At 40.0% G+C, this 144,179-nt stretch overlaps 1 protein-coding gene across 1 annotated transcript; it reads right to left on the bottom strand.

Moving 5' to 3' along the window:
• Positions 1 to 68,692: 68,692 nt before the first annotated feature.
• Positions 68,693 to 142,227, bottom strand: TM4SF18 (transmembrane 4 L six family member 18). Its single transcript, XM_044070864.1, has 4 exons — positions 142,028 to 142,227; positions 129,375 to 129,449; positions 111,307 to 111,449; positions 68,693 to 69,210 (listed from the first exon to the last, which is right to left on the bottom strand). The coding sequence occupies exons 1-4, from the start codon at positions 142,199 to 142,201 to the stop codon at positions 69,018 to 69,020; spliced, it is 585 nt and encodes a 194-aa protein (XP_043926799.1). The 5' UTR covers positions 142,202 to 142,227; the 3' UTR covers positions 68,693 to 69,017.
• Positions 142,228 to 144,179: the final 1,952 nt, after the last annotated feature.

The raw sequence follows: 144,179 nt of genomic DNA, 5'->3' as shown, positions 1-144,179 counted from the left end.
GGTACAATACCACTGTAGAGCTACATATCATATGTGTATTTGAGGAGTAATCCATAGAGTATCAGAGGAAAAGACAGTCACAGCTGGACGCAAACCTCCTTCATATGTACACAACATACAAATCACAGTATGACATTTGTGCACCGCAGCAAAAGTCGCACTACAGCTGTGAGATACTGCAGTTATGTAAGCATCAGTTAATTATTGTGTTGGCAAACATGTATTTTCTCTGGGAATGTTCAAATTTGCTAGTTTAATATTATGCCACTGTAAATCCACCTCATACGTTTAAGCACACATAAGTAGTGAGGTATCTAACTGTACATGGCAGCCCTGGCCATATTGGGTTGTAAATGCTATTAATACCTACCTCTCTAGTTACACAATTTATAGATCACAGTATCAGCAGTCAGTGCCACAGGAGAATTTTGAGTATAAGTGAGGTATACAGCATCTATGAAGGGATGACATCAGTAGTGTATAGCTAAAGAGAAGTGTGTGTGTGTTAAATTGACTTTTACAGCAATCTGGGTTGTAAATGTTACCAATACAAATGTGTGTAAAACAATCCTGAATCCAACTGCAGTCATAACCACACTTGTAGAAGGAAATCAACTCCCCCACCTATCTAGTTACACATTTTAGGGAACAGTGTAAGGACCACAAGTGCCACAGGAGAAGTCTGACTTTTAAAGTGTGAGAGTGCACTTCAGAAAGAATGACCTCATCAGTATGTTGCAGAAAAGATGCTGTTATAAAAAGTCGGATAAGAGAATGGGGATTCATCTACCTGTCTAAAAGATTCCTTGTGTGGAAGTAATACCTCCCTGAATCTACAGCAATACCCAGACAAGTTCACCACTGTGACATTTGAACATCCTGCTAAGCTAATTACATAATCTATAGATCATTGCAATAAACACATGCGTCACAGTAGAAGTCTGACTACAAGTGAGACCTGCTACATGTTTGAGAGGATGACTTCACCACTGCATTGTAGTAACACTGCTATTGCAAAAATGCAATGCATTTATGTTGTATTATGGCTTTAGGCAAAACATATCACTTGAGTGGAATGTCACTCATGGAAAGCGTGAGTGAAAGCATTCCAGTGTATTATGAGCTCAGTGCTGTATTTGAACCACTGACCTAAGAAATTACACATTCTAAAGATCACTGTCTGAACCATTAGCACCCCAGGAGAAGTCTGACTACAATAGTGTCAGAGTGCTCTTTACTAAGAATTACCTTATCAGTGTGTTACAGAGAAGATGCATTTGTGAAAGATGGGATAAGGTATGCTGGAGGCATCTAGCAGCTTAAAACATTTTTCCAGAGTGGAAGTTGATCGAGCACAGCTGTGTTGAAGGACATGCTCACCTGACTTTATACACCCCCCAGGAGGTCATCTATATTTCTGTGTGCTCGCGTGCACGCACACACACACACACACACACACACACACACACACACACACACACACACACACACACACACACACACAGACACACACACACACATGCACAAGCACACACATGCACACACACGCACACACACGTTTCCTATGTTGAGCATCAAACCTCTTACCTATCTAGTTACCTAATCTAGAGAGCACAGAATTAGTTGCAGGCACCACAGAAGTCTGATTGCTAAAGGGAGATAGTGCAGCTTTGACAGGATGCTCTCATCAGTGTGTTGCAGGGAGGATGTTTCTGTTAAAAGTGAGATAAGGGAGCCATGGTCAAAGTTAAATATATTCAACTCAGGGGAAAGTAGATACAGCACCAAGCATCACACACAAATATACACAAATGCAGACACACAGACACACACAAGTTTCCCACTTTCAGCATCAAACCTCCTTCCTGTCTAGTTACTTAACCCAGTAAGCACAATATTATTAATTAGTGCCACAGGAAAACAGTAAGTTTAATAGGTAACCATTTGAAATGTCGGCACCCACTATAGCAAGTCCTGAAATGTTGAGACTGAATTGCGGAAAGAACAGACTTACATATAGTAAGTCTCAGACGCCATTTCTCAGAATATTCACTTTTCTCTGAGGTATGGTGATCTCGAAGTTGGTATATATATGGGTACCTGTCAAATCTTCGAACGCTCAAAATTTTGAACGTTACATGGTCGAGACAAAAGCTCAGGAGGTGCAGGTGGAGCTTGCCCCCCCCCCTCGCAAAAAAGAGGTTTTAAGGAGGAGAAGAGCGATTTTTCTAAATTCACTCTTCTGTGTTTTCGGACTTTGTTTTGGCTTATTGGCACCTGGTATTTTGAGTGCCAACATTTCAATAGGGAGCTGTTTAATAATGTGAAAAAAGCACAGTTATAAAAATTCACTGCTTGGAACAGATGGCACTGTGCATCACAAGTTTTGGGACAACTGCATATGAGTGCGCAGGGCAATGTAACAGCACTGTGATAGCCCCATATAATGTCATATTTCTGTACTAAGATTTAGATACTGTCCTTCATGTACCTTGCATTACAGTGAGGGACATATCTGTTTTATAGTATGGGATGTCAAAGTAAATTGGAGCTATAGTGCAGTGGATTATTAATCAAACTTTCCTGTCAATTCTTTCTGGAATGATTGCGAAGTTGTCTTGTCTCATGCTTGCACAGTGTGCATTAACAAGACAAATAGACACTTCCTACAGAGGATAGAGCACTGCAGAATAAGATGGATGGATTATATGTAAATAGTTTAAACAATATTAGACAATGGGCAAAGTGTACATCGGAACCCTGATTGGAGAACGAGCGTTTTCCAGCAGGGTATTAATGTGCAAGTAATGCGCACTGAAAAGAATGTGTCTGCCACTTCACGGAAGCATATCACGCCACCATGGCGCTCAGACTGAGAAAACGGAATGAACACCATTATTTTATGCTCGCTAAGTAGCACTTTTGCTGTTTAGCGAGTGTAAAATATAAAAAAAGAATATAACTAAAAAAAATAGGTGTGTGTGTGTGTGTGTGTGTGTGTGTGTGTGTGTGTGTGTGTGTGTGTGTGTGTGTGTGTGTGTGTGTGTGTGTGTTTGTGTGTGTGCGCTTATGTCTGTGTTTGAGTGTATGTGTGCATGTCAGTGAAAGTGAGAGCGAGCGAGCCATTATTTTACACTCGCTTTTGCTGTTTGGTGAGTGTAAAATAAAAAAAATTAAAAAAATTAAATAAAGCATGTGTGTGAGAGTGTATGCATGTATTAGAGAGTGATTGATAAAGCAAAACAGAAAAGTGTATGTTTATGTTTGTCTGCATCTGTGCCTGAATGCATGCATGATAGCAGAGAGACAGAGTGTGTGTGTGTGTGTGTGTGTGTGTGTGTGTGTGTGTGTGTGTGTGTGTGTGTGTGTGTGTGTGTGTGTGTGTGTGTGTGTGTGTGTGTGTGTGTGTGTGTGTGTGTGTGTGTGAGCATACCTCTCAACCTCTTCGAACAAGAAATCTGGACAAAGCCACAAATAATGGGACACTTTTTTAAATATTGCTCTAACAGACTAGAAAGTTGATGAAACAACCGATTTTGCATTAGCATGAAATTTCTGAAGGATACGAAGTCTGAAACTCAAATGGCTCCCATTATTGTCTCAATGATTAGCCAGTGGTTTTCCAGAAATCCACACATTTTATGATGAACAGACCCAAAATATAAGGCAAAAATGTGGACATTATGCAAAAATCTGGACAGTTGAGGGGCATGTGTGTGAGAAATGTATGTGTGTGTGTGTGTGTGTGTGTGTGTGTGTGTGTGTGTGTGTGTGTGTGTGTGTATGGGAGAGATAATGAGCTGTATGTAAAATTGTTGTTTGACTTTATTATTTTTTTAAGCACTATTATTATTTGTATATATGTTTGATGTAAAATGTTTCCTCCAACACCATTAACATATACTACAATGATGAAACATTAGACAGAGGAACTATTTTACATCAAAAATATATATTAAAAACATAAAATAGTACATAAAAAATACATAAGAAAGTACAACACAACAATTTTACAGAGAGCTCATTGTCTAAACACAATAATGCCCTCCAGGGTGTGTGTTAATGTGTAATTAATGCCGTTCTAGGGGGTGTAGAGGCCCAACGTCGCACCCTGGGTAAGCATTAATTACACATTTACACACACTCTGTCAGGCATTATTGGTTGCTTGTAACACAGTTGCAAGTGTAACCATTAGAGAGCAGACATACATTAACTCACTGAACTAATAGATTCAACATCACTGTAAAATTAAGATAACTTGTTCTCAAAATTCAATACAGTCATATAAATGTTATACAACTTCAACAAAGATTTATTTGTTTTTATTTTTTTCTTTTAACTCTCTGTCGGAAGTGCAGCACTGCCAAGCTGAATTGTGCTGCTAACGACAAAGTATTAGGGCATGCATTATCATATCTTGAGGTGTTGAGTTTAGAATGGAAAATATCTGTATTCTTATGGTGGTCTTTGCCAAATTTCCCGCAAAGAAGCATTATATGCTTACAACCATATGTGAACCTGCTGGAATACAGAATAGATACATCATATGGTCATATTTCATGATTTACACATTTGTCAGGACAGTTGCATTTAGTCAATCCCTATATGAATGCTATTGGCGTATTGTGAAACACATGAGGGATCAGACATGATATTGCTGGTGGGACCATGGCTTCTGGAAACATTTTGCAATCAAAGAGGTTTTTTGGATAACACAGAAATGGTGGGAAGAGGTGGATAGCTGGTGATAAGAATACAGAATACAGACATAATAACATATTAGTGCATGAGTTATTTCTGCACATATGTCTGTTGTGTTATTGTCTGTTTTATCAGCATAACTATTCAGGCAAGATCTGTGCAGGACAGGCTTCACGATAGGGAGAAGACATATTACTACAGCAACAGGATAATGATGTGTTAAGGAAAGGTGTAGCCAATGTTTACAGCCACAGGAGTCAGACTAAACATTCCAAAACTGTTTTGCATGCATCTGGATTCAAACCTTGGAGCATTCCAATAAGAAAATGAATACCTGAGTATTATCTATACACACCACATAGGAAGTCATACTTCACAAAGATCCCATGTGACAGCAGATTGCAGAAAATGAGAATGTATATGTTCATCTTCATTATCCTCTTGACAACTGTAAGCTGTACACTGCACCAACAACTGGGGCAGAGTTACCTGATGCAGGTGGAGCAGGTAGAGCAGGAGTTGTGGAGGTAATGCTGACAGCTTGTGAACCCAAAGTACTGGGTACCTGTGCTGCCATCTGTGGAGGTATGGTGGGCTGAGCTGCAGTGGTCAGTCTACCTCTCTGAGCTGTTGGACATTTTGTTTTTAGCAGCAAGATATGCAATAGCATAATGTTAATAAATTATAAACCACTCTCAAAACATAAAGCAAGAAAAAGGCAATAAAATTAACAGACGAGGTAGGATGAGGGGGAGAAAAAAACAAAGCAAAACAAAAAGATAATTAGGTCCATGACATGTTGCATTATTTTATTTTTTCACTAAACTTTTTTTAGCAATACATAAATTTGATAATTTACTGTTGTATACCTTTGGATCCATGGTGGTGCAGCGGTAGCATTGTTGCCTCACAGCAAGAGGTTCTCCTGTTCGATTCTCGGCTGGAGTCCCTTCTGTGTGGAGTCTGCATGTCCTCCCCGTGGTCGAGTGGCCTCTGAAAGACATGCGTGAATGGGCATGCCTTTGCTGAAAGTTGGGCGTCGGGCTGGCAACTCGGCACCATAAAAATCTACTGCCAATCATTAGCGGACCGGAGTTCCGCTGTGGCGACCCCTAACCGGGAAAAGCCAAAAAGACAAACAAAACTGTTGTATACCTTTGCCACATTCATATATGATGCAAAGGTATTATTGTGTCATAAAATAAACAAATCTCATTGATAGGATATAGGACATGGCAGCCTTTATTCCCCTGGATATACAGGATAAATGCATTCACTTGTAAAAATTGCAACTACCATAATTGATTGTTCCTGACATATTATTGTTGTTTATATTTTAGAAATAATATTCTGTAATAAAAACTAATTACTGCATCTGGGTATTGAACCCACACACACACCATTTATCTGGTGCTCTCATTGCTTAATGCAAGCAGCAAGAGCTACTGGAGATGGCATGCATGGTTAATATCAAGTTTATGGTATTCTTGCTCAAGATGCTAGTGAGTGAGGGACTGAAAACCATTATCTGGCTTGCTTTTGGACCTGAGGCATATTTAGCCCATACCTCTCTGAAGTGAGTTAATCTCTTCTGGTGTGCCTCTTGGTATGCTGCTGTTTCCTCTGCAGCTGTGCAATACAAAAAGAACAGTATTGACTGGCTCAATAATTAATGCCATATCAAGGACAGCTTATGGGTCAGTATACTTACACAACAGAGGGGTGTTTGCAGTCCCAGATTCAGCCTCCCATTGGATTAGGAGGTCCTGCTTGCACTTTTTAATGCCACTGTAGTGGTGGTGACATTGTTCACCAATGTGTGTGGAATAACAGCTGCACTGGAGACAGCCTTGGCCAAGCTATTCCAGGTGTCATTATACTCAGACCTGGTAAAATTCTCCTGCAGCAGCCTATGATTGTAGCACTTCATGAGGAGTGCCACAAAAATCCTGGACACCTCAACACCCCACCTTTGTGCTCTAAATTTAGCACCATTCTCTCCACTGCCAGCCACGCCTGCAGAAGTGAAGCTAACAATATATGTCTGAATTGGCACCCAGTTCAGATCTTGTGTGTAATAGGTTGTGTGCAAGGACACACAGCCTTGCCAACTCCATTTGCACAATTATAAGCATATGAGGTCCTTGGCATACACATTGGCAGTTCTTACAACAAACATGACAGTGAGAGTCACCATGTGTGATACTCAAACTATTGACACCTGTTGCAGTGTTCAACAAAGAAATGCTTAATGGCTTGGCTTGTAACCCTTGGTGTTTGGATGGATAAACAGAATGATGTGTGACATATCTTGATGTTGGGACTTATACTGTTAAAATTATTGTGTTTTACTGGCTTGGGATTGAACCAATAGAAAATAGAATGCAAAAATTGAAGTGTAACTTAACAATTTTCATTGCAATAGGATAACTTCTCTTTAAGCATGCTAATTAGAGAGATATACTAATTTCAGAATGACAGGAGATATATGTCAGAGAGGCCTGGTTGCAACCTTAAGTTGTCCTGGAATGCATTCCTATGCAAAAGTCAGTATTCCTGTTTGTAAATATATTTCAGATGGATGGAGCTGCCTGACCTGAGTAATGCAGGGTGGGGAATGTTACATACATACTTCACAAAACATAACTGTCCTAAACACATAGTTAGGACATGGATGAGTCATGATGATTATAACAAAACTATTGTGCCCATCATACCTACACACATGCATTTCAAATTAAATATCATCATTGTCATGTTTAAAAATTTTCAGTAGACTCTAGAACAGAAGCTGCTGTTAAAAATGAATAATTAGTAGACCATATAAAATATTGCATGATAACTATAAGAATCAATCAGAGGAGGTTAGAAAGGACTGGGAAGAGAGATTGGATAAGCAATTCACAATGAAACAATGGCGGAGCTATGTATGTCTCCCAAATATGCAACAAAATCTAGAAGATTTAAGATTTTTGCTTGGAAATACTTACATAAGTTTTTTTTTTGTATCCTAAGTAGATTCTAAAGACTTTTTCCTCAAGTAGACAGCAAATGTTGCAGGTATGATGGAGAAGAAAAAGTTAATTTGGAACATATTTTCTGGGAGTGTAATGAGTTGGCAGACTTTAAAGATTCCCTGCAGACTACTCTATCAGAGATACTGGGTGAGCAAATTGATATATCTCGGGGAAATTATTTTTCTGAGCTATACTACAGAATTGAAATTGCCTAGACATAGTAAGGCTTTGCTGAGTCTAATTATGGTGGCTGCCAAAAATGCAATTTCTAGAAAATGGAAATCAAATTTAAACCAACTATACTAGAAGTAGTGAATATAGTGACAGAGATAAAACAACTGGAACTGGGATCTTTAGAAAAGGGTAGGAGCAAATTACACAGAAAAAAAATAGGAATTGTAGGAGCAATACATACAGGAGAGGAATGAGGTTTAAAAGAAAGCAGGATTTGAATGAGCTGTGTAATGTTTGAATGACAATGATTGGGTAGACAATAAGTGATGTATAATTTCTGCAACTACAATTATGTCAATATGGTTTGTGGTGTATAATGCAACTAAGATTATGTCAATATGATTTGTTTTCATTTATATAAATGTATGATTGCCTATGTCACAAGTGACAATTTAATAACAATATTACTTGTTTAATAAAAAGAAGAAAAAAGAGTTTGTGCACGTTAGCTTGAGGTTATATGTGAAGCATTATTGATAAATGTTAAATAGAAAAGTTTAGTTATGCAAGCATTACTGATACACTATTTGCAATAAAATGTTTATCTTTCTCATTTGACTTTAGGTTTACATTCATAATCAACATGCTCAGAGAAATGTGATTCTGACACCCTTATAAAAAGTATCTTTTAGCTAGATGTGAACCATTAATCACCTATGTTCTTATCTAAAGCCACTGCTTGCTTGCAGTAAGAGATAGATGGAATTTCTCCACTCAGTACTGTACCAAGTGTTGACAGCCATGTAATGTCACCAGGCTGGTTTGCACTATATAGGGAAGCCTAAAATAAATGTTTCACTTTTTTTCCTTAGACAGTGAACTGAGTTTGCTCACTGCTGAGCAGGCAGCAAATATAAAGGCATTAGAAAAAATATTTGTCAGAGAAAAAAGTTGACACTAGAATGAATTCAATCAATGGGTATACTAGCAATGACCAGCAAAGGAGGTGCATTGCACTGACGTAGTCTTCCTTCTCATATTGCCTTATGAAATCAGAAATGTACTTTGTGGAACACATTATCAGATTTGCAGTTAATAAATAATGCGAAAGTGGACACATATCAGCTCACATGTTGTTAGCAATACTGACAATAGTTGTTTTTTAAACAACAACACAATGATATCACAAAATATGAGTAAATATGTATTCAGACCACCCTCCGTAAAATTATCTAAGTATATTTGAACCCTGCATCAGCTGTCCCTTTCTCTAAAGTCAATGCACTTATACCTTGTGCCACAGAGAAAATTACATAACAGGTGCATTATCTTCACGGAGTACTAGACATAGTGCTGATGGCCACATGATGCCACTATGCTGGTTTACAGTACAGAAGGTAGCCTAATTAAATTTTCCACTTTTTTCCTTAGGCAATGAACCTTGTTTGTGAAATGCTGAGCAGTGAGGAAATACAAAACACATTAGAGAAAAATATATATTAGAGAGAATAAAGCTGACAAAAATATGAATTCAATCAATGGTTATATGCAACAATGACTGAAGCAAGGAGTGCATTACAGTGACACAGTCATCCTTCTCACATCTCCTTGCAACTTCAGAAATATACTCTGCAGGACACATTATCAGACTTGTAGTTCATGACAAAAAAATGTAAAAGTAAACAGACAGCAGCTCACATGCTGTTAGCAATATGAGAATAGTTGAGTTTTATATTACAACAGACTGATAAAAATAAATGTGTGTAAAGATGTAGTCATACCACCATCTGCAAAAATAAGAATTAACTGTATTTGAACCCTGCATCGCTTTATCTTATTTCACTTCAAATACATATCATACTACAGGGACAGTTATCAGAGATGTCAAATTTATTTACTATGCATTATCCAGACTGTTGACATCCACACACCATTATCAGTCACATTTGTACTATGTAAGACAGCCTACACTAAATGTTTCACTTTTATCCTTAAGTAGAAAACACTGCTTACTCTCTGCCAAGCAGCATGCAAATGCAGATTATAAATTGGAAAAAAATATTGGGAATACTTGAAATATCTGTAAGCAGAACTTGAACACTGCAACATCTGTCTTATTTCAATCAATAAATTTCATTTACACTTTGTGCCACAAAGTTGGACATCTGTCATGTGCATTCTCTGTAGTCATTACTATCCAGGGTGCTGATGGTTGCACACCAATGCCAGGCTAATTTGTGTTACTTAAGTTAAGCTAAATTTAATTTTTCACTTTTTCTCTCAAGCCGTGAAAGTTGATTCTGTGCTGCCAAGAGGCAAATAAATGCAGAAGGTAATATTTAATAAAAACATTTACAAAAATTGTTTTGGATAACAATTTAATGGAACATGAAATGAATCAAAGTGTATATCTAGCACTGAGCAGAGCTACTAGTGCATTACCCTTAACACATTCAACCTTCCTACATCTTCTTGCCACATCACTGCTACCATTTATGTCTCACAACATCAGGACTTTAAGTGTGTCAGAGGAATGGAAAAGGAAACAAGGAACAGCAGAAATGCTTTCATTTCTTACACAGCATACACAATTAATAGTGACATAATTTAAAATGACATAGCTGCCTGTCAAGTTTACTTAATACTGACATTACTTGATTCTCCCACCTCAATATATTCATAGACCCAAATGAGTGTTAATATTTATTATTATGTAAATATATCTAATTAGACAATTATTATTACTTCCCTCAGTAAAAGGGTCTGTGAACAGGTTTTGAACCCTGCATCAACTGTACTGTGTCTGTAAGCTCGAAACACTGCCACAGAGATAGGTGTGTGACAGCTTGAATTTCTTTACTCAGTACCTATCTAGAGTGCTGAGGAAAGTGCACCAATGCCAGTCTCAATTGCACTATTGATGGCATTCCAAATTAAATTTCTCAGTTTTTACCTTGGGAAGTGAACTGCTGTTTAATGCTACTGACCTCTGCCAGTCAACTGAGTGCAGTGTCAATAGCCCACAAATGATCAAGGCAAAAAAGACGCATTTCGAAACAAGTAATTTAAATGTACATTTTTGATGCTTCACTGTCTTTGTTATCTTGCAAAAGGAACCTGTATGGATCAGAACCCTCAAACCTGGGTATTAAGAACAATCATTTAAGATTATTTCCCATGTTTACCAAAGACAAAGACATATATAATCACGGAGAAAAACTGTTTAGAAGTACTCAAACAGCAAACATCATTCACATTCAGCTGGCACCCTGACTTCTAGCCAGGTCCATGGAAGCAGCAGTGCAGCTCCTGGCAGAATTAGTTCTCATGGTCAGAGGCATTAACACTGAACTGACTACTCTACCAGGCATGGCCCACACCTGTCTGTGATGCCAGGATGTACTGCTAGCACAGTTCTTGACTGTGTTCATATAGACACACTCACACATTAAAAAAAAACACTTACCCATACCACCTCATACACATGCATGCTATCTAAATAGTACTGTTGAGTGCTATACACCTCTTGTTACTGGTCCTGAACAATGTATAATTTAATACATGTGTTTCTTACTCACACAGTTACTTCTTTGGTGTCAGCTTTGCCCTCCTACCCCCCCACTGTGCAAATGATGATGACTGTGCCCTGCCCTTTGCACATGTCTTTGTGACTTAGGGTTGCATATATGAATGATGCACTCATTGGACAGTTACTGCTTGCTTAGTCACAAGCTTTCATTTATCACTATGTATGGCAGAAAACAGTTTTTGATTTCTTCTTCTCACTCATTTGTAAATATTTGCTTATATAATTGTTGAACATCATTGTATTTCAGTTAGTATTGTAAGCAAAGCAGTCAAAGCGATAGGTACTCGAGTCTAATTTCTTCCTATACTTGTACAAATGATGGTATAACTGACCTGTACCATGGTTTATAGACAACGGTCAAGTGAAATACTTGATGCACAGTATTGGGTAGAATACATAGCCATATTACTGATACCTCAGACAAATGCTCATCTTAGGGGCATATACATATTTCCATATAAGAGTACTCGGTTATGCAATCTTTTCTTTTTCTTACAGGTTCATCACTTACCTTGTCATTACTGCAGGTATAAATTGTGTCCTTGGGGGTTGTCCCTGTCTGATGCTATCACTACACAGTCATTACATGGTTGAGTAAAGGTTGTGGAGTTTGACAGACAGCAGTTTTCATATTTGTAAGTGTGTGGGATCTTAGGCTTTGACCTAGGTAGTGAGTGTGTATGCTGTCCTTTGCTTCTTAGCCAGAGCCAGGGTGTACTGTGCACACCTCTGTCTACCAGCACCATCTGCAGGTGGTGGTTCTACCTCAGAGTCCTCATCAGTTTCTGCTCCTGCTGGTCCTGCTTGTGGTACCTGAAACTGTGGTCCTGACCCCTGTTGTCTTTGCTGAAGCTGTTTTCTGAAAATCATATTGTATAACATGACACAGAGTGTGAACATTTGTGCAGAGGTGCCTGGGTCATACTGCAGTGCACCTCTTGATGTATCTAGACACCAGAACATTGATTTCAGCAATCCAAACACATGTTCTACGATACTCCTTGTTTGAGCATGGGCCTCAATATATCCTTGCTCAGTGGGGTTGTGTGAGTTTCTCATGCATGGCATGAGACAGTGCTCCAGTGCATAACCTGCATCCCCTATGAGATGTGATTGTGGAAAGTCACCCCTAGCAAACCCTGGGTAAAGCTCACAGGTGTATCAAATGTGAGTTATGAAAACTGCCTGGGTTACCTGCACTGACACTATAAAGGATCCATTGGGCATTACAGATAACCTGACAGTTTATAGAGTGGTATCTTTTTCTGTTGATGTACCTCTTTCCATGTTCACTGGGTGAGGCTGTTATTTCTATGTGTGAAATCCATGGCCCCCAACACTTCAAGAAAGTGTGCTATTGCCTAAAATTATTGCATGTTTCTTGCTGTCTCCTGTGGGGGTGCATGGGAAACAGATACAATCCCTTGCATGTTGTAGCATTGCAATTAAAAACTGATGTAATATTCTAGAGGTTGCTGCTTGTGACACCCTTTATATATCACCTGTGAGTCTCTGGAAAGTAGTATATGTAATATTACACATACCTTTGTTTCCCCTGGGATGAGTTCTCCATGATTTCTCTGGGGCCTGGGATGGGGGGAGGAAGAGGTTGCATAATCCCTCTAGTGTTTCTCTGTCCAACCTGTATTTCTGTGAAATGTCTGTGTCATGCAGTCCAGGGTAAGTCAGATGAGGTCTAACGCCCTTCTTCTCTTGCCTGAAGACTGGCAGCATCAGCATCAGCAGCAATAGCTGCAGCAAGTACAGCATAAACATAGCAACAACAAGCTATAACATTGTTTTTTTTCCAAGTGTAATCGTGGCTGTATTCCAAAGAGTTTTGGAGTTTGGGGCAAAAGGGAGCACTGAGTGTACACAATAGCTTTATAGCTTCCTGAAAAGCTCTGCCATATTGGATTGGTTAATTAGCAGTTAATTCAGCTCTTCATGTTGTCATTAGCATATTCTGCTATTTCCCTTTGTTTTGAGGTTGCGCACAACATGTACAGCTGTTTAATGAATACCAAATAGCACCTATTGTGTTGGAAGTGTGGTGCACCAACAGCACAATAGCAGTACAATGTAGCTGTGAATGAAGCTGGTCCTTTGTTTAAAGCTGCTGTAGTACTTACTTTTGTTTTTAATTTAGCCTCCCCAGGACCTTGCCCGATGGCTCCCCCAGTTGCACCCAACCGGCCATTTTGTTATTTGTATTAAATTAAGTATTTTGTTCAATGATTGACAGAAGCTGTCTCTGATATTCTTTTAAGTGCAGTTAAACTAAATAGAAAGAACTTTTCCCTGGTGTACTCTTAACAGAGAATACTCTTGAAAGGTAAGTCTGCAATACTTAATGAATTTTAAATAATCCTGAAAAAACTAGTTGCGGGGTACACAAAACTGGCAAGACATGAAAGCATTGGGTAAAGAGGGAAATGAACAGGTACAGATAGAAGACAGAGCCAGTGGAAAGAGCACATACATATATTCACCAGCTGAGCAGCATAATTCCTCAAAAAAGTTTGTAGTCTGAATAAACTGAGCAGTAGCAAAGTGACAGACCTTCCCTATAGTTACTAATATACATATTTAGAGTGAGGAGTATCCTGAAGTAGCAAATGTATACTGAATTAGAAAATGGAATCTTATGTGCTGGTAATCACCTTTAAATTCGAAAAGTTAAAGTAAAATGGAATCTAAGTAAAGGCAATAGAGGAATCTGTCAGAATGATGTCATCACAGAATGGAAACAATGTAAAGAAATTGTAACTTGTAGCAGTTATAAAGAAAAGAAAAATAAAGGCATCATATATATATGGGTCTATGTTGTTTTATTGAAGTTTCAATACTTCAAAACCCATACGGCCGAGACCATATGATCGAAGTTTTGAAACTTCGAAAACACAACATAACCACCAAACAAAACCCCTGCACCCCGCACACCACCTGCTACTTAAATATACAAACTCCGAGATCGCACTACAGAGAAGAGAATGGTAAATATCCTGTTCGGCACTGTATGGTGATCTCAACATGGTCTCGGCCATATGGTTTTCAAAGTTTTGTAACTTTGTTCAAAGTAGACCCATATAGATATATATATATATATATATATATATATATATATATATATATATATGGTTCTACCTGACTTCGTCGACAGCTGAGAAGACCGACATCGGAATCCGGAGCTCCAGAAGATCGAAAGCGAAGAAGACCGACGCGAATCGCGGGTTGCAGAACATCGACAATGCAGAAGACCGACACGACGGATGACAACACCAACGCCGAGGATGCCGACATGGGGAAAGGCTGTGTGAGTATGCGGTAGTGACGGACGTTAGGGTGCGAGGCAGGTAAGTGTGGAGATTGACGGTCTGTGGGGATAGGGGTGGGTTAAGTGAGTTAGGGTTAGGGAGGCATAGGGGTGGGTTAAGTGAGTTAGGGTTAGGAGCGATAGGGGTGGGTTAAGTGAGTTAGGTTAGGGAGCGATAGGGCGGGTTAAGTGAGTTAGGGTTAGGGCGATAGGGCGGGTTAAGTGAGTTAGGGTTAGGGAGCGGGTAGGTAAGTGTGCGATAGTGACGGACCTTAGGGTTAGGGTAAGGTTTAGTGTGGGCTTGTAAGGATTTTGGTGTGCTTGTGTTGTGTGTGTGGTTTGTGGAATGGGGATGTGTTTTGTTTTGTATGGGGTTTCGTGTTTGTGTACCGTCGGTTATTTCGTTGTCGGTTATGTGTGGTTTCGTGTTTATGGACTGTCGAATATGTGGTGTCGGTGATGTGGTTGTCGGTGTTGTGTGGTTTCGATTATGTCAGGTAGAACCATATATATATATATATAGGCTTACTATTAAAATGTTGAAAATTAAAATTAATTCCGTTTGAAACTCCGAAATAAAAAAAAAACGAAAGTCAAAATACACAACACAGCACAATGTCGTATCAGCTGAACGGATTCAGCAGATTCGATATTGTTGCTGAACACATTACGTGATGTCCGTATAGGAGCGCAGGTAAAGGAAACTCCTATACCTAACATCACGTTTTTGCAGGGGGGCCCCCTCTGGGGGGCTCTGCCCCCCACACCCCCTGCTGACTATATATTCCACCTCCGCACTGTACTGCGATCTCTGTACCGTACTTTGAGTTTATAACAGCAAATGCACTGTGCATTTGCTAATATAAACTTTCACACACAAGGATGTTTGGCAAGATGGAAATTCGAACATCCATGCTTCGAGTTCCATCTGCGAACATTCCGCATTCCACTTTTTGATACTAAACCATATATATATATATATATATATATATATATATATATACATATACATTATACACACACACACACACACACACACACACACAAACACACACACACACACACAAATATGTAAACATTAAAAAAATGACCAATAATATAGACATATTAAGGAAATACAGCAGTACTAGCTGTGATGGATAGGAATGAATCAGCTTGTTATCAGCTGTCTTCTCCTGAGAACTGTCTAAGGGTTACTGCAATATAAATAAGTTCTAATGGGCATTTCCAGAACAGTGATAATAAGAAAAGATGGAGCATGACAGATATCCTGACCATGGCTTGTGGAAGTATAATACATCCAGAAGTCATTATACATAAAGCACCTTCCTGATACGTCAGGAAACGTATTTAGCCAGCATGTAGTTACGTACTCTCAATCACCATGACCAACTTCCACTAAAGTAAGGCTTTAGTTAGGTGTAAGTCTATGTCTTTTGAGAAACTGAATTATCTTTTTTTTTCACTCAAATACTTTTTATCTTAAACATAAAGCATAATAAAGATGCTACATTTTAAATAGAAATTGCTTAACTATATAAAATATTCACACTGAGCCTGACAACTGTAGCTTAAGATAACAGCAGATCTAAGTATAGGTAATGGTCTTAGTACATTGTGCACAGATTATCAGGAAGAGACTGATTCCAGTTGCAAGGTGTCAAAGTCAAAACTTTCCTCCACAGATTATTAATTAATGGCTTAGGATGGATTCTTAATTCTTTAGTTTTGATCTCCATTAATGTAGACTTCTTCAGTAAACATAGAAATTCCTTCATGGTGGGCGCTCTGTTGGAATTCCATCTCCTAGTTATACATTTTCTAGCTATTGCTAGTATGGTCCATAGTAAATGAAGTTTATTTTCCTCAAATGAGGACTTTTAATTACATTCAATAAAATTAAAGGTTTGGTTAAAACAAATAAATCAGTGTATATTGCTTGGAAAAAATTATTAATCCCATTCCAATGTGTTTTAATATTGATACCATCATAAAAACATGGGACCAGTCTGCATTAGTTGATGACTGACATCTCCAGAATAGCACGTTACTAGAGGAGTTGATTTTTAAAATTTTATCAGGATTTAAAAAGGATCTATGTAGATATTTCCAATTAAATATTCTCCAATATTGTGACTGGGATGTTTAACTGAAAGTATATATTTGACTTATCTTCTGACGATAAGGGAGTCAATATACCTTTAGTTATATACTGACAATAAGATACTTTAGGAGCTGTCTTATAAGCAATTATTACTTTATATAAATAGTCATTCTTTGCATTACCACTGTTGTAAATGATTTCAAACAGCCAAACTATGAATTTTGGAGTACTTTTAAGAGATGAATTATTTGCTATTCTACATAAATCCTTAGAGTATGTTAAAACACTCTGTAATATTAACCAATCATATAGTTTTGGTGAAGGGCAGCATACATTGGGATTAGCTGGCAAGGAGCAAGAATGTTGGAGTGCCTGGTTTTGCAGCACTTAGATTGGAGACAAGTGGTGAATTCATAAACGTGATGTACCCAGCATGTCACAAATAGTGATCATTATTTTTTAGACTGATTGGTTAAAAAAGTATCTTTTTCTTTCCTCTGCCTTTTAAAAAATGGGGCTAGATGGGAAACATAAAAGAAGAAATGCAGAAGTGTGTGTGTATTTCAGAGAGATGATGATCTGTGTTATTGTGTATCACCACTTGTGTACTTTGGTCTGGTAATCCCCTTTGTTCTTAAAGGTTGCATAGAAATAATATTAATAGATTGGCCAGTCTAAGGGTTGCAATTGTCATGGCTTCACTAAGAATAGTACTGTGTTGTTTGCTTAGCTTGTATTGCAGTTTAAAACACTTTCAGACTCCAAACATTTTATCAGAACCATCTTATACAAACACTCACTAAATATACTGTTACCTTTGTGCCCGAGGTTGTGCAAATGTAGTTGAACTTGAACTGCTAATGTAGAGGCATGCCAAACAAGTGCTGTAATTTAATCATGTTGGATTATCTCAGCTTTTCTATATATCCTGTTGGTGTTTTATTAAAAACAAACATCTTAATTAGCTTGAAGTTGAACACCATCTTCAGTGTTTGACTAGTAAAATTAGTTAATCTGTCATTGTTAATAAAAATAAAGCTGTTACGAACAGAAAGGTGGCATATTCTAATGTACAGAGCTATTATTCTGCTGTCAAACTGAATCTAACCTTTTTTTTTCTTGATGTTGTACAAACTTGGCATTAGAATGTAAAAATAACTTCGATATGAGCAGGCGGGTAAAGGTTATCCTTCTGCTAATTCTATACTGATTTGATTGTAATGCAGATTTTGCATCACAATTCCATTAGCATACTGGATTCTGTGGTGTATCCTCAAATGGACAGACTCCAGAAACAAAAATATAACCCTGCCACTATGCAGGCTCTAATCAGGCCATATTCCTAGTAATGTATGTAGTACTGGTGTCTATATAAGGAAAAGGACTTCAGACTTCTGGAAGATGTCCAGAGAAAAGCAACCAGAAAACTCTGTATGATGGAGGGGAAAGAATATGACCAGTGGTAGTAGAAGAACTCAAGGTCTTCTCACCAGAGACCAAAGGAGACAGGAGGAAATTTATGTATTTATTTATTTCAGTTTGATGACCGGGGAAGTCCACTGGGCCGAGAAGAGCCTGTTTTTCAGTGGAGGCCCAAGGAGAAAAGCTCCATTTAATAATAATAATAATAATAATAGCAACAAACATGCATACCAAGCATAGTATATAACATGTGCTGAGAATACAATTTACTAAAGAGGAACTTACATATGTATACAGAGTAGGAGCAGCATCTGTTGTGAGTTCAATTAAGAAATAAGGAGAGATAAAATTTGTGTACAGAGTACCTGTAGTGGCAGTGGATATTCATTCTGTAGTCAGACTAGTTTTAGTAAAACATATACAGAAATATGATTTTAGCATTTAGAAAGTAACAAAGGATGCAGAAAGAAGTAAGTCTAAGTAGTAATACGATGGGGGTAGAAAAGTAGTCAGGCAGTGATAAGCAGAATTGAGAAGTTGTTTGCAGATGTTGAGAAGAAGGAGACTGTAATTGGTGGGAAAAAGAGAAGAGTGAGGAGGGGCTTATGTAGGGAGGAGCAGGGGCGTATCTATTTAGTTGTCAGGTGGGAGTGTAGGAGGGATTTGAAGTTGGTGTGGTATGGAGTGTTTTGAAGGGAGGGGGAAGTGTGTTCCATAATTTGGCTAGGGAGTATGATAGCAGAAGGTGTCCAGGGGGCCAGGAAGGTTTGTGGATTCGGAGGAGGTTTTGGTTTTCTGATCGGAGTCAGCAGTTTGGAATATAAGGGGTTAAGGTGGTGGAGAGAGCAGGACAGCTGGATGGCTTGAAGATGAGCTTGTGTGCTGTAGTGAGTTTGAGAAGGTTTAGGTAGTTAGGTAGCTCTAACCATTGTAGAGTTTGGAGGGAGAGGCGGTGATGAGAAGAATTATTAGAGTTTGTGGAGAATTTGCTGATTTTGTTGTAGCAAGATTCTAATTTGGATTGTAAGCCAAGTTGGAGGTTGGTGAACAGGGTGGCACTGTATATGAGAGAGGGGAAAAAGTACGAGGAGACTAAGGTCTTTCTTGTGGAGGGAGTGAGGTAGTGATTTTCTCCGTACACGAGTCCTAGTTTTTGGTGTTTTATTTTTGATGGCTGTCTGAATATGAATGTTAAATTTTAGATGTTCATCAATGGTAACACCAAGCAGCTTAGTGTGAGATACAATTTCAATGGGGGTGTTATTCTGGCTTAGTATAGTGAAAGAGAAATTATCAAAGGAGGAGAGTCTAGAGGGAGTAAAGATCATTAGTTTAGTTTTGGTTGCATTTAGGGCGAGATGGTTGTTATGCATCCTAGTTTCTGTTTTAGTAAAAGCTGACTGGGGTTTTAGTAGTAGGTCAGAAGGGGAGTCATCAGTGTAGATAATTGTGGAATCAGCTGCATACTGAATTAGAGAGGTATTGGGGATGGTGTGGTGAAAGCTATTGATGAAAATGTTGAAGAGTAGGGGGCTTAGAACAGAGCCTTGGGGAACACCGGTAGGGGTGAGTAAGAAGGAGGAGGTTGAAGATTTCCATTGTACGGCTTTCTGTCTTTCAGAGAGGTAGCTAGAGAACCAGGATAAGGTAGAGGGTGGTAGGTTGAGAGAAATGAGAGTTGGGATAAAAGTATAGGGCGGGAGACAATGTCAAAAGCTTTGGATAGGTCTAGGAACAGGGTGGAAACAAGTTTGCTAGAGTCACGAGCATGGTTGATGGATTCAAGGAAGGACAGAAGGGCAGTGATAATACTGTGGCCAGGTCAGAAACCATGTTGGGTGGGGGCAAGGAGGTTGCTGTGTATTAGATCTGACATTAGTTTTGCATGAATACACTTTTCTAGGATTTTTGAGAGTGGAGAAAGGATGGCAATGGGCCTGAAATTCGTCGTGTCATAGTTTTTGTCTCCCTTGTGGAGTGCAGTGATGAATGCATGTTTCCAAATTGATGGGACATAGGATTCTTGGATGGATCTGTTTATTAATATGGAGATGAGTAGGGCTATGCTTTCAGCAGATAATTTGAGGAATAGAGGGGGTAAATTGTCTGGTGCAGTACAGCATGATTTTAGCTGGAGGAGGAGTTTGTTTATAGTGCTTGTGGGAACAGGGTTGAGCTTGAAGGTGGGGGATTGTTGTGTATTATCAGCAGGGGTGAAAGGAGGGTGGGGGTGAACTTGGAGGGGACTTAGGGAAGGTGGTGGTTAGATTAACTATACACTCCACAAAGAAGGAGTTAAATGCTGTGGCTATTTCTAGGTCAGTGAGGTTAGGCTTAGGGCATGGGTTATCTTTGTTGCCTGGATGGAGGAGAGAGGAGATAGTATTCCAAATTTTTTGGGTTGGTGGAGTGCTCAGATTGGAGCTTGGTGTAGTATGATTTGTGGTCTCTGGTTGTAAGTTTTTTTACTGTATTGCGGAGTTGTTTGAACTCAAGAAGGGTATTAGGTGGTTTATTGTTGTGGAATTGTTTCCACTTTCTGTCTCTTAGGAGCATGGTTTGTTTGGTTTCTTTTGATAACCAGGGGGAGAGTTTGGCCTTAATTCATTTGGTTCTGAGAGGAGCATGACAGTTGAGGAGATTTAGAAAGGTTGTGTTAAAGTAGAAGATTGCATCATTGAGAGGCAGGGTTTTTAGGGGGGGGGGGGGTCCAGTTGAATAGTTTTAGACAGTCAGAAAACATTTGCGGACTGAACTTAGAGAGGTTACGGGTTTGAGTGTAGTGATGTTGCTTCTGTAGTGGAGAAGGGTGATGGTCAGCAAAGGCTGGTAGGTGGTCACTGATAGGATCAGGGAGGATACCTGCAGTAGAGATAAGGTTTCGTTGAGATACTAATATCCAGTCGAGGATGGTGCCAGTGGTGTCATTTTTGTTAGGCCTGGTAGTAGAGTTAATTATCTGGGTGAATTTAAAGTGGTTGATAGATTAAGAGGAGGGTTGAGAGATGATAGAGTTCCAGTTAATGTTTACATCTCCTAGGATGTAGGTTTAATTTTTGATGTTGGAGGAGAACCAGGAGAGGATGTCTTCAGGAATTGGAATGTTGTTGCTTGGGAAATATAGAGGGCAGCTATGCAAATGGATTTGTGGTAGTTGATTTTTAAGTGGGCTATGATCATTTCTGCATTGGCAGGTTTTGGAATAGGGTTGGTAAATGGGGTAATTATGAAGGAGGAGGATTAGACTACGGCTACACCACCTCCTTTCTTATTGGGTCTATCATTACGGATCATTTGGTAGCCGGATGGTAATATTTCACTGTCTTTTATGTATGGCTTAAGCCAAGTTTTTGAGATGGCAACAATGTCAGGGTGAGTATGGGAAAGCCAGGAATGGAGAGTAGGGACATTATTATGAAGGCTTTGAGCATTAACTGTGATGAAGCGAATGGACTTGGGGGTGCAAGGATGAGATGGAGTGGGGGCTTTGTTGGATGGAGAGTTGATGGGGCCTGGGTTGGGAAGGATGTCACCAGAGAGAGGAAGAGGGAGATTTGGTGTAGTAGGTGTAATATGAGGTGGATAGAGGAGTGAGGTTGTAGGTAGGTGTAGTGGCTAGGTTTGCTTGGGTGTGGGTGGAAGGTGAGGTTAGGTGTGGGTAGGCTAGGATGGATTTTGGGCTTATATAGTAGGGTAGTGCTGAGAGGACAGAGTTCTGGAGGGACAGAGGAGAAGGATGGCATGGTGGAGTGTTGGAAGTTAGTTGTGTAATGTGAGGGTGGGGTATGGGAGGGGTGTGGGAGTTGCATTAAGTAGGTGAGGGTGGTTAGTAGTGCTAGGAGCACAACTATCTGTAGTTGGGGTATGAGATGGGACATACTGTAGTTGGGTGTGGTCTTCTGGTGGTGTAATGTAAGTGGTGGGAGGACTGTTTGATGATCGGATAGTGGGAGATGAGGGCGGAGTAAGGGATAGATAAATGTACAGGTAGTGGGGGCGGGTGGGAAATGGGGACAGGGTAGGGGAGCGGAGTGAGCCCAAAGGGCGAATGGAGCAGGAAACACCCCCAGCAGAGGTAAGAGGGAAAGAAAGAAAAAGTATCAGTAGGTACAGGTAAGAACAGGACTGTGTTGTTTGGGTTAGAGCTGTTGGGTCAGGACAGTAGGGAGCAGATAGGTGAGACTAGGTTGGTAGGACTTAATATCAGTGTTTTCACTAAGTGGAGGTGCTGCCAGAGCTTAGTAGAGCCACTGTAAGGTAGCTAAATGTTGGAGCGGGCTGTAGTATTGGTCAAGGAAGGTAGTAGTGGGGCTCTGCTGCCACCTACTGGGCAAATTCAGTGGTACAGTACATTGGAAGGACAGAGGGGTAGTCCCTGTGAGTGTGCACACTGTCGGGGGCGACAACTACAAAAAGCAAAATGTCTCTGTTCAGTAAGCAGCCTGTGAGTAGAGGAACAACAAAACCCACAAGGGCTTACATGCACTTAGTGGCAACAACACACTTTTCTCCTGGGGAAACTTGGTCCGAGCGATAGTGTCAGAGTCTCAGTGGGTCTTTGGGTTTCCTGGACAGGAGGGTGATGAGACCATACGAGATGCACTTAGTGGTAACAACACACTTTTCTCCTGGGGAAACCTGGTTCGAGCGATAGTGTTGGAGTCTCAGTGGGTCTTTGGGTTTCCTGGACGGGAGACCGTGAGAGCGGTTTGCATACTACATGCTGGACTACAGTTTATCCAGAGTGTATAAGAGTGTATAAGATCTTGTCATTGAAATATTAAGGGGGGCAACCTGAACAGGAAGCCAGAGGGAGACAGGTATCATATTCTAGGGTCAAACTTCTTCCTGGATCTACTATAGTACTTTTTCATGGAAATAATGATGGATCAATGGAATTGACTATCAGAATCAATAGTGGGCAGAAAATCCATAAGGGCATTTAAGATGACTTAAAACAGGTAGCACAAAGTGACTTTCTGTTGTAATTCTGAGAGTAATCATTGTGAGTACCAGAATTATGAAAAAAATGCAAAATAACAGAAGAACAGCAAATGTTGATAATCACTGTTTTGCTTTGAAGTTATTTGCAGGAGCAAACCCCCTTGTACCCCTCAATATGGGGTTCCATCCCACACCACCAACTGCTTATGTATACTAACTCCAAATTTGCCATACCTCAGAGAATAGGGAATACTCCAAGACACATCAATTTTGGACTTAGAACATGTAAGTGTGTACTTTTTACGCATCCAGTCTTGCTGTTCTGAGACAATAATGAGTGAGTCGAACTAATGAGTTTCAAAGGGTTATCAAAAAAGGTTGAGGGAGACAGAGGCACGGAGGGGAGGTGTAATGCTAAATGCACTTACATGGGACATAAGACAGGTTTATAGCCTCTTTTCATTATCAGGTAAATGCTATAGAATATAACGAATGCCACTCAATATAGAAGGAAGGAAGATTCTGTCATCGACCATAGATGGAAGGACATGTATATGACCCAAATGATGTATGGATCATCCTGACTATAGCAATGACATAAACTTCTAGATAGAGGAATAGCTGCATTGACATTCTAAGGCCTGAACTTTCCTAATTTCCCTGAGGTATCATCGCCCACAGAAGTCATAATAGCCCTGCACTTGAGAAGCTTGCTTCCTCGGGCAGATGTGGCTTTTACTAAAGTTATATTCTTCTGCACCAATCTGCCTACCACAAGTGGTATTGCATCTTGGTCTGTGGTAATTTGTATAAACTAAAAAAAATAATGATCTTTTTTTGTTTGTAAGACAATGTACCTCAAAAACTGTTTGTAGCCTTTGAAGTATTTATGCAGGATTCCTTTGCAACCACTGCCCATTCCTACCTAAACACAAAGAAAACATTTACTAATCTAGGACGGACATATTCAGCTTTAACCTATTCCCAGTACTATCAGCACTGCTACTTCTTAGAGTGTTTTTATTCACTGATAGGTAGACGTACTTTCTCCCACCAAGACTTTTATTTTTAGAAATAAATAGAATGGATGCATGCAAATAAAGGCTGTTTTTCAGTTTTACTCCAGTTACTTACTGCACTGTCTCACCACCTCTCTGCAGAGGAAGGACTGTCTACTGGTTGACCACTCATTCCACATATGCACAGACTGATTGGCTCCTGTTGTGTGCTGTTTCTAGCTTCTCCCATTTCCCACCTTCAGTTCCCCAGTTATCACCGATCTATCAGATTTAAATGCATTTATCAACACCCCCGTCTCACATACTGGCATAAAACACGCACACCAACCCTACCCTACCCTACCAAATTCAGCTGAGTGAACTCGACAGTGGGCTCCATTTTCACAGTTCCCTCACTTGTACACCACTCACCTATATCAATTAAAAGCTACAGCTCTAAAAGGTCCACAAAACAAGAATGATCTCACCATTACCCCCCCATACTGACATAATAGGTTACAATCAGTTAATAATTCCAATGTACCTAGTCAGACTCACACCTGTTAAATACAGAACTAAGCTTGGACTACCCATAACCAATATGCCTTTCAAAAGCTTAGCCGTAATTACAAGCCTTCATCACTCTAAAGCATAAATGACAAAAGTATTAGGAAAAGGTTAGATTAAATCCATATATTTGTCAACACCTACTCACCAGATATAATTGAGTCATAGAATTGTGGCTCAGAAATGACCACCTCCTTATTAGGTTCATAGGTTGGTACTAGGCTATCTGCCCAAGGGCATTTATAAGCCTAGCCAGAGTGTTCCGGCTTTCGCCACCCCATTGATTAATTAACTGATCCTCTGTCAAGCAGAGCCAATGAAGTGATCCCAGGGGTGTATTTTCTGTTACCCATCCACTCGTCAAGGTTTCTCTTGAAGAGTGTTAGTGAGGGGCTCTGCCTGATGTAATTTGGAATTTTGTTCCAAAGCATGGGGAGTCTCTGTGACAGGAATCTATCCCTCCAGCATGTTCTATTAGCTCACTAGAGCGCGTGGCTCGCAGTTTCTTGGATTTCTTTAGGTGGAGCATGTCCATGACTTCTGAGTTGGACATGTCTTTGTAAGTCAGGCAGACATCACCTCTGAATAAGCGATATGCCACTGAGTACAGCCGGAGTTTTTTCAGTCGGGCTGCATTGGACATATGTTTGAGGCCAGTAATCCTCTTGGTGAGGTACTTTTGTGGTCTTTCCAGCTGTTGAAAGTGTCTTGTGAGGTACATCCCAAATGGGACATTGTACTCTATGATGGGTCTAATGAGTGATGAGTAGAGGGGGCACTATAACCTCTTTATTTCTAGATGCGAATCCTTTAGTAATTAGATGGGCCACATAGAAGGATTTCCTAACTACTTTGGCAATATGATTGTCAAAGGAGAGATTACTATCTACCTGGGTCCCCAGATCTCTTATTACCTCTTCTGTATTAAGGGGGCTGCCACCTATATGGTAATTTGTGGGTGTTTTGTTTTTCCCAAATGGGATGAATTGAGGCAATGACTTTGACACCAGGTGTCCATCTCAGTAAGGCCCTTTTGGAGGATGTCCGTGTCAGCTGGAGAGTCAATTATGGCTCCCAGTTTGCAGTCATCGGCGAACTTGGTTAGCCATAGTCCTCCTGTGTTTGCCTGTACTTCTGAGAAGTATATGCCGAACAGTAGGGGTCCCAGGACCGAGCCTTGCAGGATACCACTTGTGACTGGTTTAGAGTCGGACCTGGAGCCCGCTATTCTAGCCCTAGACTCCAAAACATACAACATCAACTTCAAGTAAACCTTGATCTAAACAAATAGCTCAACTCTAAAAACATTTCTATGCAACCCTGAAAAAACTAAAACTATGATATTCAGAGCCAAATAAGGCTAACAAAATAGCCCAACACTCTCCATGTCAGACATCAAAACAAACGCAGCACAGAAACTTTAGGAACTTTGGCATTTGGCAAGTTCAAACCCTTATCAAATCCTTAACTTTCAGACAATCAAACATCAAGAAAAACAGAGCAAAATCAAATATCCTATTCTAGGCACAGTAATGATCATAGTTTCTGTCACTTTCTACCACTGCAGCCATAGGTAAAGGTATCTTATTTGTCCAACTGAAATATGGTCTACCACTGACACAGCCTGTAACAGAAATGCAACACTGCAAACCATCTCTAACAAAATATGGCATTTCATAACCAACTCTCCATGCCAAGAAAAACATTATTTCACACTTACTAAAGCCACATGGCTTCCAGTGGTAGAGAATGCAAACCACCTTCTCTGCTAACTGCTTTTCAAACTACTGCATCAGGCAGTCCATCGCATCTCTTAGCTAGACACCTCAAAATATCTGCAGCTTCAACTGCAGAAATCATTGCCACTCAGGCCCAGTACTTCAATCCCCCAAAACTAAGTTCCATAACTCTAATCACACTTTCTCTGTGCTTGAACCCACACTGTAGCCATCTGTGCCATCAAGCTTAAAGGACGTATCTAGCTGCACAAAATTCAGACAGAAGTAATGGAAGAGTGATGGTGTGTGATATTGAAAATACTTTTGATTGTGTAAGCCATGAAGGAATGTGAAGAACACTACAATGTTATAGTTTTCAAGAGAAGGAAAGAAGGGTTATAAAATCTGTTTATGATAAGATTTATACTAGGGTGATATTGAATGAATGGGTAGGGTTATGTAGATCAGTATGTATGTACACCTTTAAGAAGCTTTCCATGGGCTTGCACAAGTGTATAAATACTGTGCACGTGCGAGCCTGACTGCCATTTTATAGTAAACTGTTGAGATGTAAGCATGCATGTCTGTGTAGTCTGTCAATTAATCAGTTTGTTTGTATTTTGTACTGCTGCTATCCATCCTAATGTGTTTCTGTGTAATAAAACATATAAACGAACTACCTCGCTTGTTCGTCTTCAATTATAAACGAAGATGAGTGACATGGTGCCAGAATGGAATCCAGAATCAAGAACAAGAGGCACTCAGTTAATGGTTGAGGAATATAGAGGAATGGATCGTCCCTACTGCAGGTATAACTTGCAAAAAAACAGGTTAGAAACAAATTTCAGGTACCAAAACTTGATTAAATGATTTCTTACTCAAAAAATATAAAACAAAGCACTCAGAATGCTCAGAACAAATTTCTAGTTAAACGAAATGTTTGAAACTGCGACATATTGATAAAAACATTCAAAACAGTTATGAAAATGTTTGAAACAATGTTAGAATTGTGTAAAATGTATAAAATAAGGAAACCACATTTGTTCGCTTTGTGCTAATTTTTTGCATTAATTAAAGCTATTCCAGATATCTGAAGTATACAAAGTGTTTGCAAGTTTGTGTAGTATTATGGTGCAGTTATTTTGCAAAATATAGCCATTTCAAAGCATATTTCGCAAAGTACAGTATTTCAAAGAGTTTATTGTGCATTTGAATGTTCTTACAAGCACTGGCTGTTTGTGAATGTTTGTATATAATTACAAGGGCCATATTATCAGTGTGTTTGGGTATACTTTGTTGGCAAAACTGAAGGATTTCGTAGATTAGCTCCAGTTGTCTTTGATATTTAATATTACAGAGAATTGAAGAGTTTGTAAAGGCCCTAGGGCCGAAAGCCTAGTACCAACTTATGAACCTATGAGTACGAGATTATCATACAAGCTGCATTTTCTGATAAAGATGACCATACAAAGGCATTTATTCTGCTTAAATCAACTGTTTCAGAAGCCATAGAAAGAGAGCATTCACTTGTGTATGTACCTGTTGTGTTTGCAGGAGAGGGGGAAACCATCATATAGTGATACCGGCTGAGTCAAAGGAAGATCCCAAGTGCTTAAAATGTAAATTTAGAGAAATGTGTAACCCCCAAATGAATATTATAATGGAAAGGCACATATTTTATACAAGAGATCAAATGCCTGGTGAAACTTTTGCAGCATATATAAGTTCATAGGTAGGTACTAGGCTATAGGCCCAAGGGCCTACGTAAGCCTAGCCAACAAGGTTCCCTGGCTTACGCCACCCAAGAAAGTTATTTTCCTGTGCCACTGTTGAGCAGAGACACAGAAGTGATCCTGGGGAAGTGACTTGAGAAATAATGCTAAAACGTGCAGATTTGGTAATTTAAGGGATGAGTTAATAAAAAACAGACTCATGTGTGGTATTAAAGATGATGCTGTGAGAAACATTTTGCTTTGTGACATTGATTTAACTTTGAATAAGGCCATTAAGATTTGTCAGATATATGAGCTTATAGAAAAGCACACAAATATGCTTACAAATGAGAAATGCATGCTTCCAGTATCTTCTAGTGGTCATGCTGATAGTATGCAGCATGTGGTTAAAAGAAACAGGCCAATGCACATGGCAGCAACTGTAAACCCTGCAACAGTCACTGGGAAACCCCGTACCTTTCTAGCAAATTCCAGAGTGTGCACAGTCTCAGTGAAGTACAAGGATGAGTCGGCATGCTCAAAGCACGTACCCTCACCTAGCCTCATAGTCAACTGTCGTAATTGTGGTGATAATCATGTATCTAAAAGAGAAAATTGCTTAGCTTTAGGTAAAAATTGCCACAGATGTAAAAAAGTGGAATCATTTCCAAAGATTTTGTACATCAAAAGAGGCTCATTCTTTTATTAAAAGAGAGCATTCAAAGAGACAAGCTGATCAATTAGAAAGCTATGACCCTACTTTTTATGTTGAGTGTGTGTCTTTGCTTAATGAAACAGTCAATGCAGTAGATTTATGGGCAAAGAATGAAGTATTTTGTACTGTCCAGATAAATGGAAGACCCATAGAGCTCAAAGCTGACACAGGTTCAACGTGCAATGTTATGTCAGCAGAAACATTTGCTAGAGTATGTGCTGGTGAGAAGCTTGATTTGGCAAAGTGTGTGAAGCTTGTTGCTTATGATGGTGAAGAAAGTCAGACTGTAGGTTCAGTAGTGCTTTCATTTTACTCTGCTGGGAACAGCTGTGACTTGCAATTTTACATAGTTCAGTGGCACGTACAGTCATTATTAGGCCTCAGAGACAGTTTGAAAATGGGACTACTTTAATGTAATAAGGAAGCCCACCATATAAGCTTATAAGACCACTATTTAAATTTTGCCCAATTAATTTTTGCTACCTATGCTGATTTTTTTGAAGACAAACTAGGCAAACTCCCAGTTGTGTACTCCATGTAGTTAGACCCTGAAGTCAGCCCAGTTATCAGACCAGCCCGGAAAGTTCCTGTACCAATGCAGAACAGAGTCAAAGCCGAGCTAGATAAAATGGTGCAGCAAGGTGTGATGTGTCCAGTTGACTAACCAAATGAACGGGTATCTTCCATGGTGGTAGCTCATAAGAAAAGCTCAGTTGTTATCAGAATATGTATTGATCCAAGAGATTTGAACAAATCACTGAAAAAGCTTGAAACAGAGAATTACCAGTCCACCAACTCTCAGATACTATGATGTTCACAAACCAGTTACTCTTTCTTGTGATGCTTCAAAGTTTGGTCTCAGTGCAGTCATTCTTCAAGAGGGTAGACCAGTAGCCTATGCATCTAGAACTCTAACCCAAACCGAGATGCAGTATGCGCAGACTGAGAAAGAGCTCTTGGCATTTGTGTTTGCAAGTTTGAAGTTCCATGATTATATTTATGGACGACCTATTCAAATCGAAACTGACCACCAACCTCTAGTCACTATTTTGAGAAAGCCTATGCATACAGCTCTTGCCAGATTGCAATATATGATGTTGTAATTGCAAAAGTATAATTTCAATCCTGTTTACACAAAAGGCAAACTTCTTTTTCTTACTGATACATTATCCAGATCACTGAGAAATACCACCGAACAGTATGAAAATAAGAAACTTGATTTTGAAGTCATGGAAGTGAGAATTTTTTTTCACACGTCTTGATGAGCTTAGAAGTCACACTGCCTCAAATCCATTACTTCAGAAGCTCAACCACTTTATCAGTCGAGTATGACCTTCAAAGCAATCTTGTTTGCCAATAGAAGTGCAACCTTATTTTCCTTATAGAGATGAGATTTTGTTTGACAATGGTATCATCATGAAAGGTCCAAAAGTGATTTTCCAAAATCCTTGCAAAAAGAGTACATAATTACCATTTTGCACTGTGGCCACCCAGGAACTGATTCTGCCAAAAGAAGGGCAAGAAGACTAGTATTTTGGCCTTCTATGTCACATGATATTGAGAGAGTACTTTCATCTTGTTCTGTATGTAATAGTACTAAGCCACATCAGCAGAAAGAACCACTTCAGCTAAACCAGATTCCTGAACTACCTTGGTCGACAGTAGCTACAGACATTTCCAAATGGAACGGTCAACATTACTTGGTGTTAGTAGACTCTTATTCTAATTGTTTCAAGATTGACTTACTTCCTACTCTAGCATCCAGTACTGTCATTACTAAGATGAAGTGTCATTTTGCAGTCCACGATAGTCTGCACAAAGTTATTTCTGACAATGGTACACAGTTTACAAGCCAGCAGTTCAAAAGATTTGCTGAATAGTGGGACTTTACTCATGTTACAAGTGACCCTGAGTACCCACAGTCAAATGGTTTAGCAGAACATGCAGTTCAAAGTGCAAAACAGTTACTAGAGAAGTCAAAACAAGACAATAGTGATGTTTTCCTGAATCTTTTGTATCTCAGAAATATTGCTCATGATAAATATCTTGGTTCACCTGCACAGAGACTTCTGTTGAGACAAACCAGGACCACATTACCAATCAGCAGTAATCTATTGGTTCCATGTGTTAAAAACAACAAATCAATGAAGCCCATCTGTTAAAAAAGTGCTTATCCTAGAAGTCCTGTTATGATATGTCCAGCAAACCACTCAATCCATGATGAGAATGGGAGATAGTGAGGATGCAAACATCCAAAGGTTTTGATCGGATTGGACACATGCAAGTGTATGTCCAGAGCTGAGATCGTACATTGTGGAATCACAAAGAGTAGAATTTAGGTGGAAGCGGAAACATTTAGTACCTGTGCCTGAGCCTGTATTGCAGCATCTTGCCTGTGAAAAAGACTCTAGATCTCAGAGTGAATCATCCAGTGTTCCAGTTCCAGAGGACATTCCAGCAAATATCCCTGTTCCTGACATGAATCCCAAAACTCCTGAAGCAAGTTGTTCACCATTGACTGTCTCTGTTGCTAAACCCATTCCTAATTGCTATATCACTAGATCAGGTCACATTTCCAAACCATGTTCCAGATACACGGCAACTTAGACATGAATGTTGTGTTTATTTCCTAGTGTTTGCATGTCTTATTCAAATGTCATTTTATTGTGGGCAATTCATTAAAGAGGGAGAATGTAGATCAGTATGTATGTATACCTTTAAGAAGTTTTCCATGGGCTTGCACAAGTATATAAATACTGAGCACATGTGAGCCTGATTGCCATTTTGCTGTAAGCTGTTGAGATGTAAGCATGCATGTCTGTGTAGACTGTCAGATAATCAGTTCATTTATATTTTGTACTACTGCTATCCATGCTGAATTGTTTCTGTGTAATAAACCATATAAATGAACTACCCCATATGTTTGTCTTCAATTATAAACCAAGATGAGTGACAGGTTGGAAGGAAGATGAAGGTGTATAAAGGTGTGGAACAAAGTTGTCTATTAAGTGGAGCTTTATTTGGGTTGGAATGAATGCTGTTCTGGGGAAATGCTCAAAGATTTTAAAAATAACAAGATAGGAGGCATTGGGGAAATTGAAAATTCCAGTATTTTTGTCATATGCAGATGATTTAGTAGTTGCAATGAGGAATAAAATATAGATGAAAGAGGAAATGGTACATTTAAAAAGACCATTACAAGAGAGAGAGTTAAAAGCTAATCAATAAAAAGTAAGGGAGTTAGAGAAGTGACTCAAAAAGAGGGTATGTACTTTACTAAACAAGCAGTGCATGTTTTAGGGATAAGATCCATACTACAAAAAGTGGCAAATGAACAGTGAAATTAAATAACTGAAGAAAGAAAAAAGACAGTAGTGATGTGGAGGACATTTCAGATATTTCTAAAAAAACAAGTGTATCTTACTCAGTCTATGTTTTTAGGACAGTTAGATTACTTAGGTGGGCTGTGTCCATTGTGAGAAGAACAACTGTAAATACTATTGGAGATACTGTTTGAGAGTATTTTGGGTTTGAGTTTAATCCCAATAAAAAGAAGTGTGTTGTATTGTAAGAGGGAAGAAGGTGGGGTAGGAGTATTAAATACAGCAGTGCATTTAGCCTCTTTGAATATTTTGTTGGGTATTAGAAAAAGTGGATAAGAAAGGTTAGGCTTTGTTAGGAGAAATAATGTAGGAAAGTACAAAGATGTATGGGAGTGGATTGATTCAGAAAGGGAAATGAAAAATAGATTTGATAAATGATATGATTCAAGAATAGGTAAATAAGATGAGGGTGTGGAAACTATGGACCTGTAAATGTAAATTGAAAAGGAAAGAATGTTATGAAAAAAAATAATGAGAATCATTATATTAAGCAGTGGCAGGGGATGAGTGTTGAAAAAAACAGACAATAAAGATAGGCAGTTAAGGTTTAAAGAAACAGAAGACTTTCAAGATTTTATGGACAATGTTAGGGCAATTGGAAGTAAAATGGCAAACAATGCATAAGCAAATAAGGGGTTCCATTTAGATGCTCGAAAGTCCTTTTACGCGAATACAAAAAGAGCAACACATATTGCGTGAACCACGGAAACACCGAATGTCCAAAACTGCAAAATTCAAAATGTCGAAGTGTCATGGTTGGCCCGTCTGCGGTATAGCTCCATAAGGTAAGTGTGCGATAGTTACGGACCTTAGGGTTAGGGTGCAGGTTAAGGTAAGTGCATAGATAGTAATGTATGTAAGGTTTAGTGTAGGGTTAGAAGTAGGGTTTTGGTGCTTTACTTTAGGGTTAGAAGTAGGGTTTTGGTTAGTGTATGTATGTGGTTTATTTATTTTGTTTGGGTAGGCAGTATGTAGTGGGAGGTGGAGTTGGCTGACTATGGGGATTCGACTGTTTGAATTTCGCAGTTTAGTGCGTTCGGCATATTCGCGGTTTGCGCAATACGTGTTGGTGTTTTTGTATTCACTTAATAGGATTTTCGCTAATATAATATAGACCCGCAAATAAGTAAGAGGATGCAGTCAATATGCAATCTGGAAGAAAGTATGGAATATGCATTAGTAAATTGTATGAGGGTTATAGACTTCTGGCAGATGTTTATCCTTGAATACCAGTATGAATGCTTTAAAAATTTACATTTAGGTGTGTCAATGTATGAGGAATATGGATAAATGATAGATTGGATAGGATTTTATTAAGTGCACTATGGGATATATGGCCATATAGGTGTGAAAAATAGTTACATAACAAGTTATAGGGCAATGATCTGGTGAGAAAAAGAATATGGTCCTGATTCATGAATGCCTACACTTCATGTGCATGTACGCTCATTGACCAGCTACAAATGTGCTAATTGATATTCAGGAAACTGCTCTGCACACCACGCCTGCATTCAAAACAAGGGTAAGCAGCAGAATATGTTAATGAAGGCATAAGTAAGTGAAATACATACTTACGAAGCAATTCAACATGATGGAGCAATTCAGGAATACATAAAATGCATGTGTACATGCCACACTCTCTCTTGGACTCAGTTCCAATACCCTTTGGAATGTAGCCACAAAGACACTGCTGCTGTTATTAGCCTGTATATACACCATGCTTTAATACAAGGTGCTGCTGCTACCAGAGTTCATAGCACCACAGGGAGGGACAGGAGGGCCAGAGGACACAATGAGGATTTGAGGATGAACCAGCAATCATGGATGATTCTGACAGACATAGGGGTGCACAATACACTATGACCCTCAGAGCCACAGGATAGCACACGCACACACACACACACACACACACACACACACACACACACACACACACACACACACACACACACACACACACTCAGGGTCTAAAGTATAACATTGAAGCTTTAGGTATTCGAATACCTAAAGCTCAAAACCTTGAACGGCAACTTCCGCACAGGAAAGAAATCGCTTGTCCGCAAAACAAAAAAAATAAACTTTTAAACCCGAATGAAGTGGGGGGCTTTGCCCCCACACCCCCCAACTAAATATACCAACTCCGAGATCGCTCTACATTGGAGAAAAGGGCAAATTCCCCATAACAGCCAAGCAAATTTTTTTCCCTGTTAAATAATTTGTGGAAGTGGCCGTTCGTAATTTTCAGCTTTTGCTATTTATGTGTTGAACTTTAGGTATTCAAATACCTGAAGCTTTGATGTTATAATATAGACCCCATACTCATACCTCTGAACTGCCCAGATTTTTACAAACTGTCCAGATTTTTGGCTCATATTTTTTGTCTGTTTCCCATAAAATTTGTGGTTCTCTTGCAAATCACTGGGATGATCTGAGGATTGAAGTTACTAAATAACAACATACATTTGAGTTTCAGACTTCAATTCCTTCAGAAAATGTATGTTAAAACAAATCCTGTTACTCTAGCAACTTTCTAAATTTATAAGAGCAATATTTAAAATATGTCCCTATTTTTGGGCATTTGTCCCCCTTTATGTAGGGCTTTGTCCAGATTTCTTGCAATAAAAGGTTGAGAGATATGCACACACTCAATGTATAAGTGAAAACCTAAGAAGCTAATCACATATAAACAGTAACATTGATGCATGCAAAATTAGCAACCTTTACTTACTCATGTCATTGTAGTGTTTTGTGAGCATCAAATGGAGTCAGCCTCAAAATTCACATGTACCATCGATATTATCCAATGTAAGGGATGAAGTTTTAAAGAAGCGATAGAAGCAATTACCATCATAAGCAAGTACTGTATGTTAGTAAGATAAAACACAGCTCAAATGTACAGGAATGTCAGCAGTAACTCATGAGTGATATATGCAACAAATATTAATCTGCAAATATTGAATATCATGCATTAAAGTTGCCCTCTGGTAGGAGTTGCACTGCAAGTTCCTGCTCTATATGAATACACACACATATAATATACACATATACCCCCCCAAAAAATGCAATGACAAACCTGGTAAAGCTGAAAAAATGTGTAACATCTTAATAGATAGCAGCAATAACAATGATTCAAGTGCAGAAAATGAAAATGTTACCATTTATGATAAGCTTTGTTGATGGCAGGCATGTAGAACAGGCTTAACATCGTTCTTGGTCTAAAATGTAACCTTCACATTGCTACTAGTCAAATAAAAATATTGTCATGTGTTTACATTCTCAGTGAAATGTTGCTATAAAGACGTAACATTATCTGGGGATATTTCATATAAAAACTGCTAAACCTTCCTTAACAACAACAATGAACAAACTTCAACATCATCCGAATTATATGCTATCACAAATGTTTAAATATTGTATTTGTAAAGAAAGGTCACACACCTTGACATGATTTGTATAAAAGTAAAAAGAGTAATGCAGTTGCAGTCAAACAGAAGTATCTAAATTTGGTGAATTCATACAATTTCTCCTAGTATAATGCAAGTTCCTTAACACCAGGTTGTGCTTATATAGTGCAGATTAACCCCTCTGAACACTATGAATATGTAAACTGGGTGTCAACTCATTATCATTCATGAATCACACAATCTTCATGAAGTGCTGGTCAGATAAACATGGTGTGAGAACCTACACAATGATGTACACACACCCTAGCAGTATAACAACAAGTACTGAGAAGTAAGGCTTGATAAGGGCTTGCAAATGTGACTCATTAGCAGTAGTGCATGAACAATTGAGTGTTAACACCCCTGTTACTTTGATGTACACTTTCAAAGTGTGTATCAGGGAGAATAAACTTACAAAAGAAATATGAGGTTACTTTGATTTACTTAGAAGGGAAAACATTATAACATATTTCTGAACATTTGCTTAAGAGATAAAAATGCCATATCGAAATACATGCAAAGCATAATGCCATCACCTTACAAATGTATCAAAATATGCTTACTGCTCACAAAATAAAGTTAAGAACACAAGAACACACTCTTGTATTTCATACAATTGTCATCAATATGACATGATTTATTAGGTTAACTGATGCAAATATCAAAAGCACATAGACTTCAACTGTGAAATGACAAAGGATAACTTGATAACATGGATATATTGCTCCATAAAAGTAAATAGTTAGAATGTCGGTGTTTGCGTATATGTACTCCATTTTCTCAGTCTGTTAGTAAAAACTACAAGGAAATCCTAGTCAAGCTACAGTTTTCACTTGTGATACTTTAAACATGCTGTAATAGAGGCCAGTGAGATATATGCAAATGACCCCTTAAGGACATCAAGTGTTTCAGTTATAAGGCTTCTGAATGTCTATGACTTTTTACTTTTTCTTTTTAAGTCTTTATGGATACATTCAGGCCAATAAAGGCAAACCCCACTACTAACAGGTTTGTCTATGCTACCTCTTTACTCTTTGGTTTGGATGTTAGTTGGGATATTTTGAATATACCTTAATGGTTATTGCCACCAGCTGGGTTTAAAGACCCTGTGCTTCTAAACTACAGCCAAACAGTCTACTTATGCTGTGTTGAAAAGGTCATAAGAAGGTTAAAACATGCATGTCCGCAGCTAGTGGGGTTTGGCTTTATTGGTCTGAACGGCAGAATTTAGAACGGCAAACATTCCTAAGTTGTATAAGTTTAATAACCTATCACCAATCAATAGTATAGAATGGCTTGGCCAGGCAATACAGTAATTCATTATTTTTTTGTGTCTTTCTATTCTGTACAGTTGCTGAAGAGTTAGCCCAGAATCAAGAGGAACATTTATTTTTATTTTTATTTAACATTTGTTGACCGGGAAAGTCCGACTAGGTTCCACAGATCCTGTTTTCAGCTGAGGCCCGGGGAGAAATGCTCCAGAAGCATGTCTTTACAATGTGGGAGGAAACTGGAGTACCCAGAGGAAACCCACGCGAATGCAGGGAGAATATGCAAACTCCACACAGAAGGCACCCCAGCCGAGAATCGAAACGGAGAACCTCTTGCTGTGAGGCAACAGCATTAACCACTGCACCACTGCGCTGCCCATAAGGAAAGATTGTCCCACCTTAGAGAGGCATGTGGTAAGTTGTTGTTGTTGTTGTGTCTTTCAGCTTTTCCCAGTTAGGGGTCACCACAGCGGAACTCCGGTCCGCTAATGATTGGCAGTAGATTTTTACGTGCCGAGTTGCCAGCTCTGATGCACAACCTTCAATGAAGGTATTCCCATTCACGCATGTCTCCACACAGAAGACGCTCTAGCTGAGAATCGAACAGGACAATGTCATACTGTGAGGTGAAATTATGGATCAGATATAAATGCAAAAAAGGTCATAGAACCGTTTTAATGTCAATTCAACAGCAAAAAGAAAGCGTCCATCAGAGCTGATAAGGTAAAAAAATTTTAATACAAAGGATAAGCACTTTCACACATAGTGCTTCTTCAGATCCATAAAAAATCATCACAGGTGTACTCATTATATACTAAAAAAATCAATCAACCATGGAACAGCAACAATTACTGATGTATACTCTTCTTTTTTAGAAGTGATTTTTAAAGGAACAGATTCATTAATCCTTGGCAGTTTATGTGCCTGCAATTTAACAATCCAATTAGCTTCTGCATTCTTGAATCTATTGTTGTAATCACCCTTTCTCTTATTCATAGGTAACAACTGTAAATCACTAAATAAAAAAGAATGTCCTGGTGCAGAAGATAAATGTTTTGCTAAGGCATTAAGGGTATTTAGATGCCTGATATCACATGCATGCTGCAGGATACATTATTTCAACATTCTCACTGTTTTGCCTATATAAAAATATGTACATAACTTGCACCTAGCCAAATAAATCAATACCTTAGAAGTGCAATCAGCATAAAAACAAGGCTTAAATGTGAAATTAATAACAGGATGTTGAAACTCATGTATAGTAGATATAAACTTACAGGCTTTACAGTGCCTACATGGATAGGTACCTAGACGTCCAGAAAGAGGTACTGTTAACTGAGTAGATTTATAACATAACTGTTTCTTAAGGGAGATATTATTTTTAAATGTATAACTAGGTTTTTCACCCACAATCCCTTTAATTTTATCATCTGACAACAAAACAGGCCAGTATTTCTTTACAACATCACATACTTGTTGCATGTTGTTACCATAAGTTAATGCAAGTCTAACACTACTGCAAGCAGTATCTAACGCATTAGCCTTGCCAGGAACATAAGGGCGGTTAAAATAATGACCATGTTATAGTTATCTTCAAGTGTTTCAGAACTATACCCTCTAGCAGATAGATGTCCCTTAAGACAAAGCATAGCTTCATGACATTGTTTATCATCTGTATGCAATCTCGACATATGTAAATACTGACCATTAGCAATGTTTTTAAAAATATGTTTAGAATGCATACTGTTGAAATGTAACAAAGCATTCTTCCTACAAACTTTTCTAAAAAGTGAGGTAGACAAAACCCCATCAGTCAAAGTAACTTTAGTGTCCAAAAATTCAATACTGTTCCATGAATAATTCAATACAAATCTAAAACAACAACTAGTGGATTCCGAGTAGTGTACAAACCTCAATAAATCAGATTCTGCACCCTGCCACAAAATAAAAACATCGACAAAACGTTTATAATATAAAAGATGTACAGAAAATTCCTGTTGCAATACAACTGCCATCGCAACACTGACCCTCTGTCTGTAAACTACATCATTAAATAAAAAAACATTGTTATAAAGCACCAACACCATTAAAGTACCAATGCAGTCTATTAATTCTGGTGAATAATCAACATTTTCCATCAAGTAATTTTTTTAGAAAAGCAACACCAAAATCATGTGATATGACTGTAAACAATGTCTGTATGTCCATACTAACAAGAATGGTTTCATTACTAAAAGACCAGTGCATTCTGGCAAATGCACCGAGTGTGATAAGGAAATGCTCAGTGTTCCTAAGAACAGCCACAGCTGTATCTAATGGTCTCTTAAGTTGTTGTTCTATAGAAATAGAAATGAATTCTGTAGCCCAACCCCTACCTGAAGCAATCGGACAAAGGGGTGGGTCAACCGTGTATGACTGGTATCAGGGGGTCCGAGACCATCATAAAGTCATATAACCCCTTATCAAGCACTTGTTCCATTAAAAGTTCATATAAAGTACTATGAATACCACCAATAATTTTGTGCAAATCATGCTCATTAATAACTTCATATGTAGAAACATCATTTAACATAGCATACATGCTAGCATTATAAAAATTTGTGTCAAGGACCACTATGGATCCACCTTTATCAGCAGGTCGTATAGTCAATTCAGCATTACTTCTAAGTTCACAAAGTGCTTTGAATTCACCTGATGTTAAATTATGAAAAATACTCTTCCTTAAATCAGTACAACATAATTCCTTTTCCACAGTCTTAAAAAAGTTTCAAGCACAGGTGTTAATTGTGGGATGAAAGTACTGGTGCATTTAAACATAGCTGGTGTACTAGTGCACTCACCAAAAGCTAACTTCAATGCTACATTTCATAGAAACAATTTAATGTCAAATAATACACTCTCAAGTGGAACCGCTTGTGACGGCACAAAATTAAGCCCTCTATCTAGAAGACTTACTTGCTCTGGAGTCAAGATATGTGAAGATAAATTGGAGACTAACAATGTATTTTCTTTCTGTTCCTCTCCTCTGGAGTTGCGTCATTCTCTAGGCACGGTTTGCGCCTCTTCCGTCCCACATTGAAGCTCCACCCCCTGCTGGTGCCTTGCGGTGCTCGGAAAGGGGCTGGGAAATTTAAAACAATTTTTTCAAAGATGCTGCTTGACTATCTTTGGGTCTTGCACCAGCCAAAGGGTGAGATGGGATTGTTCACAGTAGTTATATTAGTATCATGAGGCCCGGTAGAGCTAACATCCCTAGCATGAGCAGTCATTAAGGGCTCTATATCAATCGTAGCAGTAGATGTAGAAGGAAGTTGTGGCTGTTCAGCCCTCATAGATTGTATATGTTGAGTGGAGACATTGGCAGAAACATTAGCAACCCCTTCGGATCCATGGGGCCATACAAAGATATTACCTCTGCTAAAATCTGCTATATTTCTTGCTAGCTTCCTTTTCTTTATCATTTGTTGCCTGTCATCATAAGCTAGTACTTTGAGCATTACGTTATAAATTTCTGCTACACAGAGTGGTTCAAAATAGTTAGTGAAAAGTTCAGTCTGCATTTTTTCTAACTTCACAGTCAATTATTGCTCATATGGGGCAAAAAATTAATTTACGAGCCTCATATAATTAAAGCTCAGCTCAACATTAAGAAGCTGCCAGCGTTTCAAAAGAACAGGATATCTGACCTCTGTAATGTAGTTAGTCTTAACAAATTTCAGGGCATCAGTCAATAAGAGCTTGAGTAAACATACCTAACTTTTATATGAAGCATACATGCCTGCTCCAGTAGCTCTTGAGCATTACAAGAGTGTGTGGGTTCAATTCCAAGCAGCAGCAATTAGCTTTTATTACAGGATAGCATGTAAAATGTATTTACTGCAACATTAAACATTCCATTGTTGTAACTGGATGTCTTTACTTATAATGTGTATATTCAATATGGTATAGTCAACTGTTTCCATATTATTTATGATGGCATTGAGATTGATGTATTTTATGGCACATCAGTGCCTTCACATTATATCTAGATATGGCAAGGATTAACATAGTTATGTGTTATATTTGCTTATGTATTGAAATATTAATCTGATATGGCATTGATGTAGCTGTTTTTCCCAAACCCTATATCTCTCTTTATTTTTTATTTTTGTTTTGTGTGGAAATGAGACAACAAATTGTTACTATTTGCATACAATTATCCTGAGTTGAGCACTCAGGAATGTTTGATTGCCAGTTGTGCCACAAGTACTGTATAAGTGTCATCAATACACCATATTGTGAAACAGCTGCATGTCACCCACATTACCGCAATGTGCATGAATGTCAGGATAGATAATTTATCTGATCATTATGCAATAACTTGTGATCAACACATTAGTGTTACTTCTGCTTGTCAAGACACATTCCTTTCCACCAAAACCTGTGATGCAGACTCACTTCTCTAAAACACATTGATGTGCTAATCCTTACAAATGTGCAGTATCCCACATTTAAAGACAGACTTCTCCTATGGAGCTTGCAGTTGATAAAATGTTGTGTAATTAGGAAGGTAGATGTTCAAATACTACAGTGAGTGACTGACTGGCATGAGTGTGTGCATGCCTGTAGAGCAAGGTAGGACTGGCTTCACCCACACATATGATGTGTACACATCCACTGAGGAGAAGCAATTAAACTGGAAGAGGGCTCCCTCATCAATTTCTTCCACTTTTATCACAAGTGTCTTCTCTGCAACCCACTAATGAGGTAATCTTTTCAAAAGTGCACTATCTCAATGTTGTAATCAGACTTCTGCTATGGTGCTTGCAGTTGATACTGTGCATTCTAGATTGTGTGACTAGATAGGTGAGTGGTTCATATCCAACACTGTTTAACTACTGAGAGTATGTATATCACATGGGTTTAAATACTCCATGTTTCTGAAGTATAACCAAAGTAACCTAAACATGTGTGTCCACAGCTAGTGGGGTTTGCCTTTATTCACTTGAATGTAACCATAAGAACTTAAAAAGTAAAATTGGACATTCAGAAGCCATGTGGCTGAAACACTTGATGTCCTTAAGAGGACATTTGCAAATATCCCATGGGCCTCCAGGTATCACACAATGAAAACTTTAGCTTGGATGGGTTTTTCTTACGGTTCTTACTGTTTATAGTGTCAGGTAGTCATAGTTTCAACAAGTGATCTGATATGTACAATTCCACACATGAGAAACATTTACACTGGGAGAGTATTCCCGCATCAGATTTTTACACTTTTAACAGTAAAATTTGTTCTGCTACACACTGATGAGGTCATCATTTCAAATGTGCTCTATCTCACCATTAAAAGATGACTATTTGTTTAGTGCTTGAAGTTGATGCTGCGTAGTCAAAATTGTGTAACTAGATAGGTAGGTGGTTCAAATCCAACATTGCAGAAATTGTGTGTGTGTGTGTGTGTGTGTGTGTGTGTGTGTGTGTGTGTGTGTGTGTCTTTCTATAGTGTCAGGTAGAAATGGCTTCACAAAAAGATTTGTGATTTGTTGTGTACACTTCCACTTATGAGACACATTTACATTGGGAGAGGCTCCCATCAATTTCTTCTAAGTTTATTACAAACACCTTCTCTGCAACACACTGATGAGGTCATCCTATCAAATGTGGACTATCTGACTATTGCAATCAGACTTCTCGTGTGGTGCTTTCACTTGATAATGTGCACTTTAGATTGTGTAATGAGATAGGTAGGTGGCTTGAATCCAACACTGAGGTACTGGTGTGTGTGTGTGTGTGTGTGTGTGTGTGTGTGTGTGTGTGTGTGTGTGTGTGTGTGTGTGTGTGTGTGTGTGTGCGTGTGTGCGTGTGTGCGTGTGTGTGTGTAGTACTTGGTAGGCCAGGCTTCACCCACACATCTGATATCATAACTTCCACTCAGGATTAATATTTAAACAAGGATAGGGCTCCCCCATCAATATGTTGCATTTTTAGCCAAAACACATTCTTTGCAACATACTGATGATTTCACCCTTTCAAATGTGCTCTATCTCACTGTTGCAATCAGACTTCCCCTGTGATGCTTGTTGTCATACTATGTACTCCAGATTGTGTAAGTAGATAAGTAGTTGGTTCAAATCCACCACTGTGGAAATGGTAAAAGTGGGTGTGTCTAGCAACAGACCTGATATGTACACTTCCACTCAAGTGGCACATTTTCAGTGGAAGAGTGCTCAGCCATCAATTCCTTCCCCCTTTAACACAAGTAATTGATGAGGTCATGCTTCAAATATACTCTACTTTATACTTGTATTAAGACTTCTCCTTTGGCACATATGGCTGATACCATGTTCCCTAGATTGTGTAACTAGGTAGATAGGTGGTTTGAATCCAACAATGACTGACTGCTGTGAGTTTGTATGTTTCTCTAATTCTAGGTAGGAATGGCTTTACCCCTAGATATGATGTGATGTGTAGCTTTACAGTGGTAGTGGGCTATCCCATCACTGTCAGTCCATTTTAGCACACACATTGGTGATGTCATCCTTTCAAATGCGCACTCTCACACTTGTAAACAAATGTCTCATCCAGTGCTTGTGATTCATGCAATATTCTAGCTTGTGATCTTAGGTAGCCAGGTGTGTGTGTGTGTGTGTGTGTGTGTGTGTGTGTGTGTGTGTGTGTGTGTGTGTGTGTGTGTGTGTGTGTGTGTGTGTGACTGTACATGTAAGTAAGAATGGTATCACCTGCATATCTGATATATACATGTATAGCCTAATAGGGCTCTTTCACTACTCTATGTCTATGTTAGCACAGACAACTGATTTGTTAAACATTAAAGCACCCATTTGTTGAAATGTGATTTATCTAACCTTGTAGGAAGCCTTCTGCTGTGGTGTCAGGAAATGATTCAATGTTATGTAGCTTGTGGGCTTCATAAGCCATGAGTTTCAATCCCAAATTATCTATGTATGTATTGTGCTTCTACAGTTACAGGCATAACTGCATTATGCAACACATCTACCATAATGCAATGTTTTGTGACAAAGAGACAGATCACATTACTCTTTCAATAAATTTAAAGGCAGACATATGCCTTGCAATAAGATGATGTAATGCCTTCAAATGGACCGTGTTTCTCATTTGCAGTAAGACTTCTCCTGTGGCATGTGCAGTTGCAACTCTATCCTGTAGCTTGTGTAGTTAGAGTGGTAGGTGTTTGAAACATGCAGTGACTGAATAGTATGAGTGCATGTCAGTTTATTGCTATGCATGAATCACGTACACCACAGTTTTAATGTGTACAACTACTTTTAGCTAAAACAACTGCTTTGCAGCACAATGCTAATGATGTCATGCCTTCAGATATGTTTTGTCTCCTATTTGTGGTAAGACTTTGCCTGTGGTACATGCAGATAATACACTTTCTGTAAATTGTAGACTTACATAGGCAGCTGATGGACTCTAGCAAAGGACAACCTAATGTAAGTGTTCTGTCATGACACATACCACACTGCACCAGTTTATTTCTGTCCAGTTTTATTTCTATCAACACATTGGGGATTTCAAGTAAATTAAATAGATGTTTTGTGATGCTTATGGTTTGAGTTCTCTTGTGGCACATGCAGTTAATACTGAGATATATAACGTGTGTACCCAGATAGACAGTGCTTCAAGTCTGGCACTATATATGTGCAAACCAATATGGACAGACAAGAGTGGCCTATCCAAGAAACAGTGACATGGCTGCATCACACTTGTGTGAACATTAACATTGCTACATGCTTTTCATCCTTCAAAATAATTTCTATTGGATAAACAAACATCAAAAGCCTTTTTTACTTTACACCTTGAAGTTTGTTCTTTATTACGTCTTCCATTGCTATCTTCTGTGGCAGATGCAGTTACTACACAGCACTGTAGAGTGTGGAGCATGACTGGCAGTGATTTGAATCTGGTAAGGTTTTTCTATTTGTCAGATGTGACACATAGGAGTAATTTAGCCAAAGACATGTCACAGTAAAAGGCCACTTTTTTTTTTAAGTCTGACACTCCACGTTAGGGCAGTCATACTCATTTTTGTAGGATACTAATGTAATCCTTTCAAGTGAATTCTTCATGACACCTCAGATCTACTTCTTTCTGTAGCATCAGTGGTTGATACATCTCTTTCTCTTTCTCTCTCTCTCTGAGATCTGAGCCCTTTCTGTCAAAACTTAACTTCTGTGTATATCAGTGAAAGCTTACAAGCATTTATTACCCAAAAAATAATAATATGTGTTGAAGACTGCATGCAAATGTTTAAGTACACATTTTACCATTTTGTTTACACTATAAAAGTTTGAAACAAGGCATTGTTCCTCACTTCTTAATGTGTGCCATGCTGCAAAATCATCACAAAGTGTGAGTGGACCTGTGTTATGATACTTTCTCCTGTTTTTTTTGTCAGGCAGTTGATGTTATTTTACTCTTTGCTGCACTTCCTTATTAGAATGCCAAGTATAATGGTGTATTAGAAGCATGCTGTTTAGTACAAAGCACATTAAGTAACCAGTGTCCTGAGATAGTTCTTACCATTTGCTCTTCCTTGTCAAAAAGAAATCAAATTAGCTTCTGGAAGTTTGGCTTTCCCAGTGTCTGGGCAATGGACTTATTGAACTAAGTGCGGAGGATGACAACATTTGTCACAGGCCACTGTACATTTACTATATGTGAAATATAAATTTATCAGCAAGTGACTTATTAATACACGTTAATGTTTCACCTGGGCGTGATGTATGTTACTGTGATGTAATACAGGTATTACTAACAAGTTCAACAAACCTCACTTCATGGCTAAATATCAGGTACAATATCTTGGTATACTGTATTCACATGTGTACTTTGATGCACGTTTTTTATGTCAACATGTATAGTGTGGCACTTGCAGCAGGAAGGCCACACATCATAGGATTGATTACAGTCTCATGAATGCATCATACTCATATAATTGTAGCCTGACATTGGCTACATTTCCCCAGTTGCTGATGTAGTAACACCATAATGCTGCCATACAATTTCATTTTACCTAAGTCTTGTCTGGACTACCTATCCATTTGTGTTATACAACTAATACATGCCAGGCATAATGATAAACATGATGACATTCGTACACACTCAGCCTATTTGTCAGGGGACTGACTACACAAGTTGCAATTTGATTTATGTGGATGTTTGCATATGTCACCTGACCATAAGCATCATTTGGGATATACATATCTCACATCTGCTTTAGTTAGATAACTGTTAGTATGTATATCAGATCATATTCTGCTTACATTCTGGTACTTCTGTGTATGCGTCAGGATCTTCTGTAGCTCACTACATACATGCACAGCATACATACGATCATAGGATCATAGAAGGTTACTAGGCTATTGGCCTCGAGATGCTTATAAGCCTAACTAAGAATTTAGCCCATGTTCCGACAAGTCAGCACCAAATGCCCCTGTCCAGCAGGGACACATGTGGAATCCTAGGGGTATATTTTCTGTTCCCCATCCAGTTATCCAGGTTGCACTTAAAAAGGGTTAATAAGGTACTCTGCTTGATGTGAACAGGGAGTTTATTCCACAGAAAGGGGAGTGTCTGGGACACAAATCTGTCTCACCAACAAGTCTTATTGATGTCACAGACCAGGTTGAGGTCGCGCATGCAGGTTACTCGAGTGGAGCTTGACTTGTGGATATGCAGCAGTCCCATCAAGGCAGGGTCTGAGATTGCTCTGTATGCCAGACAGAGGTCACCTCTGAGGAGTCTGTAGGAGACTGAGTAGAGGGACAGGACTTTTAGCTTATCTGTGTAGGGTAGATGTTTGAGGCTCTGGATTCTCCTGGTGAGTAACCTCTGCGGTCTCTCCAGCTTCTGCATGTGCTTTGTGAGGTACATACCAAAAGGGACACTGTACTCATTAATGGGTCTTATAAGGAAAGAATACAGGGATGCTATGACCACCTTGTCCCTGGATGAGATACCCTTACTAATGAGGAGAGCCATGTAGGAAGCTAGAAAGTAGAAAGCTAAGTACAATGGAGGCAATATGGTGGTCAAACTTCAGTTTGCTATTAATCTGGGAGCCCAAGTCCCTCACAACTGATTGTGTGCTTGGGATCTTCTTATTAATGTTATAATTTGTGGGGACATCACTCTTCCCAAAGGGGATGATGATGCATTTTTTGCCATTCAGTTTGAGGCCATGTTTCTGGCACCAGTCATTTGTTTGGGTGAGACCCTCTTGGAGGATATCCACATCACTGGGTGCATTAATGACAGTGCCCAGCTGGCAGTCATCTGCAAACCTGGTCAGCCATAGCCCACTGGTTTTGGCTTGTACCTCAGAAAAATATATGCCAAACAACAGAGGCCCCAAGATCAATCCCTGGGGTACACCACTTGTTACGGGTCTACTGCTTGAGGTGGCTTCCTCCATTTTGACTAGGTGGGTTCTATCAGTGAGACAGTTTGTTACCCATCTGGTAACATATGGATTGATACATAGTTGAGAGAGTTTAACTATTATACCTGAGTGGGGAATAGTATCAAAGGCTTTGGCCAAGTCAAGGTAGGAGTTGTGCACTGTGTTCCCCTCATCCATGGCTTTGGCGACTGCCTCAAAGAAGTCAACCAAATTTAACAGGCATAACTTCCAGTTGATGAAACTAAACTGTGTGGGATCGAGTGTTTGGAGGTTGTCAATGTCCTTGTTAATGAGGTCCATGATAATCTGCTCCATGGCCTTGCAGATCAGGCTAGTTAGGCTGATGGGTCTATAATTTCCTTGATCGGTGGACGCTCCACCTTTGTGCAAAGGGATGACAGCGGTTATCCTCCACTCAGCTGGGATGAAGCCAATACTCAGGCTTTGGTTTAATAGGGTGCCTAATGGTGTTGCAAGTTCCTGCCTGAGTTCATGTAGGATGCAGCTTGGGGTGTTATTGGGTCCCATGGAGGCTGTATTTTTTTGCCTTTGAGAGGGCAGTGATGACTTGCTCCATAGAGATAAGGGGAGGGAGGCAGGTGATGGGGATGTCTTGATTTACTGATGGGGGGACAGAGAGATGAAGTTTTCACTGAACCTGTCTGATAGCAGGTTGGCTATGTCTACGTCATTTGTGTATGTGGTGTCCTTGACCACCAGTTCTGAGCAAACCTGAGTGTTTCCTTTGAGATTGCAGACATATGTGAAGAAGGCATTATGATTGTCTTTAGTAGATGTGGCCAGTTTGGACTCAAAGTTTGCTTTGGAGGATTTCACTAGTGCTCTTACTTGCTTGTTCAGGCTAAGGAGAGATTACTTCCAATTAGCCACCTGCTCCTTCTTGGTCCTGAACAGCAATTTTTCCCTTTTATTATAGAGTTTATTTATTGCAGATGTCCACCAGACAAGTTTACTCTTTCTCGAGGAGGAGGATTTTGTCCTGTTGGGTATTGCCAATTCCATGCATCTATATAAATGCTCATATACTACTTTGGTGTAGATTTGGACATATGTGCCAGTTCCTATGGAGGGGGCTGTGAAGCTGTTTGTACCTTCCTTCAGGAGGTTGTAATCAGCTCTGGAGAAGTTTTTTTGTTTGACCCTAGCTGGGGGGGGGGGGGGGTCAGGGGAGATGGTGACTTTGAAAATGACTGCTTTGTGGTTGGATCTTACCAGGGAGGATGACACTGTAGGGATGCTGCAGTGGTTACTCATGTTGGTTAATATCCAGTCAAAGATATTTTCACCTCTTGTGGGAGTGCCAACCAGCTGGTCCAAGGCATTTGCATTGATGAAATCAAGGAATCTCTGGGCATTTTTGTTATGGCATGAGTAGTTCTTTTCTGGTCATGTCTCAGAAAATGTATAGCAGAAAACAAACACTTAAGATTTTATAACTGTATAAACTATTCTATAATTAAGCAATAAGCAATGAGTGGGTGTTGATATATTGAAGATTTACCCATGGTTGGTGCAGTTTAATCATGAGTGAAACCTGAGTGATTAAACAAAGCCAACTGTGGGTAAATATTCAATATACCACACCCACAAGTCAGTTATTGCTATTATACTGTGACATTATTTAAGAAAGAGATTACTTACTTTTCTTAAAATAATGTCTTCGTATAGGGGCACCGTGGTGTAATAATGTCTTCGTATAGGGGCACCGTGGTGTAATAATGTCTTCGTATAGGGGCACCGTGGTGTAATAATGTCTTCCTATAGGGGCACCATGGTGTAATAATGTCTTCGTATAGGGGCACCATGGTGTAATAATGTCTTCGTATAGGGGCACATGGTGTAATAATGTCTTTGTATAGGGGCACCGTGGTGTAATAATGTCTTCGTATAGGGGCACCGTGGTGTAATAATGTCTTCGTATAGGGGCACTGTGGTGTAATAATGTCTTCGTATAGCGGCACCGTGGTGTAATAATGTCTTCATATAGGGGCACCGTGGTGTAATAATGTCTTCATATAGGGGCACCGTGGTGTAATAATGTCTTCTTATAGGGGCACCGTGGTGTTTGTCCTCATTGTTTCCACATTCATCCACATTTGTTGATGCACTGTACATGCAATAAGACATATTCTCATGCTTGCACAGTACATTAGTGCTGTGGAAAGTAAGCAATGGAGAAAGGAAGATCTCTGTTGGCTTTTTTTTTTTAATTATAAAATCTGGACAGTTTAGAGGTACAAGAGGCACAGGGCAGAAGTACAAGGAAAATTAGGTATATTTCTTTAATTTTGCAGAAAGTAACTGATTTTCCTTGTATTTGCTCTGCCCTCCACATGTACCTCCCAACCTGTTAGCTCAAGAAATGTGGACAAAGCCATAAATATAGGGGGGGGGGTGACAAAGGCTCCAAAATGGGGACCGATTGTAAATGCTGCTCTTATAAACTTAGAAAGCTGTGAGAATAGTAAAATTTGTGTAATCATGCATTTTCTGAAAGATGTGAAGTCTGAAACTGAAATACATGTCATTATTTATTGAGTTAATTCCTCAGTGATTTGTAAGAAGGCCACAAATTTAAGAAGAACAGACAAAAAATATGAGGCAAAAAGCTGGATAGTTAAAGCATATATCTCCATACCATATACTAATACAAAAAAGTCTGGCTGCTCAATGGTACTTCAGTGACCATACTTTTTTCTATTAGTATATGCTCGATTTACAATGGACAGACTTCTTGGGCTGACAAATCAGCATGCACATCTTTGAATACTAACAAGCTATCATTGTATAATTTACATTAATATGCAACATAGGTATTGTTAACACAATTCTAACGTTACATTAGCCTTTCTGTGGTTGCAAGAGACATTGAATGACAATAAAAAGTCAGTTTCTGAAGTGCGTAGTGCAACTGCTTTTTAGTTCATTTAACTTGTTTTACGTTATAGGTGGGAACTGCAGCATAATGCTGGTTACAACATATAATTTTCTGGATACAGAATTGATGTGCAATATCACAGAATCAATCTACATTCCTTGATAACTGTTACCCCAACTCTGAACTTTAAATACATTTCATATGTATCACATTAATTCTTCTATGTTACACTATAGATGTATCCCTTTCACATCCTTTGTTACCATTTCCATTTTATTATGTGTATGTATTCCTAGGTAGAGAGGATTACTTGTATAGTTAAACATAAATATAATTACTGTTGTTTGTACACTAATCTGCTTATATCTTGCTACACTTTCCTTGTTAAGCTTCCCCTGCCTCTTAATTATGTAATTTAAGTTGCACTTCCCTTGTATTGTGCTGTCCACTTGTGCTTGCTTACTGGAGTTGCATTTATGTACAATGTATTGTTTATATTGTGTGCTTAAGCCTCTGTGCACCTGTTCATGGCCACAAGCAGGTGTTCTGGCCATAGTCAAGTGCTGCTGAATTTGTAGGCTTGCTTAGCATTTTATACATTCAATGATACCGCTGCTCATCACACGAAGACAAAAGACGCATGTAGGCTTAGTCAGATGTTTGCATATGTTAATGAATCATTGGATATGTGTTTGGATGTGTAAAAAAAGGATGGGGACAAGGAAAAAGAAAAGTTTGATTTTCTGTTTAAAGATTGTTAAGGATATTTATTTCATGTAAACCATTTGAATAATTACCATTAAAATGTAAATAATATTTCTGATGTAGGTATGAACAAATTTAAGCATTTGGTCCAAGGGATCAAGAAAATAAAGGCTTTAAATCCTGCAACTATCCCACTAGATTAGCAGGAGTCTTTTTACTCAGTAGGCTACCAGCTACTCTGAGTTGACCAGTTTCACTTTTCAAGCCATGAAAAACCATGTTCTATTTGACCACCATTTTCAGAGCAAAACCCATGGCTTTACAAACATATACTATAAACCTAAATCTCCACCTAACTCAACATATTCCCAGGGTATGGAATAAGTTACCACTTCAGGTCACTCAAACTGCTACTTTGTCTGCATTTAAGGCTATTCTTGACAATTAGATAGGTAGATATAAATTTGCACCACTGTTATCATGTATAGTCTTGCTTGATTTGTGAGGTAAGCACTGTTAAGTGCTTGTAAAGGGTGACAAAAGCATGTCATCTTAACGTTGTATATGGCTAGGCATCTTATGGTTCCTTGGATCACTTGCCTAGTATTTTTCCTGTGTTTCTATATATGAATAAATAAAGGTCCTAAATGTTTCGTTAAGTGCCATGGGATCTAATACATACATCAGAGCTACCATCATCTGGCACAGACGCAACCTCATTTTAACATCTCATCTAAAGGATGGCTAAGTGACTTGTTAAGAGTTGCATAGCAGGCAAATGGAGGCTGAAAAAACCAAGTCCTGGACTACAGGGAGCAGGTAACAACTTATTGCCTTAATCCTGTGCACTCCCTGACAGACTTTGTGTCTATCTTTCTCTAGATATCTGCCTTATAAGGTTACTGATTTACTGGCAGGGGGCTGTGTATCATTCTGTGACAATGGAAACCTAGGCTCAGTTAACAGCCAGGGAATCTGGAGGTCTGTCTGGCAGGACAGGGTTGAGTGCCTGCCTTCCAGCTTGCTTAACCTACAGAAGGGTGTGAGGTCCCTCTGACACTCTATAACACTTTAGCGGAGGCTTGAGAGCTGCCGGAACCTCTCACTGCATGTGTGCCCATCTGGGGACATAACAAGGAATAAGATAAACACCCTCCCTACAGCAATGGATGACACGGCACTAACATGCCCTACAGCAATGGATGATACGGCACTAACATGCCCTACAGGAATGGATGACACCGCACTAACATGCCCTACAGGAATGGATGACACGGCACTAACATGCCCTACAGGAATGGATGACACGGCACTAACATGCCCTACAGGAATGGATGACACGGCACTAACATGCCCTACAGCAATGGATGACATGGCACTAACATGCCCTACAGGAATGGATGACACGGCACTAACATGCCCTACAGCAATGGATGACACGGCACTAAAATGCCCTACAGCAATGGATGACACGGCACTAACATGCCCTACAGCAATGGATGACACGGCACTAACATGCCCTACAGCAATGGATGACACGGCACTAACATGCCCTACAGGAATGGATGACACGGCACCAACATGCCCTACAGCAATGGATGACACGGCACCAACATGCCCAACAGCAATGGATGACACGGCACTAACATGCCCTACAGGAATGGATGACACGGCACTAACATGCCCTACAGCAATGGATGACACGGCACTAACATGCCCTACAGCAATGGATGACACGGCACTAACATGCCCTACAGGAATGGATGACACGGCACTAACATGCCCTACAGCAATGGATGATACAGCACTAACATGCCCTACAGGAATGGATGACACGGCACTAACATGCCCTACAGGAATGGATGACACGGCACTAACATGCCCTACAGCAATGGATGACACGGCACTAACATGCCCTACAGGAATGGATGACACGGCACTAACATGCCCTACAGCAATGGATGACATGGCACTAACATGCCCTACAGCAATGGATGACACGGCACTAACATGCCCTACAGCAATGGATGACACGGCACTAACATGCCCTACAGGAATGGATGACACAGCACTAACATGCCCTACAGCAATGGATGACATGGCACTAACATGCCCTACAGCAATGGATGACATGGCACTAACATGCCCTACAGCAATGGATGACACGGCACTAACATGCCCTACAGCAATGGATGACACGGCACTAACATGCCCTACAGCAATGGATGACACGGCTCTAACATGCCCTACAGGAATGGATGACACGGCACTAACATGCCCTACAGCAATGGATGACACGGCACTAACATGCCCTACAGCAATGGATGACACGGCACTAACATGCCCTACAGCAATGGATGACACGGCACTAACATGCCCTACAGGAATGGATGACATGGCACTAACATGCCCTACAGCAATGGAAGACACGGCACTAACATGCCCTACAGCAATGGATGACACGGCACTAACATGCCCTACAGCAATGGATGACACGGCACTAACATGCCCTACAGCAATGGATGACACGGCACTAACATGCCCTACAGGAATGGATGACACGGCACTAACATGCCCTACAGCAATGGATGACACGGCACTAACATGCCCTACAGCAATGGATGACACGGCACTAACATGTCCTACAGGAATGGATGACACGGCACTAACATGCCCTACAGCAATGGATGACACGGCACTAACATGCCCTACAGGAATGGATGACACGGCACTAACATGCCCTACAGCAATGGATGACACGGCACTAACATGCCCTACAGCAATGGATGACACGGCACTAACATGCCCTACAGCAATGGATGACATGGCACTAACATGCCCTACAGGAATGGATGACACGGCACTAACATGCCCTACAGCAGTGGATGACACGGCACTAACATGCCCTACAGCAATGGATGACACGGCACTAACATGCCCTACAGCAATGGATGACACGGCACTAACATGCCCTACAGGAATGGATGACACGGCACTAACATGCCCTACAGCAATGGATGACACGGCACTAACATGCCCTACAGCAATGGATGACACGGCACTAACATGCCCTACAGGAATGGATGACACGGCACTAACATGCCCTACAGCAATGGATGACACGGCACTAACATGCCATTATTTTTTTTTCTTCTCTTTCAGAAATGTAAAGGTAATTGTTCCACCAGCAATGATTCTGGACTGGAGGGTCCTGTCTGCAAGGTAAGCCAGCCATTTGAACAGAGGAGACAGGAGTTTCCAGGATAAGCACTTATAGCAGCTGATGGCCTATCTAGCAGTGTGTGAGGGGGTGGCAAAAAAGGAAATGCCTTATAAGAACCTAGATTCATGTCTGTGTAATGAAATTATCCAGGAATGCATGACTGTTTTGGAATCAGTGGTGGTTCTATATATGTTTCTTCATGAAATTCACACTGTTTCTTTTCTTGAAGGAGTGGGTATAGCTACTGAGCATGTGCAGCAATGATATCTGGTTTGAACGCATTTTGTACTTCTGTTTATTGGTGGGGTCTGCACAATCAGATTGTCTCTTTCTGTCTTTCTTTCTCTCTGTTCTTCTGTGAAAAACATATTGCATTTCGATCTGTTGTGGCTGTCTAATGAATAAAATCCATTTGCAAATGCTAGTTCTGCAAAGACAAACATTGTAACTATATCTGGAGTCCTCCTGGTTAATTCCTTTTCAATAAATAACATCTCCCAAACCTTAAAAAGATAATTTGACATGCAGGCATAGTATTTTACTGAAATCAAAAGTATTTTGAGCTCCTGTATGTCTTCTCTTAGACACTGGCATCTGCCTCTCCCCTGCATTTCTGCAAATGCTACTCCCTGGCATTGCTACATCTGCTATTATAACTAGGCTTGCCATTGGGCCATTTTATAGCCAGCCTAACCACCCCATGTCAGAAACCCTGCACCTGCACTTGTGTTTCTAAGCAAGCACACCCACAATATGCCAACCTCCCATCCTCTGCTGCTTGTTCCAGTGCATAGCTTTGCAAGACACGCTGATCTCCTGCCATGCTGGTCATACTACTCCTCAATAGTGCTTGCAAGTGGTGTTCGTATGCACTGTGGAACATACTGCTCCACTTCACTGTCAGACATGCTACTGCCCTGCACTGTTACATGTACCACACACGCTAGTCTCCTGCACTATTACATGTAACACTCACCATCACTACCAGACATGCTACTCTCCTGCATTGTTATATGTAATACTCACCATCACTATTGCACATGCTACAACTACACTGTTACATGTAACACTCGCTATCACTACTGCACATGCTAGTCTCCTACATTTTACATGTAACACTCACTATCACTACTGCGCTTGCTAGTCTCCTGCAGTTTACATGTAACACTCACCATCACTACTGCACATGCTACTCTCCTGCATTGCTACATGTAATACTCACCATCACTATTGTACATGCTACAACTAGACTGTTACATGTAACACTCACTATCACTACTGCACATGCTAGTCTCCTGCATTTTACATGTAACACTCACTATCACTACTGCACATGCTAGTCTCCTGCATTTTACATGTAACACTCACCATCATGCTATTCTCCTTCATTGTTTGACATGTTACTCCCCTATATTGCTGCACACACTGTCTCCCATCACTTGTGTCAGTACAATCTCTTATTTTGTCCCTTATTGGTGGAGTGGAGAATTGTACTGTGGTAGGTAATGCAGCTCTGTCCCTTTTTCTAACATTCACTTGATTCCTTTTGATATTGCTGCTTTTCTTTTAAACTACCTAGACTAAATAAATATTATAGAAACAGTACAATTAAGCTAATTCTGTTTATAGCGTTCCCATACTTGTCACTTCTCAAAACTCCAAATTCATATTTGGATGTGCTTATAGCTTAAGTTACCATAACGCAAGAACTCAGGTCACTCCACAACAAGTACAAATATGACTGTCATTGTCCATGTTGGTGTGAATGACCTGAGATGTACCTCCCTGGACTACGTGAAAAGAGACATGGAGGAGCTCTCGGATCATGTAGCCCAGGCAGGTATGACCCTAGCCCTGAGTAGCATCCTGCCATCACCCAGAATGATACCACAATACAAGGATAAAATGATTGACTTCAACAATTGACTAAGCTTCTGGTGTCATTTCAAGGGGATCCAGTGTCTGTCTGCCTGGGACGACATGATCGACAGACCATTGTGCTTTGCCAGAGATGACCTGCACCTGTCACCCCTGGGATTCCGGATACGGGCTAAGGCTCTTGCAACCCCATAGTGCCTTTTTTAGTCAAGGTTCAAATGACAAACTTACCACCGTAGCAGGTATAAGCAAGCAAAATCTGAGGGTAATGCTACTCAATGCTAGAAGTCTAAACCTCAAAATACACTCACTCGTGGCACTCCTTAAATTCATAGGTTCATAGGCTCATAGGTTCATACTAGGCTATCTGCCCTGGGGCAATTATAAGCCTAGCCCGATTCTGTATGGCTTATGCCACCCCTTGATTTGAGTATACTGTGCCCTTTTTAAGGTTTAGTTTACTGTGCCTCTGTCTAATAGTGACACGGGAGTAATCCCTGGGGCAAACCTATGATCCCCCATCCACCTATCGAGATTCTTCTTGAAGAGATTCAGTGAGGTGCTCTGCCTCACATGAACTGGAATTCTATTCCAGAGTGAAGGGAGCCTCTGGGTTATGAACCTGTCCCTCCAGCAAGTTCTATTTATTTCTGTGCTGAGGTTCAAGTCCATCGAGCGTGTGGCTCTAAGGGATTTAGATTTACTGAGGTGGAGCATGTCCATTAATTCTGGATTTTACATAGCTTTGTATGTCAGGCATAGATCGCCTCGAAGTAGGCGGTATGCAATTGAGTAGAGCTGGAGTTTTTTTAACCGGGCAGCATATGGCATCTGTTTGAGACCCTTGATCCTCTTGGTGAGATACTTTTGGGGTCTTTCTAATTGCTGCAGGTGTCGGGTAAGGTACATCCCAAAAGGGGCATTGTATTCTATGATGGGCCTGATGAGGGATGAATAAAGGGGCACGATTACCTTTCTTGATCTAGATGTGAAACCCTTCGTCATGAGGTGGGCTATGTAGAAGGTCTTTCTAACCACTTTGGCAATGTGGTTTTCAAAGGAGAGATTGCTATCAACTTGGGTCCCCAGGTCCCTAATAACTTTCTCTGTACTTAATGGGTTTCCGCCTATGTGGTAATTTGTGGGCACATTGTTTTTGCCAAAGGGTATGACTATACATTCTTTGGCATTTAGCTTTAAACCATGGCGCTGGCACCAGTTATCTGTCTCTGTGAGACCTTTTTGAAGGATGTTTGTGTCAGCTGGAGAGTTGATTATGGCACCCAGTTTGCAGTCGTCTGTGAACTTGGTGAGCCATAGTCCTCCCACGTTTGCCTGTACCTCGGAAAAGTATATACCGAACAAGAGTGGTCCCAGGACAGAACCCTGTGGGACACCACTTGTGACCGGTTTCGAGTCTGACATGGCTCCAGCAATTCTCACTCTGTGGGTTCTGTCTTTGAGCCAGTTTGCGACCCATCTTGTGACATAGGGGTTTATATTTAAGCTGGATAGCTTATCTATGATGCCTGAGTGGGGTATTGTGTCAAATGCCTTTGCAAGGTCCAGATAGGCTGTGTGGACCACCTTCCCTTCATCTATGGCTTTGGTGACTGTTTTGAAGAAGTCAACCAGGTTCAAAAGGTAGGATCTGCCCTTGACAAAGCCGAACTGGGTAGGATCTAGTGTCTGTAGGTCCCCAATGTCTTTGTTTATGAGCTCCATGATGATCCTCTCCATAGCCTTGCAGACTAAGCTAGTCAGGCTTATGGGGCGATAGTTTCCAGGGTCCGTAGAGGCTCCACCTTTGTGGAGTGGGACCACTGTTGCTGTATGCCATTCTGTGGGCACATATCCTGTAGTGAGGCTGAGACTGTATAGCTGTTTTATTTGAGGGATTAGTTCCTCTTGGAGTTCATGTAGGATGCAACCTGGGACGCCATCTGGTCCCATGGTAGCAGTGTTTTTTGCTTTGGAGAGGGCAGCCTTCACCTGAGCATCAGAGATGTTTGGGAGGCAGCCCTCTGCTGGGATAGATACTTGCTGTTTTGTGGGAGGGGGGGTGGAGAAGTTTGCACTGAACCTGTCTGCCAGGATATTGGCGATGTCTGTGGGTTCAGTGTATTTTTTGTCATTTAGAATCAACTCAGAACAAGTCTGGGAGTTGCACCCCAGGTTTCTAACATAACTGAAAAAAGCCTTATGATTGTCTTTGGTGTCCTGTGCAATTTTTCTCTCGAAGCTGGCCTTGGAGGATTTTATGAGGGATCGTAATTTTTAGCTAGTACTGATCAGAGATGCCTTCCCTATTAGGGATTTTGCTCTATCATGTAGTAGCTTCCTCCTTCTGTTGTACAGTTTATTTATGGCAGAGGTCCACCAGACTGGACGCCTGCCTTTGGATGATTGGGTCTTGGTTTTATTTGGGATAGCATGATCCATGCATTCCTGGAGATGTCCGTAGAATGCGTTTATATAGGATTCTGCAGTTTGGGCTGTAGTTTCCACTGGCCCTGGGGCCTTGAAGGATTCCACTTCGGTTTTGAGAAGTGAGAAGTTCGCTTTTGAGAAGTTTTTCACTGTGGTTTTCTGGGCTGGGGGTGTGGTCGGGATGTGGACATCCAGTGAAATTAATTTATGGTCTGATCTTACCAATGAGAGATATACTTCTGGTGTGGAGCATAGAGTCCCCATGTTGGTAATGATCAGGTCTAGTATGTTGTCCCCTCTTGTGGGAGTGGTGACTAGTTGTTCCATAGCATTTACGTTTATAATTTCCAGGAACCTTTGGGCTAAGGTGCTGGGGCTTGAGTAGTGCTCCCAGTTAATGTTTGGGTAGTTGAAGTCACCCAATATAATGATGTTCGGAGAGATCTTCATGTTCTCCAATGTTTTCAGGAAAGCCGAGTGGGATTCCTGACTTTGAGAGGGTGGTCTGTAGGATGCTATAAACTGAAAAGCAGTCTTTCCCACTGTTAGTTGCACATGGATGGTCTCCGATACTTCGTGCAATGCCACTAACCTGGAGGTGTGGATATCCTTGATAAATATGGAAACTCCCCCTCCTTTTGTGGTTCGGTCTGGGTTTTGGGAAAGAAAAGCATGATATGAGGTATAGCCTGGTAGTGCTGGGGTGCTCTCTGGAGCCTTGAACCAGGTTTCTGTCACTGCACAGATATCGATGTTCTCCATACTGAGGAGAGCTTCAAGTGCATGCATCTTGAGGTTAAGACTTCTGGCGTTAGCAGCATTACCCTTAGTTTCTTGTTCCTTGTGCTGTCTATGGGGTGGGTTTGACTTTTGAGCCTTGCCTAAAAAGGCACTACGGGGTGGCAAGAGCCTTTGCCAATATCCGAAAGCCCAGTGGTGACAGGTGCAAGCCGTCCCTAGCGAAGCAATGTGGCTTGTCGAGCATGTCATCCCAGGCTGACAGACACTGGATCCCCTTTGAATGACACCAAAATTTTAGCCAATTGTTAAAATCAATCATTTTGTCTTTGTACTGTGGCATCATTCTAGGTGAGGGTAAGATGCTGCTCAAGGTCAGGGTCATACCAGCCTGGGCTACATGATCAGAGAGCTCCTCTATGTCTCTTTTCATGTAGTCCAGGGAGGTACGTCTCAGGTCATTCACACCAGCATGTACAATGACTGAGTCATATTTGTATTTGCTTTGGAGTGACCTGAGTGCTTGCGTTATGTGGCGGATCCTAGCACCCGACAGGCAGCTCACCGTGACCTTCTCTTTATTCAGCCTGGTGAGCGTGACATCAGTTTGTCTGACAATAGAGTCACCTATTACAAGAGTATCAGGTGTGTTATTCAGCCTTAAGGGCTGTGGCTGCTTGGCACACTGACTTTGTGGGCTATGTGTTGTGCGTGTTTTGTTTTGAGGTAGCGTTTGCTTGGATGTCTGCTTTGGAGGTCTCTGTTGCTTAGGTAGATTTTTATTTAGAGCCTCCGAGTATGTTTTTGTGTATTTATGTGTTTGGTTCGCTGATGTGGTGGGACTATATGATACTGGAATTGTGTTGTGTGAGGTTACCTTCTACTCCTGACTGGTTACACCAGTTTTGAGATGAGAGAGCTCAGCCTCCAGTTTGGCTAAATAGTTGCATCTCTCACATATATTTGAACCTGTTTGGAGGAGGAGAGGGTTGTCCGTGTACATGAGACAATTGTAACATTGCCTCAAAATTCCCAGATTCACCAGCTGGACTGGAGAGAAAACCATTGACTGACCTTTGGACATGCTAGAGTGATATAGGGAAACTGAATTTAAGATGGACCAATAGAGGACAGGGTAATCGTAGAGAGTATAAGAGTAAGTAGTGCTTATGGTTTAATAGTGCTAACTTGTAGGATTACTTAATTGGACCAGTGAAGGGCCTTAGAATGAGAATATGGTGTTTAAATTGAGAGAAAGAGCAGTTCTAAGGGAAAAAGTGAAGAGCAGACTTTGTGGAGCCAGGAATAGTTTAAACCCAATTAGGCGGCGCTGCCCACTGTTGTGCTATGCACAAAAACACGCAAAACCGTGCAAAAGAGGGTTTTAAGAGAGGAAGATGAAGGAGTTTTGGAATTGACCCAAAATGGCCAATAAAACTACAGCTTCAAGTCAATAACCACTCCCACAGGGGCAGGCAGGCTGCTCAATGTTTTTCACTGCCACTGATCAACAGAGATACTTCCCTTTAGCCCAAGCAAAAAATGGCCTCACAGAAACTTACAAACAGTTCAAGAACAGCAAGCCTGTAACTGAACTTTTTTAAATCTCAGAAAAGTGGGAAAAAAGCAAGATTTTTTTTTGTTTTTTGTTTTTTTCAGAGATAGCAGAGGTTCACAAGTATCAACAAGTTATAACAGTGCAGTAAATGACCCCACACAAGAGTGCTAGGCCAAAGACAGATAAAATGCAAGTTATGAGAAAAAAACGATTTTAAAAATAAGTGCAAACAGGAAATTCAGTAAACAGCTCTAGGCTGTGCTCTAAATACAGTTACTAATGCAGAAATCAAGTTTAACAAGCCAGAAAATGCTAAAAATAGGCGGCTATGCAGAAAAACTTAGCAAATAAACAGAGGAAAAATACTTAAAATCTCAAAAGTGGCTCCTTTCTTCTCTCAGCGTTTTCTCCTCTTGGTGAGTGCTTCACCAACAGCCAACAAGCCTGAAAAGATGCCAAAACCATGAGGCAACCAGGTTTTAAGAGAGGAAGATGAAGGAGTTTTGGAATTGACCCAAAATGGCCAGTAAAACTACAGTTGGAGAACATCGATATCTGTGCAGTGACAGAGACTTGGTTCAGGCTCCAGAGAGCACCCCTACATTACCAGGCTATAACTCATACCACACCTTTTGGCCACCTTATCTGGACTGAAACACTAAAGGAGGAGGTGTGCCCATATTCATTAAGGATATCCACACCTCAAGGCTAGTTGCTCAATATAATGCATCCGAAATTATTCAAGTGCGTCTAACAATGGGCAAGACTGCAATCCAGGTTGTAGCTTGTTACAGATCCCCTGCCATGCCCCAGGATGCCCACTCCACATTTCTTGATATACTGGGTAATATTAAGGTACATCCCAATACCCTAATAATGGCCGATTTCAACTACCTCACCATCAGCTAACTCATTTGCTCAACGCTTTTTGGAATTCATAAATTCCAACGCCCTGGATCAGCTTGTCCACACCCCCACCAAGAGCAGCAATATTCTGGACCTGGTCATTACCAATATGGGCAACCGATGTTCCATGCCAGAGGTCAACTCCTCGCTGGTCAGATACGACCACAAGCTAATCACCCTAGACATCAACCCCATTAAGGAAACCACCATAAAAAACTTCTCCAAAGCCAACTTCATGCTTCTTAAGAGAGAAGTGGCAAGCTTCTCGACACCCATACAGATGGAAAATAGAGGTACGACTGCTGAATCCTATACAAATGCACTGTATAAGCACATACACGAGTGCATGGATTATGGCATCCCCAACAGAACCAAGATGCTATCCTCCAAAAAAAAAAGGAAGCCAATCTGGTGGTCCCTTGCCATAAACAAACTCTACAACAGAAAGAAGAATCTGTTGCAAAAAAAGAGTAAAATTCCCTGATCGCAGGAACTCCCTGGTCAGCCTCAGTAAGAAGCTGAGATCCCTTATAAAACCCTCCAAAGCTAGTTATGAAAATAAAATCGCCACTGATTCTAAAGACAACCACAAAGCATTCTAGAGCTATGTCAAGAATGGTGACACTCAGATCTGCTCTGAGTTACAGCACAATGGCACTAGATATACAGAACCAACTGATATTGCCAACATCCTGGCAGATAGGTTCAGTGCAAACTTCACCCCCTCTCACCCCCCCCCAAAGAGCCCATCACTATACTGGAAGAATGCAAAGCCCCTGTAATCCTGGCTTCACAAGTAAAGACCACACTATCCAAAGCCTTGAACACAGCATCCATGGGATCTGACAACATCCCAGGCTGCGTTCTGCACAAACTACAGAATTAACTGGTACCCCACCTAAGTACCATATTCAATCATAGCCTCACTTCAGGCTTTGTGCCTACTGAATGGTGCACAGTGATGGTTATCCCACTTCACAAAGGGGGTGCCACCTTGGACCCCGGGAACTAGTGTCCCATGAGCCTGGTCTGAAAGGCCATGAAACGTATCATCTTGGAACTTATAAACAAGAACATAGGTAACCTCCAAACTCTGGACCCCACTCAGTTTGGGTTTGTAAAAGGTAGGTCATGTCTCCTAAACCTGATTGACATCTTTGAAGCAGTCACCAGAGCCGTGGGCAAGGGTAAGGTGGTGCACACAGCCTATCTTGACCTCGCCAAGGCTTTCAACACCATTCCCACTCTGGAATTATAGATAAACTCACTACACTGGGCATAAATCCCTATGTCACAAGATGGGTGGCCAACTGGCTCACTGGCAGAACCCACACAGTGAAAGCAGCTGACTCCAAATCCAACTTCAGACCAGTGACAAGTGGAGTACCACAGGGCTCAGTCCTGGGTCCTCTCCTATTTGGCATCTACTTCTCAGTAGTCCAGTCTAATACAGCAGGTGCTTGGCTAATGAAGTTCGCAGATGACTGCAAACTAGGTGCCATAATATAATCACCTAATGATTTATTTATTTATTTATTTGCAGTTGGTTTACCAGGATAGTCCACTGGGCCAAAAAGAACCCGTTTTCAATGGAGTCCTGGGGAGAAAAGCTCCAAACAATCAAAGTTACAATAGGTTAAACATGATAATTATACAAGAGTAAAAGATTCAAACAAACAATTACAAAGTAGTAGAAGAAACATTACAGCTAATACAAACTAGAGATGAAACTTTTACAAATAATACAAACTAGTGATGAAGCTTACAGGTGGTACAAACAAAGAAGGAATGTTGCAAAGTAATTAATGAGAAGTACAGTTACATATCAGGAATCCTACACGTAAGGGGTACAGCGTGGTGTATTCTTTGGAAATTCTACAAAGGGGCCTCACTGAGACTGATGCTTGGTGTCAATGTCATGGTCTCAAGCTCAATTTCAAGAAGTGCACTGTCATCACCTTTGGGAAAAACACTGTTCCCATGAACTACCACATAGGCGGTAGCCTACTAAACACTGAAAGTGTGATAAGAGACCTTGGGACACAGCCAGATGGTAGTCTCTCCTTTGATAATCACATTGACACAGTAGTCAGGAAATCCTTCTATGTGGCACACCTCATCACAAAGGGGTTCATCTCCAGAAAAAAAAGGTCATTGTTCCTTTCTACTCATCCCTCATCAGACCCATTATAGAGTACAATGCTCCATTTGGCATGTACCTCGCAAGACATCATCAACAACTAGAAAGGCCACAGAAATACACTAAGAGGACCACCGGCCTCAAACAGATGCCATACGCAGACCATCTCAAAAAACTCCAGCTCTACTCCATTGCTTATCGCCTACTCAGAGGTGACCACTGCCTAACATACAAAGCCATGTCAAACCCAGATCTGTTGGACATGCCGCACTTAATGAAACCCCAATCCCTCCAAGCCACATGCTCCAGGGACCTAACCTTGCCACCACAATAAACTGAACCTGCTGGAGGGATAACTTCCCATCCCAGAGACTTCCCATGCTCTGGAACAGACTACCCTTTCATGCCAAGCAAAGCTCCTCATTAGCTCTCTTTAAGAAAAATCTCGACAATTGGATGGGAAATAGTAAATTCACCCCAGGGATCACTTCTGTAGCTTTGCTAGACAGGGGTGCAGGAAAATAACTTTCTTGGGTGGCGAAAGCCAGGGAACTTTGTTGGCTAGGCTTATATAGGCCCCAGGGGCAATAGCCTAGTACTTACCTATGAACCTATAGAGGTGTGTGTGTGTGCACTGTGATGTTGTTGCATAAGGCAATGTACTTTATTTTAAGGCAAAATTCACAATAAAGTATATATATATATATATATATATATATATATATATATATATATATATATATATATATATATATATATATGTTTCTAAAAGAACTAGCTATACTTAAATAAAAAATACATTAATTGCATTGAGGCAATGCAGTGATTCTACAGGATTTTTCCTATGAAAAAAATCTCATTTTATAAAACATTTAACACTTTCATAGTGACTAGATGATTTGCAGTAATATGAGAAAATACACACATTTTGTGTCCATTGTCTTTAGGGATATCATCTTTTTCCTTTGATTTTCATTTCCCCACTCATTAACTCTGCAGTCTCACATGCTGTGTCCACAGTATTCATTGATGTCATCAGTAGTAGCTTTATTCCCACAATGCTCATTTCCTACTCATTAATTCTGCACTCTCATATTCCGTTTCCACAGTGTTCAGTGACGTCATCAGTACTAGCCTTTGTCTCAAGGTGCACATTTTCCACTAATCAACTCTGCATAGTACTTTACTGAAAACAAAGGTATCCTAGTCCACAGTGTCCAGTGATGTCATCAGTAGTAGACTTTTTCCCATGATGCACATTTCGCATTCATTAACTTTGCAGTCTCTTTTAAGGCTTGAAGGAAGCAAAGTATCATCTCAACTCCACTGAGACTAAGAAGTATGGAAAATAAAGTAACATTCCATTCTACCACTTGCGCAGGTTCAAGGCACTGAGTCCAGGTGGACCGGTCTGTTAAATAACTGTTAAACAAAAAAAATATATATTTTAATGAAATACTATTAAAATAATTTACCAAACTGTAGCAAATTCTGGAACTAAAACCTAGAAACACATTGACTTTTGACCTGGTCATACCTTAATGTTAAAAAAATGTGCCGGTATCACTGTGAATACTTTCAAAACTCTTCAGAAACATGTTACACAGAACCTATGCCTTCAACCTTATTACTACTGCTTCATTATTACTAAGATATAGACTAACCCATAGGTACTTGTTTCTCCTCAGGAGAACATCGATATCTGTGCACAGAGACTTGGTTCAAGGCTCCAGAGAGCACCCCTACATTACCAAGCTATAACTCATACCACACCTTTTGGCCACCTTATCTGGACTGAAACACTAAAGGAGGAGGTGTGCCCATATTCATTAAGGATATCCACACCTCCAGGCTAGTTGCTCAATATAATGCATCCGAAATTATTCAAGTGCGTCTAACAATGGGCAAGACTGCAATCCAGGTTGTAGCTTGTTACAGATCCCCTGCCATGCCCCAGGATGCCCACTCCACATTTCTTGATATAATGGGTAATATTAAGGTACATCCCAATACCCTAATAATGGCCGATTTCAACTACCTCACCATCAGCTAACTCATTTGCTCAACGCTTTTTGGAATTTATAAATTCCAACGCCCTGGATCAGCTTGTCCATACCCCCACCAAGAGCAGCAATATTCTGGACTGGGTCATTACCAATATGGGCAACCGATGTTCCATGCCAGAGGTCAACTCCTCGCTGGTCAGATACGACCACAAGTTAATCACCCTAGACATCAATATCCCACCCCCCATTAAGGAAATCACCATAAAAAACTTCTACAAAGCCAACTTCATGCTTCTTAAGAGAGGTGGCAAGCTTCACGACACCCATACAGATGGAAAATAGAGGTACGACTGCTGAATCCTATACAAATGCACTGTATAAGCATATACATGAGTGCATGGATTATGGCATCCCCAACAGAATCAAGATGCTATCCTCCAAAAAAAAAGGAAGCCAATCTGGTGGTCCCTTGCCATAAACAAACTCTACAACAGAAGGAAGAATCTGTTTCCAAAAAAGAGTAAAATCCCCTGATTGCAGGAACTCCCTGGTCAGCCTCAGTAAGAAGCTGAGATCCCTTATAAAACCCTCCAAAGCTAGTTATGAAAATAAAATCGCCACTGATTCTAAAGACAACCACAAAGCATTCTACAGCTGTGTCAAGAATGGTGACACTCAGATCTGCTCTGAGTTACAGCACAATGGCACTAGATATACAGAACCAACTGATATTGCCAACATCCTGGCAGATAGGTTCAGTGCAAACTTCACCCCCCCTCACCCTCCCAAAGAGCCCATCACTATACTGGAAGAATGCAAAGCCCCTGTAATCCTGGCTGCACAAGTAAAGACCACACTATCCAAAGCCTTGAACACAGCATCCATGGGATCTGACAACATCCCAGGCTGCGTTCTGCACAAACTACAGAATTAACTGGTACCCCACCTAAGTACCACATTCAATCATAGCCTCACTTCAGGCTTTGTGCCTACTGAATGGTGCACAGGGACGGTTATCCCACTTCACAAAGGGGGTGCCACTATGGACCCCGGGAACTAGTGTCCCACGAGCCTGGTCTGCAAGGCCATGGAACGTATCATCTTGGAACTTATAAACAAGAACATAGGTAACCTCCAAACTCTGGACCCCACTCAGTTTGGGTTTGTAAAAGGTAGGTCATGTCTCCTAAACCTGATTGACATCTTTGAAGCAGTCACCAGAGCCGTGGGCAAGGGTAAGGTGGTGCACACAGCCTATCTTGACCTCGCCAAGGCTTTCGACACCATTCCCAGTCTGGAATTATAGATAAACTCACTACACTGGGCATAAATCCCTATGTCACAAGATGGGTGGCCAACTGGCTCACTGACAGAACCCACACAGTGAAAGCAGCCGACTCCAAATCCAACTTCAGACCAGTGACAAGTGGAGTACCACAGGGCTCTGTCTTGGGTCCTCTCCTGTTTGGTATCTACTTCTCAGAAGTCCAGTCTAATACAGCAGGTGCTTGGCTAATGAAGTTCGCAGATGACTGCACACTAGGTGCCATAATATAATCACCTAATGATTTGGACATTCTACAAAGGGGCCTCACTGAGACTGATGCTTGGTGTCAATGTCATGGTCTCAAGCTCAATGTCAAGAAGTGCACTGTCATCACCTTTGGGAAAAACACTGTTCCCATGAACTACCACATAGGTGGTAGCCTACTAAACACTGAAAGTGTGATAAGAGACCTTGGGATACAGCCGGACGGTAGTCTCTCCTTTGATAATCACATTTCCACAGTAGTCAGAAAATCCTTCTATGTGGCACACCTCATCACAAAGGGGTTCATCTCCAGAAAAAAAGAGGTCATTGTTCCTCTCTACTCATCCCTCATTAGACCCATTATAGAGTACAATGTTCCATTTGGCATGTACCTCGCAAGACATCATCAACAACTAGAAAGGCCACAGAAATACACTAAGAGGACTACCGGCCTCAAACAGATGCCATACGCAGACCATCTAAAAAAACTCCAGCTCTACTCCATCGCTTATCACCTACTCAGAGGTGACCACTGCCTGACATACAAAGCCATGTCAAACCCAGATCTGTTGGACATGCTACACTTAAAGAAACCCCAATCCCTCCAAGCCACATGCTCCAGGGACCTTACCTTGCACCACAATAAACAGAACCTGCTGGAGGGATAACTTCCCATCCCAGAGACTTCCCATGCTCTGGAACAGACTACCCATTCATGCCAAGCAAAGCTCCTCATTAGCCCTCTTTAAGAAAAATCTCGACAATTGGATGGGAAATAGTAAATTCACCCCAGGGATCACTTCTGTAGCTTTGCTAGACAGGGGTGCAGAAAAATAAATTTATTTGGTGGCAAAAGCCAGGGAACTTTGTTGGCTAGGCTTATATAGGCCCCAGGGGCAATAGCCTAATACTTACCTATGAACCTATGAACCTATACAGGTGTGTGTGTGTGTGTGTGTGCACTGTGATGTTGTTGCATAAGGCAATGTACTTTATTTTAAGGCAAAATGCACAATAAAGTATATATATGTTTCTAAAAGAACTAGCTATACTTAAATAAAAAATACATTAATTGCATTGAGGCAATGCTGTGATTCTACAGGATTTTTCCCATGAAAAAATCTCATTTTATAACACATTTAACACTTTCATAGTGACTAGATGATTTGCAGTAATATGAGAAAATACACAAATTTTGTGTCCATTGTCTTTAGGGATATCATCTTTTTCCTTTGATTTTCATTTCCCCACTCATTAACTCTGCAGTCTCACATGCTGTGTCCACAGTATTCATTGATGTCATCAGTAGTAGCTTTATTCCCACAATGCTCATTTCCCACTCATTAATTCTGCACTCTCATATTCCGTTTCCACAGTGTTCAGTGATGTCATCAGTACTAGCCTTTGTCTCAAGGTGCACATTTTCCACTAATCAACTCTGCATAGTACTTTACTGAAAACAAAGGTATCCTAGTCCACTGTGTTCAGTGATGTCATCAGCAGTAGACTTTTTCCCATGATGCACATTTCGCATTCATTAACTTTGCAGTCTCTTTTAAGGCTTGAAGGAAGCAAAGTATCATCTCAACTCCACTGAGACTAAGAAGTATGGAAAATAAAGTAACATTCCATTCTACCACTTGTGCAGGTTCAAGGCACTGCGTCCAGGTGGACCTGTCTGTTAAATAACTGTTAAACAAAAAAATATATATTTTAATGAAATACTATTAAAATAATTTACCAAACTGTAGCAAATTCTGGAACTAAAACCTAGAAACACATTGACTTTTGACCTGGTCATACCTTAAAGTTAAAAAAATGTGCAGGTATCACTGTGAATACTTTCAAAACTCTTCAGAAACATGTTACACAGAACCTATGCCTTCAACCTTATTACTACTGCTTCATTATTACTAAGATATAGACTAACCCATAGGTACTTGTTTATTGCAGGTGTTTATAATTGATGGTGGAAAGCAGTATTGTCACTACCTGATTCTGTTGATTTCTATTATTTTCCTGTAACTACAAATCCCACAATACCCTGAAGCTTATACTGTAGATGGAGGGAAGCATTAGGTGATGCTATACCTCTCAACTATCCAGATTTTCTCAGAATGCCCACATTTTTGTTTCATATTTTTGGTCTGCTCCTCTTAAAATGTGTGTTTTTCTGGCAAACTACAGATGGTTGAAGTCACTAAGTAATGACATACATTTGAGTTTCAGACTTCATATCGTCCAGAAAATGCAAGCTAACACAAAACCTGTTGTTCTAACAACATTCTAAGTTTATTAGAACAATATTTATAATCTGTCCCTATCTTGGATCTTTGTTCTCACATTATTTAAGGCCTTATCCAACTTTCTTATGTTAGGAAATTGAGAGACATGGATAATGCAACAATCTGCAGTATGTGCCAAGTGCCACAGTCTTTAGCATTATGGCCATGCTTAGTGACATAACAGCAGAAATGGCAAACCATCTGAATTACTATGCAGTAAGTTAATAATTTTCACGATTTCTATAACTGAAATAGGGTGCTAATCATGGGAGACTGCTTTGCAGACAAGAAGAATCAGCTTAATATAGAGTACTTTGACAGTAAAGAGAAATAGCAATCTTTTGCAGACATAAGTACACATGGATGCGCACACAAATACACAGTCACTTATGAGTTCAAGCACACCTCCACACATACCCAGACGCATAGAGTATGTGAGCCACATGACATAACTTTTTGTATTTAGTTGTTGATGCATACCTCCTATAGAATTTGTTTGGTTTGTTTATTGAAATGATTATGTTATGATGAGTGGAGAAAGATGTCCTGTGCAGAAGCACTAATAACCATCAGTCTTTGAAGGATACCAAGGACATCACCATCCACCTTGGTAAACTTCTACTCATCCAGCTCTTATCCCAGCCCACTAGAGTTGACTCCTGAACACAGAGACAATCCTTCCTAGATCAGATTCTAACCTTCTTTCTGCCCGTGCAAGCTGTCATTAGCTGATGTTCATGTGGTCTGAATCTACACCCTTTCACTCACCAAATGAATGACTTCTAACTCCAGTACAAAATCATCTTCAACAAACAAGGATCAGTACTTAACTATAATTACAAGCTTCAAAACTTTCTAAATCAGTTGCAACTAGTTCTTTTTCATGGATTATTAAACCTTGGGTTGAAATGCCTGGCATCTCTGGTCACAATGTTCATCACACTGGTTTGCCTCAAACATTGTACTCTCCCAGAATCTGACTCCATCTTCCCTTGATTAACAACACAGAAAACATAACTCACAAGTGACAGCGATGATGGCTGCAGTGTTTACAAAACTAGCAACCAGTGCAGTAAATGTATTCTGTACACCAAAGGAGAATGTGAACATAAACATTACATAAACACACAAAAGCCAGCCGTATTAAAAATAGATGGCCTGAAAGCAGTCGATAACCACCTCAAATTCTGGCAACATATAAATGGACTTCTTAAAGTGAAGAAATTTACCCCCGCCAAATATTTTTTTTCTAGCAGACACTAGGTCACCAAATTTAGGCTTTTATCACTCACAGTTGATGAGGCTCTCACCAGCTTGGAATGTTATGTCTTTCATTTTGAGACAGTAAGAGAGAAACTATATGCATGAAGACAAAGGAAGTGTTGGCCAGCAAATGGGATTGCAGTTAAAAGTCCCTTCCTTTAGCCATGTTATTGCCAGGGCTAAAGCCAGGAACCTGAATAATGATGTTCACATCACCACTTCATCAGACTTAAAGCTTGCAGCCTGGCACTATCCTCTGTAGGTCCTTCCCAATCATTTACTTTCCTGTGTTTTAAAACCATGCAGTGGTCTGGACTGCTTAAGAAATTGTAGACCTCAAACTCTCATTTTTCACACTTTTTGCTCCCCCATTCCCTTTGAACCTTCAAGCCAATATTTCATATTCATCCATTTTTTCCTCCAAAGTTTCATCGTTCTAAGATACTCTGAGAAGGAGAAGAGAGCAAAGGATTGTGGGTATCATTCTATAGGAGTCAGGAGATTTTTCTACATGCTCCCATCCAACAACCCTCCCACTGGGCAGAAGGCACATATCGATTTTCTTAATGTTGTGCATAGTATAAAAGCATATTTCAGCACTTTGATGATCCTTTTTAGAGTGCTTGTGCACTGTGTGTGAGCTCATACACCCAATTTGCAAGAGTCACAGAACCAGGCCTTTTGACAGATGGAGATCCTGTTTGAGACTATGGCAATATGCTAACCAAGAAGTGTATGAGCTAACGGCTGGCTGTTTACTCCTAATCTTTCCTATCTGGCCAGCTTCTGCAATAACTGGGCCACTACTTGACCTGGGTAATTTGTAGTATAGTCAAAGTGAAAAAATCTTTTCTAGGGTACCAGTTCATGAATTTATTCTCTTTCTTCTTTCTGAAGCATCTGATACTGGTACATCTAGGGCTGCATAATCTAATCATAGCACACTAATCTGATTTTGGAAGGGGAAACATTGGAAGGTAAAGAATCTATTACATGGATATGATCTCTGGGGTTTTCTATACTTAATAGAATGACACTGGACCCACTATGATCCACGTTCATTGTAGGAGAACTCAGGTGGATAGTCTCATGCTAGATAAATGAGTGTGTTTTTAGGACTGTCTGGTAGGGCTTGTGTTACATAAGCACAAAGCTGTAAGCTCTGCATTAGTGTCAGTGGTTGTATTTCCCTTTAAAGGATATAGGTTCATAGCTTCCATTGTTAGCCAGGTGATGCAGACAGAACCTCCCACCATGCTTTGTCCTGTGCATAACAGGCTGTAAGTAATGGTACCCTGATAGGGATCTGCGGAGAGTGACTTGGTAGGGACCTATAGGAATGGTGCACTAAGATGCAAAAAAAGTGGTTACAAGTAAAAACAAGGGGAAAAAAGTGCAACACTATGACTCAAGAGAATCAGATGTTAAAAAAAGCCCACTTTGCAACACAGTCCAAAAAGCAGATCATTTTATATCTTTACTAGCTAGTCAGGAGACTGTATGCATTAATATAAATTAAAATAAATTAATAACAACACAGTAGGCTTTCAATATAACTGCTAATAATTATTGTTTTTATTTATTTATTGACTTTTGTTTTCCTGGAAAAGTCAGATTGGCCAATAACCCATTTTCAGTGGAGGTTCAGGGAGAAAATCTCCAAAGTATTACATGATAGCAAAACATCAGAATATAACAAATTTAAACATTTAATATGGATTGTCATCTATATAATTATAATAAAAATAGCATAGTTGTAAAGGCTGTCATTTATACAAGCAGAACCAATAAAATACAGTGTAAACTAAGAAATAGTAAGATTGTTTAGTGAGAGAACTAAGTTTGATTTGTTTAAATTACATGTAGTGAAGAGAGAGAGCTGGAAGCAAAGGTGTGAATAAGTAGGAAGAATACATGAATTCAAAACAGATAAAAAGAGATTGTTACTGGAGAAGATGATTAGTAAGTTGACAAAAGGTTTCAGATATGAGAGAGTGAGTGAAAATTGGTTAATAAAGTAATATGTGCATACAAAAGAAGAGAAACAACATATGTGTATAAAGTTACTAAAGAAAGATTTACAAATCACAAATTAGTATTTGAAGGTTATGTATTGTGACTGCATATAAAGTAAGATTTTCAGTAGAGGAACAGGAGATGATAGTAAGGTAGCAGAGAGGGATGGTAGGTCAGAAAATGAAAAATGGTTATAGCAGGAGGAAGTGAAGGAACAGGATGGCTGCAAGAAAGTAGGTGAGAAAAACTGTGGTTAGAAGAAAAAGGTGGGGTGAAGGTGAAAAATGGATTACAGGGTGGGACTAGCCTAATGTGGGACATGAGTAGAGCCTGGAATTAATTAGGAATGTCTTTAAAGAAGTTTTGAACATGGGGAGGTTAGGTAATGACCAAATTGCTATAGGGGCCAAGTTCCAGGTTTTTGCTACTATGTTAGAGCATAGGGAGCGTCCTGCAGAGTTTTTGAATTTAATATTACTATTTAACATTAAGTAAACAAACTGAAAATATGCAGAAAGGAAATACATTCTTATAAGAATTATTAATGCATCTTTGCAAAATATTGGGCAGAAGTTGAAAGGTTACTGTGTGTGGTATATCTGTCTTACCTCTCATGGTAACCATTCTGATTCAGAGATAGCCCTACTGTAGTGCTGGACCACAAAGAGGTGTGACAGTAAGCCTTTACACGGCCAACGGATTCAGAAAATCATATGGCTGCATAAGGTACCTCAGCCAGCCATGTTAATGAACACAGCCAAAAGATCATGTTTCATTATTACCTTCAATTGCTAAGATGATATTAGAGGTTAAATGCCAAGTAGTTTAGTTTTAAGGTAATAATGGCAGTTGTATAGATTCAAACCCTGTACCTTCAGTACTCACTAACAGCTTTATTGGAGAATGTTACTCCTCTACACTGTTACTAGACAGCAGAGGCACTCATTTTAAAAAAGGAAACAAAGAAAAAGGAACACTGGCTTGTGAAATGTGCAGCCTCAGCACACAATCCATCACTTGAGCAGTCCTCTGAACCACCATGTTACCTTACGTTTATGAAAAAATAAATAAGCTGCAGTAAAAGGGAGGGAGGGGAATTTCAAACTCCATACTCATAGCACAGAAAGCAGCTGGTCAAGTCAAAATGTTTACCGACTATGCTACCTAAGGAGGATTATTGTTAGCATTTTTTTATACTATAAAAGTATGAAACTCTAATGTCTGACATTATTCACTGACTGCAACATTCTTTGAGTTACAAGCTACAAGGCATGTATAATTGGCAAAATAAGGAGAGTTCCAATTTTAAATTATTTTAAATTATTAACTGGACTCACTTAAAAAGTTAATAGAACAACTGGTCTCACATTATGATCCACTTTACAAACAATAAAAAGAATGGAACTCTAATATCTGGTATTATTGACTGATTGTAAGGATTTGTGATTTACAAAGGCAGGATAAAAATATGAAGATACATCAGAGATGTTCTGTCAACTCAGAGAAAGTTGGTGTGTGTGTGTGTGTGTGTGTGTGTGTGTGTGTGTGTGTGTGTGTGTGTGTGTGTGTGTGCGCGGATAAGCATGGGACAGTGAATGGGGGTGCCTGTGCCAATGGAATGCATTAGCCACCCGATGTGCTTACCACAGAAAAGTGCGATTTCCACTCCTAATAATTAAGGGTGATTTAGAGATATGCAAATTAGCTAATATTGAGGTCTTTCCTCATTGCATCTAACATGATTCTGAATTGCATTTTTTGCAATAAAAAAAACAGTCCCTTTTGGCCACAGTTTTATCACTGATGGTGGGGTTCGTTCTGCATCCCAAGGATTATAATTTCACCTTAGTTCAGTTATGCTGGTAAATTGTGTATAAAACTAGAAAAGACAGAATAAATACCATAACATCTAATATAATTAATAAATTATGTGGAATATCCAATCTGAACCAAAATTAAGTTGTGACTCTAATATGTGCAAAAGTTCACCTCTCCTTTTAACACGGTATCAGGATCCTTGTCATTTTAACTTTCAAAAAAATATAAAATACATACAATATTTGTTATATATGCACACAAAGGATAAAAATGGTAAACACTACTGCTAAGCAAAAAAAAAAAAAAAAAAAACCCAGCCAAATCAGTGCAATGTGGCAAGAGATGTGATGTGATGTGTAGCATGGTTGGGCCCACCAAATCAGTGCAATGTGTCCTGATAGTGAATAATGAAGTAACAAGAGATGTGATGTCAGCATGATTGGGCCAGGGATAGAGTCACATATGACACAACAGTGACCAAAGCAGAAACCATGTAAAGAGGTTAATAGTAATGCAGCTAGTTACATGGCCAACAAGGCCCTGTATGCTCCTGTACTTGCACATCCACACATGCATCATTCTGCCACTTTAAGAATGACTGAGACCATACAGCAGGACTACATAGTAAAGTCCCTACTAATTTTATACTTTAAATGTGGAGGAAAGGGAAGAACAGAAGAGTCAGAAAGGAAGACGTGCAAGCAGAGAAACACACAGAAAGAAAAGGGAAAGGGAGCAGAGCTGTGGAGAAGGGGAAGAATGTTTTTTTGTGGGACAGGTACTCATTTTATATTTCCATAAGAATGATAGAAGGGGAAAGTATCACCAGGAAAGTAGGGGTAGGAAGGAGGGTATAGGATAGATGGCTGAGGCAGAAACACCAACAAGACAGACAGGGGAGGTGCTAACACAAATGGTGGGGGTGCCACAAAAGAAAGACTCACACAGATAGAGGGAGCGGAATTGGTAATGGAGAGGATTGATCAACAAACTTGTGAGGGATGTGATTCAAAGGAAGGGGAACACCATAATGGGAGAAGTCAGCCACCTCTGTGACTGTTCCTGTGCCTGGGCCCAGACATTATTAGTATGGTGGTAGAGATTATGCAGCTTTGCAACTCTGGAAGTTGCATGTGAATGTTTTTCAGACAGCCAGTCTGTATCTTCAGCCTGCAGTTCACCACAACTGTCACCATTCCTTCCACGTCCTGCCTGAAGACACAGCAGGGATTTCCCATGAGTTATGTACACCCCCCAGAGAATCAACACTGGAAGGCACCAGTAATCCTTGTAGGTCAACCCCTTGCAGGACAACCCTCATCATTTTCCTTAGCTGCGTGCCTGGAGATACTGGAGACCTTGTAGGTGCAAAATTTAGTAACTGCAGCAACACAATGTCCACTCCATGGCTGATACTGCATAAAACAAAATATGAAAGCAAATGGACTGGAACAAAACAGCTAAAGAAAATTAATAACATTGAAATAATAATTAAGAAGACAAAACAACAAATACATGCATCACTAGGTTGTAACAAAACAGCAAGAAGTACAGGCCTTGGCAGGAGTACAATGCAATTAGGTATGCAAGTTGACACAAAAGCAATATAGAGTTCTGAGGCACACCTACTACATGACATTGTGCACAGTAGAACAAAATATTCTGCAATGTACTTTTTCATCTTTCTGTGTAACAGTGGCACATTGCAGAGTTGTCACCAGGATGAAGACAATGTCAACTGAAGTTGAGCCAACAGTACCCCACTGCACAATTGCAGTGCACAGTCAGCAGAAATGACAGCAAGCAGCATACAATGTGAGGCAAAAGCTGTGATGCATGCCACCATCAGAACAGCAGCAGGAATACACATGGGACATGCATCCTGTGGTAATAATGTTTCCTGATATATTTCAGGCCAGGAGCTGCAGTACATGAAGCCCAGAATACCACGTGGAACTGGCACAATCATATATGTTGGAATGGGTAGTTGAACATTATGCCATGCTAGGCTGATGTGGTCAATGTGCAGGATCAGCATGGGGGACAAATTGATACACAGCACTAAATGTGTCCAGATGCATATGTCTCAATGCTGACACCCACAATCTCAATGGCAGTGCTGCACCAAATGTCAGTCTATACTGCATTAAGCAGTCAATGTAGGTGATACCCAGGAGTAGGGTGGACAGTAGTCCAGCCCATTTAAAATTACCAGTAATATGTCACAGAAAGCAAAGCAAGGTGGTAAGCAGTGGTGAAAGTAGATAAACTTTCAACAATCCTAGTGAGACAAGTGAGTCAGGCATATGCAGGTATAACATATTTTCCATATATGTACCATGGCACCTGGGCAGCCAATCCTGCATCGTTGGGCAGATCAGTCTATCCTCTAATATTTTGATAGGCGATGAAAAAGACAAGGAAACACAGCATGCCCACCAAGACCCATATATGCATATGTGTGCACAATAATGGCTGCAGTTTGTAACATGAATAACCAGATAGCATCATACCTCTCAACTTCTTAGTCCAAGAAATCTGGACAAAGTCAGAAATAATGGAATAAGGAAAGGTTTTATATACTGCTCGTAGAAACATAGAAAGCTGACAGAATACAAGGTATTGTGATAGCATGCATTTTCTGAAGGATATGAAGTGTAAACCTCAAACAACTGTCATTATTTAGTGACTTCTGCCCTCAATGATTTGCCAGAAAAGCACAAATTTTATGAGGAATTGACCAAATATGCCAGGAAAAAATCTGGACAGTTGAGAGGTATGAGTATTATGCGAACTGTGATACTCTGACTCCCTCTTTCCAATCCTTCCTTTCTTTGGTGAAGGTCAGGGTGGCACCATTTCAGGTCACTGTACCAATGCCAGCACTGCTCACCACATGCCTTTGGGATCGCTCAACAGTGTCAGCATACCTCACAACCTCTTAGAGCAAGAAATCTGAAGAAAGCCATAAGTAAAAGTGGGACAAAGGTCCAAAATAGGGACAATTTTTAAATATTGCTCTTATGAACTTAGAAAGTTGCTAGAATAATTTTTTTGCATCAGCATGAATGTTCTGAAGGGGATGATGTCTAAAACTCAAGCATCTGTCAGTATCTTCTAACTTCAGTCTTTAATGATTTGCCACTAACTTGCCAGAAAAACACAATTTTATGAAAAACAGGCCAAAACATGAGGCAAAAATCTAGACATTCTGCGAAATTCTGTACAGTTGAGAGGTATGTGTGTCAGGCATCCACCTTGGAATAAGGTTCTCATAGGAGTTCCTCAGCAGGTGCTTACAATGATGGAGAAGCAGAAGGTGAATAAAGATTTGTGTCTCCTTCCTGCACTATACAGGAGCCCATTCACTGTCAGCCCTTTCGGAAGCCATAGCCACTTGCAAGGTTGATACCAGGAGGAAAGTGACAGCAGATTAGTGTGGATACACATCAACAGGTTGCCTATGGTCATGTGGTGGGAAGAGCTGAGGTATGCCCCTCAAGTAGCAATGGATTGTACTGCACCTCTCATGACCTAACTATTGTACATCAGCATGCCAATGCACTGCTAATCAGGGTAGTGCTGTGGCATAGTGCCCCTACAGGTTGGTTTTTGGATTGCTGAATGCACACATCCCTGTAGGTGTCACAGAGCTGTTGAAATAGGAACAGGTTGCTTTGTGGCCTACCAGATGTGTTCAAGGGGAGGCATAGGCCCCATAGCATGATGTATCTTATATAATACAATGAACTAATCCTGCATTTCAGAGGCATTTAGTCTGAACTGCCTGATGAGGATAATCACTATGCTATGTGCCCCGTATTATAAACAGCTGTTAACATTGCAGTGTTATTACTATTGAGATTTCAGTGGTCTAGGAACGAACGTTTCAGAACATATTTACACTGACTTTCAATATCAAGAATCATGCTTCATTTCCTCTGGTAAGGGTACACAGGACATGGGCAGATGGGGAAACGTGGCTGGTACTGCTGACAATTTTTATTTGAGTGAAGCTACAACAGATCAACTATAGTCTTGTGGATGGATAGCACAGGGGGCTGAAATGAGGAATGAAAGAAGATAAGCTACTGCTCACAGTATCAGTACACCAACAAAAGACCTACTGATCTGCAGTGAGTGGTGGATTGCCATGAGTTTCCAACCATTAAACAGAGCTATGTCGCTCTCCTACAAGCATATCTGAGATGCAGGCAAAACACCTTATAACATCATACAACACGATACAGGGCTATCTACATTGCCTGCATATTTTCATAACTGCACTAGTGTTGAAGTATTTAAACACACAAATGTGTATCTGACTGTTTTCACATTTGCATCTATCATGCGGTCTCCCTTACTGGAACAGGTCATATCTAATGACAGTGGAGCATTGTGCCTGATGATCCTTACAGCCTAAAACTGGCATAGTCTAGGAGCAGAGTGTCACTCACTGTAATAGTTTGTTTGTGGAAGGCATACTACCAACCACATCTGATGACACAGATGTGTTGCCTGTGGAATTGGATCCCATCTCTCCACTGGGCATGGAAGGACATGCCACACCTGGCAGCCCTACACAGGGAGCACACTTGCCATCTGCTTATGTCTCCCTCAGTATTTAAAGCAATTACCATCAGTGGCAGCAGCATGCCATGGGCTGAGGATGCACTGATCCCCATTATTTGTCAAGCTAGGTGTCACACTGGATATAAAACAGCACACGTGCAAGTCAGTGATCTAGACACAAAGGGATGCCATCAATGTCATGGCAGAGATTATTATTGTACTACATGACATGCGTGTTGACATACATGGAGTCATGCAATGCCTTCATGACATTTTTAGCTTGTTGGACTGACAGCATATATTGTAGCCTCCTTGTGGTCTTCTGCCTTGCATGTCAGGACCAGTGTCATACCCATGACTATCGCTCCTCTGTTTTCCATGTGTACATGCCACAGGGAGGGCATATCAAGCTCATATTGTGCAACCTACTCATGGTGAGTTTGGTGCAGCAAGATGGAGCCACCCACAAAGAAGTGCTCCACACTGTAGTGTCATTCCTTAGAGGGGCCATCCACATGGTTGAGGCCATTCACGGTCTGCATCAGACCCAGCTGAGATCCCCCAGCTCCTGTCACATCCACGCTTACATATTGTTATGCCATCTGCTGAAGCTGTGACCACTGACAAGTGCCCTCAATATCTGACCACCTGCTCCCTCTGGAAGCAGAATTCCCTCACTGCACTGTATTTCTGACTCACCAGAATCCCTGACCACATAACAACTTCCCTTCCACATCCTTGGTCCATACCCTCTCTAATTACTGCAGATATTGCTGATCATTGTCACCTATGAAAATGAGCACAACTGTGCTCTGCCCTGTGTGTTGTGTTACTTGGGCTAGGTTATGTCTGAGATACAGTGTGGCCAGTCCCTGCACAGTATAGCATATATTGGTAGTGGTACTGCATGCATTACTTTTACTCTTTGTTGTTGTCACTTTTCTAGCTCATAGCTGTAGACCAGATGTCACATCTTTGCCATTGTTGTAGTGTCACCCAACTCAATCTATTAGGTTTCCCCCTGCAGCAAACTCCCTCAGTGGCATCTGATCTGGCCCCTTCTCTACTGTTGATGTACATCCAGAGTTAGATTAATAAGGGGATGATGGAGCTTTCACTCCAGGGCTGCATGTCTGAAATAGGCCCTTCTGCTTCTATTCATATTTTGTCTGAATCCTGTGTTATTGTTAAACCAAATAAATAGGAGCTTAATGTTTTCAGCTCTAGGCCCATGAGGTGCATAATCCATCTCTGTTTATATGGTCCTGTGATGGTGATACACTGTTGTAGATATCTGAATGCCACCACCAGTAGTGAGCTAGGGTGAGGTGAAAGGTGCAATTGCCGCAGGAACAAAGTGTTAGGGGGCACAATTGGCCATCCAGTCCATCATCCCAATTCCTGATTGCTGTTTAGTGCAATACCAGCTTTTAAAAACATGCATTGCATTTGTGATCACACCTGAGTGCTATAGTGTACCACGTGTGTTCCAAACTGCTGTTTGCTACAGTTTAAAGGTAATTTTTTTTTTTGGCAAAACCAGAGTACTGTAGTTCTCTGTGTGTCATCTAAACTGACTGTAGGAACTTGCTACAGTGAAGCAATTTTTTTTCAAACAAAAAACCTGAACACTGGTGCACTCCATGGTGGTATAAACTGTGGCAACTGATTTCTACATTTTTAGCAAGCAGTTTGCTACAGTTTAAAAATAATATATATATATATATATATATATATATATATATATATATATATATATATATATATATATATATATATATGGGACCCCTTCAAAACATCTAAAACACATAATATCTAATTTCATAACATTGAGACCAGAACATCTAAAATCCAAAACATCTAAAACCCATAACATTGAATTTCATGACATCTAACAGTACAAATGACATGAAAATAACATCCCCTCCACATATAATGACATATAATGACACCAAACTACCAAACACACTTTTTACATTTCTGCAGGGGAGCTTGATACAGTGGGGTTAGGAAATTAACTTTTTCCCACTGTAATGCGATCCTGGAGTTGGTATATTTAATTTACGGGGGGGGGGTGCAGGGGGACTTGCCCCCTTGCAGAAACATAGTAAAAAGTGTGTTTGGTAGTTTGGTGTTGTTATATGTGGAGGGGATGTTATTTTCTTGTGATTTGTAGTGTTAGATGTCATGAAATTCAATGTTATGGGTTTTAGATGTTCTGGTCTCAATGTTATGAAATTAGATGTTATGGGTTTTAGATGTTTCAAAGTAGACATATATATATATATATATATATATATATATATATATATATATATATATATATATATATATATATATTTTTTTTTTTTTTTCCCTAAAATGGTCAGGGCATTCTGCAGAAATGGGACGTGATTGGCTCTTCCATTGAAGAGCTGGGGCAGGAGGGAGGATTGGTGCACCAGCAGAAGAAGTGGCTTTTTTTTTTGGCTCTTCACTTGAAGAGCTGGAGGGGGGGGCACATGGATTGGGTCCTGTCTGCAGAAAGCCAACTGGCATCCCACAGTTTTGAAGAAGTCTTTCTTTTTGCCCTTCACTTGAAAGCTGAAGGTGTGGGACAATAGTTCATGGATGTGGCACAGGGTCTGGTTGGCATATGGATGGAGCATAATGCAGATCACCACCTCAAGAATCTAGTCAGTGGAAGTGGTCCTTCAACAGTCCAAATGAATGTTTGGCAATGCTGTGAGCCAGTGACAGTGCAGAGTTGTGTGTTAGCGCAGCCATACTATGAGGTGTTTTGTATCACTGTCATGAGCTATGGCTGCAGGGCATATCTAGCAACAACATTAAGATGTCCATGTGAGAAAACATACTGCACAGATTTCTGGTACAGCTCAGATGTATGGCAAATGTGGGAACTGTAGGAACTGCCCGGGTGGTGCCCAGATATTTTATATATTGGTTTACTATTATGTGGTTGAGGCTTGGAAGCTCAACCAATGGAAACACCAAAATGCACAGCCAAAACATGGAATACTGACTATACACCGTATCATTAACCTATTAACCTATTAACCTATTAACCTAATCAATTGCAAACTTGAATTAAAAAAAAAACCCTTCTGCCTCAGACCCAGGAACAAGTGCTAACATGGGTCTGGACATGGGGGCAAAGTTGGGCTTCAATATTGCTGGTGTTTGGTATTCTGACCTTCAGTGTCCACAGTTCTGACATTTTCAAGTACAGCTTCCAAGCCTTGACCACATAATTATAAACCTATGTATTATATACTCTGTGCATTGCACATTATCTGACAGTTAATGGAGTGAAAACCCTTCACTTTGACACACTGGTGCTCATGTAGAGATGGCAGAGCTTAAGGCAGCATTTTATTTCAATCAATGTCCCCTAGAACCACAGAGAAATGGGCTATTTCATAAAATGGCCACATAGTGTTGTTCCTCTCCTCTGAGGTTAGTGGGATCCAAATGTGATGTCAAGGAACTATTTTAATATCCATGAGGCAGATGCCTGTGACACTCTCATCATGTCCCCCGAATACTACTGAAAAGTCCATGTATTGAGGATGGTCAGTGCTGCACATGCTTTAGTGTCCAGAGAGACTGGTATTCCACGCATCCCACTGGATTCCACATAAGGTTGGTGCATGTATACAAGCTCCTGCAGCGTACCTCTTTCCTCATGATAGTGAAAACTATGTCCCTGACATGGAGGTTAGAATATGTTACGTGTAGCTGGATGGCTCTGTGATGCAGGCGATTTGACATGCAATGTTGTGGGCACTGGCTGAGAAAACAGCCTCTAACATATGCTGTTCCACTAATGTAGAAGTTGCTCCTAACACCCAGGCATGGACTGTTTCTCTCTGTTCACCAAGAAATGATAGTATTTACTTCTGATGCCTAAAGCACCTTGTAATACAATGTTTATATATTTCTGAATTGCTACTCCATGTTGATTATTCTCACTTGTATTCACAGTTGATCTTATTGGCAGAATGTTGCTCATTTCATCTCATTAGATGGTCATTTGCATATGATGTTGATCATTCAGTTTTCCCAGGTAGCCATAGTTCCCCAAATAAATTGTACCCATCTTGTACACCACTGCTTACTGAATTATTTCACATTTCACATTGCACTATTTCTGAATCCCATCCAGAGCATATTTCTTTTTGTTGTGTCTAATATTTCAGTTATGTTTTGCAGTCCTGTTTCTGAAAGTGTATTTAGCTTCCCAAACAAATGAATATAGATTAATACATAAATACTAGGCAAGCAATCTGCAGACCATTACAAGCCTAGCCAATAATCAGATACTGACCAGAGATAAGAATCAGTCCCTGTACCTTGTGTCTGTGAGGTGAAGACCTTAATTGTCATGTCAACCCTACCCCTTGGGAAAGTAATTTTGCCAACCCCACACTCAGGTGACAGCTGCTCCTTCTCACAGTAACTGTATTTGATAAACTCTTCTAGAAACATACCACGCCACTACAACAAGGGCATCTCAGATACTAAAATGATGAAGAGCTAGTAGAATATGCTTATGTGATCAGCTGCTTCACAAAGAGAATACGACAATTCACCTTCTTAATAATCCCATCTTAGATCTGGCACTGGCTGGTACTGTTATCTATTCTTCTCCACTACCAGCTGCGGGGGTATATTAGAGTGTGACTGTTTTTCAGCGCCTTGCACATCCTCACACAGCGTCTGAGCTGATACTGCTCTCTAAACTTATTCAGTCCCACTTACTGACTGAAAACAGATGATTCAGCCTTTTTGTATTTCAAAAGTCATTCACATCTGTGTCTTCAGTCATTGGCTAGTATTAACTCAGTCCATAAAAAACGTTTATTGTAAGCGCTTTCACAGTTCACAGTGACGGCTTCATCTGATGAAGCAGTCATTATGAAATGTGAAAGCGCTTACAATAAATGTTTTTATGGACTGGGTTTATGTTTGTATCCAGCTGTGGTTTGGTTCAGCTACTTGTTTTTTTCTTGTTTACTTTTAGCACTGTGTTTTGCAGTGTTGTGTGACGTACCATTCACCTTCTTTGCTGTTTTTATTATTTGAATCTAATTGGCTAGTATTGCTTTCTGCTCAGCTCCACTGTGGGATGTTAGACAGGCACATACTCGTGAATTAGTGTGTACTAAAGGGTTTGCAAATTCTCAGCAAGTGGTTCAACATGGAGGTTAATGGTGGACAGTTTAAACCACTGACTTAGCAACACCAAATTCCCTCAGAACTACAGACATGGCACTCTCTAACAAAAAGACACAGGTCAAACATCCTGTTTGGGGTTAACCAATTAAGTATTGGTTTATCTCCTGTCACTTTATGTAATCCTCCTAATAGTACATATGTAGCATGGAAAGTACTGCAGCATAAAAACAGTATGCTGTAGCATCAGAGTTGTCCCTTGAACGCTGAAAAAATACTTTTTGACAAAAAGAACTTTGATTTGAATGTAGAATTTTATTTTGCAAAATGTATTGCTGAGCACTTGTTAATTGTTTTTAATATTTATTTGTCTTCAGTAAGAGTCTGATAATCAATGCATTTTTCCCATTAAGCACACTGCAGAGACAACTTAGATGGTTACAGGCAGCTGACTGAGCATATCACAAGCTTTTAGATCATAGATAGCATTCTGAAAATGACGCAAGCAGGGAAAACACAAGACATACCATTGCACAACAAATGAGCAGAAATTTTAGCAATCTGCATGCATCAGCATTTTCAGGGAAATTCATTTATACACAGAATGGACTGGAACATGTTGATGTTCTCCATTGCTGGACACTACAAAGCTATTTGGGTGCTAAAGGTCATATTTGCACTATTAGAGTAAAGAAAAGGTATCATTGCCAGAGAACTTTTTTAGGTAAATAATTAACTACAGTGTAAATGTAAAAGTAGCAGCAGTGAAACCTGGTTTAAAATCATGCAACATAAATGGGAATTAGAAGGTACTGGTTTAAAATTAACTTTAAGGATATTGCTTGGAAGCAGAAGTTATTTCTATGTTATTTCAAAGCACCCAGAAAGAGCACAGAAGGAACTGAAAGTAGTTGTTTTAAAATGTGAAACAGAACATTAGAATAATGCAGAATATTTTGGTTTGTGAAGGAAAGTAAACTTCTTCTTCTTTCAGCTTTTCCCAGTTAGGGGTGGCCACAGCGGAACAATGGTCACAAAACAATCGGCAGTGGAGTTTTACGGTGTTGAGTTGCCAGCCGGTGCCCAGACTTCCACAGAAGGCACACACACACACACACACACACACACACACACACACACACACACACACACACACACACATGCACCTAAGGCCAATTTAGAGTGTCCAATCCACCAACAGTATGTCTTTAGGATGTGGGAGGAAACCAGAGCACCCGTAGGAAACCCACGTGACCACAGGGAGGTCTTGCAGACTCCGCACAGAAGGCACCCCAGCCAGGAATCGAACCAGGGAACCTCTTGCTGTATTGCAAGGGGCAAAGTTGACCTCAAATTAGGGTCACATTTTAAAAACTGGTACTACCAACTTAGAGCTTCTCAAACAAATATCCATTTTAAGAAGGTATGGAACAGAATTCTAAGCCATTATTTAGGGTATCCTCCAGATTAGAGATAATTGAGAGATATGTCCACAAAGTGATATAAAAAGAATGGACATTAGGAAGAGAGACACTGATATTTAATATGGCAGCACAGTCATGTTTTTAAGATGCCTATAACAAACAGATTTTTTTTCAGTTTTCAAATGTACAGGGACAAAAATAGATTAGAATGATGGGAAGTACATACAATATGCAACCACAGTTAACCTATAAAGATACCTACATACATAAAATACCTGAGATACATTTTTAGGGAGTATGGGCCACATACATAAAATACCTGTGATACATATTTGGGGAGTATGGGACACATATATACATACACCTGTGATACATTTTTGGGGAGTATGGGGCACATACATAAAATACCTGAGATACATTTTTGTGAGTATGGGTAAATTTTTAACAAGGGTGGAGAGTCAGGAATGAACTGCAATACAAAGACTGACACAGATATGCACAAAATGGGCAAATAGTTTTTAATGGGGCGAGGGAGCAAACAACCCAAAACAATACAACACTAAAACCTGGAGAACTGTAATCAACAATATAAGAAGTATTGTTAAGTTTTGTTTGATCTTGAGGGTGGGGAATGAAACAAAGGAGTCTAGTTTCAGTTTATGAGGTGCAGATTCTATTACATAGTAACTGATATGTGTCTGCCAGAGGGAAGGAGAGACTTGCCTTTGCAGCTCCATGAGAAGACCACATATCCAGTGATCCTGTCTCCCTATGTTTCTAAAGTATAGTCCATGAGATCAGAAAAAGGCCAAAATATGGCATGTCTGCAGCTAGGCTTTAATGACCTGAATGCACCCATAATAACATAAAAAGTAAAAAGACATAAGCATGTCCTTAAGAGATCATTTTCATATTTTTCATGGGCCCAACACTACAGGTGACTTAAGGTATTTTATAATAAAGACTAGTTTGATTGGGTCTTACTGGCAGTTTTTATTGAATGGTTTGTCTGTGTGACCTTTTCCCTCTTTTTTATCTTACAGTTTGACTAGTTTCCAGCTTGTCTCCTAAAATAGCTTTAACTTCTCAGCCATGTTAGTGCCATAAGTCCCCACATTCTGCTGGACACCTAACAAAGGACTATCTGTGGCTGCTAGGCCTGGCCCCTGGCCCTTGAATATCTTACAGCTGATGTTCTTTACCATGACATGGGTCACACGAATAAAGGTAAATGCAACATAAATGGACAGCTTAGAATAGCCATGAAACAAGCAAGTTTTGGGGTGTGTGAATAAACTGGAATTCCATCAAGCAAAGACATAAGGAGAGGATACAAATGCACTCAGCTAGTGTCTCGGATTGAACCTGTTATCACACAACTGTGAAGTAGAACAGTAAGTACTCGGCTACTTTGTAAACCAACAGATTTCCATTAGCCATTTTAGCACTTCTAATAGCGTTTAACATCATACATGTAACACGTGCAACAACATTGTTATTTATTATGTCGCTGCATAGAAAACTGTCTAAAGTTACTGGAGTGCTATTTATATCTTTTGCAACTCAAGACAATTCAATTTCTTAATAGTTCTTCATGAGTCTTGCCAAACTTTATAAAGACATATTTATTAAGAGAGATAATTTTCAAAGTACTTTTTTATTTCAAAGAAATACGTTTTATTTCTAGTTTTTTTTAAGAAACTATAACAAATGAGTTATTCAAAACAAATTAAGGCAGTTTGTATTTTTTTAAATGTTTAAAAATTGCTGCATTGTTAAAAACTTGCTTGACTAATGGCCAATAATGGCCACTTACACTGAGTCAGGTCTTTTGGAATCTGGCCGGTAATGTAGTATAATTTGCAAATAAATTGTGTATGCTGCCTTTCTAAACGAAGAGATTCATTTTTTAGCAATGTAAAAGTACACTAAATACAAAATCAGTCTAATTAGCAGACAATACTAAAAAACTGTGGAAAAGCTCTAAAACATGATTTTAACTTAATATGGGAGGTTTTTGTAATTTTTTTTTTTTTGCAAAGAACATTAGTTCAGTGTTGTTGATTTACTGCAAAGGGTCTGGCACACAGCAGAGGTTCTTCACAACAAATTCCATCATTACCGACTTCAACAATCAGTCTGTTAAATATGTGACTTCAACCTACCTTTTCATTATCAAACAGATTGAGAACTCTTGCAGACTGCCATTTTAATATGTCAATAAGGTAAAGTCAGTTATTACCACAACGGAGAGATAATGATTCAGAAATTAGGCTATAGCATACCTTTATGGGCAACAGACACACTTCATATACAAAGTCCTGACCAGTACACATTGGATAGTGACACATAAGAGGGATTTGTTCGTGATTTAATTTCTTACCTGTTTACTGCATTTTCACTGCCTTTGTCTTCCAATGACAATCTTTTGGACAGACTTGTATTCTTAAATATCTTACACATATTGACATTGCTTTTATTGAACATATCTGTAATTATTTTACATAGGCTGTGCACACCTAAACTCTGTCTGAAAGAACAAAAGAAACCATGGACAAATGCAATATCTATATATATCTATATATCTATATATAGCTATATATATATATATATATATATATATATATATATATATATATATATATATATATATACCCACGGTGGTGGTGCTGCAGTAGCGTTGTCGCCTCACAGTAAGACACTGTCCGGTTCAATTCTCAGCTTGAGTGTCTTCTGCGTGGAGACATGCATGAATGGGCATACCTTCTTGAAGATTGTGTGTCAGGGCTGGTAACTCGGCATGTAAAACTCAACTACCAATCATTAGTGGACCGGAGTTCCGCTGTGGCGACCCCTAACCGGGAAAAGCCGAAAGACACACACACACACACACACATATATATATATATATATATATATATATATATATATATAAAACTCATGGCATCTTATGTCAGTAACAATCAAGCAAAAGATGTGCACTGGTTCTTTGCAGAGAAGATGACGTTACTTTCACAAATTATGTCTATGGAAAACCACACATAAAACAGGCAAACCCAAATGTTATAATTTACTGTTACAGTGACATCAAATTGAAAATATGCTAACCACTCTGTTAGAAAAATATGTATTAGTGTATGTATTAGTAATATGCTTAGTACATTTAAGGTTTGAAAAGGGTTAACACATTTATTCTATTTCACACTGCACAAATCTGTACAAACTGCAGAAGCTTTCCAATCTTGTATTGTTATGAAATATGCGCAGTTATAATCTTTGCTTATGCTCTGGAAATTTACAGGGAAGCAGATCATTTCTGCTTGTGTCAGGAAAATAATAAATAGATGTATCACTTGTATTAATGTTATGAGATTTAGACAAGGAGTTCCGCTTATGCTGTGAGAAAATACACAGCTGCAGAAGCTATTGATAATAAGAACAAAGACTGCTTGAAAATATGAACTGCAATCAGCCTTTACTTGTGTCTAAGCTAGAAAAGTACCTTGAAATGTAACACATGTATTAGAACTACACAATAGAAGCTTATAGTGGGCTAAAGCCCCCAAGGTCAGGTTATTTTTTTCAAATGTTTTTCATAAATCCAGTCATGTCAGCAGAAAATCTGAGTAACATCTGCTGTAGAACAATACAGAAAGTTGTGTTTAATTACGTCAACTATAGAAAGCAATGTTTTGTAGAACAGTATAAGAAGAGCATACTTCTTGTTAGTAGTTAGGCAAAATCCTGTATTTGCATGTTTTTGTCTCCTTGCAGCAAGTAATTAAATGCCATATCTGAACCTTGCGTGAATTGGTCTTTGAAGTTTTTTCCTTTGACACACTCAAAGTGCACTTACACGCAAATGTACTTTATGCTGTTTTTTGTTTTCCAGTGCAAATATAATAAGCCCTTGTCAGGCACTATATAAGTGCACATAACCACAAATGAAAGCATTCTGTTTATGGCTGCAAAATCACAGTTCTATAGTGATTCTCTAAAAAAGGGGTCTATAGCACGGTATCAAAAAGTGATTTAATCAAACAGCACTGTACATGGAACTGATGTTCATCGAGGTGTTTATAGTGAGATCATGGTACAGTTAAGATTGGAAAATTTGTCGTTTCCTCACTGTAGTGCGATCTTGGAGTTGGTATATATAATTAGCGGGGGGTGTGAGGGACACAGCCCCCTCCCACATAAGACTGATTTCGATAAATGGCATTTTCTATGTAAATGCTGTTCGATTACACACTTTTTGATTTCATAACATAGACCCAAAAAAAAGTTGTTAGATGAATAGTATTAAGTAAACATTTTGAGCTTTAAGATATCTCTCCTAGCATACCATTTCCATAAATCTGATAAATGCCATCTCTTACAAATATTTTTTAAAACTACTATCTGCCTAGATCTGTATGGTCAATCAACTAAAAGCTTCTTCTTACCACTGAATGCCTTAATAGCTTTTAGATGGAATGACCCCCCCCAGCAATAGAAATGACACATTACAGCTGCCTTCTTTGTAAAGTTAAAAGAATTCCTATCTGAAAGCCAACTCTTGTCAAGTACAACATAAAACTAATTCTTATGGTTATCCAGTATACCACCTCCAGCCACCTTCTTAGTAATCTAGTCAAGATAAAATACCAGTTCCCTGCTGTACCGATGTCCTTCTAGACTTCGCCTCCCTACAGAATCCTCCAATCATCTTCATCCCCTTCATACCACTCTAGCACCTCTCCTCTCCAAAACTGGATAAGTACTCATCCTTCTGCCATCACTGCACCTACCATACAAGCACTCCACACCTACCGTACAAGCATGCCGCACCTATCATACAAGCACTCCAGACCTACCATACAAGCACTCCGCACCTACCATATGAGTACTCCGCAGCTACCATACAAGCACTCTGTACTTATCGTACAAGCATGCCGCACCTACTGTACAAGCATGCTGCACCTGCCGTACAAGCACTCTGCACCTACAATACAAGCACTCTGTTTACTTTAACTCATACCTCTCAACCTCTTAACATAACAGTTCTGAACAAAGCCAAAAGTGAGGGGACATAGGCCTAAAATCAGGGACAGATGTTAAATAGTGCACTTTTAAACTTAAAAAGTTGCTAAAAAACAGGTTTTCAATAACATACATTCTTTGAAGGATAGAAAGTCTCAAACTCAAATGCCTATCATATTTTAGTAACAGTAGACCTCAAATGTTATGAGGAAAAGACAAAATATAAGACGCAAAAAAAGAAGTTATGTACTTACCATAACATTCCATCTGTGTTGTCCATCTTCATTTATCCTTGACTGACAGGTTCAGATCTGAACACTGGTACTGACCCGGGCATTAATACAGCTCGGGATGACCAAAAACTCTCAAGCTAAAACCCTACCCACAATACCTCTCTCCTAGTTACCTCAGATCAAGTTTGCAGAAAAACAGAATGACAAACATAATGCCTTCATAGAGGCTATATCTGAAACCTTTATAGATAAACAGTCCTTGTCCATTCCAGGAAAACTACTGCAATGGCAGGAGAATGGAGGGAGGAAAGTCAAGGATAAATGAAGATGGACAACATGGATGGAATGTTATGGTAAGTACATAATTACTTTATCTGATGTTGTCCATCTTCATTTATTCTTGACATGGGACAGAGTCCCCAGCTACCTTTGACCTTGGGAGGATTCACGGAAGTATATTTATAAATGCCATTGCACCATGTGGGTCTCTTCACCTGGAGACCAAATTCAATTTGAAACAGATGGTGAAGGTGTGTGGAGTAGCTCAAGTTGCTGCTGCACATATATCATCCATAGACGCTGAAAACTGAAACTATGGACGTAGGCACAGCTTTCACAGAGAGAGCTTTGAAAGGAACAGGCAAATCAATTTGTTTCTGTGTTAGACAAATGAAATACAATTTTGAACCATTTGGCTAAGGTAACCTTATTGTATACAAATAAAAACATAATTGTCTATGAACATTTAATAAATACCAACAGTATTTACTTTTATTTGATGGATGGGAAAGAAAAATAGCAAATTGATTGTATAATTTACATTGATGTGTGACATCACCTTAGGAGTAAAGGAAGGGTTAATCCTTAGGGAGACTCTATCTCTCTGAAAAGAGGAACAGATGTTTACATAATAAGGCTTATTATTTTGGAATTCCTGTGGCAAATGCCAACACCACTAATCAATAACATATTCCCGGGACTAAGGTTTCGTAACTCCCATTTAGCAACAGGTCGGCAGGGTGGCCGTACAAACACCCATAAGGCCAAAACAGAGATTTGAAGGTGAGGTATGATCCTTATGAGGAAGTCTTAATAATAGAACCCTTCCAGAAGGAGCTGTGCTAGCTGGACTTAAATAGCTGAAGGAGTAGCTCCTGTGTTGAAAATGAAGGCTAAAAGGTCTTGAATTTTGTCAATGGGAACCCAAGAGTCCGTGTCACCTTCTGAAGTCCAAAAGGCGAAATTTCTTCCTCTTGCTAGTGTAGTGTTTACATGTAGGTGGCTCATGGGAAACTAACAAAATTACATACTGGGGAAGAAAGATTCATCCGTCTGGCAATGACTGGAACTGGGGGAATCAAGCTGTTGGGTTGAGGTTCAGAATGTTCGTTTGAGTCAAACTGTCTGGACGAGCAGAAAGTCTGGAGCTGGGTCCAATATCCATGGTTTTTGCATCAGATAATGCAAAGAAAAAAAGGGGACCGCCATATTCATCGTGACCAATAAGAAGTAATGATGATTACTTTTCTCCTCAATTGAATTGCTTTCTGTAAAAATTTTGAAATTAAGGGGAAACGGAGGAAAGCATATAGAAATCCTGGGGACCACGTGTATAAAAGAGGATCTCTCAGTGACTCCCTTAGGGGCTGTTGGGCAGAGTAAAGTAGTTGCTGTGCTTGTAGTTCAAATGTGATGCAAGAAGCTGCAGGAAGGCTGGCCCCCTCAATGAAGAAATCCTTTTCATCATGTTTGGATTGAGAGGCCACTCATGAGACAGAAGATGAAACTGCTCAATTTGTCTGCCAACATAAACTGGTTGGGAGAAATCACCCATTGTCATGATCTGAGTGCTTCTTGCCAAAAGGGGGTTAAGATTTGGTCCCTCCTGCTTGTTGATCTACCAAACCACTGATATATTATCAGATTGAATCACGATTGTTCCCAAAGGTAGAGTAGTCTGAAAAGTTTGCAACGGTAAAGACATTGCTTTCATCGTTAGAACGTTGATATGAAAATTGGCCTTCATAAGGAACAATGGAATGTATAGCCCAGATAATGCCTACTCACCCCATTGGGAAGCATCCGTGGACACTATGATTTTGGCTGGGGAGAGAAAAAAGGAACGGTCCTGAGGAATCTCTTTTGAGTTCAACCCCCAAACTATTTTTTTCAGCAAAGATCAGAGGTCAGAACTGATCCGACATAGGCTGATGAGATATTAATCACTGATATGCAAGTAGCCATTGAAGAATTCTCCTGTGATAGTTTGTCAAGGAAACTAGTGTAATAGCTGCAGGGCCTTGAACCTGGGGGCTATGAACGTTTCTGTATTGAGCATTGTACCTATGAACTCTAAAACTTAAGTTGGTGTCAGTTGTGATTGTTCATAATTTACAATTGTTCCTAAGTATGTACAAGTTAGGAGAACATAGTCTCTAGCTTTTATTAACAAATGCCTGGTCAGATCAGAAATAAGGCAGTTGCCCAGGTGCAGAAACACTGGGAGCTCTTCCAGTCTCAAGATAGCTGTTGTTTAAGCCATGTGTTTGGGAAGATTTATACCTTGGTTGGTGTAGATGAAAGAAATGCATTAAGAAAGCTATTTTGAACACTGTGAGGGCTATGGTGAGGCAGAGGACAAAACTGTGATCTGGTAATGACTGGCTACTGGCCAGATGTGGAGGAACCTTCTGAAACTTTTGTCCATTTAATAAGGTAATATGCTTCCCGAAGGTCTATGGAGCATATTCAATCACCCTTTTTCAAGAAGGGAAGATCAGTCTGAAGTGTGACTATACAGAATCCCATCTGGCAAACCAATTTGTTCAGAATGCTGAAATCCAAAGATTGTCTCTACTGCCCTCCCTTTTCCTTTTTTTTTTTTTTTTTTGTTACAGTTTTGTAATTGCATAACTGTTGGATTCCTCTCATTGGGTGGAATACAGGGGATTTTCTTGTGTACTGGGGGGTGGTGGTGGTAAGGATATGATATAACCTCTGGAAATAATATCCTGCATTCAAGAATGTGTAATTATTTCTAGCCAGATGTTTAGGTGTCAGGATAAGTCCCCTCCCCAACTGCCTCCAGAGGAAGGTAATTGGGCTATCATTCAGGAGCACTAGTAGGGCATACTAAGGAAAGAATCTCTGAAACTGTGGTTCTGCGGACCATCTCTACCATGAGAGTGGCGTTTTCTATTAAAATTCCACCCTTTGCTCCTGGAAGAACTGTTTCTAAGTGTATCTTGGATAGGCCTTTTGGGTTTTGAACCACATTTCCCCAGCACCCCTCTGATTCCTGGAAAAGGATCTGGGGGGGTATGCCTACTACAGAAAGGGTTTTAATATCTTTCTCCCACCTGAATAATGCTTCTCAAACTTCTGGGCCAAAGAGAGATGATCTGCCAAAAGAAGCATTGATGGATGAAGACCCAAATAACTCTGCAAAATCACATAGATGCATCCAGGTGTGTCTCCTTATGGCCACGCTTGAACCTGCCTGTCTGCAAGTGCAATAAGCATCATGAACGAGCTGGACACAGACTGTAGGGTAGATGACTGGGAAGCAACTTTTTCTTTTACCTCCTCAGGGACACTTCTACAAGGGTATCAGATAACTTTTAACCAGATCCCTTTAAAGTCTAGTAAAAGTGTCCAGAAATTCAAAGATCTTAAGGGACAGGTCTAAGAAGTTTGAACTCAGTTTTCAAACCCATCCATTGTCTGAAACACTCTGTTAGTTGGGTGAATAGAGGACTTTTTATAGCCCACTCCTTTCCTGAGGCAGCTGTAATGACCATGGACTCTACAGACAGATCTTTGGCCCTGAACTGTTTATCCTGGGGGGGGGATTTGTCAGGAGTACTGGGTATGGACTGAAAAGGAGTCAGGACCTTACCATGCCTGCTGAAAGATCAATTTAACAAGGTCATCAGTGGATGGAATCACCCAAGAGGTAGACAGTCGGGTGCCAAAGGGTAGTTACATTGATTCCTCTAGGGTGAGTTTTTATTTATTTATTTATTTATGTTTTAGGACTTCCAGTCACGCTCTTGTTTTAGTGACTCCAGGGTGTCTCCAAAGGAGACATCTTTAGAGGGACACTTTAGAGACCTTTCTCCTTCATTGAATACAGTATCATAAGTGACAGATTTCTTCATGGGATGAAAATGCTGCCCTTTCTCTTCTGTGGGGGCCTTTTCAGTGGGAGGGGCTAGGGGTGGGTATCAGAAGAAAGATGGTTCAGATATCCAGTTATCCTACTGTCTGGGCATTCACTGTCCCTGTGGAGATGTTGGTAAGGGCTTTTCACAGCCCCAAAAACTGAACTCCGTGAAGAGGGAAGGGACAGCAGAACCAAGAAGAACAATCTCTGAACGTGGTCACCCCCTCCCTCCCGAAAGAGACAACTGCCAAGGCAGACGTAAGGGCTGAACCAATGCATGCCAATACTCTGAGATGCAGGGATTGCTCCAAAAAGTAGGAGTAGAAACCTGGTTCCTGGAGTTCACAGACACAGACACAGTCCGCAAGAGGTCTCCAGATCTGAAAGGCCAAAAAGCTCAGAGTAATCAGTGATTCTGGAGGTAAGAGCATCTCTGGAATCAATGCAGCCAGAGCTGAGATGGTCGGGGCCGAATACTGGAAAGGAGTGGACTGTCCTAGGAAGTATACAGAAAAGGTTTAATCAGTGCTGAGAGGGTCGGTGCTGATGGAAAGTCCCACTCTGATAAGGCTATTTGGTTCCATAGATGCTGTCGGAACTAAAGTAATATTTGTTTCGGAACCTAAGATCCTTCAGTGTCCAAGATGCAGATACCAATAAGGCTATTGGTTCCAAAGATGCTGTCAGAACTGAAGCAATATTTGATCTGATGTTGTCAATCCTCATTTATCCTTGACTGGTGGGTTACTTGGCTATTACTACAGCCTGAGATGACCAAAAACTCTTGAGCTTGAGTCCTGCCCACAATGCCTCTCTTCTAGTTACTTCAGATCTCATTGGTTGCTTCCAGAGACAGATGCTTTTGCCAGAGATCTGGAGCTAAGTCAGTTATTTACTATTTTATCTATCTATAAATATCCCTATAGTCCTATTTCCTTTTTTGTAATTTCTGCCCTGTCCTTTTTAGTCAATACTAAATTGGGTTCTCTTCCATCATTGGCAGTCCTCTCTTTTCTTTCTTGTTAATTAAAAAAAAAAAAAAAAAGAAGATTTTTCTATTCTTCTGCTTTCCCTCCCTATTTTGTATGAGTGTGGGAGTGGGAGTGGGTGTGTTCGACAGTTTCTTCTGGAAGAGTGTGTTTTCTGATTTCTATTAAAGTTAGGTCTAAAGAAATAAAAAAACAAAAGGCCCTATGGTTTTTTGAGTTGGGCCATAAATGTGGCAGAAGATTCACTTTTTCTGATGGCCCTTCTTTTGCTATTTTTCTGTTTGAGTCAGGTTATAGCTGTGTTGGTGGCAAAGACATAGCACATTTGCATTGTTTTCAAGAAAGACCTTTTGTTGCATATGAGAATAAGTGCTTTTAACGTGGAGACCATCTCTGGTGTTGACAGAGAGGAAAGTGAATCATCTCCCTCATCAGCCTTCTCTTATATTTCGACAGATTTACACAGTTCAGTGCCAACTTTGTTCTCGATACCATCTCCTGGATGGCATAGAGCTTCTGTTCATTTAAGTTCCTCTGAAGCAGCTGCTTCTAATCATGTTGCTTCGGTTCTGACAGCACATTGGAACTGATAGCCTTATTGAAATCTGCATTTTCAGAACCAAAGAACTTTGGTTCCAAACCAAGTATAGGATAAGGTGCTGAAACTATCAGAGGGGAGCTCTCCATTGGTGCCAATGAGTGAGACCCTCTTCAGCACCAAACATGGTGGTGTCCAATTGAACCTCTTCTAATGTACCCAGCTGGAGTTCTCTACAGAATGATATATCCTCTGAATTTCAGGATGGCTTATACAAGATATTTGTGTTATAAATGTATTAGAACTATATGGCATGTGAATATCAAACTGAGTTGCACAAATACTTTTGTTCCAAGTGTATTAGAACTGTATGACATTTGACTATCAAACTGATTTGTGCAGATGCTTATATTCAAATTTATTAGAACTCTATGGTGTTTGAGAATCAAATGTGTTTGCAAAGTTGCTAGTATTGAAAAGAAGTTATGTACTTACCATAATGTTCCATCTGTGTTGTCCAGCTTCATTTATCCTTGACATATGGGTTCAGTTTCAAATATTGGAACTATTCTGCCATTACTACAGCCCATGAGAACCAAAAACTCTCGACCTTAAGTCCTACCCAGAATGCTCCTCTCCAATTTACCTCAGATTGAGTTTGCAGATAGAAAAGAAAGGACAGAAAATATAATCCTAGTAACACCTTTATCTGGTGTTGTATATGAAAAAATGCATAACTAGGAGCATAATTCATTCCACCAAGAGTTCTGAATGGAAGGGGGATGGAGAGTGGGGAGTCAAAGATGAATGAAGATTGACAACACAGATGGAACATTATGGTAAGTACATAACTTCTTTATCTGATGTTGTCAACCTTCATTTAATTCTTGACATATGTGACAGAGTTCCCAGCTACCTTAGATCTTGGGAAGACTCATGGAAGGATATTCCTGAGCACCATAGAACCAAATGACGCTCTTTCCCTAGATATCAAATCCAATTTGTAATGAGTAATAAAGGTATATGGGGTAACCCATGTTGCTGCTGCAGAAACATCATCCATGGGAGCCTTAGAATGAGAAACTGCTGAAGTAGCTATGGCTCTAGTAGAGTGTGCCCTAACAGGCCCAGGTAATTTGACTTTCCTCTTGTAAATGAAGGATACGCAATATTTCAGCCATTTAGAAAAAAATAACCTTGGATACTGGCTTAACCATTCTGGTACTTGAAAAGGAAACAAACAGTTGGTCATATTTTCCAGTGTCTTTTGTTCTATGAAGATAAAAGCGCAAATGTCTATGAACATCCAATAAATGCAAACAGTATTCACCTTTGATTGAGAAATTGGGAAAGAATACTGGGTAAATCGATTGCCTGATTAATATTTGTTTCTGAAACCACTTTTGGTAGAAAGAAGAGTTCATTCTCAAGGAGACCCTGTCTTTGTGAAATATCAAATACGATGATTTGCAATATGTGTTGAATTTCGGAAAATCTTCTGTCAAAAGTAATTGCTACCACAAATGTTCTTTACAAGATAAGAATTTCAGGTTGCAGTTAGAAGCAAACTCAAAGGGGGAATGTACTATTGTTTGTAAGACTAAGTTTAGATCCCATGGTGCAAATGGATCCTTATACGGAGGCTTTAACATCAAGGTCCCTTTTAAGAATGCTTTGCAAAGTTTATGAGAAATTAATGAATATTTTTTTAACCCATTATGAAAACTTGAAATAACCACTAGTTGAATCCTCATAGGAGTGGAAGAGGCCCCTCCTTCAAAGAGCAAAGCTAAAAATTCTAAGAATTTGTTGATAGGAGAGGAGAAGGGGGTCACTGTTATTATCATGATCCCAGTAGAAAAATCTCTTCCATTTGCTATTGTAGAGTTTTCAGGCTGAAGGTTTATGGAAGGCCAAAAGAATCTTATGAACTGGCAAAGGTAGATTATTACACCTGGCAGTCAATGGAACTGGAGAAACCAAACCATGAGCTTGTGGTTTTGAAGGTTTGGGTGAACTAATCTCTCTGGATGGGATAGAAGATCTGGATCTGGGTCCAGAGTCCATGGTCACTGAATCAGATAAGGCCAAAGAATGGGGGAGCCAAATATGTTGAGGCCAGAAGAGAGCAATGAGGATTACCTTATTCTTCAACCTGATCATTTTCTTTAGAAACTGAGGAATTAATGGAATTGGAGGAAAGGTGTACAGAAATCCCGAGGGCCCATGTGTAGGAGAGTGTCTCTCAGGGACTCACCGGAGGGGGGACCAGGGCAAAGCAGCTGCTGCACATCTTGTTCAGGGGCAATCCAAATTGGTCACAGCATGGCTGGCCACAGCAATGAAAAATCTTTTCTGCCACTTTGTGATTGAGAGACCACTCATGAGGCAGGAGAATACATCTGTTCAGTTTGCCTGCTATCATATCATAATTCCACAGAATATGTGTTGTTATCAGAAAGCAGGTGGAAGAGATTGCCCGCTGCCAAACTCTGAGAGCTTCCCGACAAAGGGGGTAAGACTTCATTCCTCCCTGCTTGTTGCTGTACCAAACTACCAACATATTATCTGTTGGGTGGGTGGAACATCAGGAATTTTGTTGGAGATTTGGAGGGGTATGATGTATCCTCTGGTTATGATTCTGTGCACCCAAACATCCAAAGTTATCTGGAGCCAGGCATGTTGGTGAAAGGATAAATGACCCTGACTGCTTCCAGAGGAAAGCAATTAGGCCTCCTTTCAGTAGTGCTGATAGGGTTTTCCAGGAAAGGAGTCCCTGGAACCCAGATTTTGTGGGCCACCACTGCCGTATGGATGGTGTCTTCTATTAAAGCTCCCCTCTCTGCTCCTTTAACCAAAACTACTGAGTTTATTAGGTACAGAGTACACCACTTGCGTCCTGGAAAGCCTCTTGGGACTCTTTGAACCACATTTTCCCACTCTTATGGTTCCTAGAATAGGACCATTGAGGAGTAGAAAAACATATGCCTAGAGCAGAAAGAGTCCTTCCATCTTTTTCACACCTGGAGAAAGTTTCTCGAACTTTAGGGACAAAAAGGGATGATCTGTCAAAGGGTGCATTGATGAATGAAGACTTGAATGGCTCCATAAATTCACACAAGTGCATCCAGGCATGTCTGCTTATGGTTATGTTTGAACCCGCTGCTTTGGTAGTCACTCTGACTGCATGAGCAATGAGCTGCATGGTGGAATTAGATACAAACTCCATGGTAGCCAACTGAGAGGCAACTTTATCTTGTGCCTTTTTTGAGACAGATCCTGCCAGGGTACCCAAGAGCTCCTTAACCAGATCTCTTGAAGCTTAGTGTAAATGGCCCAAAATTTCAAAGACTGTAAGACAAAGGTCAATAAAATTTAAATCCTCTGCCAAACCAATCCATCATCTGAGACTCTCTGTTGACTGGATGGATAGAGGAACTTTCCTCAGCCAGTTCCTGTTACATGTCAGCCACTCATCTTGCTTTCTAGGGATAGTTTCAATTGAGTTGGAATCAACTGAAAAGGGTAACCCATGGGCAGAGTCACTCAACAGGTAGATGGGTGAGTGAGAAAAGCCTGCAGGTATACTGATTCCTCAGTGGTGGGGATTTTGTAAGTTCCAATCACCTGTGTTACATAATGTTCAGGATGTCTCCAAAGGAAAAATCATCAGGGGGATCTAAGTGGTTCTTCTTGCAGTTTTTCTTCTAATGGGCCTCATCTGGGGGATGGTTTGGCAAGGTATCAGAAGAAGACAGAATCTGTATTTGAGTCTCATGAGGTTTAAACACTCACTGGTCCAGTGGAGTAGCAAACTGGATAACTGGACTTAAGGAAAAAAATGCCTCAAGGAGGATGAGGTCAATTGAGTAGCTGAGGCAGCTAAGGTTGACTCCATAGCCTCGAGAGCTGGTGCCCCCAAAGAGTGAAAGGAGTCCAGAATTGAGATAAACTGCCTCAGAGCCATGGTCACTCTCCACTCCAGTGAGACCACCTTCAAGACAAAAAATGGTGCTGAATGACCCAAACCAAAGCCCCAAGGTGCAGAGATGTTTCTGAAACAATTGGAATAGAGTCCTGCCCCTCAGGGCCGACCAAGCAGATAACACCCTGGGAGGTACTGATAGCACCAAAGAACTCTTCTCATTTTTTTTTTTTTTTGTGGAATAGAGGACACTGAGGGAGACCTGGGTCTGTGTAAAGGGGCCTCAAGTAATTCCCCAGCAGAAAAGATAAATGAATGGGGATTGCTGAAACTTGAGTGATTGCCAAATAGAAACACTTGATGCTGAATCAGTTGGTGCCAAACAAGCGCCCAGAGCTGAGACCTTTGGAACCAAGCTACAGGTTTAAATCTGCACTGAAGTCCTCAGCGTCAAAGGTTTAGAAGCAATAGAGGGTGTCAGTGCTGACAATTCAGTACCATGATTGTCGATGCTGAGGACCTTTTTGTACCAATGATTTGACTTTTTTGACTGTCATTGCTTCAGTACCAATGTCCGTCAGTGCTGAGGAGCTTTTTTTGGCACTGAGGATTTGACTTTTTGATTTTCAGTGCTTCAGTACCAACGTCCATCAGTGGCAAGGAGCTTTGGCACCAAGGACTTGACTTTTTGGTTGTCAGTGCTTCAGTACCAACATCTGTCAGTGCCAAGGAGCTGTTTAACACTGACAATTTGACTTTTGATTTTCCCTGCTTCAGTACCAATGTCTGTCAGTGCCGAGGAGCTGTTTGGCACTGAGGATTTGACCTTTGATTTCAGTGCTTCAGTACCAACATCTGTTGGTGCTGAGGAGTATTTTGGCACTGAGTATTTGACTTTTAGACTGTCAGTACCAGTGAAGAAGATGGCAAAGACAAGCTTCTCTACTAGGCCTTCCCAGAGGAAGATGAAATGTTAGTTGTCCCATGCAATATACAAATAACACATATAAGTCTGAAGAAGGAATTTTATTGACACACTACTGGCATTTCTTAAGGCTGGAGTGTCCTAGGTATTTCAGCCATAACAAAGAAAAGGAACGTTTCAGTCAGACCACACAAGTCCACAACAGATGGGTGGAGGAATACACAAGAAAACAAGCACTTGTACCCATTTAAACAGAGTAAATAGCCAAAGATTTTTAAAGGACTTTAAGGAAAGGGTATTGTACACCAGAGTGCATGGAAAGAGAGATATCTACCAACAATGGTAGAAGGAGAAATACACAAAGCGTACAGAAAAAGGAGAAAATTATCATCAATGGTAATTAAGAACTACATGAAAAAGAAGTAAATGGTAGGGATAACTGTAGTAATAAATTTAGTTGTTGAAAAGGGAAGATAGGCAAAGTATTAAGAAAAACTCCTTACTTAGCTTGAGAGCAAAGGCAAGCGTGTCTGTACAAGAAAGAGGCAAACGAGATCTGAGGTAAATTGGAGAGCAGCATTCTGGTTAGGACTTAAGCTTGAGAGTTTTTGGTTCTTGTGGGCTGTAGTAATGGCTGATTCAGTTCCAATATAGGGAACCAAACCCAAAAGTCAAAAATTAAATGAAGATTGACAACATCAGATCATATATCAATGCTGGATCATTTTGCACAGGACGGAAACATACATGCGGGTAGTAACTGAATTAAAATGTTTATGTTTTAACAGTGGATACTGGCACATACAGAGATCTCTTGGGGCTGAGTCTGCTGTCGACTCCAGGGAGCATGTGTTTAATCTTATTTCTTGAAGCAGTCCTTGCATCTCTGAGCATCGGCATACATAGATTCAGTTCTGACTTTTGCCTCAGCAGTTTCTTTTCAGGGCGAGGAGTGATCATGGTCCCAGGATTGTTCTTTTCAGTCCTGCTGGCCCTTCTCTCATCACAGAGTTCAGGTTTTTTGCAGCTATGAGGAGCCCTGTCTAGTACAGTCCACCCCTACCCTTCTTTGATACTTTACCAACAATCCACAGGGGTGGCGTTTGCCCAGACTGCAGGATTCCTGACTACCTGATCCATCTTTCTTCTGATACCGTCCCTCCAAACCCTTTCCCAGAGGAGGCCCTTCAAAGAGAAAGTGCAAGAGGCAGCACTTACATGCCATGGAGAAATCTGTTACTGATGATGCTGAATGCAATGAAGAAGAGTCTCTACAGTCTCCCCATGATGATGTCTCCCTTGGAGACACATTGGATCCACTAGAACAGGGAGGTGACTGAAAGCCCCAACATTCTTACCCAGCACCCGACTATCTATCCTTTGGGTGTTCCATTCATAGATGATCTTATACAGTTGATTTCTCCACAGGCATGGAAAGGTACTGTTTCCTTTCAGCCCACCCCCCTCCGTACCCCTGATAGAATTTTCTTCTCCCTCTGAGCATTAACACTGCCTGTGGATTCCATAGTCATCAAAGCCACCTCAGGAAAGGTGATGGCTGTAAGAAGTTCCTCTATTTCACTGACCTAGCATGGAATTTCAGACGATTGATAAGTTTGGAAAGCGAGTTCACTTTTTATCGATCTGTTCCTTAAGATGCTTGAATTTCTTGTCACCTTTTACCAGACTTCAAGGGATCTCATTAAAGAGTTATCAGATACCCTTTTGGGAGCTGTCCTTGAGAAGCTACATGGGAAAGTTGTTTCCTAGTCTGTGCACAGCTCGTCCATGACCCTCGTTGTACTTGCAGACAGGCATTTTCAGGCTTTTCCATTCGGAGACACACCTGGATACATCTATGTGATTTTGCAGAATCATTGAGGTCTTCAACTGTCCATGTCCTTTTGACAGATTGACTCCTTTTGGCCACAAAATTTCGAGAAACATTATTCAGCCATAGAGGTACTTTTTCCTTCCCCTCCAAAAGATCCTTTTCCAGAAATCAGAGGGGCACTGGGGTAATATGGTTCAAGATCCAAAGGGCCTTTCTAAGACACATGGAGAGAAAGTTCTACCAGGGGCACACAGGGGGAACTTTGATGGAAAATGCCACTCACACAGCAGAAGTGGCCAGCAGAACCACAGCTTCAGGGATTCTTTCTTTAATAATCCCTATCAGCGCTCCTGATAGGAAGCACAATTATCCTCCTCTGGGTGCAGTTGAGGAGGAGCTTATTCTTACATCTAAATGCCTGGCTAGAAATAACTGCAGATTCTTGAGTGTAAAAAGATTATATCCAGAGGTTTTATCATACCTTCTCCACTTTCACCACCCAGTATACAAGAAACCCCCCAATGTTGCATCCAACAAGAGTGCTCCTACAGTTACACAAATACAAAAAAACTGCAAAAAACTGCAAAAAAAAAAAAAAAAAAAAGAAAGAAAGAAAAAAAGAGAGTAATTTAAGAATTCCCACCAAATGAGAGAGAATCTGAGATTTACTCAAGATTATTTTTAGTGCTAAAAAGGCAGGTGTCTGCAGATGAATTTTGGATTTCAGTGTTCTGACCAGCTTGATTTGCCAAATGGAATTCTGCAAGGCCACACTTCAAACTGGCCTTCTGTTCTTGAAAAAGGATGGCTGGTTATGCTACTTAGACCTTCGGGAGGCATATTACCATATTAAATGGACAGACGCTCCAGCAGGTTCCTCCACGTCCGGTTACTAGCAAGTCATTATCACTTCAGGGTTCCTCTCTTTGACCTCAAAGTAGTCCCCAGGGTGCTCACTAAAGGCATGGCAGAAACAGCAGCTACCTTGAGAATGCAAGGATTCTAAGGGGTTTCTATATCTGGGTGATTGGCTCATTACCGCTTTGTCCAGGTATTTGTTACTAAAACCAACAGACTATGTTCCCCTAATTTGTACATGCCTTGGAATAATTGTAGTTATGAAAAACAAAATTAACTCTGACTCAGGGTTTAGAGTTCATAGGGACACTTTTCAATACGGAAACTTTCATAGCCCCTAGGTTCAAGGCCTTGTGTTGGTTACACTAGTTCCCTTGGCAAAGTATCACAGGAAAATTATTCAATGGCTATTTGATTTGTAATGGTTGATACCTTATTAACCTATGTCAGTTCCATTTGCGATTTCCAATTTTCTAATTTTTGCAGAAAGATCTAGTTTGGAGGTTGCACTCTGAAGAGATTCCTTGGGACTGTCCCCTTGTTCTCTCCACAGCCAAGGTCATAGTGTCCACAGAAGTCTCTAAATGGTGCGAACAGGCATTTTCTGGACTAGACACTCCATGGTTCCCTATAAAGGCCAATTTCCAATCAACATCTGGCAATGAAAATAGAGTTTTTTAGCATTGCAAACTTTTAAGACTGCTCTCCCTTTGGGAACAATTGCGATTCAATCAGATAATATGTCAGTCGTTTGGTACACCAACAAATAGGAAGGGCCAAATGTTAACCCTTTTTGGCGAGAAGCACTCAGACTATGACAGTGGGTGTTTTTTCTTCAGACCAATTTCTGATAGCATTGCATATTCCAGGGAGCTCCAATATGATAGCAGGCAAATTGAGTAGGTCTGTTCTTCTGCTGCACAAGTGCCCCTCATTCCAAATGTGATGAAAAAGATACAGATTGGGTTTCACCTTTTACATTGGCCTTATCTGATGCAAAAACCATGGATTCTGGACCCAGCTCCAGACCTTCCATATACTTTGACTCAACTGAACATTCTCAAATTCAACTGACAGCTTGATTCCCCCAGTTCCAGACACGGACAAGTGGACAAATTTTTCTTCCCAAGGTCGTCTTCTTTCTGTTAGCGTCCCACAAGCCATCCACACGTAGGCTCTACCTAACAAAAGGAAGAAATTTCACTCTCTGGACTTTTCAAAAGAGCATTGGCTCCTTTTTTGTTTACTATTAACAAATTCAAACCCTTTTAGCTTTTATTGTCAACCCAGGAGTTTCTCCTTCAGCTATTAAAGTCCAGCTAGCATAGTTCTTTATGGAGCAACTCTATTATTAAGACTTCCTTTTAAGGACCATACCTCATCTTCCATTCTCTTTTTTGGTCTTATGGGCATTTGTATGGCCTCCTAGCCAACCTGTTGCTAACTGGCAGTTACAAAACCTTGGTCCTGGGAAAGTTATTTCTTAGTGCTGATATCTTCTGCCAGAGGAATTTCCTAACATACAAGCCTTATTATGTAAACCCCCATTCCTCTTTTTCAGAGAGATAGAGGCCTCTTAAGGATAAAACAACAAATACTGTCTATATTTATCAGATGTTCACAGACAGTTACACTTTTATCTGTATACAACAAGATTAGCTTAGACAGATGGCTCAAAAATTGCATTTCATGTGTCTAGCACAGAAACAAATGGATTTGCCTGTTCCTTTAAAAGCTCTTTCTATAAAATACGTGTTGTTTTCCATGGTTTTTATCTTCAGCCTCTATGGATGATATGTGTGCAGCAGCAACTTGGGCTACTCCACACACCTTCACCATCTGTTTCAAACTGAATTTGGTCTCCAGGTGAAGAGACCCATGTGGTGCAATGGCGTTCATAAATTTACTCTCACGAATCCTCCCAAGGTCGAAGGTAGATAGGGACTCAGTCCCATTAGTCAAGGATAAATGAAAATTGACAACATCAGATAAAGAAGTTATATGTACTTACCATAAAATTCCATCTGTGTTGTCCATCTTCATTTATCCTTAACTTCCCTCCCTCCTTTCCCACCTTTCCCCCTGCCTTAGCAGTTGTTTTCCTGGAATGGGCAATATGAAGACCTTATTTCTGGATATCAATAAAAGGTTCCAGATATAGCCTCTATGAGAGCATTATGCTTATATCATTTGTTTTTCTGCAAACTCGATCTGAGGTAACTAGGAGAGAGGCATTGTGGGTAAGAATTAAGCTTGAGAGTTTTTGAGCATCGCGAGGTGTAGTAACGGCCAAGTCAGTTCCAATATTCGGAATCAAACCCATCAGTCAAGGATAAATAAAGATCGATAACACAGATATAACCTTATGGTAAGTACATAATTTATTTTTTCAGAATTGAAGCTCCTTTGGTGCCGAAGATACATATATCGATAAGGCTATCGGTTCCATAGATGCTGTTGGAACTGAAGCTATATTTGATTTGGAATCTAAGATCCTTCAGTGCTGAAGATGCAGATTCAGATAAGGCTATCAGTTCCATAGTTGCTGTCGGAACCATAGCAATATGCTTAGAAGCAGTCGGTTCAGAGGAACTTAAATCGAAACTCTGTGTCATCTAGAAGACAGTGTCGAAGAAGAAGGTGGCACTGAAATGCTTCTGTTCTCCCCATTTTTTTCTCAAAACAGAAGAAAGGCTGATGACAGAGATGTTTCATGTTCCTCCCTGTCAACACCAGAAAAGGCCTCCATCTCAAAATTAATGTATTCTTAAAACACAATATGAGTGTGTTATTTCTTCCTTGACATAGCCATGGACCTGGCTCAAACAGAAAACACAGAAAGAAAAAATCGGACAGAAAGGGTGAACCTACTGGCCGCATTTTTGGCACATCTTAAAAAACCAGAAGGGTCCTTAGATTTTTCAACAAAAAACTTTAAAGGGAACCAGAAACACACTTTTTCAGGAGAAAAGCTACCGAACACATCCACTCGCATACTCAGACAAAACATCAAAGGAAAGCAGAACAACAACAAGATTTTTTTTAAATCAGTGAGAAGGAAGACTCTACCAACAATGGCAGGAACACTACATGTCTGTACAGAAGAAGAGAACTACCAATGACGGTAGAGAGAATATACTTGTATTGACTAAAAAGGGAGAGGGCAGAAATCACATAGGAACAAGTAGAAATATATAGCGAAGAAAAATTCTTCAGGGAAAGGAAGGTTACAGATAGAAAAATAAAGCGTTTAGAGCAGTTTAGCTTTTTAAAAAAGGATCTCAGCTGTTTTTTTTAATTTATTTATGGTTGTGTCCTTACTTATAACGAACCAATTAACAAGCAACGTTGCTAAAACAAAGAACTTACTTGCTACTCGTTTCATACGCGTCTGATGCTGCAGTACATCAGAACTGCCACAGACGCGGAACAGACAGCACAGACAAGGCATTAGGCAATGCCATTATTAAGAAAATTATTTCTTTCAATTATTTCTTTTCTTAAATAATATTAATAACCCAATTCTGGGTGTGGGTATGCTGGCTGGAGGTTAATGCATCTTTTTTTTGGTCCTCGGGACCTCGCCCTCCCTACAAACCAGCCACCGGGTAAATCCCCACAATTACCCACACCCAGGCATGGGTTATTGCTATAATAATTGACTTAGCTCGAGAGTTCTGGCAAATGCATCTGGAAGCAGCAAACGAGATCTATGGTAACTAGGAGAAAGGCTTTGTGGGTAGGCTTAAGCTCGACAGTGTTTGGTCATAGCGAGCTGTAGTAACAGCTAAATCAGTTCAGATGTTTTGAAAAGAACCCATCAGTCAAGAATAAATGAAGACTGACAACATCACATTCTAGATACTCTGCTAAATTCTAGACAGTTGAGAAGTATGTTCTAAACTATTTTTACAAATCTCATCTTTTCCCCTTTCTTCACCACTGTTAAGTGAGCACTCTTCATACTATTTCCTCTCAACAACTAATATCCAGTCCCTCTGCCTGTTGAAATCCATCATTACCAGTTTACTTTTAAGTTGTAATATGTTCACAAATATAACTGCATTCTTTTTCCCTTATTTCTTATGTTTTATCTAAAGTGTTTGATCTATAAAGGCTTCCCTAAACTACTTGTTATACCTGTATAACTATATATATATATATATATATATATATATATATATATATATATATATATATATATATGTGTGTGTATATGTGTATGGATATATATATATATATATATATATATATATATATATATATATATATATATATATATATATATATATATGTATACAATTATATTTTAGCTCTATTATACTCTTGGTCAACAAATGGAACTAAATAAAAATAAATTAAATAACACTTAGGTCTGGTTCACTTTCAGGGGTAACCAATTAGGATTCTCATAGTCCATCATGAAAGTAAGATCCACTGCTGTAGGCAGAGGCACTGGATGCATCACAATTTCAACTTTCCTTCCTTTTTTAGTTACACTTCCTGTCTCACACACACTGTATAACAAAGTTCTTGCAGATTTTTGACAGAAATGGAAACAAGTCACTGTCTACTCAGCCACTATATATAATGTGCTCAGAAGTGTCATGTGTCAGACAATGCAAGGTTTGCCAGTCATTTTTTGCTCTCTAGAACCTTCTGCAATGCAGAGAGGTAGCAATTTTCTACACTGACCAATAAGATTTAGCAACATAAAATGTAAAATAATGTGTGATGGTATGTGGTTTACAAACATTTAAAACATAACTGCATTTTATTTCCCTGTACTCTGCATTTCCAGTCTCACGTTTGAGCATGTAACACACGTTTCATCCATTCATCATACATTGTGTCACACATTTTGGTGAAAGAAAATTGAGAGGTACAGAAGTGTACTTTATTGGAAATAACCCCCCCCACCAGGTTTTGTCAACTACTCACCTGAGACACAAGATTCTGAACAAGAATTAATATCATTAATATCTAAGCTTGAACAAACTTGCAACAAAATAGCCAGATTTGACATTAATCTACCTTATAACTCTCAACACTGCCATCTTCTAAAGAAACTTCAGTGGCTAGAATTCCCCCAACTTCATCTGATACAGTTCCAAATTACACATCCAGTACTATACAAACCTACTTCCTGCCCCTCCCTTTCTTCCCGAGTGTCTTACTATACCCCTAATCATCCCCTCCGTACCTCCAAACAACATCTCCTTGATATTTACAAACCCAGCAAAAACACTGGAAAGCTCCTATACAAATACTCAATATCCCAAGCCTGGAATAAACTCTCTTACATAATATATATCACAGACTTAAAACATTTCAAATAAGAGCTAAAACACTACCTAGTAAAAACATGATCCTGTCCCTGTTGTGACCCTACCTAACCTCCTCATCCCCATCTTTGTTAAATTCTCCTTTCTACTTAATGTTCAAATCCTATGATTTTTTTCTCTGTTTTTACTGTTGTCCGACTCCAGTTTCAGTGCTGCAATAATCCATGTTGTTGTTGTCTTTTCGGATTTTCCCAGTTAGGGGTCGCCACAGCAGAACTCCAGTATGCTAATGATTGGCAGTCGATTTTATGATGCCGAGTTGCCAGCCCGAAGCCCAACCATCAGCGAAGGCACACCCATTCACGTATGTCTTTTGGAGGCCACTCAACCATGGGGAGGACATGCAGACTCCACACAGAAGGCACTCCAGCCGAAAATCAAACAGGAGAACCTCTTGCTGTGAGGCAACAACGCTACCGCTGTACCACCGCGGCTTACAACAATCCATGTAAATATGTATATTTTTTGTTCTACTTTAATAACTACTGTTAAATATATTGTATATTTACACTGATATTCCTTGCTATATCCACTATGTACATATTTTATCTACCTTACATATTTTTTGTCTATTATTGCTTTTCCTTTTCAAATTGTTTAATACTGTATTTTTCTTTTTTTTGTAATTATAACTTTAGCTGGTATTATAACTTTAGCTGGTATTACTGTGAAGTTTTCTCCTTGGGTCTCCATTGAAAATGGGCTGCTGGCTCAGTTTGACCAACCCAGTTAACAAATATCAAATAAATAACTAAAGAATGAAAATGGCCAGGTTTCATATTTACTGCTGTTATTAAATCTTTAGTGGAATACCCTGTGTCTTCCTACCTTTCTATTAATGCTATAAAATGCATTGCAATCTGTGAAACAAAATAAATCAGACATTATTAAAGTAAACAGAAATGTCATTTCACTGTAACCTGAGTAGAAAAACAACCAAAAACATCCCATGTTGTCAAAGAATACAATACTTACATAGACCAGAAGCAGAATAACAACTAAAAAAGTACATAGAAATCATTAAAAACACTTTGAAAGTCGTCTACTGTAAAGGGTAATAACTGTCATAACATGTTTGACCAGGATTATACTACCTGAGGTGATTATGAATAACTCTGATATGTAGCGCTTCACTCGCAATGGTTTAATAATTTTGACATCTCAAGCTTTGTATTGAGGCCATATTTATTTGTAGACATATCATGAGGTACAATTTCCTAGTAAAGCATGTTATTCTAGCCATTACCCTCTATCTCATGTGAATGTCACTATGACATTTATAAACCTGCACGCTTTACTGCTTGTAAATACCAAGCATGTGATCTGAAGTGCTGGCTGATTCAAATACAATCCAGCATTAAAAATCATCAATAACACAAACAAAACTAATAACCTTACCCTCCATTTGTAGACTGAAATACATGTCCCCAGCCAATATTAGTCCGACAGTATGGTCCTTGCACTAAACCAAGGACCGAAATAACTACACAGTATGATGAGAAAGCAACACCACACAGGGCTGCTAACAGCAAAATCCATGTCTGAAACAAACACAAAGCTGATTAGCATAATGTTTGTTAGAAATTAATTCAAAACAGAAACATGTACATATAAGATGTGAGATTTGCTTCTTCTAGTGCATGTGTAATTAAAAGAAATATAGAAAGGGCTACCTATTACTTTACTGACTCTTGAAATACTAATCTCATTTATTTAAAGATATAGCACAGGAAGAACACAAAAAAATAAAATAATATAGAAAATGCAAAAGCAAACTAACAAAAGCAGTGAAATGTTTTTTCAGGAACTCTGTAGTCATACTAGTTCAGAAAATAAAGGGAATATTTTTGTTTTTTGGAAACTTGCACATAGTTTAGATTACCTGCACTCCAGGATGTCCTGCAGCTAATGCCAGCCTATTAGCAACCCACAGGAATACAGAATAAAAGATAATCCTCACAGAAATCTGTAATGAATAATACTGAGGATTATGATCAGGTCTCTGATCATAACCTGCTTATTATATGTCCGAGACATGGATGTCAAGAAATTCGCTTAAGAGGTTAATCTTGGCATCTATGTTGAGAACACATAATAATGGGTTATAAATGGAGACCCAATCATACATAATTCTTTGTTTCTCTTCTGCATTTATTACTAGTTTTAGGAAAAAAAGCTCTTAAATGTTTTGCCATCTTTCAAAGCTGTAAAGCTCTTGGCGAATGCTGCTAGAAAGGTAGCGTGATACATTGCCTTTACAGAAAAATGTCATGGACAGATAACTGGCACAAACAGCAGGTAGAAAGAAATCTGTTTTTAATTCTGCTGCTGTTGTTTGATGGTCAGTATTGGCAGGTTTTACTGCATAGGTTGATACCTAATCTTAACAACTTAAGCAGGGGTGCTTAGCAATTGTTAAGATTGGGTCTCATGCCATAGAAGCACTTAACCGGTTTGTCTTTTTCACTGTATTGGAGCGTGATCACTGTGCTGCATGCAGTACATATATATTAGACATAAATAAATATATAATAATGTAAAATGCCTGTTTTTTAAAGATATGTATTATGCATGTATGTTTGTTTATTTACCTGTGCAGTGTACTGATCAAAACTGACCAATTTCAATCCCAGCCTGAGATGTAATCAGACAAGGACAAAATCAAATCAACAATAAGAAATACAAACAAAATAACACAATTGTAATGGCACAGTATTCAAACATAATTGATTAATACAGTCATATTATAAACAAAATGATAAATATTCTTAATGTCAATGTGGGCAAAGTACAGAAAATGACATCTGAAGGATATGCATAAAAGGGTAATTGAGGAAAGGGCTATGTACATATGTACAAGAAGGAAATGTTCCTCAGTGATGTAATTAGATAGCTCGATGCAGATGCTGGATTTTAATATTGTGGATCATTACTTCATTTTTCCCCACATTCCCCATACTATGTGAGATAATTCAGATACAAAACAGTCAGCTTGCAGTGAAATTATATTATTCTATTTGTGATAGTTAAACAAAATTAGCAATCAGCTTTCTTGAATGGAACTCAAACAGCCATCATCTTGGACTTTCACAGAAAAACTAAGTTTTGAATTGGGGGTACATTTTTGGTCTGCAGGGGGGCTTTGCCCCTACACCTTTGCATGCTAAAGATTTTAATTTATGATCATACTGCCTCATATTAAAAGGAATACCTGTGGAGTACCACAGGGTTCAGTCCTGGGTCCTCTCCTGTTTGGTATCTACTTCTCTGAAGTACAGGCTAACACAGAAGGTCTTTGGCTAATGAAGTTCGCTGATGACTGCAAACTAGGAGCCATAATCAAAACTCCAAAAGATGTGGACATCCTACAAAAGGGCCTCGCTGAGACAGATGCCTGGTTTCAAAACCATGGCCTCAAGTTCAATGCCAAAAAGTGCATTGTCATCCCTTTTGGTAAAAACTCTGTACCCATGAACTACCACATAGGCAGTAGTCTACTTAACACCGAAAATGTGATGAGACCTTGGGACACAGGTGGACAGTAGTCTCTCCTTTGATAATCACATCAACACAGTAGTCAGGAAATACTTCTACATGGCACACCTCATCACGAAAGGTTTCTCATCCAGGAAAAAAGAGGTCATTGTTCCCCTCTACTTGTCACTCATTAGACCCATTATAGAGTACAATGTCCCTTTTGGTATGTACCTCACAAGACATCTACAACAACTGGAAAGTTTGCAGAAATACCTCACAAAGAGGATTACCGGCCTCAAACAGATGCCCTACGCAGACCATCTCAAAAAACTGCAGCATTACTCTGTTGCAAATCACCTACTAAGAGGTGATCTCTGCCTATCATACAAAGCTATGTCAAACCCAGAGCTTTTGGACATGCACCACTTAAAGAAATCCCAATCCTTCCGAGCTACATGCTCTAGGGACCTAAACCTTGTCACCACAATAAACAGAACATGCTGGAGGGATAGAGTCCTGTCCAAGAGACTTCCCATACTCTGGAACAAACTACCTATTTATATCAAACAAAGCTCATCATTAGCACTCTTCACGAAAAATCTTGATGATTGGATGGGAGATAGGAAATTCACCCCGGGGATCACTTCTGTGGATCTGCTCGACAGTGTTACAGGAAAATTATTTTCTTGGGTGGCGAAAGCCCGGGTACCTTTTGGCTAGGCTTATATAGGCCTAGTACCTACCTATGAACCTATGAACCTATGAATAGGATCATAGCAGTTACAAGGCAACTGAGCCACAAGGTCATTTCTGTCTTGCCAGTACCCTTAGTCTTGGTCTCTCTTTTCCAAAAGGACCAGTTCAGTCATATCAGGAGTGAATTTATAAACACACATCCAGTTGTCAGGTTCCTTTATATAGGCAGATAGTATGTCACACTGCTTAACTTGGAGAGGCAGTTTGTTCCAGAGAAGGGGTAGGTATTGTGTGACAAGTCCATCCCTCCTTCTTGAAATGTGCAGTCCCCTTGCACAGGCCAGGAATTGAACTCAGGTCTACTGTTGACCAAGCCTGCCAATATGCCACTACTGCTATCCATCCTTTTATTTCATTTTCATATCAAACAAAGTATTGTCAGTTGGCAGTCACTGAAGAAATGTCGAAATGCACCAAAAATGTGTAGGTTGTAATTACTGCGAACTTTCACTGAAAAAACATCTATTCCCATTACTCTGCATTAGCAAGGCCATATAGTAAATATATTTAGTATAGGGTTGAGGCTGCAGGGGGTCACAATGATAAATTCACAATAGTATATATTTTTTCTGATACTAAACATTGTAAGTTTAAATCAAATGCATTATTTTGTGCTTCTGTAACTAACTGAATCCAGTAGAAATACTAGTGATAAACTCAAACTAGAAAGTATTAATGGCACTACAAATATGTAAGCAAAAACTATTATAACACTAAATGTACAAAACTGCTACAAACAGGTTTATCAGTGACATCATATTTCTGCTGGAATTGTTTCTATAAGAACTGAATTTCAAAAGTTGACTATATAAAATGAATGTCAGTAGTGTCTGCAACAGTGAGTTTGCACACCAAAGAAACTGTTTCAATGATGCTCTGCTTGTGTAGTTTTCCTATCTGTTTTGGGTTTCTAATACCAAGATGGGAATGGACCTATTCCTAAACCTGGGAATGATTAGAGTATATGAAATTAGTATTGTTTCATTCTTTAATGTTAGACAAGAATGCTCTTCTCAGCACCTTCAATGTACTCAGAATTGCCTCCTTCTGTGATTCATATGGGGATACATGTATTGGTAGCATGTTTAAGTACGATTATAAATTCTTTGTTATTAATCCTTTTTCTCCTACTACTATTGGAATTGTTTGGGTTTCCTTCTTCCACATTGTTCTTGTTCCTGCCAATAAATTCTGACACTGTAGTCACTAGGTGTAGTAATTTTAATTATCAATGTTACTTTTGTTTTTTTTTTTTCATGTATTATTATTTTGTTTTTTTTTTTTTATTTTTTTTTGTTTTCTTGTTGGTAATGAGTGACCCCATGTGATATTTTCATCATTCTCTATACTGCTTTGTGGTTCATGTGCTTTGCTTTTCTGTTCTCTTCAGACACTTTAGTTTGTTTGGTTTTAGTTTCAGTTTGCCCCAGTACATTATTATTGTGCCATTAATAATACAGGCCCTCTGTCATGAGTGCTTAGTGCCGCATTAAAAATGTGAAAGTTCTTTTGCCCATTTATTCTGTTTCATTTTGTTTTTTCTTTTTCCATTTTATTGAAGCATTTCAATGAAGCTTCCATAAACCTCAGATCTGTTCAGAACTGGTGTTACATATACAACACATATAACAAATGCTAACTTATAGCTGGATGCAATAAGGCTAGATTCTCTGAAAGATGAAAATTTCATCCCACCATCAGTAAATCAGTAAAATCCCCAGTCCCTGCCCCCTTCCCTCCTATTCTATACACAATTAGGTTCTCTGCTCTCTCTGCATCAAACATAAAAAAATACAGCCTCCCGATAACATCTAATAACATCTCAGGCTGCATCTCAAACTTTTGCAGGCAGGAACTTGCATCACCATTAAAAGCCCTATTCAGCAAAGCCTGAGTACTGGTGAAGGACAGCCTGTGTGATCCACACACAAAGGTGGAGCATCCAACAATCCAGGACCATCAGCCCATATCAGCCTAATTAGGCCTGATAGCCCTGATCATGGAATGGATTGGATGGATTATCATGGACCTCATTAACAACAACAACCGAATCGACAAACCACAGTTTTCTGTCAAAAAAAGGTCATGCTTGCTAAATTTGGTTAACTTTCTTGGGACAGTCTTCCATTGCACCATGGATGAGGGTGTGACACCCCACCACTGGCCAAATAAATAATGGAGCCTCAATCCTCCTCACTCACAGCACAGTGAGGATGTACACACAATGGGAGGATGAAAATACACACACAGTAAGTAGTACAATTTCCTTAAAAGTAAATAGAAATCACAGTCAGCTGTTGTCCGTTTTCTCTCTTTTTCTCCCAGATCCCCAATAAGACTCCCCCACCACTACAGGGTTTTAAGATCTCAGCCAAGTGGTGGCCAAGTTACCAGACCTCCCCTCGGGCTGTCCAACCAGTGCTTCATGTCCCTGCCTAAGTAGCTGACACACTTTGAGATTTGATTGATATATATACACACACACACACACACACACCTGGGAAAAGCTAGCACAGGTTTACTAGCTATACCCCCTTCTGCCCAAACTATAAGGTACTACCAGCTGCCACCAGCCACTCTTACTTATCAGCTACTTTAAGGCCCTTGCCAAAGGATGACCAATCCTGCTGTGTAATGTTACTATTATCCAAATGGCAGTTTTTGACCAAGCACCAGCCTATTAGGAGTGCCCTGTACAGTGTCACCAAAATACATATGCAAGTATCTAAGAGCTTAAATATGTCTCACAAATATCAGCCACAAACATAGGTTTAAATATATTTAATAATAAATAATAAAAGAACAAGACAATACTCAAACAACACAGTTACTTTAGAGTTCAGAATCACAGGTCATATTTTAAAACAACATTGCAGGACAGTCTCAAATAAATACAGAAAACATCTAAACTAATCTTTACTATATTCCTATCTATATCTAAAAGATACTATGCCCTGAATCTTGCTTACAGACAACACACAAGCAGAAGTGCAGAATGGATGTTTCTAGGTCCAAGACAAGATACAAAATACCCAGTCTCTCTCTGACAGAGTTCTTAAATTAATAATAAACATTACTGCCTGGGTTAGCTTGGATGACATCTCTCTTTGTCACCTGACTTCAGTTCCCAGGCTAAACAGAGACTAAAAAAATGTTAACATCTCTGTGTGAGAAGTACATATCTCTCAGAAGTTTGCAGAACTTGAAAGTCATAAAACAATAAATTGCTTTTACATTTGAAATCTAGTAATTATTTCTGTTTCAAGACAATATAAAAACTTCCAGCTCTAGACATTTTGTCTGCTGCTGAACTGAACTGAGAGATAACACAATCATAAAACACTTTAATTTCAACTTATTTTCTTGAAGTTTTGCAAGTTAACTCTGTATGTTCCAGCTTCTACTATTAAAACATACATTTGCACAGGTATATAGTTTATATACATTTCTGTTCTTTTCCAATAGGGTACACTGTGGACACATCCTTGAAGCTCAGTACTGTACAAACCCTGTTCAACACACACTTTTTCACCAGTAGTTTAATATACACATATATAATTTTCTTACATTTGTAAGACAAGCATATGAATCATGTTAATATTCACAAATGACATATGATTATTTACCATATTCCTGACAGCTGGGCTGGCAGTGTCACAATTCTCATCCCTGACCCAAAAACTCAAGCTAGTTTTTCAAGTGACCCTTGAGAAATGTTGCTTGAGAGGGTTGAGCTTATTTGGGAATACCTTACCCCATTCAATGTCTTGAGAGCCGATCTGTGTTGGCATTGTTAATCCCACTGCGGTACTGCACTATCATATCATATACTTGTAACCCTAGGCTACACCTTAGTAACTTGGCATTTTTCTGGCTGGCTCGATGTAGCCATGTTAAGGGATTGTGGTCTGTAACTACAGTGAATTTCCTTCCATACAGATAAGGGTTAAGTCTCTGCAGTGCCCACACTAGTGCCCACACTATGGCTAGGCATTCCTTTTCTTCAGCTGCATAGCATTCCTCCCTGGGTTGGAGCCTATGATGGAGATATATCACTGGGTGCTCTTCTCCCTCAGAGGAAACCTGGCTAAGTACAGCCCCCACCCCATGGTTTGAAGCATCCACCTGCACAGCAAATTGTTTGCCGTAATCTGGACTGAATAACACAGGGGTTCCTCCCAAAACTCCTTTAAGCTTCTGGAATGCCTGATCACATGCTGGGGTCCACACTACCTTAGTTGGCCTGTTTTTCCTTGTCAGGTCTGTGATGGGAGCAGCTATGGTACTACAACTGGGGTAAGACTTTATGTAGTACCCTGCTGTCCCTAAGAATGCCCTCACCTGCTTTTTGGTAACAGAAGCAGGCCATGCCTGAACGGCTTCCACTTTGGCAGGTTCTGGCCTGATCTTACCACTCCCTACTCTATGTCCTAGGTAGGAGACATCTACCATACCCACCTGATATTTTCTGGGCTTAATGGTCAACCCTGCCCTCTACAGTCTGCCCAGCACCTCCCTGACATGCTGAAGGTGCTCTTGCCAGGAATGGCTGTAGATGACCATATCTTCTAGGTAAGCAAGGCAAAATCTCCTGCTCCTGCTAGGATACAATCTACCAGCCTCTGGAAAGTTGCTGGGGCATTTTTCATCCCAAAGAGCATCTTCGTGAACTCATACAAGCCAAAAGGAGTCACAAAGACTGAACTCTCTCGAGCACTGGGAGTCAAGGGCACCTGCCAGTAACCCTTGGTAAGATCAGTGATGATAAGATACTTTGCCCCATCCAGCTGCTCTAGGGCTTCATCTGTCCTAGGCATGGGGTAAGCATCTGACTCTGTGTGACTATTTAACTTTCTGTAGTCCACAAAGAACCTTTCTTTGGTACCGGCACCACTGGGGAGGCCCAGGGAATGCTGGACTCCTGAATTACCCCTAGTACCAACATTTCTTGTATCTCCTCCCTCAGAGTCTGTTTGACTCTCTCAGGCTCCCTATAAAGGGCCTGATTAATAGGCCTTTGGGGTTCTGTATCCACATGGTACTGCACCAGGTGGGTGCACCCTGGTTTCCCAGTGAGCATGTCCCCAAACTCCTGTAACACTGCTCAGATTTCTCAAACCTGAGTAGGGGATAGCTGCTGGGACATTCCTACCCCCCCACCGAGGTGTCAGTCTGAGCCTCACTAAGGATATCAGTCACCAGTTTCCCCTCAGATTCTTCCTGCAATCCACTGCAAATACTCTATCTTGGTAAGGTTTCATCATGTTAACATGGTACAATTTGTGCCCCTGCCTCCTGCCTAGCAGTTCTACCATGAAGATAACATCACTGACCTTCCTTACCACCTTGTAGGGTCCCTCCCAAGCTGCCTGCAGCTTGTTGTGTCTAACAGAATAAGAACCATTACCTGTTACCCTATAGCATACACTCCAGCTTGAGCATTCCTGTCATACTGGACCTTTTTCCTGTTGTTGGGCTTCTGCCAGGATCTCCTGGGCCAAGCCCATGAGTTCCCTGAGCATTGTCCTGAGGTTTAGGACATATGTCACAACAGACTCCTTGTGGGATTCACACTCACCCTCCCATTCATCTAAAATCAAATCTAGAGGTCCCCACACCCTATGCCCATACAGCAAATCAAAGGGTGAAAAATCTGTGAATTTCTTGGGCACTTCTCTGTAAGCAAACAACAGATGGGGCAAATATTTGTCCCAGTCCCACTTGAACTGATCTGCAAATGCCTGTAGCATCATCTTGAGTGTACAGTTTAACCTCTCAACAAGACTATTAGTCTGGGGTGGGGGGCGGGTATTTAGGTGCTTCACCCCACAGTACTTCCATAGACAAGCCAGTAGGTCTGACATGAAATTGGCACCTCTGTCAGTCAGTATTTCGTTTGGGAAACCTACCCTGCTGAAAATCTCTAACAAAGCATTTGCCACCTTTTCTGCCTCAATGGAGGACAAAGCCACCACCTCAGGATATCTGATAGGATAATCTACTACCACTAGGATATACTTTTTCCCTGTGGAACTTGTGGTACTCAGAGGCCCCACAATATCCATAGCTACCCTCTGAAATGGCTCCTCAATCACAGGCAAAGACATCAAAGGAGCTTTCACCTTGTCTCCTGCCTTGTCTACATTTTGGCACTGCTCACAGGTCCTGCGATACCCAGTTACATATCTGAAAATCCCAGGCCAATAAATGTTCTAAATAATATGTCTCTTTGTATGCTTTATGCCCATATGACCTGCACAGAGAATATCATAGGCTATGGCTAAAAGTGCCAGATGGTAGGCTCTGGCCACTATCAACTGCTGTATTCTCTCACCCTCTAGCCCTTCCTCAGGGGCCCACTCTCTATACAGCAACCCTTTGTCCCAGTATATAGCTTTCCCCTTCCCTTGAGAATCAGGTGATTCAGTAGCTACCTCCCTCAAGCCTTGTAATGTAGGGTGTGAGAGCTGAGCCTTTATCAACTCTGTCTTTGTAACCCTTCCCAGCTCCCCTTCAACAGGAAGCCTGGCATTCTCTGACAGTGGTGCCTCACTGTCAGCCTGGGTACTACTACTCACCTCTGCCCTTGCAGTCACTCTGTCCAAGGGAACATCAGTACCCACAAGCAGCTGTGGCTCACCTTCAGTTTCACTGCTACAAGGTAGCTCCCTCCCTGAAGTAACCACCGCACCAGTCCTGGCTGCAAGTGTGCAGCCTGTCTGGGTCTCCCCCAGGCTACCAGATCCACATGCTTGTCTCCAAGACTGACTGCATGTAACTGCATGAACACATGGTACTGCATTATCAAAATCATTCCCTATCAGGACATCTGCAGGGATATCCTCAAGCACCCCTACTTGCTGCCTTCCTTTTCCACCCTCCCAGTCAAGGTGAACCCTATCAAAAGGTATTTGGAATGGAGTCCCTCCTAAAGCTCTGAGAGGAGTAGACTGCCCAGGTAAGTAGTGCTCCTCTTTAGCTATTGCCGGCTTCACAATGGTTAGGTCAGAGGCTTTCCCATTCACTATGATAGGATATAACCTCTTGTGGTAGTTTGGTTCCCTTGTTGTCTGGAGACAACCTACTGATGGCATTTTGTCATTCCCACTTACTGGTTCTGCCACCTTTTGTTCTCCACCTTGCCTCTGTGGACATCTATGTGCTACATGGCCCCACTGGTTGCATTTAAATCATTTAACCCTTGGTCCTGGACATATACCTGGACTAGTGGCTTCCCCTGCTACTGCTGGACTCTGTTGGGGCAGTCTGGGCTGCCCATCATGGGTTCCCTTAGACCCATGAGCAGCACTGGGTGTCCCTTTCCTGTGCAGTGATGCCCTGCTTGCTAGGTATAGGTCTCCCTTCTTCCCCAACTTATCTGCAGTAGTGCATTGTCTATCAGCTAACCAGATTCTCAGGTCCTCAGGCATAGTGCTAAGGGCTTGTTCCCTCACCAAAACGTCTGCCAACCCTTCAAAAGTAGTGACCTGACATCCATTCACCCACCTATGAAAATAAGTGCTTAGTTCAGCAATGTATGCACACATACTTTCATCTCCCTTGTGTCTATGCTCATGAAACTTTTTCTTATAAGCTTCAGGTGTTAACTTAAAACATTCTAGCAAACAGTTTTTTTTACAATATTATAATTTAACCAATCAGTATCAGACAATTTAGAAATAACAGTTACAGCTTTACCATGGAGTAAGGGGGTCAGGAACCGTACTCAGAGCCCTTGGTCAACATTATACTCTTTACATACCCACTCAAACATATGAATGAAACTATCAAAATTATCCCCCTCTGTAAATTGTGGAAGAAATTTACTGACCTTTATTGCTTCTGAGTTCAGCTACTCCCGTCCCCATTACCTCCATGACTCTGGGGAAGAGTCAACATCTCCTTTTCATATTGCCTCTGCCTCTCCTTCTCCTCAGCCTCCAGCCATCTCAGTTTCTCATTTTCTTCAGCCTCAAGATGTCTCAGTTTCTCTGCTGCTTTTATTTCCAAATGCTTGGCCTCCAGCTCAGGTTTCTTTAACTCCAGATGGATTTCTAAGTCCTCTGTAGAAAGGTTGAGCTGTCCATTTTCTGAGAGTTGTACATCTCCACAACCAGTCTGATTGTCCTTCTGGTTGCTGTTCTGTGATGCAGCTGTGATTAAAGCTGCAATCATGTCTGCTTTAGTCAGATTCATAGGTTCATAGGTTCATAGCTTGGCACTAGGCTATCGGTCCTAGGGCCTATACAAGCCTAGCCATAACAGTTCCCTGGCTATTTCTTCCCACAATATTTACTTCCCTGGACCGCTGTCTAGCAGGGCGACTGATGTGATCCCGGGGGTGAATTTCCTATCTCCCATCCAGTCATCAAGGTGCCTTTTGAAGAGGGCTAAAGAGGCGCTCTGCTTGACATGTATGGGCAGTCTATTCCAGAGTCTGGGGAGTCTCTGGGTCAGGAACCTATGCCTCCAGCATGTTTTGTTCATTGTGATGACAAGGTTTAGATCCCTGAAGCATGTGGCTCCAAGGGATTGGGATTTCTTTAAGTGTAGCATGTCCAACAGCTCTGAGTTTGACATGGTCTTGTATGTTAAGCAGAGATCACCTCTGAGTAGATGATATGAGACAAAGTATAACCTGAGTTATTTATACGGTCAGCATATGGCATCTGCTTTAGACCTGTGATTCTTTTAGTGAGGTATTTCTGTGGCCTTTCCAGTTGCTGCAGATGTCCTGAGAGGTACATACTAAATGGGATATTGTATTCTATAATGGGTCTAATGAGGGATGAGTACAGTGAGACAATGACCTCCTTTTTTCTGGATGAAAAGCCCTTAGTGATGAGGTGTTCCACATAGAAGGATTTTCTGACTGTTGTAGTGATGTGGTTATCGAAGGTGAGACCACTGTCCACCTGTGTCCCTAAGTCTCTTATCACACTTTTGGTGTTTAGTATACTGCCACCTATGTGGTAATTCATGGGTACATGTTTTTTCCCCCAAAGGGGATAACGATACATTTCTTGCCATTGAGCTTGAGCCCATGGCTCTGGTACCAAGCATCTGTTTCTGTACGGCCCTTATGTAGAATATCCACATAATTTGGGGATTCAATAATGGCTCCCAGTTTGCAGTCATCTGCGAACTTTGTTAGCCAGAGTCCCTTAGTGTTGGCCTGTATTTCAGAGAAGTAGATGCCAAACAAGAGCGGTCCCAGGACTGAACCCTGAGGTACTCCACTTGTCACTTGTCTGGAGCTGGATTTGGAGACCTTTACAGTGTGGGTTCTGTCAGTATCTCTTACAGTATTTGCATATGTAGGTTGGAATGCACTAGTCCTTTAGTCTGGCACATCTCAGCCAACTGGAGACTTGTCAGCTTGCCATACCCTTCTGCTGACATGCTTGCCTGCACTCCCTAACTAAGATAACAAAAAATAAAACAATTGTGATATGAACTCTGAATATTCACTGCATGGCTGATTAAGAGTCCAAACACCTTCAGTAACCACTGTACACAGGCTATAGAAATGCAATATCCACACCACTACAAGCCAATTAATATGTGATGTGGCTAACTCACCACTGTCAACCATTTATGTGATGTGGATATCCCACCACTGCCACCAGTTAATATGTGATGCCCCAGCATTGGCCCAGTAATCAAGGAGCCTCAATCCTCACCACTGGCAACATTGAGGGATATACACAATGGGAGGATGGCAAGTACACACACAGTAAAGTACAATTTCCCTTAAGAGCACACAGAGATCACAGTCAGTCTGGGGCATGTTTTTCCCCCTTTCTCTAGATCCCCAATAAGACTCCCCACTGGCACAGCTATAGGGTTAAGATTTCAACCATGTGTCCAAGCTAAGACCTCCAGCACCCTCTCTGTCCAACCAGTGCTTTGTGTCCCTGCCCAAGTAGCTGACACACACAAACTTTGAGATTTGACTGATATACAAACACACACACATACACACCTGGAAAAGTCTGGCACAGGTTTACTAGCTATGCCCCTTTCTTCCCAAACTATAAGGTTGTACCAGCTGCCACCAGCCCACTCTTACTTATCAGCTACTTTAAGGCCCTTGCCAAAGCATGACAAATCCTGCTCTGTAATGTCACTATTATCCAAATGGTAGTTTTTGAACAAGCACCAGGCTATTAGGAGTGGCTGTACAGTGTCACCAAATACATATGCAAGTACCCCAAGAGCTTAAATATATCTCACAACTATCAGCCACAAATATAGGTTTAAATATATTTAATAATAAAATAATAATAATAGAACAAGACAATACTCAAACAACACAGTTACCTCAGAGTTCAGAATCACAGGAAATATTTTAAAACAATATTGTAGGACAGTCTCAAATAAATACAGAAAACATCTAAACTAATCTTTACTATATTCCTATCTATATCTAAGAGATACTATGCCGTGAATCTTACAGACAACATGCAATCAGAAGTGCTAAATGGATGTTTCTAGGTTCAAGACAAGATACAAAATGCCCAGTCTCTCTCTCAGAGAATTCTTAAATTAATAATAAAAATTACTGCTGGGTTAGTTTGGATGACATCATTCTCTGCCACCTGACTTCAGTTCCCAGGCTAAACAGATACTAACAGAATTTTAACATCTCTGTGTGAGAAGTACATATCTCTTAGACGTTTGCAGAACTTGGAAGTCGTAAAACAATAAAATGCTTTTCCATTTGAAACCTACTAATTATATCTGTTTCAGGACAATACAAAAACTTCCAGCTCTATACATTGTGTCTGCTGCTGAACTGAACTGAGAGATATCACAATCATCAAACACTTTAATTTTCTTGAAGTTTTGCAAGTTAACTCTATATGTTCCAGCTTCTACTATTAAAACATACATTTGCACAGGTAAATACTGTTGTTTATATACATTTTTTTTCCATTAGTGTACACTGTGGACACATCCTTGAAGCTCAGTACTGTACAAACCCTGTTCAGCATACACTTCTGCAACAGTAGTTTAGTATACACATAACATATAGTTCTCTTACATTTATAAGACAAGCATATGAATCATATTACTATTCACAAATGACATATGATTATTTACAAATTCCTGATAGCTGGGCTGGCAGTTTCACAAAGGGGAAGATGGTGCACACTGCGTACCTTAACCTAGCCAAAGAAGTTTGCAGATGACACCTGATGGACTGCTGCATATCCACAAGTCAAGTTCCACTTGAGTAACTTGCAGGCGTGGCCTCAACCTGGTCTGTGACATCAACAGGACTTGTTGGCAGGACAGATGTATGGCCCAGAGACTCCTGCTGACTTTGTCTAACATAGGGCTAAACTCTTGTTAGGGTTTAAGGGGTCAGGGCCAATATAGGTAGTCTAGTAACATCCTATGACCCTATAAATGTTACTTATGATTTTTATATAGAAAGTTCACTGACAGCTGCTTTGTCAATATTTTATTGAATTACTCTTTAGCAGATTGAGGTTAAGCTACCCTCTTTTCTAGAAGACAACTGTGGAATTACAGCAAACGTCATTAAACACAGGGGATGTAGTGAGGTGTACTGAAGTAGATTAAAGGGTTAAATGAAGAAACCTGTTTGCAGGAATCTCCTAGGTATTTCACTCAGGCACAGATGGGGGTAGAGCCTGCAGTTAAAAACCTGCAGTAACTGCAGAAAGATGGGTTCTCTACGGTAACATACTGTAGGACATCCTTTATGAGAGGTGCAAGGAAAGATTACTTACAGGATGTTTATTGGAGATAACTTGACTATGGAATTGAGAAGATACAGAATGTGCCTTAGGCATGAGGCCTACAGGGGGTTTCAAAGTGGAAGAGAAATCTTACTTGAACTGAACTCAAAGGGAATCACCACTTAAACAGAACTGCTGAAGCTGAAACTGTCAGTCACTTGGACAAATAAATTATATTGAACTAAGCAGTTATTTGTGAGTTTCTATGAGTATTATAGCCAGGAAAATGTATCAGGATTGAGTTGATTCCTGTGTGTGTGTGAACCAGGTGCAGCGAATTCTGAACTTTTTTGTCTGTGAAAAGTCCAAGAGAATGGCTGATTGTTAATTTTGTTTCAATATTACAAATAAAATAATATGATTTAACTGCAAGATGACTATTTTGTATCTGACGTTTGTCACATAGGATGGAGAATGTGGGAAAAGCATATTTTGTTGAAGTAATGACCCAAGCTACCACAACACACATATAAGCTTATGAAATGTATTTCAGTACTACTTTAACGTTCTCAAAACAACACAAAAAATAAATCCCCTGAAGTTAAAGGGTTTCCAGAACACCAAACCAATGTAAAGAAGCAAAAACAGCTGAATGCTTTGTCGTGTAATAAAGACAACTGTGGTGGACTTTCAGCTGTTTTTGCTTCAGTACTATTTTAACACAAAAAATATATTTCAACCTTATCTTTATTAAGTGCTTACAGTACTAAACTAAATTGTAATAAACCAACAGTATTAAATAAGTGAAATAAAAGAAGAAAAAACATAGAACAGAGTACTAAGAACTGATTAGGTTTTTAGCATTTAAAGCCAAACCAAAAAGTTAAATCTTGAGGGAGGCCTTGAAGCTGACCATTGTGAAACACTTCCAGAGCCACCACAGTGGTAGGATTGACAGGCACAGGTCTTGATCCACAAATGAGCACATACCTAATATTTAAAGACATGCCAAGGAACTACAACCAGCCTTGTGTTAACAGAATTCAAGGCCCAAGGCAGGAACTAAAAACAGTTAAATCCTTCAGATGACAGGTCCAAACTGTGCAGGGCTAGAAATACCAGCACCAGCATTTTAAATATAATTTGGCACTGAACGGGAGGTCAGCATAAACTCCAGAGCACAGCACTGGTGTGCTTGTAATAATGTGCCCTAGTAGGTGACTATATTGTGGATTTTTTTACTAGATGAACATGATATATTTTGGTTTCAAGAAGGCCAAGCTAAAGGATGTTACAGTAGCCAAGGCAAGAACATTTGTTTATGCATTTATTTATTTATTTGTTTGTTTGTTTATTTGAATTTGTTTAGTGAAGTAGGGCCCTAATCCCACACAACCATTTTCAGACCCACCAGGAAAAAAATGAGAAATTCTAAAGAAGTATTGGGTGATTAAAGACATGCTGTAGGTGGATTGGACTGGAAGGTTGGGTGGGGCTGTTGGCTTGGCGCACGAAACTCCAAAACTCCACTGCCATGGCGAGACAGATGGATGGCTGTGGCGACCTCTAACCGGGAAAAGTCGAAAGAAGACGAAGACCTCAGATGAAAACAAGATCATTTACGTACCTCCATCATTTAATCCCAAAATGTCAAAGAGCTATCATGGATGACACCAAGATTATGCACCACAGGAGAAAAAAACTCCAGGTTATTGCTACCACAAAGATGGAAAGATGAAAGCTGCAAACAGCGTAGTCTCTCAAAAATCAAAAGCACAGCTAATCTATATGTTTTTGAGGAATGGGAGCTATATCTGTATACCATTAGTATAACACCAATAAGAAAACCATCTCCATCTAATAAGCTATCTTGGTGCAGCATTAATACTGCAAACAGTAACAGAACCAAGATCAAATCCTGCGGTACTCGACAGGTGAAAGAAAGTTATGAGCTATACAACCACTCAGGTACATCTTGACATGTAGGAGGTAAACCAAGTCTGTTACAGTATAAAAGACACCACAATAAGAGGGAAAATATTCAGTCAGGACAATACAGTGAGCAGTATAAAATGCGACTGAAGGATTAAGCAGGATGAGAACAGAATGATATGACTGATTTCTTCCTGTAACTTGGAAATTAGCCACCCTCATGGGGCAATTTTAGTACTGTGGCAAGTGCAAAACTGGACTAATGGAGTTTCTTGCATTCATGAACAAATTAATGTGATATAAACTATACACAATTAAGTTTATTAATAACTTGCCCAGGAGGCAAAGGAGGTATGTGGTCTAGGTTTGTAAAGTCCCTAGTGGTCCTTAGCCTAGTAGCAAACTTTAAACCAATGAATGGAAGATTAGAAACCTGGATGAAAGTCATCAAGGCCATTATAGACCACTGATGTTCTCTTGAGGACTAGGAAAAAAAGTTCATCCTTAAAATAGATAAAAGAACCATCATCCTCAAAGAAAATTCTAATATTTGGAAAATAGCTGTCCGCAGAACATCCAGGCAGACAATAATCAGCATGAATGAACATGAGTACAGTTCACATGCTGTTAAGTACTTGTCTGACATGAACACATCATAAATGGGAATACAAAACTCAGTTGAAGAGCATGAAGAACCCCTCATTTTCCACAAATGCATGGTCTGTGAATTTAAAAGGAGGAAGAACAGAGCAGTCATATTGTATTGTTCAGATGTAAAAGTTCTACAGGCTAAAAGAAGGCCAGGTACAACATGTCCATGACCTGAAGGATCATGAATAGTCAGTGTATTACTCCTGTATTTCTGCAGACAGAAAAACATAGCCTTCAGCTACGTGATTTCTGACTGGTGATAAACATATTACATGGGTTCATCGACATTCCGTCCTTTATCCCCCTATCTCAGAAGTTGGAGTTTCTAATCATAACATTGTTCAAAAACTCTGAGGAGGGTGGGATTCAGTGGTGTATGCATATTTTCACAGCTATACCAAAATTCAACTACAGAGCCATGCAGTCCTTGTCAGGTCTGAATGCTTTTCATGGCCTTGCATTGTTACTTTACCACCGAGCTGCTACTGGGTGGCCATCACATAGGATGTTGCAGTTGTACAGTGAGCCAAACTACCTCCCTCTCCTCAGGATAGATCTGTCAGCCTTTGGCTATTCTCTTTCCTTCACCTGCCAGGCTTCGACAGCATCACAGCTCACTAGTCAAAGCCATACTACAGGGGGCTACCATTCCTCTGACCCATAGAGTCAGATGTTACAGTGGAGCTGTTTTTCCATTTATGCATTGTTATCCTCTGTCTAAATATAAATAGCACTGACACTATATGGCCTTATTCCCAATACTCATTTAGAGATCAGTTTCTCTCTTCACAGGATCCACATTTGATTAAGTATTAAAAAGATGGCATGTTAATTGACAATAAATAAGTCATATTAGTCACACATTAGAACAGTTATTATATTAGAAAATAAATGCAGATACAGTTTCTCCTTAATTATTAGATAAAGAGTTGATCTTACCTTTGTATTCCTGTTTTTAGGTTCACAGACCTCAAAATGATCCAATAAGATAAATATTGCTGCTGGAAACAACATCTAATAAATAAGAAATTACAGCATTCATGTGATAAAAATACATTTCTTTTATTTTTTAAATGAAAGATAAAAGTAGTCAGTACACATATTATAGAAATGGAATTTAGACAGGGAATCCTAGAGGCAACTGAACAGATAATGCCCTGCTACCATAAGTGAAACATGAAACTGAGACACATTAGAATGCTAAACTCAGTAAATCCTAACTAGTCAGGATTATTCTGTTGTTTCGTATCATTGCAAACTGCAGAAAGTAGTTTTTATTTGGTATTTTAAATGGGGTACACAGGGCCAGCCTGTGAATCCCCCCCACTGGACACTGGTTCCCCCATCTACCAACCCTAGTGCCCCCCAGTCCTGGCATTCTCAAACCATGTAGACAGATTGTTTTATTTTTTTACACTTTCTGTTAATCTTCAGATTTTCCTCCATTCTTTCAATATACCTTAACTAGCTAAGTCTGCACTTTAATAAATGTGGAAGAAATAGTTGAATTAAACCAAGGGACTGTTAAACTTTAGGGTCCCAACTATGGGATTCTAGAAATTCTGATATGCATTTTAGAGCTCTTTTCCAACATTCAGATTCAATGGTGACCTAAACAAAAATTGTGAGTAAGGAAAGACATTAGGTCTAATTTTGTTTATTTCAAGGAAGAAATAACATTTTTCCCTAAGCTTAATGTTCAAAGCTGAAGAAAGTAGTTTCTAATAAAATGAGAACAAATACAAGGATACATAAATCATATCTGCAAATAGTGACATGCCACCCTATCTCTCCCAAAAAAGAAAGTAACCTCCTGTACACACACTCTAGTGTTAGCGTAGGATGAAAGTGAAAGGATAAATGACTACAGTAATATATTTCAGCTCGTTGCTGTCCAAAAAAGATACACATCATGCTTCTTTACTCCGATCTCCAAAAGATAGCCCGATATCTGATGTTTGATCATGAGGAAAGGGAAAATAATGGTCACAATAATGTGTAGTAATTTGTTGCTTCTTGACAGTATGCAGGGAGACAAGCTATAGCAAATGTCTCATGTATTTCTGTGTGTGTGTGTGTGTGTGTGTGTGTGTGTGTGTGTGTGTGTGTGTGTGTCTGACTGTGTGCGATTGTGTATATTCCTGTCGTTATGATTCTTGTTCCCAAAAACATGTTTTAATAACCATCATCCATAATCTGCACTTCTATGCCCTTTGGGGCACAGAGTCTTACAGTTCCTGAGATCAGCTGTATGGGAAGGGTTTATCAATGAAGAAACACATCTTTAGCCTTTCTTTTCTTCTAGCTCTTCCCCATATTTCTTTAAAAGGTATTTTAATAGTGATTTCATTATAAGGGTAAGTTAATGTACTCAAGCAGCCCAGTGGGAATGTGGAGCTCATTTCATCCCCGTAACAGAAAATTAGACATGTTTTGCATTTTTTATCAACATTCTACTTTCCATGAGAAAAGGTAATGCAGGTAGCATGTCAAGGTATCTCTCCCTGACTTATTCTACAATATGTAACTCTCCCAACGTTAAGACATTCTGATTTTGATATTCTGACCTGTTATCAATAATTATCATCTTCCTGCTGTTTGTCTGACCTCCAGGTATATAGCCATTTGGTATTCTGGTTGTAGGATATATATACTTTTAATGTCAGTATGAAATGCTCAGTATGATACTATTGCATAAAGATAAGTGATCAGCAATCTTTAGAATAAGATGATGAGTGCAAGACTTCATTGTATTCAAGTTCCATCAATGGGTCATTTCATTAAGGCAATCCTGTTTGATTTGATAGGCACCATTACTTAAAAGTTATTACTGTAATCTTAATGGTGGTGTTAAAAATGCAATAACAAAATATTCTAAAGTGTCATCTACTGGTTTTATTTAGTTATTTGCTTTTGCTGGGCTACTGCTTTCAAAAATGAAGAACACACGGGGTAATGTTGTGAACAAAGTGTTTCCCTTAAACCACAAAATTGCAAAGGAAAACAACTTTGCTGTGCTGACATCTATATAATGTTGTGCAGACCAGCCAGAGTGTCACTCAGCATGAATCCAGAGATGCATTAATAAACACATATTCAGTATTGTGTACTGGCCATCTTTATAATCCAAACTGTACTTCTGTTAGCAGATTTGCACTTTTATTTTGAAAAATGATGTGTATGTTGTGTTTATTACAGCACCACCCCAAAATATATTTATTTGCACTGTGAAGGAATTGTCTTTGAATACTGGTCTGTATTCATAAACATCACAACCTAAACTTAGCATGCATAAAAATGATAAACGTGTGGTGTATAAAACAAACTGTAAAAGACGGACTGTGAAAAAAACAGGTGAAACAAACACTGGAAAATCTAATATTTGTCATTATCACTGGAAGGACTAGTAATCAAGCTGGGTATGCCTTAGAACATTAAAAGTCTGTTAAATAACCTACTGTTATGCTAATGAAATGTTAAGATATCCTTTTGCTGATTTTGTCTTTCACAGCTCATAACATGTGAAGCTTGAATTTTATGTTTTAGTGGAGGGGTAAAACCTCCCAAAACACACTACGCAGGGAACATTGTCCCCCCGTACCTCCTTTAATAACACAGTCAGTGCAGATACTATATGACCTAACTTTTAAGGACTATCTTGCAGATAAGTATCTGAGGCGGGGCATCATCTGCTTGTTGCTCCTAGAAAAAGTAAGAATTATTGCTTTAAATTACAGTAAAAATCAGTTAAAGATACAAATATATTAAACAACTTGAAGAAAATTTTTTTCCAGAATCTCCCACCTATGAGCATACATATACAATGTTACTTATGTCAGAGCTTACCAGATACATGCTGTATGATGTATCTTGTTCTGTTTAGAAAAAAAAACATATCCAGACTCTTTGCAACAGGATAATAGGAAATGTCCATAGGTAACAAATACTGGTGTCTAAAACATATACAATCTGGGCACACAAACACTTAAGACTGACACAGTTTCCCAGTAACCCCAGAAATGTTCTTATTTTTGGTGATTTTGTGATTAGAAAGGAGGATGTATCAGTCATCAGACTTTGCAAGGAAGAAACCTGTTTAGTGGGAGGAAATGAGCAGTATAAAAGCTAAGCTAAATGGACTGCAGGCTAGATAGGATACGTTCATTGCTCATATTGTAATAAATAATCTAAGGTGATTAACCCAGTGGATTATTTGACAGGATATGGTGGCACTTTCTAATATCCTTGCAAGTATTTGTTTTGACTTGTGTAGTATCACAGTACAGCCCTGGGCATATTTAGTTTTAATATTACACTCTACTCCCCCAATGGATACATCTCCACTCAGTGGATAGCTTGATCCTCTGCATATAAAACATGCTCATATTTTCATCCGTCTTAGGAATGCAACTTTCCATAACTTATTTCAAGGCCTTAAAAGGTTCAGAGTCAGTTTGTCTCACATGAGTCACTTGCTTGATACTTAAAGTAGCCTCCTGAAATGTTTCATCACCATATTGTGGCTACACTCTTGACACTACTTCTTTCCGCATCTGAAGTTACAAGGACATGGAGTATGAAAAGTCTATCTTCATTACCAAATACTTCTGAAACTTGATGTTCAGTATGAGTCATAAGCAGTCAGGATGATTATGCACCTCTAAATGTGAGCAGAATAGGTAGACATTTGTGTTCACCAGCTAAGGTGAGTAACAGTTTGGGGAATATTTAACTCCAAAGATCAGAGCTAATGCTTCTTTCTCTATACATAGACCTTTCCTTGCTGAAGGGGGAATAGATCAGGCTGCACATGTAGCACTGGGCAGTTCTTGTCAGTGGCCATGGTGTGCTGAATCTTGTCCTCAGTACCATATGCAGATACAGTGCATGGTGAAGTGAGATGACACCTCTGAGTGTAATCCATGAGAACTTTTCCATGTCAGCGATTGCATTAATTGAAACTATTGTCTTCCTGTCACTTTCATTGCTAGAATACCTTTTGACAATAAAACAAAGATGCTAACAGCATACTTTGCTTAGGAGCATATCTCACATAACAACCAGGAAGAATCAACAGGTTAGGGACAGACCTCTCACAATAGCCGAACAGGTGCCACAAATACTTTCAGGTCTTTCATACATGAAAGGTATGCACTCTCTCTCTTTCCTGTTTATGCACTATGTGTTACATCGGGCATTGAGCACCTTTCTGCACTCATTTCTGCAGCAGTTACAGTTTTAGGTTGCTTGGCCAAGGGCTAACTCTCCTCAAATGGTGCACCACATACTTCTGCATGCACAATCTCACACCCACCAAGGGTTGGGAAGGTGGCCTAATGGTTAAGGTGTTTGCCTTACAAACACAATATGCAGGATTTGAGTCTCACAAGGGATAATTGGCTAGTCTTTAAATGGCTCACAATGGCAGTTAGCTTAGTACTAATCTATGAATCTATGGATCTATGAATAAAACCTATGGCCAATTTAGAGTGTCCAATCCACCTATTGCATGTCTTTGGAATGTAGGAGGAAACCAGAGCACCTGGTGGAAACCCAAACGAACACAGGGAGGACATGCAAACTCTGCACAGAAGGCACCCTAGCTGAGAATCGAACCAGAGAACTTCTTGCTGTGAGGTGACAATGCTAACTGCTACAGCACTGCAGTGCCCAGGTATGTACTTCCTCAGTGGATGTGACATTTCAGCCACAGAATGAGTTCTCCTACTGGTTACAACATGATACCACTATTCTCTTGTTCTTTTACAAAGTTTCACTTGGACTTCTTAACTCTCACTCCACTTTCCTGAAGTTACTACACTACTTTCTGAAAGTTCCTTGAGTGTTCAAATTAAGTTCTTCCTGACGTCAACCAATTATGCAGATAGATCGCCACTTGGAGGTACCTTAACATGTTTTCTGTAACAAGTGTGATGGTGGAAGGTGCAGACCTGACTCAAAATGGCTAAGTAATATAAACAAATAAATCTCTATGGGTATTAAAGGTGATATACTCTTGCCTATACATAGAGACCAGGTTAGTCCTTGATAACATTGTCCTCCTGCTTAACAAGGACATTCACCCCCCTTTCCATGGTAGCAGGTTTGTCTCAGTGTCAGTTGCCTGATTCACTGTCAGTTTATAGCCCCCAACAAATGGATATAACTACCCGTTTTCATCACCAGATCTGCAAGTGTAAGTTATTAATCTCACTTCACTACAGTAATTATGTTGGCTTAATCCAAACCATCTAACTCTTTTCCAACCCCTTCTTTCATGGGAGGGGAAAGTAGACAAACTCTTGTGAAACTTAGGCAGACTATCAAGGTTTACTAGTATAGAAGCTTTAACATCAAACACAGCACTCAGAGTCATTCTAAAAAAAGGCTTCAGCATTCAGTTCTAGAACTTTTAGTTACCTGAGCTCATCACTGACCCTTTGGCTTGGGTTTCTTATGAAGTACCAAGGACTGTAAATGCCCTAACACTATTTCTCGGTAGCTTTTCCTACTATCAGGTTTGGGCTTAATGTCACCAAGGAGTATTACTTGAAATAGTCAGATATTTTCATTTTGTCTACACTCTTAGGAATTCCTTATTTCAGGAATAAAGAGCTGTGTATCTTGATATTTTTTTTATTTGTATATAGCACTCTGTAAATTGTAGCTATTCCAGTAACAACAACTCTATGTCAGCAGGCCTGTCTATGAGATTAGCAAGGACATCCTCTGCTATGTATGTGGGACCAGTTAATTCTTAAAAGGACTATATTTCTGGCAACCCATGTTGACAGTAAATATCCTTCGTATTTATTTTAATTTCCTGATTATGCCAAACCCTGTTTGGGAGTCTCTGTCCTTTACCCCATTTGAGTATTGTTATTAATCTGAGTGCATGCCTTTGTTATATGGTAGGAAAGGCTTACTGGCATTTTAGCATCGTGCTTAGGAGGTTCCTGCTGGTATTCTCTTACTCATGTCCTCTGTTCCATTATGAGCCAGAGTGGTTTACTTCTCCTCAGGGTATTATGCATAAAGCAGATAATGGTAGCTCATGTATATAGCAGATTTGCTTTCCCTTCTCCATTTACCTTTTGAGATTTAATCTTAGCCTACTGTCCCTCTGTTGCTTTCCATTCTGTAAAAGCTAGGCAACAGATTTTGAGAGTTTTTCTAACCAATTTGGGTTGCAGTACCTATGCAAGATGTTACATATAAGCCATAGTTTTACATAGGGCAAGCTTATTCTATTGAAATTTTAATACAGAGAGAAAAGTTTAGGTTACCTCATGCTGGCACTTACTTGGGAAATGGTAGCAAATGAGTTCAATGTTATTCTTCATCAGGTCAGAGACATTACTGTCAAGCTTGATTCCAGAAGAGGTTGCCTTAATATTACTTTTAGTATTAGTATTGCTATCAGTATCAGTATTGGTATTAGTATTAGTATTAATATTAGTACCAGTATTAGCATTAGCTTTAGCATTAGTACGAGTACGTATTAGTATTAATATTAGTATTAGTATTTGTCACAGGAAGAGGTTCTACTGTTCGATTCACGGCTGGAGTGCCTTCTGTGTAGAGTCTGCATGTCCTCCCCACGGTCGAGTGGCCTCCGAAAGACATGCATGAATGGGTGTGCCTTCCCTGAAGGTTGGGCGTCAGGCTGGCAACTCGGCACCAAAAAATAAATCTACTGCCAATCATTAGCGGACCGGAGTTCCGCTGTGGTGACCCCTAACCAGGAAAAGCCGAAAAGACAAACAACATTAGTATTTGTATTAGTATTGTTATTAGTACTAGTATTAGCATTAGCATTAGTATTAGAATGTATTGGTTCAAGGCTCCTGAGAGCACCCCAGCGCTATCAGGTTTTACCTCATATCATGCGTTCCGGCCCCAAAATCCGGACAATACCAAGAAAGGAGGGGGGGTATCCATATTCATCAAGGACACCCACACCTCAAGACTGGTGGCAACGCACGATGCATCGGAGACCATCCAGGTGCAATTAACCATAGGCAAGACTGCTCTGCAAATTGTAGCATGTTACAGGCCACCCTCACAAACTCAGGAACCTCACATGGCCTTCCTGAAAACACTAGAGGGGATAAATGTATCACCAAACACCATCATACTAGGTGACTTCAATTACCCTAATATAGACTGGGAACACTACTCAAGCCCAAACACCCTAGCCCAAAAGTTCCTGGAATTCATAAACTCAAATGCCATGGAACAACTAGTCACCATCCCCACAAGAGGAGATAACATACTTGATCTCATCATCACGAACATGGGAGCACAATGTTCAACACCAGAGGTGTACCCCTCACTGGTGAGATCAGACCACAAACTAATCTCGCTGGAGGTCCTCATCCCACCCCCACCTGAAATAAAAAAGACCACAGTAAAAAACTTCTCAAAAGCCGACTTCACACTTCTAAAAACTAGTGTGGTCTCCTTTTAGGCCCCCGAGCCGGAAAACAGTACTCAAGCCGCTGAATCACTTACAAATGCCTTCTACCAGCACCTGCAGGACTGCATGGATAAGGCAATCCCAAGCAAAACAAAGACTTTTTGTACCAAAGGCAAGCGTCCAGTCTGGTGGACCCCAGCCATAAACAAACTCTACAACAAAAGGAGGAAGCTACTACAAGATAGAGCAAAATCCTTAAAAGGTAAGACACCCTTGATCACTATAAGTAAAAAACTAAGAGCTCTCATAAAATCATCCAAAGCAAATTTCGAGAGAAAAATAGCTAAAGACTCAAAAGACAATCATAAGGCCTTCTTTAGCTATGTTAGAAACCTGGGAGGAAACTCCCAGATATGCTCAGAGCTAGTTCAAAATGATGTGAAGATTACTGATCCTACAGACATTGCCAACATACTGGCTGACAGGTTCAGTGCAGACTTCTCCCCTCCCTCCCCTCCAAAAGGAGAGATATCTATACCAAACGATTGCAGCCCCCCATACATCTCCAATGCCCAAGTGAGAACTGCTCTCTCCAAAGCAAAACACAGCATCCATGGGACCTGATGGTGTCCCTGGCTGTGTGCTCCATGAACTCAATGAGGAATTAAACCCACAGCTAGGACAGCTGTTTAATCAAAGTCTTACCTCTGGATACGCCCAGGGGTGGCGCACTGCAACTGTGGTACCACTTCACAAAGCGGTGCCTCCACCGACCCTGGAAATTACCGCCCATTAGCTTGACAAGCCTTATCTGCAAAGCCATGGAGAGGATCATAATGGACCTCATAAATAAAGACATAGGGAATTTGCAGACTTTGGATCCAACCCAGTTTGGCTTTGTCAAAGGCAGATCATGCCTTTTAAACTTGGTTGACTTCTTGAAACAGTCACCAAAGCCATTGATGAGGAAAGGCAGTCCATACAGCCTACCTCGATCTGGCTAAGGCCTTGATACAATACCCCACTCGGGTATCATTGAAAAACTCATCAGCTTAAATGTCAACCCATACATCACAAGATGGGTTGCAAACTGGCTGAGTGACAGAACCCACAGGGTCAGAGTTGCTGGCGCCATGTCAGACTCAAAGCCTGTCACAAGTGGTGTCCCACAGGGCTCAGTCCTGGGCCCACTCTTGTTTGGCATCTACTTTTCGGAAGTACAAGCAAACACAGGAGGGTTATGGCTGACAAAGTTTGCAGATGACTGCAAACTGGGCCATAGTAGAAAACACATCTGACACAGATATCCTTCAGAAGGGTCTCACAGAAATGGATAACTGGTCCCAGAGCCACGGCCTAAAGTTAAATGCCAAAAAATGCATAGTCATACCCTTCGGGAAAAACAAGGTTACCCCTAGCTACCAAATAGGTGGCAATCCACTGAGCACAGAAGAAGTTATCAGGGACCTGGGGACCCAGGTTGATAGTAGTCTGTCATTCGACACCCATGTAGCTAAAGTAGTTAGGAAGACCTTCTACATTGCCCACCTTATCATGAAGGGATTCTCATCTAGATCAAGGGAGGTCATAGTCTCCCTTTACTCATCACTCATCAGACCAATGATTGAGTACAATGCCCCATTCGGAATGTATCTGACCCGACACTTGCAGCAGCTGGAGAGGCCACAAAAGTTCCTCACCAAAAGGATAAAGGGTCTCAAAATCTGTCCTATGCTGCCCGACTGAAAGGACTCTAGCTCTATTCTAACGCTTAACGATAGATCAGAGGTGACCTTAGTCTAACAAACAAGACCATGTCAAACCCAGATTTGATGAATATGCTTCACCTCAAAAATCTAGATCCATCAGAGCCACAAGGGCGGGAGACTTAAACCTTGACACGGCTATTAATAGGACGTGCTGGAGGGATAGATTCATCACCCAAAGACTCCCTATGCTGTGGAACAAAATCCCGGTACATGTGAGGCAGAGCACCTCGCTGGCCTTGTTCAAGAGAAATCTTGACCAATGGATGGGAGATCGCAGATATACCCCAGGGATTACCTCAGTGTCACTGCTCGACAGAGGCACAGCAAAATAATGGGTATAGTTCCCCATACTAAAGGGGTGGCATAAGCCACAAAACGATGGGCTAGGCTTGTAAATGCCCTCGGGCAGATAGCCTAGTATGAACCTATGAACCTATGAACCTATTAATATTAGTATTAGCATTAGTGCTAGCATTAGTATTAGCATGTATTAGTATTAGTATTAGTATTAGCATTTTCTGGTATCTGGGAAACACTTGTTTTATTTTTGGTAAACTGTTTCATTTAATTGATACATATATGATTTATTGCTATTAAGCATAGAGCTGAAATATTTGAGAAAAAGTTAAGTAACTCAGAGAGTGTCAGGTATTTTCCCAGGGTCAGCCTTCCACAGTACACATTCATCTGTGAACCATTTCAGAGTAGCATGAAGTGCAGGGAGGAGGCTTATACCTTTGTTGAGGTGCTGAAATTGTTGTTGATGGGAGGCCAGTATTTCACCTGCCAGTGTAAACAGCACTGAATACAGCAGACATCTGCAAATGACTTTTTTAAATAATTTGAAATGTGGTGATGAATGCCAATTAGCAAGGGCCTAGGCATATGGTGTCCTATAGAAGCATTAAGTTAAGTGCAGGAAATTCCCCCCTATATCTCATGTCTTCTAATTGCCCATGGAAAGAACCAGTTTATTGAGTCAAAGGCTTTATGGGACTCCATAAATAGAGAGGAAAGCAATATTTTGGTAACCTGGATGTGATAGGCAAGTGTTGTTCCTGTTCAGACAACAAGTTGTCTCCTTCCTTTAACGTATTCCTTTTTATCAGGGTGACTGATGTGTTCCAGACAAGGTTTTGGCAGTAGTTTGAAATGGCTCAATCAGGGATATACTTATAAACCATTAACCCTGCCATGTAAACCTTCACTGAATTTGGTTCTATTGGCTGTTTTTCCTGGTTTCAGAAGCCCTACTATAAAGGATAGCTTACTGAAGGTGGGAGTTGACTGCCTTATCCTGTAATATCGAATAACCCATTTAAAGGGTTCCCCAGTTCTGTCTTTCAATGCTCATAAAAATCTAGGGTCAGTTCTTTACTGCCTGGAGTGTAATTAGAGGCATAGCATCTACTGCTTGCAAAATTTCCTGACCACTAATAGGTTTATTAGGTCACTGAATCATTTCCAGCCTTAATTCGGGTATTTGTGGTGGGCTTGGAAATTGTTCACTCTGTTTCCACAACTTTGTTAAAGCCCTTGGAAGTAATTAAGCATAATCTTTTTAACTGCCTCTTCCAAGTGCTACACAATTCCTTGCTCATTTTTTAGGGCAGCAACTAACTTCTCCTTCCTCTCTGTTAAGTTGCTAGACGTGGTGAAGTCAATAACCTTAGCACAGTAATAATAATAAAAAATACTTTTTTTCACTCGTGTTGCTTCCAAGTCTCCTCAAAACAGAAATGCTTTGTTCTCCAACATTTTGTTTTTAAACTTCCAGAGAAATTCTTTACTCTCACACCTTTTTATTCTTTTCTAAGTGTAGGATCCGCATTTATAAATCCTCTTACCATTTCTTTTTGCCTTTTTATCTTTCTTTTGCAAGATTTTATAACAATCTATCCCTAACCTGAATTGCTCCGTTTTTTTCTCTCTAAAAAATACGATGACCTTCCATTTCTTCTTTGTAATAGTTTTTTAAGAACGTTCTAAGCTGCTCACTTTTTACTTTATAATTTATCTGGCATATTGTTTCACTCCAGAATCTGACAGACCAGTTTGTAAAGGCTCACAAAGGACTGGGTTCATCCATACACACTTCCTTCATATTAGATTATTTGTTTGCTAGAGATGGCTTTTGGAAACATCAGAAGTAGCCTGGCCATGTGATGATCATCTCAGTCATAGTCAGTCCTTTTCCTATCAGCAGACCCCCTGTATGCTGAATATCTCACCCATGACATGACCTATGGTTATCACATTACAAGTGCCGCCATATGAGCAAACATGGCATATAATCATTACCTCAATGTTCCATCCATGACAGCAGGCATGCAAATGACTGCTTTAGTGCATCACCCATGATAATTCACGTGAATGATCCACCTATCCAGCAGTTATGACACATGATTCTTACCTTAGCATTCCACACACAACAGCAGTTAGTCATATGATGACTGTTAAAGTGTGCCAGCCATGATAGTAAGCCTGGTATATGATGGTCACTTTGATGCCCTATACATGCATATAGAAACTGCTTTGCCATCTCTTTTGTGCCAGCAGGTGTCACATATAATGGCCATCTTGATATTCTGCCCATGTCAATAAGCATGTCATTGAACTCCCTCAACACCCCATCTGCAGACATGCTGTAAGAAGATAGTCTTAATACCTTACACATGCCAACAGTCAGCCATGCTCACCTGTCAACTCTGATCCGGCTGCTGTTTGATTTAATTGGCAAACAGATTGTTCAGATTCATAACAGGAACAGGTAATGTTGTAAATGATTAGACTACACTAGAACAGAATATATTACAGAGAGAGGTAAAGAGATGCAGGCATGCCAAAATATATGTGAAAGCTTAAAGGAAATGACACAGAAACACTAAAATGAAAAATTCAAAAGCAGCAGCAACATGACCTTGTACAACATTAGCAGTAGATAAGTTTATGTCTACTGCTATCAGTGAAAATGAAGTCTTTAATGAGGTTAGATCTCACAACAGTCATTATTCATTTAAAGTAAACATCTGCAATACTCTTCTACTGTATGTATTAGCATTGGTGCAGAACTGCAGTGTAAGTATTACCTGGATTTACCTGAATGGGAGCGTTAAGCACCGTATCACATTTACAAGGTGTGGCTGCCTGTGGTATTACAAAGGGCAGGACAAAGACAGAGACCAAAGGAAAAAGGCAAGTGAGTCACTAAACCACCTCCCTGATGGACTCCGGGGCACATTTTGTTGGGGGGGAGGGCTACAACATTTATTTCAGCCTGTATGATATTACTAATATTTGAAAAAGTCTACTTACTTATCTAAACAGCATTGTGATTTACTACAGAAAGTGCCTTCTCTTACTTCTAATTAAAAGTTAAATATGTTGAACTGTTTACCACTTACCAGAATGCCAGCAAAGCAGATTCCTTCAAAATAAAGCACATAGCTGCTTAGTTGGTTGTTAGCAGCATAGGTAGGATCACCATTGGGAACGTACAGCAGTATGTTTGCTGCAATGGAACAGAGAGAAAGTGGTATAAGTGAGAAGCCAGCACAAGAGCAACTGTGCAGACACATTACTGCACTATGAAACGGTACAGCAAGAAGATTCAAGAACCTTGTACAATTGAGCAAACCATACGATATGGCTTGTTTTCCATTATGTTGATTGTTTTCTCTCTAGGGAAGCCTGGTTGCCTGGAAGAGCTGTTTTACTGATGACTTATTAAACATGTGACTAACAGCAACACAGGTTTATGCCTGAAGAACATTCATAGCAGTACGATTAGGGCTTTAAAAATGCTTTATGTTTATGCATTTTAGGCATTTTTTCCAGAAAATATTTGCCTTATGAAAACTGATAGCACTGTAACAATTTTGTAGACAGAAGGGATCCAAATCAGTAAAAAAAAAAATGTTTTACATTTTTCTTGAAAATATCATTAGGCAACAACTATATAAAACATTCTGTTTGATTTAAAAAATTATATTAAGCAGCTTCTATTATACTTGGCAAGATTCTAGAAGACACATTAGTACGGAAGGACTTATTGCTTCCTTTTGTTTGCTGCATTGCACAATACTAAAACTTTTTTTTTTAATTTAATCATGCAGTTACAGGGAAAATAACTGATGCATCTCTTACCATTTCAAACCTTGACATGGGTCAATAGCAAGCATTAATTGGGGAAATATATATCACTATAGCATATGGTCTCAACCGCATGAATTTCAAGATTATGAAAACTCAGTCATCTGACATAGACCCATATCTATTTATCTATCAATATATATATATATATATATATATATATATATATATATATAGAGAGAGAGAGAGAGATAGCTGTAGTTCATTTAATCAGCATTTCAGCACATCGAACATTATCTGATCAAGGTCATATGATCGACATTCTGAAACATTGAAAAAGAAAGCAACAACAAACATTTTGTTTTTGCAGGGGGGGACAAGACCCCCGCACCCCCACATGCAAATTCCCCAGTCCACAATGTGCTGTGATCTCACTACAAACAATACTCCTGTGCTGCCCCATGTTTGCCTTTTCAAACAGTCAATCATATGGTCTCGACCATATGATGTTTGACGTTCTGAAATGCTGACCAAATGAAGTAGACTTATATATATATATATATATATATATATATATATATATATATATATGTGAATATTTCCTTAGCCTGTAAATAAGACAATAACAGTAAATCCAGTGAATAAGAGTTATCAAATCCCAGTGAAGTAAAAACAAACCACTGGAAACAGGAACAGTTCAGAGAAGTACAACTTGTTTAAGATAGACAACAATACCATACCAATGGATACTGCTTTTGAAAGCACACATACCACCAGGACTTAATGGTTATGTGTCTTTAAAACCTTTTCTGAGAGAGTTAAACAAGCGGGTCTGACTTACCTAGATTACTCGTCTCATCCATTATATTAGTTCATGTGATTTTTTTTTTTAGAGTATTTAAACACCGATTTTTTTTTTTGTTGTTGATTTTATGTTGCCTGAAGAAACCTACACTTGGGGAAGTGCTCCTGTCTTCAGTGGTTTGTTTTTACTTCATCTGTAAATAAGAACAAATGCTCATATGAGCAAACGTTCTTTACTATGGAGTTTTTGCCAGTAGCCTTTTCTATAAGATCACATTGCAGCGGGGTCAGGGAATACTTAACACAAGATCATACATATTACAGCTCCTACACAGTTTACTTCTACACAATTTGATTGTGGGTATGTGTATGGATGACTATCCCTTTTGTGGTGGTCGAAAAACTGTGACAGCCATTTGTTTCTTCTGTAATTAAACTTACATGTGTTACATAGCCAATAGCTTTATATTGTTGCTAACTAAAATTGGCCAGTGTTTATTAATAAGCTGGTGTTTTACTCTCAAGTAACATGTAGTGTTCAGAAGCCAGTAACCACCCCTAATTTTGCTTAATAATCCTTTTTCTGTAACACTTTTTTTCTGTTTTTGTCTTCTACCCCCAGTCATAATTTGAAACTGGTAGTGTTGCCTCAGATCAGTA

The sequence above is a fragment of the Protopterus annectens genome, chromosome 4.part1, assembly GCF_019279795.1.
Source record: "Protopterus annectens isolate FY-2018-M chromosome 4.part1, PAN1.0, whole genome shotgun sequence".
Classification (NCBI taxonomy): domain Eukaryota; kingdom Metazoa; phylum Chordata; order Ceratodontiformes; family Protopteridae; genus Protopterus; species Protopterus annectens.
Note: the sequence above shows the minus strand (reverse complement) of the source record. Positions and strands in the feature narration are given on the sequence as shown.

Coding starts and splice junctions, on each gene's coding strand:
- TM4SF18 (XM_044070864.1), bottom strand. CDS start 142,201: ATGTGTCTGCACAGTTGCTCTTGTGCTGGCTTCTCACTTATACCACTT. Junction 111,450..129,374: donor CTAAAAACAGGAATACAAAG/GTAAGATCAACT, acceptor TGTTTGTTTCAG/ACATGGATTTTGCTGTTAGC. Junction 69,211..111,306: donor TTTCAGTCTACAAATGGAGG/GTAAGGTTATTA, acceptor TTTGTTTAACAG/TTATTTAACAGACAGGTCCA.